General features: G+C 43.5%; 2 protein-coding genes across 3 annotated transcripts in view; one reads left to right on the top strand and one right to left on the bottom strand.

Annotated features, from left to right (window-relative positions):
* Window positions 1–33,063: 33,063 nt before the first annotated feature.
* Window positions 33,064–131,378, top strand: MITF (melanocyte inducing transcription factor). 2 transcript variants are annotated; one of them, XM_033071543.2, is made up of 10 exons: window positions 33,064–33,249; window positions 87,782–88,028; window positions 112,645–112,872; window positions 113,982–114,065; window positions 114,947–115,042; window positions 120,488–120,605; window positions 123,098–123,154; window positions 124,142–124,217; window positions 125,223–125,370; window positions 127,410–131,378. In XM_033071543.2, exons 1-10 carry the CDS (start codon window positions 33,146–33,148, stop codon window positions 127,809–127,811), a joined length of 1,560 nt encoding a protein of 519 aa, XP_032927434.1. In that variant the 5' UTR covers window positions 33,064–33,145; the 3' UTR covers window positions 127,812–131,378. The 2 variants fall into 2 exon arrangements, with proteins under 2 accessions (XP_032927434.1, XP_032927435.1); XM_033071544.1 differs by lacking the exon at window positions 113,982–114,065.
* A 5,818-nt stretch (window positions 131,379–137,196) lies between these two features.
* Window positions 137,197–143,501, bottom strand: part of LOC117002559 (2-epi-5-epi-valiolone synthase-like) — a 6,705-nt gene continuing 400 nt past the window's right edge. Inside the window, exons 2-5 of the mRNA XM_033071814.1 lie at window positions 140,693–141,326; window positions 138,836–139,069; window positions 137,947–138,199; window positions 137,197–137,336 (exon numbers count right to left, since the gene is read on the bottom strand). Coding sequence (XP_032927705.1) covers window positions 137,197–137,336; window positions 137,947–138,199; window positions 138,836–139,069; window positions 140,693–141,326 — 1,261 coding nt within the window. The remainder of the gene's footprint in view (window positions 137,337–137,946; window positions 138,200–138,835; window positions 139,070–140,692; window positions 141,327–143,501) is intronic.

Below are 143,501 nucleotides of genomic sequence, written 5' to 3'. Positions count from 1 at the left end.
GCTGGCTAAAAGAACTGCTGCCCCTCCCTGCAAAGGGAAGCAGGATGTTGGGGTATGCTGTGGTTTCTCATCCCAAGGAATCCTACAAATCCTGTCTGTGCTGTTTCTCATGGAGCAGGGATGGCCCCTGCAATTCCCACCCTCCAAACGCCACACGTGGATCTCCGAGTTTCTGAACCTCACACAGCCTGTAAATGACACCTAAACACCTAAATGACACTGCAGCCTGCACACAGGAGGAGCAGATGCACTCAGTGACAGAGCACAAGGGACTCTGGGCTGTGGAGAGCACAAGGAACACTGTGGACCTGCTTTGCTTTAAGAAGCAGTGATGGAAAATCTGGGAGAGGGTGAAAAAAAAGTTGTAAAAGGAGTTCATTTAACCCTCATAGGAGCAGAAGTCTCACAAAACAGAATAATTTAGCACCAGAACTGGCTAATTTGGAGAGGGACAGGAGTGTGCATGCCCACAGCATCACTGGTTCCTTTGCCATGGTCAGGGTTCCATCAGGACCTGAGCTGTGCTCACCCAGCAGGGCTCAGCTCTGCTCCTGCAGTCTGTGCATCCCCTCAGAAGGGCTTGGAATTTGAATTTCAAATGTCAAATGTCTACAGCGACTGGGTCACCAGGAAATTACCTAGCAAGAAACATTTGTGAAAATAATTCTGTAATGTTTTAGCAATCACCATAACATTTGGGTAAGAACTTAACCTGTTGTCAGGCAATTTGCAGGTGGAAAGGGATGAATAAATTATACCCAGTAATTTTTTTATTTTTGTTCAGGCTATTTCACAGCTGTTAGCCGAAATTCCAAACCACTTATTTTGTGTTTAACATCTTAACAAAAGAAATATAATTCAGATTTAATGCCTCTAGGAAATTGTCCTGTGGTGACCCTCTTTTGCTGAAAATCATGTGATGTGTCTTCAATCACAGAGTCTTTGAATAAAGAACTTCCCAATAACTGCAAATACCGGGAGGAGAATTTACTCTGGATGTTGTGTTTCTAAACTTAGCAAATCAGGGATAAATTTCTTTTTCTACAACAAAAAAACCCCTTTCTTTCTGTAAAAATTCAGTTGTTCACAATGTCTTGAAGGCAGCAAGCCACAATAAAGAGCAAGAAAGAAAGCAAGTGTGGAAATTTCCATCATAGAGGCAGGTTCCCTTGGACAGCCAAGGACATGATTTGTGGCTGGCTGGAAAAAAAAATACATTGAGAGGCTTCACAAAAGCTCTCGACTTGCATGCTTGAGGAGCTGAAATTGCCCCTTTCTCCTCCCTCTTCTCCCCACTGTACTTCCTACAGTGTTTAATTTCAAAGGTCCTGCGGGGCCTGGCCTTTGGCACTGTGACTAAAATGAAATGTTCTGGCTGGGAGCTGGGGAGGGGGGCACAGGAGGGGAACAAAGCCCGTGGGGAGAGGCTCCCAGGCTGTCACTGCTGCAGCATGACCGACTGCAGACAGCTAATTAACAGCAGGGTAATTAACAGCCGTGAAGGCAGACAGCACTGCCTGGGGTCCTGCAGGGAGCAAAGCCTGGGAGCAGTGGGGTCTGTGGGTGTGTGACAAATCCCAAATGATTGAGCCCTGTCCCTACCAGGGTGCTGGGGATGGGCACCCAGCAAACACCAGTGTGGCTGTTGTAGACACCAAAGCTGTTAGAGATGGCACAAACCTGTGCTGCCCTCCTTGTGTTTTCTCTATGAGGTCCCTGTGCAGGTTTAGGAGGTAGAAATTGCTTCACTGACGCAAACAGGGGCAAAGAGTGACATGGGAAAATCTCTGATTTCTCCCCAAAAGCCAGTGGTGGTTTATCAGCCACCACCTGAGCATATTGGTGGCTATCTCCTTTCCACACACCCAAGTGCCTCAGCAGATGGGGCTTTCAGTGTTTTATGGTGTACTGCTTCAGTGAGAAATTAAATAAATTGCAGCCCTGTAACACAATGTTTAGTTTTGATGCTACATAAGGTGAAGTTGTGTCCTTAAAGCTTTATTTGTCAGATGGAGGGAAGCTCTGACCCTGGGAGGGCACCCAGCAGGTTCAGAACTCCATGAAACTGCTCATCCTCAAACCCCAGAGGGGAGCTGTGCTTTTCCCTTCACTCTCCAATAAGCAGAACAGGACTGTGATAAAGCCAGATTTACTGCCTGATCACCTGGCATGACTAACAAGGGTGGAGCAATTCAGCCAGAGCTGAACAAGCTGAGAGCTGGTTCACATCCCTGTCCTCAGCTGGCTGTGCTGGACAGCAGAGACACACAAGGTGTGTGTTCAGCATCCTCAGAGACAGACAGACTCCAAACCCACAGCTCTGCCCTGCAGCTGGCACTCACTACAAAACAGGGGCAGCTCATCAATGCAGACAGTTCAGCTATGGAAGGGAATGTTGCCTTTAAAATTCCCTTGGGACTGACTAAAAATGCAGAAATCTTCATATATTCATTTATCTCTTGGCCAGGGGCAGCACAGCTCAGGGTGGGACTAAACATGCACTGTGCAAATCACACAGGGCTGCTGAGCCCCAGCACAGCCAGAGGGGCTGATAAAACAGACCCTGAAATCAGAAACCCACAGTATCCCCATTGAAGTACAAATTGCTCTTTACATGCTCCATGATCATATAATGCAGAAAAGTTCATTTTCATTAGTTTGCAAATAGCTTGTAAGAGCAGACATTTCCTCCTGCATACTGAATGCTTGGAATGTTTGCATGTTTAGGTAATGACAGTATTTTTTTATGCTCTAGCTTCGCTTGTGGTCATAAATCCATAATGCACTTCAAGGCTTTATTGTCCCCCAAAATGTGATGTGCTTCGGTTTTTCCAAGTTATGAGCATACATCTGCAATTCATTAAGCAACTGAGCAACACATTTTCCATTTCACAGTCACTATCTTTGTATGACCTCTTTGGTCTGATGACTCAAACATATTTCATAAATTATTAACGGAGATTACATTATTGAGAGAGGAGGTGTGTAATTAGTTGAAAGAGTGCTCAGAATTGGGGTTGTGGGGATCTTCTGAAATCAGAGAGGGAAGGTTGTCAGGAAGCCTTCACAGGAGAAGAAAAAGAGCACAGGAAATTTAAACCCAGCATATTTTCAGATAACTCCCCCAACATTTTCAGAAAAAAAAATGAGCCTTGGCTGCTGCTCATGACTCTTCCTGTCATTTTTAGCTGTCAGATGCTTTAGAGACACAAACCTTCATCCCTCTCTGGCTGTCTATTGGAAATACAGGTTTTGAGGGAACTGGAACTTTGCTGTCCAATACTGTGAAGATGCACCCTGTGCATGGTGCAAAGGTGGCAGATGGACTGGCAGGGGGGTCTGAAGGACATGTGCCCCGGTTTGGGACTGGCTGGTCCAGAAAGACCCTTTCAGAGTTATCTCAGTAGCTGATTTTTCTTTCTTTCATTTTTCATACGCTTTGCCTTGCCCAGCAGCTCTAAATGTCTCAGAGTAAATGGGTTTGCTGAGCCCATGCAGATTTAGTTTTGTCTAAATCTAACCAGCGAGCTGTAACTCTTAGAGTAATAAACATTATTAGTGTTCTGATAAATGAGAGCAGTGTGGCAGAAAAATCTGTCCATTCTAATCCATGGAAAGGCTCAGCTTCAATCATATCTTATTACTTTCAGTGTATTCAATCTTCATCTCAAATCATTCAGTGGCAGTTTAATCAATACATCAAAATCATGCACAATTCCTGCTGCTTAGGGAACAGCTTACATCAGAAGTGGCTTTGGGTTGTGTTCTGGAATCAGGCAAATAATTAAATCAAAGAACAAATGACAGAAACACTCCTGAAGAAACCTCGTTGTTTTTTTATGATTTATCTGCATTTCCGGGCCTCAGTTTGTACACAACACTGAACTCCAAATAATCCTTTAAATCCTTTGTACACATTAATGCTGAAGGCATCACTGCAGTCAGTTAAGTGCCATGGATGTGTCTCAGAGCAGGTAATCAGAGCAGGAAGAGTGGTCTGGTCACTGCTTTATTGGTTTTGTTGTTTTAAGACTGTAAAATCTTACCTGAAATTCAGCTCTTAACTCTTAGTTTATTCAAAACCATAAATCAACAGGCTGCTTGAAAAAGGTGTCATTAAAAACTTGTCTAAGTTCCAGCACTGAGTTGTAAATGGTCCTGGACTCCAGAATCCTTTTTCCTTTTGATCAAAATAATATCATGCTTTTTCCCCAGCACTCTTCAGAGATATTTTCTCAAATCCTGATTTCATCATAGTCAAAATATTAGTTTTGCTGTCTTCTTAACCTTTTTTTCCTTGATTATCTCTTTCCTTTATGCACGCTGCAGGTTTGGAGCCCTATTTAATGTACGGGTCAAAACAAATGCAATCAATTGTGGGAAATAGTTATTTGTGATGAAGGGAGGGGCTCTTTTTTCATGTATTCATTATTCTCCTTTATAACAGAACAGTGTGATGTCCTGGTGTGATCTCCTTGTAGCTGTGTTGAGAAGCAGCTCCACAGAGGAATGGAGAAGGCTCAGTCACAGCCTGCACTCTTCAGGGGTTTTCAGGGGTTTTCAGGGGTTTTGGTCCAGCATCCCTCCAGATGAAAACATGGGGAGATGCACAGGTAATTACACTCAGTGGAGTATTTAACCCTGAGCTGGATTTGTGGTAAAAGAATCCTGGTGAGCTGAAGAGCACTGAGCAGGATTCCATGGAGCACAGAACCGAGATCCCCTCGCTTCCCCCAGGAGCCCTGGCTGGGAGGATGCTCCTTGGGATTGTCCATCCCTGGGAGTGGGAGCCCTGCCCTGATCAGGGACTGAGTGCTGATAAACAGGCAGAGCTGCTGCAGGCAGTGCTCTGGTGCCTCTGTACCTGTCCCAGGAGCTCCTCCCACACTCTGGGAACCACTCAGAGCTGTGATTGCTCCTCAGCATAAACCCGGGGGGAGCAAGCCATGGGTATCAGTCTTTCACTGGGACTTCATGAAACTGTCACTGGGTTAATGAAATTGCCATCTCTCCCCTGACTTCAAAAAGAGATGAGCTGGGGCCAGCTGTCAAGTTACCATCAAATTACAATAATGCCATTCTTCTTTTGATCAGATTTCCTCCTGTGTTTTCAAAGGTGATGCAGAACACAAGTACCTGAATTCTTCTGAGATCAGGTCACTTGCTTGAAGTAATTTTTTTCTGCACTCTGTGCATTTTTTTTTCATCCTCGAGGAAGAGCACTGACTTCTTTTTTTCCCCCAATATGTTACACCTTTTTTTACATATCAAATTATGCATCCTAAGAAAGCTTAGCAATAGACCTCGCATGTGAGGCACAGGTTGGCCTCCAGCTGTGACAGCTTGTGTTAGATTATATATTATAATTGTTTTCTGCTCTGATATATTACATAGATGGAGATGGGGCCTGTCTCAGAAGGCAGTGATGTGGCTATAATGTGCTTAAACTGTTTTTGAGAACAACAAGGCTGCTGGGGCAAGGGGGTTGGTGTGTTTGGGGCTCTGCTTTTGACAGCACTGTAGGAAAATCCCTGTTCTCTTCCACAAACAATCCTCTTGGGCTACACCAGATGGTACAGAAAAAAACCCACAGACATTTCTCCATAATAGTTATGCAAAAAAATCAAAGTATTTGATTCTAAAACACTGTGATAAACCTGATGTAGCCTGAACACCACATGGTTCTTCAGTCTCCTGTGAACTGGGATTTTTCACTAGGTTTTCTGCAGCTGGATTTTCAAATCAGCTCTGAGTTGTTTTAGTTGAAACCATTTTCACTTTTCATTTCAAAACACTATTTTTCACTCCCTCTGCTTCCTCCAAGGAAAGCCTGTGGGCTCCTTCCCCATGCTTGCCATTATCCAGCTATCCGAACATTGCATCCCTCACCCTCCAGCCCCAAAAGGATGATTTTAGTAGGGTATTTTATTCTCTGGCCCATCCTGGCGCTAGATCACGAGCTGCATGAAGGTGGCTGAGCATGTTGGGTGCGAGATCAAAGCCATCACATGGCCTTGAGGAGCAGAAAATGCCAATTGTGCATCCCAAGCTCTCAGCAGCACTGGGGCTGTCAGCATCCTGCTTTTCTCCTGAGAGCTGAGTGAATGGATCCCCACTCACAGCAAACCCTCAGCACCCACACAGAGCACAGGAGGAGGAACTGATGGGAAGAAAATGCATATTTTGGGATTAGAAGATTATTTTTTACCTTGTCAAAACTGAAAGGAGCGCAGTGAGGAGCTGCACAGCTCCCAACCCCAGGATTATGTATGACCACTTTGGCCATGCATTATTTACCACATCTCCATTATTCTGGTTTTCTGTCTTTTGCACAAGTCCGACTTGTAAAAGGCTGGTGTAGAAGAGCATTTTTTTGTTCCCTGGACTTTGCTGTGGGGAGAGAAAATGGCAACGTGTGGTGGGATCCTGCATAAACACTGATGAAAAATGAGCAAGCTTGTCACTGGAGTCAGCATTGCTTTTTAAATAAAAACCAATTGAGTAGCTAATTTTTAAGTAAATTGCTCTTGTTTCTCAAAGTAAGCCATTTTGACAGTTGTGTTGACAGTTACCCAATTAAATGTGAATATTTTGGTGGCATTTGAGTGCAAACCAAGCCAGGTGCTCCAAGGGCTGCACAGATCTAATTTCTATTAAGGAGGACAGTCCATTCCCCTCCAGGCATCTCAGTGGCAGAATCCCACTATTTTTTGTAGAGGAAACCTCCACTGCAAGCAGCAGCTCATGATATTGCCAGAGGTGGTATGTGATGTGCACCAAGGAGAAAGGTTATCTGCTCCTACTGTAATCTTTTTATTGCACAAAAGCAGATTTTTGAGCACTTTGTGAGGATTTTCAAGCCTCCTCCTTGACCAGAGGGAGGGAGGGTGGGAGCAGCATGAGCACAGGGAAATGGGTCCTCTCTGCTCTGAGCAGCACCAGGGGGAGAAACCCAAGCAGAGAATCCAAGTAGGAGGAAAATATAATAAATGGGGAAGGGTTTGAGGATGGTAGGAGGTTTTTGATTTAATATGTGAACTCTAAATGATAATTCCCCACACTGAAAACCCTCAGAAAGGTGTGGACTGAGAGGAATTGGCCATTCCTGGCTGCAGAAATGCTCGTCTGCTTTGTGTTGACACAGGTCTCCAGCACCAGTGGGTGCTCCAGCACAGCAGAACCTCTGTTATCTCTCACATAATGCCCAAAAAATCCTCATCTTGGGAAGCTGCCTGGCTTTGTCAGCCCCTTTTAGTGGAAACAACTTCTCTTTCTTTTTTTTTTCCTTTATTTCAAAACATAAAAACCAACTGGAATATTAAGCCCATTTGCTCAAGATGACAGGAAATATCCATCCAACTTTTTATTCCTACTTAAGCCAAGAGGATTTCTTGCAAATGCAGCACAAATATGTACAAGCAATAATTTTGTCTCATGTGGGGGCCTCTGGCTTATCCACTTTAGCATCCCATGTGGGAGTGGGAAAGGAAACAAAACAATTCCTCTTTGGGGGAAGGGAAACTGAGGCACAAAGGTACCAAGTCCATGATCTCTGCCTGTGACTGGAATCCTTCAGGGCAGAATCTGAACCTTGTACACCATCAGCCTCCCACCCTCTCAGGGTAATTCAGAAAGCTGAAATAATGGGACAAGAGATTGTTTGTTCCTGTTGCTAGTGGCCAGTTGCTATAGGAGATTTCAGCCCTCCCTTGCTCTGCTGGGGGAGAGCTTTTCACGTGCCTGAGGGATGCATAAAGGATTTGACTTTCCAGACACAGTTTTGTGCTTAAAATCTCTCCTAACACAGATTAAAGTACTTCTTTCTGATTTAGCAGAGACCCATTGAAAGGCTGGATGGAATACAGCATGGTTTTCATCCAGCTTCAGCTGCCAGGCTTAATTAGGGGAGAATTAGGAGTTTGCCTGATGGGAATTGTGCTGATTTAAGGGCTGATTTTCCCTCTTCCACTGATGGCTGGTGGATGCTCAGCCCCCTTCCTGCTCCTACTTGAAATACTGCAGGAGGAAATAGCATCACACCCAGCTGGAGAATCACACTTTTCTGATTTTGCCATTCTGGGGGGAGGTGGCTCCATCCATTGGGGCTCAGCTTCCTCCCTGCCTGGGTCACCTGGGAGTAGCAGAGTTCACGTGAAACCCTGGTGTGAGCCAGAGGATCTCAGCCTGCCTGGAGCCACGGGCTGGCCTGGGGCCACACTGCTGAGTGTGCAGCTTGGGAAAAGTAAATAGACATTAATATGGCATATGTAGATATATATAAATATCTAGAAGGATGAGTATTCTTTTCTTAAAGTCTCTTTGAAAATGACTTCTGTAATGCAGACATTCCCAGCTGGCCCAAAGGCCTTTACATCAATGCAGCCACATTTTGAACTACACCAGGAGCTCTTCTGCTTTTGTATTAGAGTATTGAAAAGCATCCCCAAAAGTTTATGTGAAGTAGAAATAAATTATTTACTCCTTTTAAATTTTTTTTTTCATTTTAGCTTCTTCCTGGTCTGTGAAATCTGTCTGCTAATGTATTTAAGGACTTTATCAACCCCTCTGATTGGATAAAACTTTCTCAGCCAAACCATAGTCCCCTAATCTTGTAATACAATATCACTGAACATTTTTATGAAAGAAATGTAGAAATTATAACATTTTAGGGTGAATAAGTAATTTAGTTGTCCACCCTGAATTCCTAGACACTTCAGGAATAAGGCTGCTCATTCTTCTGTTGCTGCTTTGTTGAGATCATCCTGTTCTGGCCGAGGGCAGAAAGAAATGTTACTGAAGAAAATAATTTTGTACCTTTAATGCCTAAGTGAAGGAAGCTCTGGCTGTGGTTTAAAGTGTTGCTGCAATGCAGAAGTTACAGTTCTTACCTTATCTTGTATCACTGCTAGATTGCAAAAACCAGCCATTTTTACCCACTGGGAAATTTTAAATTAATTAATTATTACTTACAGAATAGGACAATGGAACCACAGAAAAATAAGGAGAGAATAAATTATGAAAACCATAGAAAATAAACTATAGAAACTATAGAAACCAAGAATGGAGCACAGCAACACGTGTTGCAGGTCACAGGTAATTTATAGCTTTAAAGGGTATTGTAATTTTATGAAACTCCTGCCTCATTTATTCCTCTGGGTGAAACAGTTTTTCCCAAGCAACTCCACGTTATCAATAGCATGTGAGGTAATACAAATTCTTTTGGCAGGAGTATCCAGAGATGGAATAGCAAACATTGCATTACTAACCCAAATAATGCAGGGAAAACATCTTTCTATTGTGCAAGCAGACAGCAACAGAACACAGAATTTCCCCGCAGGAATAGATCGAGCTCTTACAACAAAAGCTGGTGAAAGCTTTGTTCTGATCCCTAAGGATTTCATGATTGTCACACAATCTATGTAGATCAGCCATTCACTCTGATAAGCAGACTTGGCATTTTTTATCATAGCTGGCTGCTGTTTGAATAGCAGAAAAAAATAAAATAAAGAGATGCTTTGACGTTTTGAGAAATATAAATTTTGGGGGTTTTTTTGAAGCAAGAAGAAGTCTGAAATGCCCAGCTGGATAGTGTGAGTGTCTCTAACTGCAGCTAGACCTCAAGGAGGTGTAACATCCTGAGTAGCCTCTAAATATCTATGTACAGCTTTTGGCAGTGGGTTTTGTCCGTCCTTAGTTGAATTTTTACATGTCCTGATTAGGTTTGGCTGGGATATGTATCAGCATCCCAAATATTCACTGCACTAATACCTGTCACACATTCCATGCTCACCATCTGATTGAGATGTTTTCTCTCTCTAGGCAGAGAACAGGAGGGATACTGCTGGGGCTGCCTGTGATTGTTTTAGAGCAGAGTGTGTGTATAATGCCTATGCCATGCAAGGAACCTGCACATGACCACAACCAGAATTACTGGACCCACCACAGTGACACATTTTTCAAGTGATATTTGCCAAAGGTGTTTTTATAAAACTCAAAAATCAGGATCCTGAGAGACATAGCACTCAGCAAGTAGTGTTACTAGATTATGATATTTCATTAGTGATGGTTTACATTGGCAGAGTGATCTGAGGTCATGTTTGTTCAACTAAACCTGATTTCCTCCAATCTTGTCCTAAACAAGCACCTAGCTATGGTTTTATACATTAAATCCACTTAGATGTGTTTTACTCCAATCAGTAGCCCACACTTGGGGCAGAATAGTAGGACCTAAATGAGAAACCAAACCATCAAGAGCTGTGCTTATCTCATGCAGGTTAGCTCTCCTTGCCACCAGGTGCTTTATGAAGTGCAGACGATTGCCATCGCTGCTCCCTTCCCTTCATTAGCATTCCCCTCCCGTGCCAGCTCCAGGGGGGAGCTGTAATTAAAATTCCATCTGACACAGCATGTCAAATGCAAAGGGTCCCTTCTGCACAAAGTCTTTGCTAAGCTCCTGTTCACTTTGTGGTTGCTCAGTTCCGTGTGCTGCTTTCTAAGAACAAATGGGCAGGAGGGGGTCGGGCTTCCACAATATCCTGCAGCAATTTTGTTTAGGTCGTTTTCTTGGCCATTAAATGTCATGCATTTATTGGCTCTTTCTAGCTTATAAAAGCAAAGCAATAATCCATGAATTATTTCTCTTCAGAGCCTGGATGTGCTCAGTGTAACACAATATTGTCCCTGGAGCAAGGGCAGATCTCTCAAGGCCAGCTCTTTTCAGCTGCCACTCCTTGGGAATGTGCAGGGAGGGCAACCTGGAGGGATGGATGAAAGAAGCCAGTCCAGAGCAGAGCTTCCCAGAGTGGGAGATCTCCAGTTTCACCTAGGAAATAAAAAGGACGTGGCAATGCTTCAGCAAGGAGGCCTTGAGGTGAGGTTTGAGTCGAGAAGGGCTTGCCAAAGGTATCTGGGGGTCTGATGGATGTGGGGCTTGGATGAACAAGAGGAATTTGAGACTGGCATGGCCCTGACCCCTGAAAGTCAGGAGGTCACCCAGAGGAGACACAGGACATCCAAGCTGTGCTCAGTCCCACCAGCACAGCGGGACAGGGACGGGCAGGGAGCTGTGGAGGATGAGGAGGATGGAGCAAGGACCAGTGGGGCTTTCCCTGACAAAGGGCAGGGCTCAAGGGTCTTGTTCCATCAGGGAATGTTTTGTACCAAGTTTTCCAGTCATTAACATTTGGGGATGAGCCTCAGTGCATGCCAGGGGTCACACTCTGCTGTGAACCTGTCACTGGTGAGACTCATGATTGCTCTGACCTCGGTACAGATCTCACAGCCAAACCAGGGGTGATCACTGTGGGCACTTTGCCTTTAGGTAAAGGAGACTTTAAACACTCTTGAGTAAATGTCCATGAAAAAATAGGGCAGCAATAAAACTTCTTAAACTATAACAAAACTCACACTAAGAGCAAAACTCCCAGTGAAGTGAGGAGGATGTTGGGGTGTAGCAGATCCACACCCAGCATCACAGAGTTCTCCCTGGGCTTCTCAGAGCAGAATTATACTGCTGGAGCAGTGGGATGATCAAGGCCATGGTACCTCTGGGAAGCTGGGACATATCAAATCCGATGGAATGATGCCAGAGTTGATGAGAAGAAGCAGTGTGCTCTCCCTGGCTGGTGCTGAGGGCAGGCAGGAGGGGGCAGAGCTCTCCCTGGGTTGTGTGGCACTGCTTGGGAGGGGTCCAGTGCAGAGCTGCAGTTTCCTGTAGCACAAACACCCCTGGAAGTCTCAGCATCCTGCACTGCTCCTCAGGAGAAGCAGATGAGTCAGGAAGAAGAGAGAAGATCCAGCTGGGATCCCCCCTCCTAAGGAGGTATTGACCTGTAAGCCACCCCCTGAGGCAGCTGCATTGCTACATGAGGAGAGTTGGCTTAGCTGTAAAAAGGAGATTATGGATGAAGTGGCTGTGCTGCCAGCCCTTTAGCTTTTGAGCCCAGTCACTGTGGGAGTTTAGGAAACTTCTCAGCGAGCAGAGGATTTGTTATCATATATTAATCATGGAAAATATAACATCACTTTCTTCTGAGGTGTGGGAACTCTGGTAGCTGGCATTGTTGAGCACAGGATTAATCCCTGAGAGGATTTCTTGACACCTTTTCCACTTGGAGCTCACTGAAATCTATGAGCACAAGTCCAATGACTTAAATGTGTTTTAATTTATCCCTGGGCTGCTGTGGGCTCTGAGCAGGAGCTGTTTCTGTGTTACTTACAGTGCCCTGCCCTGCCTGGGCTGTGATGGGGAACACCAGCGTATGTCCATTCTGGGATTTTCTTCTCTCTTCTTGCTCTACCCCAGCATTCCTGTGGTACTTCCAAAGAGTTTCTGCATACCTGGTATGCCACAGCTGTTGTCACCCACTTGATTTCAGCTTCATGTCCCCAGATACCCCCTGATGTCTGTACTGTGACTTACCCTGCCTCTGCTAGGACTGGAATATTTACCAAATGCCATCCAAAATCAATGGCAGGGAGGTTAAGGTTTTAGAAATCTTGTCCAAGTTTTAATTACAGCTGCTGTAATTAGCACTTGGGCTCTTAGTGCACACACATGGAGCTAGTAGTGAAAGTTCCTCCTATCCTCTGTATAAGGGAAGGAGACTTGCTCTCAGCTTTAGTCAGCAATGACCATTTCTTCTGTGACACTTAGTTTATGATTTTTTATCATGTTTGTGCATGTGAAGCACAGAAGGAAGCAGGTAGGGCTGTAAACTGGGTGTGTGAATCCCCTGATGAGAAGAAGGATGTTCCCCCTCTGAGTCGCTTCTCTTGTGGCTTACCAGAGCACAGGAGAGCTTCCAGCTTGTCCTGTTTGATTCCGGGTGGCTTGGTCCCCTCCTGGTCACTGGCTGGGGACCAAGGAGCACTGAAGGAGAGTGTTGGAGTGTGCAAGGCATGTGCACTGCCCTCCCAAAAGCTTCTTTGCTAAACAGAAGAAATCATGTTAACTCTCTACTTGATGCTTCTCTGAGTATGATCAAGCATCATTCTACAGGCAATAAAACTCGGTGTCAAAGCACCAGAGTAATTTATTTTACCCAGTCCATCCACACCCTCCTACTCAGAATGGAATAATGCACACCAGCTGTACTTTAGAGCCTAGCTGGCTTTGAACATTACAAAGATATAAGCTAAATTCAGGAAATTACCTTGCTAAGGGCTCATTGAAGATTTCCATATATGGTGCTTATTACTGTTATTACAAATGAATTCATGGGAAATTTAATTAAGTTCTCAAAAAGAAACAAATGGGTTTCTATCTATTAAGAACACTGGCCAAGCTTACTTTTGGCATATTTCCTTGTACCATAAAGGTTTTCAGAACATTACTTTTCTCTGAGTAATCTTGTTACTAATTTAAGCCCTGGGGTGAGCACCAGCTCGCTGTCTGACATGGGAAATGTTGATAACTCCAGTGTGCTGCACCTGCAGCCCCTGCTCTCAAAAACCACTCACAGAGAGCTCACATTTACTTTCCCTGAGTGTGGCTCCTCCATATTTCAGAGTGGATATGTGGAAACAGCATCTGTGCTGGGAGCCAAAGACTGCCCTGCCATGCCTGCCTGTCCCTGCCAGGCTGGCACAGCTGAAACACTTGGCACTGGTGCTGGTTTTGTGTCCCCAGACCCCAAATCCAACATCCTGGTTAAAGAAGGGAGCTCAGACCTGCCTGCTTGCAGATTAGGAATGTGCTGATATGGGATGATCAATGACAGAGCAGTGGAAGATGGGATAATCACTTATCCCCAACCTGCTAAACCACAAGGAATCATGCAGGAGCCACCAAATTAGCTGAGGGGAGTGATAGGGCAAGGGGGAATGGCTTTAAATGGCAGATGGAAGGGTTAGAAGGGATATTGAGAGGAAATTCTTTGCTGTGAGGGTGCTGAGGCCCTGGCACAGGGTACCCAGAGCAGCTGTGGCTGCCCCTGGATCTCTGGAAGTGTCCAAGGCCAGGCTGGATGGGGCTTGGAGCAACCTGGGACAGTGGAAAGTGCCTCTGCCCATGGCAAGAGGAGTAGAACAAGATGATCTTCAAGGTCCTTTCAATCCCAAACCCATTCTATGGCCATATTTTGATGAAGTAGCAAATCCTTTCTGCTGGTTTAGGCAGTAAATCCAGAGTCACTTACCTGCAAAAGGAATGAGCAGCAGTACCAAGTCTTCTGCTTTTGTACCCCTTGCTATCTTGCTTGGATTCTTCATCATCTGATCAGTGAGGGTGAGAGGGGGAATGGGATTTAGCAACACAGATCAAAATAATACCAGGCATGGAAAATATTCCTCCTACATCCTGCAGTGTCAGAGCAACTACCTGTTCATCAGTCAGTGCTGACTGAATCCCCTGTGCTGAAGGTGCTTTGCACAGGCAAAAAGCCTCACTGCACTTCAGTGAGACCCTTATGCATGGATCAGAACACAGATGGGTCTGCTGGGCTGGAAAGAAACCCAGCAAATCTACACCTCAAATGAGAATTGTCATGCTCTCTGTGTTCTGTCATTGTTCTGGTCTGGAGTCCATGGTAGGGAAAGGGGATTCTAAGACTGAACACCATTGACACTGCACCTGACAGATTTAAAGCCACCCAGAAAGTGATGCAGAAATCATCTGCTTGGAAACAGTAACCTGCAGGATGCATATTCCATCACTGCTCCATAGTGTGCAGTCACTCTCTGGGAGCTTCTAACAGCACATTGCAGGCTGTATCTGCTCCCTGGACATCTGGATAACTTAGGAACCTTATTTCTAATATCCTGCATCTCTGCCTAGTGTGTGCTGCCTCAAAGGAGCAGGGGATGGGCAGAGGATGGAGGAATGCTGTGCTTGGTCCAACTTACAAAAGCTTGGCCAGATCTGTAGGGCTCCCCAGCAGCCTGCTGGGAAAACTGGAGGGCAAAATAATTCAATTGCCCCAAGCTGCTGTCCTGGCAGTTTTGTGGGGAGGGAAATATTCCCCAAAGCCACCCTGAAGCCATCCTTTCCTCCTAGAACTGGAAGATGCAGTGGGGTGGCAGAGATACCTCAGCTAAACTGGGTTACATCACCAGATAATGCCATATGTGATGGTGAATATACATATATGTACACATGTCATTACATTCAGAGACTTGCCCAAATTAATCTTGTACCAGACAGTTTGGTGGAGGGGACCAGCCTGGGGTGAGACTTGGTTGCTGGAGTAGTGAAGCTGTCTAATTAAAAAATTTCACATATTTGCTGCAGATCTCTGAGGACATGAGACAGCCATCCTGAGTTTGGAGCTAACCACAGAAAAGTGGGATTTGCTGATTGGTTGTAAGGTAAGGCTTTTTATGAATTTAGCAACAGACAGTAAGTGATGTAATGCTTGGTCTCTTTGGTCTTTCTAAACCAGCTGTACATTTCTACCTCATTTATTATTTAGAGCTGATGTGTTGCTTTATGTGGTGAGGAATTTATGCATTCAGATATTGATTTGGTGAAAAAATCATGGGTGTTTCTATTTGAGCTTGGAAAAATAAGCTATTGTCGACTGTATGGAGGCTGCAGCTGCCCAAGGACATGGTCTGATCTCAGGGTGATGGAGCAGACCAGTAATATTAATAATATTTCTAATAATAGTAATGAAAAGGACAGAGAGGAATAAAACTCAATCACTCAAACTACAATTGCTCAGCCCCCACTATAACCAGCCCACTCCTTAGCAATGATCAGTGGCTCCGGTTTGTGTATTGAGTGGGACATTCTCTGGTTTGGAACATCCCTTTGGCCTGTCTGGGTCAGCTCTTTGTGTCCCTGCTCACTCCCAAAGCATAGAAAGCTGAAAAGTCCCTGATTCTGTGTCAGCCCTGCCCAGCAACAACTAAACCATCAATGCCACCAGCGTTGTTCTCATGCTAAATCCAAACCACAGCACTGTACCAGCTACTTGGAAGAGCATTTCCTCTATCCCAGCCCAAACCAGGACATTTTGGATACCCAGCCCACCCCTCCCAAGGGGCAGGGATTCAGCTCAGACAGAAAATGAGCTCTGGTATCATTTCTGAAAGACCTCAATATCTGCTTTCACTGGGGAGAAAGGGGGTGCCCTAGTGAATTCAGAAATAAGTACAAGGCAAAATCTCTGACTGGGAATTGGAGGTAGGACAAGAATAATTATTTTGAGTGAGATCCTAAGTGTACTTACATCTAGAAGAAATTTCTTTCACTCCCAAAATGTATCCTGCACATTAGCAAATAAAAGGTTGTGCATGTTTTCATTGACTTAGCCTAAAACTCACCTGAGCCCAGGCTGGAAGGGTGTAGCTGGGCAGTCCCTGGCAGGGTGACAAACACAAGGAAGGATGGGAGGTGTGCCCAGAGCCCTTTCCCCAGCATGACTCGCTCCCAGAGGGTGCCTGGATCTCCGGGCGAGTCAGCAGCACCATCTGCTGCAGGCGGCCCAGAACGGCAGGACTGGGAATTAAATGTGCATTTCAGGCTTGGATGCTGACTGCAGACCACGCTGTAAATCACACAAACATCGGGCTAAAGTTGCTCAGTGCGACAGCTCCCGTGCTCCCCAGGGAACAGCCTTGGGCTCGCCTGGTGCTCCAAGAGAAACACAAACTCCGATGTAAATCTGCCTCGCTAAAATAAGAAATGTCAAGTTTCCACAGAGCCTTTGAGGCATTTCAAATGGAAAGGAGTCAGGGGAAGTAAGTCTTCCCTAATTATAGAAGTTGGTCAAAACATCGGATTTAATCCCAGAAAAGGAGGAAGCTCAGCTGTGACCTCTGTATGAGAGCTATAGGGCACAGCAGTTTTGGGACAGTGGTGGCCCTTGGTGAGGTCATCAAATGAGAGGACTGACACTGCTGTGAGAGCTGTTTGGAAAGATCTCTGCTGCCCTTTTCCGCCCTGTAATTGGTAAACTGTTTTCCTGCAGAGAATGGAAAATTGAGCAATGAGCTGAAAGCTTGATCCAAAGCATATTGGTTTCGAAGCCCATCCCAGAACTTCAGCTTCAGGGGAATTCAGAGTGTGCTCATCCCAGTAAATCTTCACTTGGATCAGTAGAGAACAGATTTATTTTTCAATAAATGTATAGGAGGTGCCAGACAGATGCACCAATCACCTGAAAATTTGGGTACCACACCTTGAACTGATCTCAGCAACTGGAAATACTGTGGAAATGGTGTTGAACATTTAACCTCAGGGACCTGTAAACATGAATAACCTGAAAATTGCTTGTAGGTCTATATTGTGCCCTTGAAATCTTTTCTCAGGGAGGAGTGGAGGTGTCCAGTACAGGTCCTTGGCAGACTGATGAGCGGATTAAATGCTTTGAGGGAGCTCCCCTGGGCATGGCAGGATGGGCTGACTCTGCAGCTGGAGATGCTCTGGGGCTCTTGGCCCTGCTCCCTCTTGCTCAATGCCCAAGAGCAAAGCACAGAGGAGTGTGAGGAGACACCCCAAACAGCCTGGCTGCTGCATCTGTTTTCCAACAAGGCTTGTTCTGCACCCAGCCAGGGCAGCCCAGGGCTGTTTGGCCTATCCAGGAATGTGTGTTTCCAGTAAGCTCCTCTCATGAGAGGAAGGCATGTTCAGGAAACCCAGAGCAATTTTATTTCCTCATTTCTAGACACACAAACAAACAAAAAAACCCCAGCAAAACCCAAAAATGCTGTCAGAAACTCCCAGCAGGATAAAAAATCTGGTGGGTGGAGGACATTGGTGAGGAAGGGCTTTGAGATGGTCCAGCAAACCCCTGCCTGTGTGACATGGGTCACACACCAAAGCACCCCAATACCAGGAGAATGCTTGGATGCCCACTGCAATATAATGCCACTAGCTTAGAGTGCAGCCAGCCTTCTGCTGGGGCTTTGAAAAGCAGTGTCCAAAGCTGGGATGAGAATTTCCTAAATTACTGCTAGCTTAAAGAGCTGCATAAATAAAGGATTATTGCAAAAGTAATTTTAGATGCAAAGTTCTGCCTCAACCCTGCACTTTGCAAAGCTGTGTTGATGGTAGGTAGAAGTTTTACTTCAATCTCAGTCCCACCCATCACATGCCACCCCTGATGGCAGTGCTGGAAGCAGGGCTCTACCTCATCCTCCAAGTGGAAGGGACACAGGCCTCTTAGAGAAAGCCCCAAGTTCATCCTCTATATTTATTTTGGGGACAGGCTAAGGAAGGAGCTAAGATCCTGACCTACAGTTACATCAGCTTATTCAGCTTCAGCAGCCAGAGCACGTGGCTATTAGTAATCTAGTGAAAAATGTAACAGCACTTGCTTAAAAATAAACAGCCTACTCAAAAAAGGAAGTTACAATAAATAATCTGCATGAGAGGTAGCAATAAAAACTTCATGGCTGGAGTCATAACTGGCTGTAGAAATAAATGTCTCCAGAGCAGGAGGCACTGGATATTTTCCTCCATACATGTTGCCACTGAAATTTCCCCAACTGGAAGAAAGGAAGAGCTCCCAAGCCTGAGTGGCAGGGAAGGAGACATCACTGTGTTTAGAGTCACCTCGGTGCTTCTGCCCACACAACTTCCTTTCTTCAAGTCACGCTGGAGAGAGAAAATGTTTCCCTTCCACTTGCTCAACAGAGCATGGTGAGCTCATGAGCAGGAGACTTCAACTTTCAAAGGTTGAACTCGGCCAAGGGCTGATTTCCCTCGTTATTTGTGTTTTCTTCAGTAGCTCCCCTGAACTGAGACACACTCTGCTAAACTCATATTCACCAGCTTTCACTCCTCCTTGTCTGGAAAAGTTGTTGCAAGTGGCTGTGGTTGGCCTGTGAGTAATCCCCCAGAATTACTGCAATCCCAGATAATCGGGACTTGCCAGATGAGACAGGGACAGCCCAACAGGGGGGTGGGAGAGGTTGCTGCTTACATCTTCTTTTTGCTAGTTTTGAGTAATTTCAGCACAAAAATTGAATTATTTAAAAACTGCTCTAAAATAGAGCTGTAAAAGCAGACAAACTCCCACCTGGCTTTGTACCACCACATCCCCGGTCAAAGGGAGGACCCAAACCCCATTTCCAGGGAAGAGACTGACCCAGACCCCAGTAAAGCCATGGCAGTGCTGCCAATCTACTGCAGCTCTGACCTGACAGAGTTCAGAGAGTTGTTCTTAACTACAACATCCCACCCCGTGTTGCAGAGATGATATCCTCCCACACATGTTGATATTGTTCTCCAGAAGGCGTGTGGTTTTTTTATTGTGCTGGTAGAGTTAGCTGAAACTAATGAGTCAATGGTCCCACATTTTTTAACAGATGGTTGAGAAACAGCACTTTTGATTTTAGTCAGCTGATGTGCTCCAGTGCCTCTGTGTTTTGGACTGTTTGGGATTACACCTGTCGGGAAAAGAGGCTTAAAATGTCTGTGGAGTGATGGTACCTTGCTGCAGGAAACCTTCCATGGGTTTAAAGACCCTTCAGGGAGAGTGGTGTCCTTGAAAAAGAATAAAATGGTGTCCTAAGAGTGACTGGGACATTTTAATTAGCCCCACACTGAGAGCAAGGTGGTTGCCAGTGATGTCAACCAGATTTATTGCACACCTTCACCCTCTCTCAAGCCATGATGTTGTTACTCATGCTGAGCAGTACCTCTCTGAGGAAGCAGTCACTGGTTACAACAGGACTACTCATGGCAGGCACCAATACTCAACATGAGTAACAGCTGTACGTCTGTGATGGGGTGTGCACAGCTCTTCTGAGTCCTCTGGTTTGCAAGTCCAGGAGTACCTGCACACTAATGCAAAATTCCAGATAAATGCCCTCAAGGTTGTGTTGGCATTTCTGCAGAGCCAAAAACCAAGGGAGTTTGAATGATTTTAGTTGGGAAGTTTTCTTCTCCTCTGTTCTGAACTGATTTCCTTCCTGTCATTTTCTGGGTTCTGTTGACTGAGCTTAGAACCTCGGAGAAGCAATGTGTGCAAAAAACAGTGTTGCTAGACCTCATGGTACCTGAATTCCTGCTTGGAAGTGCCCATAGTGGCAGCTCAGAGCATGGCAACCAGCTTGAGGACTGGAAAAGTTGTCAAGCACATTGCAGTGCTTAGTTTTGCCACTTTGGGGATGATTGCAAGGAGTGTAATTGTGGGTTCCTCTGTTGACTGCATAGAGAAGCCATCACAAAAGAACTGCTTGACATCTTGGACCCATTGTGCAGAATGGTCCATGCACATCCATGGCCTCCAGAGCAGAGATGTTGGGCAGCCAAGTGTGGCAACTCTCAACTGCAGGCACACCCCAACACCACAGATTTTGGGCTCCTCCAGCACTAAATCCACAGATGTTTCAATAAATCCCACTCTGAAGTGTTTCAGAGGAGCTGGGAATGGGTGAAAAGAGAAACTTTGTTAAGAGAATGGAAAAATCCCATTGCCTGTGCCCTCTCCTTGGACTGCTGGAGGTGGGAGGGTGCTTTGAGTGGCATCCGTAGAGGCTGCCAGTCCCACGTAATTCACGTAGGAAGTTTCTCACTGTTACAGGCTTCAGGGACATTTCTTCCCCCTTAGTGACCTAATTTTGGTGAATGAGCAACCGTTTGGAAGGACTTTCCTGCCTGACTTTCCGAGTGCAGCTCAGAGCCAGCAGGGACCAGGTTCAGAGCCTCCCTGGTGACACAGGGTCCAGCCACCCCAGGATTCTGCCTGGGAGCCCCTCTGCCTCTGTTGTCCTGCTGTGTGACACTCAGTGGACAGAATGTGACAATATTGCTAGAATAAATAGATCCTTAAGATATTAAAGCAGCCCAAAGCAAGCTTCAGATCCCACTGAGAGTAACTGGATGTGGCTCACTGAACTTTCACAGAGCTTTGCCAAAAGAGAGTAACTTTTTTTTTACACGAGGCACATGATTTTCCTTTGAAAATATGTTTACAGAATAGAGCTCATTGCTTCATCAGTCAGTGAATCCTTGATATTTTCATTTATGTGGTTTCTTATTCAACACGTGTTTGAATCATAAGACTTCTGCCCCTTTATCTGAATTTATCTGCTGGGAGCATTTTTAAGAGTGAAATGTCAGTCAGGTGCATGCCAGACATGCACCAAACAGTATTTTCTCTGCTCCCCAACTCAGTGCTCTGGAATTCCCCTCTGCTTCCTTCTCATTTTTCATGTCCCCTTTCTAGCAGAGCAGAGATACAGGGTTTTTCTCTGACCAAGGGAGCACAGTGAGATCCTAGAACCAGCTCCTTGCTTGGCATCTTCAATCCATTGACATCACACCAGGAGCTCCTTTTGTCTCCCAGACGAGAATCTTTGAAGACTCCTCATATTTTGTTACCTGCTCTGTTCTGGTTTGGTACTGGAAGGCTCCCTGCAAGCTTTTGAAGGGTCTAAAACCTGACAGCAGCTGGTTGTGCTGCTGAAGTGTTTTTCAGGTGGGTTTTTCCTTGGTTTTATTGATGTAGCAAAGGAAGGGACAATCAAACCATCAGGAGCATGGGAAGCTGTGGGTGCACACCAGACCTGTCAGCAAGCACTCCTTGCCCTCCTCTGGTCTGGATGTCTTTTGTTTCTGATCTCTTGTGCTGCAGCTGCATGGAGATCTGATGATGTGGGCAAAGCTGGAATGGGAACAGAATGTCATTATTTGTGGTGAATTATTTCTTCATGCTGAGTGTAGGAGAGACTGTAAATATATGCAATGGCACAGCATTAACATACTTCTCTGTTCACAATAATAATGCAGTTTTCTAGAAAATCTCATAGAAATCCAGGCCAGAATCTGGATAAATGAAATAGATATTTGTTTTTCCCACACTTAATTTTTCACTTAAAATAACACACCTAAGTGTCACCAAGAGCATGATGCATGGGCAAGAAAGATGACAAAGAATAAACATGGGGGTGGTGTGATGCTGAGCAGAGGCAGCTTGATGTTTGGTGGTTAGGCAAGGCATGTTTAGGACCAAAGCAGTGTATCTAAAATATATGATCTTGCACATATACCCCTGTTAGCTGGCCCTGGAAGGTTCTCCTGGCTGTGTGTGCACTGACATCACAGGCAAACGTGGCTGCTGGCATTGATGCCTGTGTCACATGCACTGTATGAGAACAGGGCAACATCTGGCAGTAAGTACTGATCAGAAAATTGAGTGTAAGAGGAAATGTGGTGGTTCTGTTGTCTCCTGGGTGCTTTAAAAAATAAGACAGACTCAAGAACAAAACTATGTCTTAATGAGGCCTACATGATCTTTCCAGTATTAGCACTGCAATGAGCTCAGACAGCATCTCCCCAGTGTGCTGACGTGGGGTTTCAGATGTGTCTGCAGTCAGCAAAGGCATCTCCTGCTGCTGAGGTGCAGGGCAGAGCCCTCTCCATCACGCAGGGAGCTGAGGGACAGGGTGGCACACAGCTAACCTGGGGAGGTCAGCAATGGTGACATCTTTTCTCTTTACATTTGGATGTCCTGAATTTTACTGGTGATGCCCAAGCTGGGCAAGAATCCTGTTCACTCTCCAGCAGTGGAAAAGGAGCTGCAGTGCTAATGGGGCCTCTGACTTCCCATTAATTACAAGGTGCTGTGATTGCACATTTACATTTGCTGATGATGATGACGGTGCCTTTCAGAAAAAGGTGTAGAGGATTTTACATGACTTTCAGCTGGTGCAAGGTGTCACCAACACTCCCCCTCCCAGGCTGGTGGAGCAGTTCTGATTGCTTGCAACACTTTATTAATAGACTTGCAAACATCAAGGGAAGGTTGATGAACGCTTAGGATACAGGGAAGTGCCAGTGACTGCACCTTGTGCTGCTTCTGCTAATAAGTATAAATTATAAATAATGTATTTTTATTTTCTGCCTCAGATAAATTAGTGTCACCAATAGGTGGCCCTTCCTTGGCCTTTCAGAACAGAATTCAGCAGCCCTGACCTCTCTGATGCTCACACCAGGGCAGGAACAGGGGACTGTGTGCTTCTTGCTCCATGGTGTGGCAAGAGGCAATTTCTGGTAGCAGAAACCTGATGGCTTTCATGCCTCAAACAGAAATGTCCTTGCCCAAATAAACTCTTATTGTAGAGGTGATAACTGACCTCGTGGGCATTGCTCTGGAGGGGGTTATGAGAGTTAGTCTCTGTTGGTGGCCTCTCAGGAGCTCGAGGTGACCACCTGGGTATGTTTAAAAGTCTCTGTAGCCCAGCCTGAGAACCGAAGAAAGAGTAAGAAGTCTTTGCCTGCAGTTTCTGACATTGTTTATTTTATCTTATCTAACAAATTCTTTCCCTGACCAGCCGAGGTCCGTTCAGCAGGTCAGTCCAAGGCACACTGCCCGCCCCTGGGGTGGCATTATCTTTTTATACTATAAACTACATAAACAATATTTATTACAGTTATCTTCCAATACCTATCACCTATTTTGTACAGTCTGGTTCTGTTCTAAACCAATCTAAAAGTGCCAACATTACCCAGAAGATGGATGCCAAGAAGAAGGAGAAAGAAGGACAGAACACTCCCAAATTCCTCCGTCTTGACCCCAAACCCCTATTCTAAAAAAATCTTAAAAATTTACTTTTTCACCTTGTGATAATCTAACTTATACTCTACTTATTTTTTGTGACTTGTAACTCTTCATACAACGGTGGTAATTTTTCCCATGGGTTGAAATCAAAGGCACAGGGGTCCTGGGCTCTGTGCCAAGGTCTCTGAGCCCCCTGCCAAGGTCTCAAGCCATCCAGGGTAGAGGGATGTCTTGTGTTCTGACAGGTCTCAACCACAAATTCGATTGTATCTCAGCAAGGTACATCAAAGTTGTCCTCAGCAAGGACATCTCAGTGGCTTGAGTGGTGCTTTTTGCAATTACAGCAGATGAGAAATGCAGCTGGTTAAAAACCCTTCTTCATGGGGGGGAAGATGATTTTCCATGAAAGGACAGACAGGTATTGAAGCACCTTGTCCTGGTATGAACAGGGCAAAATTTAGCTCTTTATAAGAAGCAGGACTTGAGTTCCTGGGCTTGGATAGCACTTTCTCCAGGCTTTCCACACATCTTCAGCTCTGATCCTACTGTACTTGTAGCCCCCAATACACCCCTGGTTCCAGTAAATCCAGCCACTGTTGGGGAAAATTAAGTGAGATAGGCTTTATCAGCTCCAGACAGAACAATCTCCTTCAGAAATACCTCTCCCCTGATAAGGATCAGGTCTAATTGATACAGGAACTTCCACTGGTGTGTATCAGAGCATCTGTGAGCCACAACATCTAGCCTCCTCTTTGCCTGTATTGAAATTTAAAAGATTTCCGGAGGTTCTGACAACAATCAGCCTAATTAGCTGGATGCAGAAAGGGCTGTGAGGCAACTGCTGGGTTCCTTGATGCTCAAGGCTGCTTGGATGCCACAGACAAACAGGTCTGCAGCAAGGACAGCCCAGGTGAGCACTGGAAGGTGGATTTCAGGTAACTTTGGCTACTCTAGACTCAACCCTTCCAAGAAGGCTTGACTTGTTGCTGAGCTTTGTGCTCCAAATAACTTCACCTCGAGGCTTGCTGTGCAATGACTTTCCATGGATATCACTAGAGAGTGTTTCCTCCATTCTCCCACAGCTGTACAGAGTGTACTTGTTATTTCATCTTGCCCCAGTAATGGCATTAGCTGCTGGGAAAGCAGACAGCACGAGCTCCAGGTCTGGCTTTCTGGCTGAGCTCCTTGGAGAGGAGTCAGCTCACTCAGCCATATCCATGAGAGCTGCTCTGCCAAATAATTGAGGCCATGTGAAGCAGCTTGAGTACCCTGTTCTCATGCACTACATCACTGGGCAGGGTGTGGAGGGCTGAGCCATGTGTCTGTTCGTGTACTCGAGTCACTGAGCTCTGTGCAGTTTGGTCCAGGCTGAGCTATTCTATATCAGCTCTCCCAGTACAGAAAGGAGCAGTGGTGCTTCCCAAAGGATGGACAAAATGAAGCAGTGGGTGGTTGAAGCTGTGCTGCTGGGGCCATGCACTGCACAAGGCTGGGCTGTGTGTTTGGGGGCACATGCTCCTCCCAGATTTTCCCCAGCCTCCTCACAGGCTGGACTGGTGGGAATGAGTGCTGGATGGACACAGAACTAAGGGAAGTGTGGGAGAACACTTGATGGAGGGGTGCAAACAGAGGGGCAAAACCACAAAGGCATTTTACTGGGTAAGCTAGTTCATTTTTTGCCTCTTGTACACACATATTTGAAGTAAACATTTAAACTCCTCCCTGGATTTGCACTAAGGGAAGGAGCAGCCCTTCTTCATGGCTGAGTGGCCTTTGTTCTCAAGCCGGACATGGGCCCAATGGATTCACATTCAGCATGTTGGGCTGGGCTATCAGGCCTTTAACTGCCCTTTTCTTAATGAAGCCTTGCTAAAGAAAAAAGAATCCTCTGGCAAATTATCCTTTCCAGGTAGATGGAGGCAATGACATGGCCTTACAAAACCTGCTCAGATCAAATGGCAGCATGCTGAGACAATAAGGGAAAAAAAAATATTACATCCCTGTGGGGATCTGAAGTAGGCACAGATTTTGAGTAAAGCATTTAATGATCACTCAAGAAGAGTTTTGGGAAGGTTTTTTTTTTTTTTATATGGGCAGTTTTGATCTCAACTATACATAGTTTTGGCCCTTGATGCTACCAATTACCTCTGGATAATATGGATTTAAAATACTTACCACACTGTCTTGCTAGCTGAAGGAATTCTTTTTGTACATCCGAGAGTGTGAAAGGTAACACAAAAAATTCAGCAAATTGGCCTTTATCCTTTAAATCCTTTGCTTCAAAAACCCCACAAGTCTCAGCAGGCTTTATGTACTAAAGACTTCTTTATTTTGCTTTGGATTTGTGATTCTTTCACTGCTTAGTTTTTGTTTGAAGACAAACTCTTTAGGTGGTGACACAGAAATGCAGAAATACAGTATATGAGGGGAAAAATGGATTCTGACATCAGATGGAGAATATTTTAGTATTTATTAGAATAATATTTGATATTCTGATTTCAGGTGAGTGAGTAATTGAAGACATTTGAGGAGGGTTTGTGTTTCATGATGTACATGTAAAGTCTGTTGGAAAGCAGAAATATGAAAATCTCAGTATTTGAACTCACTGTGACTACTAATATTCATATTTCTAGTGTTTAAAAATCCTGCTCTCTTTAGTTAGTGCTTGTAATGAAATATCTCAGAAGACACATAAAGCACAGGAATCATTCATGGGGTTGTACAGAAATAGAAAGCCTGAGAAAGTTTTCACTGAAAAAAATCTTTGCTTTTTCCATTCAAAACTATTATTAGACAGTGGGAAAGGAAACAAACACCTTCCCTCTAAATTGATGAGACTGTGTATTTTAAAAACGGGCTGTGATTTCAGTCTCACCTTTTATAATAGGATTTTTGGGAAGCAAATTTAGACCTGAGTGTTGTTGACGTGACAATAGCTCTATTTCTCAGGAGAGCTGAGGAGAACAAGGCACCAGAGACCAGGGCTGCTGGGCCAAGTCCCCTACTCTCAGTGCTCTTTGCTCCTGGTTAAAAGCAGTTTCTTACATGTCCCTACAGGTTGTACTGGTTTAAATACAACAGGGGAAGCTTGGCAGAGGTCTACAGTCTTCTTTTCACTTTAAAGCAGTCCAGTCAAACCAGTGCCAGTACTTAGGGCAAATGTATTTAAACCAGTTAACTCTCTAATCAGTTTAACTACCACTGATGCTGTACTGAATTACATTAAATCAGCATAAGTGAGAGTTTAACCTGGTTTATCTACGTCTGCTCTGGCCTTTGCACCAGTTTAATTAACTGGATTTGTAATGCTGTGTTGGCCAGATGAGGTTTGGCCTCACAAACTTCATTCCACAGAGGTTTGTTGAGTTTCCAGCCGTTGTTCCCAGCCTGTCCAGGGCTGTGTCTGAGTGCCAGTCAGTGATACCTGCTGGGGTCAGCTCTGGCTGCTTGTGCCCCTGCCTGCCCTGCCCAGAGAGCTCAGCAGGATGAGCATCATCTCCTTGAGGAGCAAGACCCGAAGGATTTCCCACTGGAGGAACAAAGCTCTGGTCCCCAGGAGCAGCAGTGACACACAGCCTGCTACCAGCTCTTCTGACCCTCTTCTTGGCCTGGCATTTGTCATTCTCCAGGCAGTAGTTCTTAGAGCTGTTCTAGCTCAGGAGAGCCTCAGCCTTCACTCCAAGCAAAGGCCAACAAAGGCTTCTCCCCTTGCAAATGCCCAGTCACCACTTCCGAGGTGGCTGGGTGTTACTGGCCGGGAGCCCAGCTCAGAGCCTGTCACATTCTGCTCTCCAGGCTGAAGGCAGGAGCCCCCAGACTGTCCTCTCCATCCTGCCAGTCCTGTCCCTGAATACCTCCCCAAACCAGGGAGGACTGACCAGTTGTCCCTGCAGAGGCAGCTGTGACCCCCCCACACCCTCTGTCTGAACCCAGAACATCTGCCTTGAGCACCAGGCTCAGTCTCTGGCGTGGAAATCATGAAGGCAATTCTTTTGATGAAGAACCAAAGGCAATGACTTAATCCCAGTCTAGGTTTTTTTTTTTTTTCTCCCCTACAGCCAAGTCAGAATGACATTGCTCTTCCAGCTTCTGTTTGCTCCACCACTGCTGTTGCTAACCAGTGTCATGAGTTAGCATCTGGAAAGAGGAACACGTGAAAATCAAAACAAGGATACTGAACAAGAGACATTGTCCAGTTCCCCCTTCAGCTCTTCCGTTACCTATCCAAACACAGCAGAGATGAAGAAAGGGAGGACTAGGAATTAGTGAATGATTCATTACAGTAACATAATTCATTCGGGAGCCCCAGCTGCAGAATTAATCTCCTTCAGTTCTGCTGATAAAACCACCCTGGGCCTGACAGGGTTTCAGACTTTGTTCCAAACTGATGACACATTCTTAGAAGCTATATTTTAAAATACAAATTCTCCTTATTTCTCTTGGTGTATTCATGTAACAAGGGGCCCCATTTTCAACCTGAGAGCTCCAAATTTTTTTCTAAGAGAAGCAAATGCAAACTTTGCAGGGAAATTATTAGACCTGGCAATAGCATCTTGCATGGGGCAGGCTGTGGAGAGCAAGGCTGTCCTGCTGAGATGTGGGGTAGCTGGCCTGTTGTTCTCCCTCATAAAATGATTTTTGGATTCCTTCTCAAAACATCTGTTTGTATCTGGCTGTCTAGCAAAGCCCTCCATGAAAACTGACAAAGCTTGGATAAGTTTTCCTGCTGTATGTGGCTGCTGGTCTTCATGTATGTTACAAATATATCACGTGCTGCTCTTGTGACAATCAGGCTAAACGATAATTCTTTGCAAAACTGTACCTGGTACATGCACAGCAAAGCAGCAGTTAAATTTCCACGAGTTTCATCCCTCTCAGGCATTTTTCACCCTAAATGGAAGTAGGATTTCCCATCTGTTACACTTCTGAGGTCCTGTCTGTAGGGAGCTGAGAGGAGATTGTTTGGTTTCTTTTCCTGAGTGGGGAAAAGGAAAGCCTTGATTTGAAAGCAGAAAGGGTGAAAACTGCACCTTATTGGAATGAAAGCTCAAGCAGCACGCAGGATAGGCAGAAACTGTGATTAAATAAAAGTGTGTGGGTATCACTGGGAGATGGAGGGAGCTGAAGTCCAAAAGAGGGAAAATTTGCCTTGCCTGGGCAAAGAGATGGGATGGCAGCTGGGGAAGGAAAGAAATGGATGACAGGCTGGGGGTCTCCAGTGTGGCTGGAGAAAAAGGAACTGGGACAAGAAATGAGACACTGGAGATGGGAGATTTTCACGGAATTATGTGTGCTTGGTGGAGCCAAGAAATGGGACAGGGATGTTCCTGTGAGATTCTACAAAATCTCTCCATGGCTACTGGAAACTCTCACTTAAATGCCCCCTTTCTTTCATACTTAATGCTGAAAGCTCTTACCAAGTCTTCTGCCTTGTAGGGAGATAAAGACCAATAACAACAACTTGTCTTTTAGTCTGCAGGGGTAAATTGCATTCTCTTCACGAATTTCGCAGCGTACAATGCAGAGTATGAATGCAAAAGTCTGGGAACTTTCTTCAAAATTAAATCACATGTCTGTTTATTTTTTATTTTGAATAGCAGCATTGACTGCTTCCTTTCCTCTTCCCATGAATGCACAAATAGTTGATGCGGGGGAATTCTTGCAAACTGGGAACTCTGCTGAGTTGTGTGTCAATTTTTTGCCTACTTATAGAGATATCAATCTATGTTGTTGCTCCCTGCTGTCAACTAGAGATCCCCAGACTGTGGTTGGAGTAACATTACTGATGGGAGAATCATTTTAAATGGTACTTGCAGGCAAGAAGAAGAAAAATACAAATTATGAGAATTATAAGCGAGGATATTACAAATAAGGGAATTGTAAAGAGTAATGGGGGGGGGAAAGTAGCAGCTCTATTCAATGTGCTTGCTGCACATTAAATTTTGTACCCTGTGGTATCTGAAAATCATTGCTGAAATCACAGGAAATATTGGTTCAGAATGAGGAAGAGCTGTGTCTCCTGATAAACCTTTCTGAGGAGCTGCACAACCAAAGTCCTTCAGTCTCCTGAACCTTCGTGCTGCTTTCTCAGTCTTGATAAGAATCCACTCTGAAAAGCAGAATTTGCTCAATAAGCTGAACACATTTTAACGGCTTTAGAAAAATCAGACCCATCATTTGAAAAATAACTGAACAATGCTGACCTGTTGTCTACACAGCACTGGGGAGCCCAGACACAACTGCTCTTGGCTTTTGAGGGGGTTATGTTGGGTGGAAAATGAGACAGAATTGTCACATAAACACTGAGACTGCCTTTCTGCTGGGTTAATTCCCAGCTCTGGAAAGGACTTAGCAAGGACTTGCTTTCAAGCAATAGAAAACCAAGCTGAGCATTCCCAGCGAGCCCTAAATCTGAATACAAGGTCATTTATGAAAACCTGACTTTACCTCCTAGAGAGAGTTTGGTTCTTGCTTCTAGGCCATTGTCCTTTTTGCAGTGACAGTTCTACAGAAATACTTCCAGTAAGAGTCTTAGTAGGGTTATGTCCAAGATGTGAACACTGGATTGAAGTTCATGTTCTGCCACTGATTTGATGGTTTTCAAATGACCCTTCCATGTTTTGTTTTTCACTCTGCTAAACTAGATAAGTGTTCTTGCTCACCTCACTAAAGCAGTTTGACTTTCAGAACTGGAAAACAATCAACAGAACTGTACAGAATTCCAGCTATAGAGAGTAACTTTACAGAAATCTGAACCCTGCAGCAACACAATAACAACTTCATCTTAAATTTTACCTGACAAGTGTTTTGGGGTTAATTTAATTTTCTTTGTAGAAATTTAATTGCAATATTGGCATAATTTTTAAGTACCATTTTTGTTTTGGGGCATGCTTACGAATTAGTATCCTGCCTAGGCACAGTGGAAGTATTGTTCTTTCACCCTGAAAGATGACTCTAAAATATTACAAACATGGATGACGTCTATTATGAATAGAACACTTTGTATGACTCAGCAAAGCAGTGTCAAGGTCCCAGTTAGCCCAGGTGCAATGAGAAATTGCCTTGAACTGAACACCAGATAAAACTTCACATTGCTCAGAGGTTGCAAGGCAGAAACAAAAGGTTCATGGTCTGATGAGAAGTAAACCAGATTCCTTTCTCCCTGGGAGCTGCACATGCAGCTCCTGCTGAAGCTGCGGTAACTCAAGTGAAGCAGCATTGCCTGGGATATGTATTTGCATAAAAGATCTTTGCTCTTTAGAACTAGTGCTATAATTAAAACAGAGCACATTTTGAACAGCAGAAAATAATATCTCATTTTTACACCTGGAAAAATAGAAGCGAAATCATTGCAAAGAGATGAGTCCTGCTGTTTACTGCCTTCATCAAATCATGGAGTGATTCCTCACTTGTGAAAACACAGTTCCTCAGCAACACCCCCTAACCCACAGAGGCTCAGGCTGTAAATGTAGCTTAGCAGTGACTTTATTCTAAGTTGTTTTTCATTGTTTGTTGGTTACCTTTTTTTTTATTTTTTCCCAAAGCACCGTTAGCAAGCCTACTCCTCTGTCGAGCCATCCCAGCCATCTGCCAATGTGGGCTCAAAAGAACATTCTTCAGGGCATTATCCAATTTGTTGTATCTGATTCATTAAAGTAATTACTCTTGCTATTAAGTCATTGCTTAAAGTTTGGCAGCTGCATAATAATCTGAAACTTAAATTTCTGAAGCAAAATTCTTGGATTTATTTTCAAATGAAGTCTCACATTGCCTGAACTGAGCAGGAGGCCTGGCTGCCCAGGTGTGAGCACTGAGCAGCTCTGGCAGTTGTGATGGAGGAAAAGGATGTATGGAAAAGACACTTTTTCTGATTTATTTGGTGTGTTAGAGTTACTGGCACGACAGGAGTGATGTGATTTTAGCTCGATATGATGGTACCAGAATTATTAAACATGTTGTCAACATCATCCTCAAATGTCCCAGGCCTCTGAGTTGTGCTATGACTTCATTGAGGTCAAAGCTCTGTGAAAATGCAGTGAATGAAATTATCTGTGGAATTTCTGCACTGAGGGCGGTCCTGTCATCCTAATGTCACAGCAGGCAAGGGGACAGGACAGAGCTGAGGAAGATTTCTTGCCCTCTGTGTTGCAAAGGGAGATTAGAGATGTCCTGAGTCACAGACTGTGCTGACAAAGACCCCTGGTGAGCACATTCCTGAAATCCATTTTCCAAGCAGGGTCATTGAACAAGTTCTGAATGGGACCCTCCACCTGCAGGGTGTTTGAACCCAAGGAAGCACCATCACCCACAGGGCTGAGCAGGCACAGGACATCTCTGATCCCTGACACCATCCAATCCTCCCGTGCCCACTCCTCCCTCCTTGGCTCTCCCTGGGGCTGGCACCTGTGTGGGTACCATGGTGTGTGGCAGAGGCTCTTCCCCCCTCCATGTTCTGAGATTATCTGCTCAAACACGCCAGGAGCAAACTGGAAGATGAGGTGGCATTAAAACATTTCTGCTGGAAATAACTGAAGCCCAGCTGGCATCAAATGTTCCATGTCACTGAACCTTGCTTGGCCATGTTTATGAGCTTTTGATTATTTATAAAGGCAGATAAAGTTCAAAGGAAGCCACTTAGAGCTGTCAATTCTTGTACCTGGATGCAAAGACTCATTGCTTTTGTACCTGTCATAGTAAGTGACAATAAATGTGCCATGCTCTATCATCACTTGATCTCTGCTGTGGGTATTCAAACCCATCACACCTCTCCTGGCAAGGCTCATTCCTGGGTCTACAGCAGTACAGGAATGTTGTTTGCAGTACAGGAATGTTGGAACATGCTGCCTGTGCTGGATGCTCCCAAGGGGAGATGAGGAGCCCTTGGTGCTGGTCCCTTCCAGGACCTGAAGGGATCCCACAAGAAAAACAGAGGGAAATCTTACAAGAGCCTGTAGCAACAGGACAGAGGAGAACAGATTCAAACTAAGAGCGGGTTTAGATTGTATAAGAGGAAGAAATTCTTTGCGGTGAGGTTGGTGAGGCACTGGCACAGAGAAGCTGTGGCTGTCCCTGCATCCCTGGCAGTGTCCCAGGACAGGCTGGACAGCGCTCGGATCACCCTGGGAAGGCGGAAGGAGTCCCTGGTGTGGCAGGGGGTGAAGGAGATGTGCTTTAGAGATCCCCTCGCAGCAGAGCACGGTTCCGCGATCTCAGGGATGCGCCGAGCCCTGCAGCCGCGGAGGAGTGCAGGCGGTGTGACGTCACACGGTTCTGACGACACAGGTACCACGCGTGACGTCACACGGCTCTGACGGCACAGGTGCCGCGCGTGACGTCACGGCGGGGCGGGGCGGCGCAGGGAGGGGGCGGCAGGTGGCGCCGGGAGCGCGAATGGGCCGGGAATGGGAACGGGGCGGGATGGACGGGGCGGCCCCGCGCTCCGGCTGACAGCCCGGCCCGGCCCGGCCCGGCCCTGCCCTCCCGGCGCGGCGCGGCGGGACTTGTAGTGCGCGGCGGGCGGAGGCGGCCGGGCCGGCCCCGGGGCGGACTACAAGTCCCAGGCGGGGCGGGCGGCGCCGTGTGTGAGCCCAGCCGGCGGAGCGGAGCGGAGCGGGGCGGGCGGCGCGCCGGGGCTCGCTCGGCGCCGCAGCCGTAACCTCCCGTCTCTCCCTCTCGCAGCGGCCGCGGCGACGATGCAGGCGGAGTCGGGGATCGTGCCGGACTTCGAGGTGGGCGAGGAGTTCCACGAGGAGCCCAAGACGTACTACGAGCTGAAGAGCCAGCCCCTGAAGAGCAGGTGGGGGCGCGGAGCATCCCCGCGGCCGGAGCTGCGCAGCCGAGCGCTCCGAGCCATAATAGCGGCGTTGTTGGCGGAGGGCGGGCCGGGCCCGCGTTATGTAAAGGGCATTGTTGGCCGTGCGGGCCCGGCTGTCACCCGGGGCAGCCCCGCCGGCAGCGGGGGCGAGGCCGGGGCCGCTCCTGCCCCGGGGAGCGCTGCGCCCGAGACCCCCCGACCTCCCCCCGGAGGGTCTCGTAGCACCTGAGGTTGTGCTTGGTTGTTTGGCTCTTGTTCAAGGTTTTTTCTTTTTTTTTGGTATGGGGGGGTATTTATTTATTTATTCGTTTTGTGTGGTTTTATTGAGCCTGAGAGCGCGTTTGTTACTTGCAGTTGCTTGGGCATTGGAAACTTTTGCTAGGTAGGTCGCTTTCTTCTTAGAGTGGTTTTTCCCTGAACTAGCCTCTGTTGGCTTATCTGGAGCGGCTGCATCGCGTAGATACGCTGTGCAAAGGGAAATGAGGCGGTCTCTGTGTGTATTTCCCTCCTTATGGGCTGTGAGCGACCCGCTGTCCGTCCTACTGCTGGAAAAAGAAAGTCAGTGCTCTCCCGTGCCTTGAGCATCCACCTTGTCAGCTATGGCACGTTTGTCCCCCTGTTTTTCATTCAAGGAGCCTTCCTTCCATTTCACCTTAACACTCTCCTTAGCAGCTCTCTGCTGAGTGTAAGGTCATTGCTGTGTCTGTTGTTTGCCTGTCTCTATAATCACATTTTAGTTTTGAACGCTGCTCTTCGTACGCCTGTGTGTAGTGGAAAAATAAATGAGAGTGTAAATACTGTAAAGAAAAAAGTGCTAGAATGAGTTTGGATTGTACAGCCTGTCAGACAAACTTCAAAGTAAATAAATGACTTTTTGATCATTTTCTGAATGTTGCAGAAACACTGAAGGTTTGTAGTAAAAGGTGTTAAAAATTCTGTTACTGTCACAAGGGGTGACAGATGTGGGGCCGCCTCCTGTGGCCTGTATTCATGGCAATCCTGCATCACACTGAGGCCCTGGTACAGCTCAGAAATGGTGCAGGTAGTGGTGGTGATGTCCAGCCTGACAGGCCATCCAACCAAACTGAACTTGCCAGAACTCCTTTGCTCCCTAAGGTCATGCAGGGAAATTGCCATTACCCAGGTAATTGTCTGAGAGCCAGGCTAATATGCAGAGCAGATGGGGTTCACCAGCACTGATGGCTCCAGCTGTGATGGAGGCAGCTGAGAGACACGCAGAGCTTTGGGTTTAGTGCTTGTGCTGCCAGTGGAGTGCAGCAGTCGTGGCTGCTGTGCTGTGGCCCAGTGGCCCTGTTTGTACCAGCTGCGTGTCCTAACTGGTGTGCAGGAGTTGTCCCTTTGTGGTTGTCCTCTCTGGAGTCAGCAGTTTGTGCATTCCTGGTGTGAGCGTGGATAGCAGGTCTGCACTGGAGCTTAGGTGGCAGGTCTGCATTTGACATTGCACAGATGCTGCGACTGCTTTTAATTCCTGTGACTTGATGCTGTGGGACCCAAATGCAGCCTTGCATTGTTCACTTCTCTCAGGAAGAAGTGAATAAACTCTCTAATGAAGCACTGGAGTATTTTACTGTCTTATAAATGTTGTCATTTCAAACTTCCCTGGAGTGAATTTCCCCAGTTCATCCTCACCTGATATTCCTGCAGAGACAGCACTGCCCATCCTTTGGGTTTAAAGGGGTCTGCCATCCTGACATCCTGGTGCTGCCTCAGACCAACATCTGCCCTGATGTTTCCAGGACAGCTTTTTGGAGGAGTGACCAGCTCATCCCAGTCTACCTCGTGTCCCTCCACATGTACCCGTGTGTGTGAGAAGAGGGAGCCCCGAGGGTGGACTAACAATCCATGGTTTTTCTGGCAGATAGTGAACAGACATGTTAACCTCAGTGTGGAACCTGCCCAGCTCACGTACAGCTCGTACCTCCAGGCAGAATCTCTGCTGTCTTCCTGGTATTGTGGGAGATGGAGATGCAAAGGAGTCAGGGGCCCTGCCAGGTCCATATAAACCTGTCCCTGGAGCCAGGCTGATAAAACTTGACGATAACAGGAGGCAGAAGTTGCTCACAAACCTGTTTGTTTCATGATCATATCTCAGAGGACTTCTGTAGTCCTTCAGCTTTGCTCAGGCCTGGAACCAGTCTGACTGATGATTATTGAAGGTATCAGCATCACCCTGCTGCTTTCTCTTGTGGATGTAAATCAGGAGTAATTGCATAGCAGTGAGTGGAATAGCAGCAGGTCAGCGTGGTGTAGTTGTGGGACTGTGGCCATGGGAATTGCTTTCTTACCCTCTCCGCAGGCTGGCTCTGGAAGGGTGCCTGGGGAGCAGGCAAACCAGAGCTGATGTGAGGAGCTGAGTCTAAACAGCAATCTGCTCTTTTCCCTGGTGAGAACTGCTGATTTCCTAGCAACATTCAGGGCTTTCTCTGATCTTTTTAACCATAAGAGTTGAGAAGCATCCTTGGCTTACTCATAGCAAGCTGAAATTGTGAGTACAGAGAAAATTTCATCCTGCTCAGAAATAGGTAAGGATGTCAGTGCTCTGAACCAACAAGAAACAGTTTTGTTGACCAGTTTAACTCAGCCCTGCTGGTTCTGTTGTCCTTCTCTCTGAACCTCTCCTATTTGCTTCCTCCCAGATTGCTTGTTTTCCAATATGTGACATCCAGTTAAAGATTTCTCCTCTCCAGTGTGCCCTCGCAGTTACTCCATCCCTGTTTCATAACTCAAGTCTGCAATCCAAAGCCGCAAGGGGTCCAATAATAAAAGCTTTTTGCAGTAAATACTGTACTAACTTAGGCCAAGCCACAATTGAATGCTAGAGGCCAAGTTAAAATGTAAGCCCAGCAAAAGCTTTAATCACAGGGGGTGGAGAGGATACATGGGGCTGAGATAGATCAGTCAAACCCATGCTTCCCAAACCCTCCCGACTCATGAGAAGTTGGATCCTTGGGCGAAGCAATACCTACATTCATGGGATCTCTGGAATTTGCCATGGTCAAATGTCTTTGAAAACTGAGATGGTGTTTCAGTTGCTTTGGTTTCTCCAGAGTCACTTTTCTCTGTGGGAGGAAAATGGGCTTTAGGCAACCCAGTAAGACAATGAGATCTATTTTTGCCCCCTCATACTCATATTTTCTGTCCTGCCATATTCACAAAGTATAATAATTTTAATCTACAAGTACATACACTTAAATATGTATGTGTTTATGTAATGAACAAGCAAATAAGGTTTGTTTCCTGGTACAAGCAGCGTACAATGAAATCGATGGAGTTTTATTACCAAAAGTAAACACAGATCCTGACGTGTCTGTGTGCAGTCAGCAGGGCACTGGAGGCTTGAGTTACATCTCTCTCTAATGTGGATTCTTTAAATCATTTGGCATTGTTTTGGATGTCAAACTGATACCTGGAGGTAAAGGCTGTGCAGCCTGCTATTGCACAGACCACTCTGAACCAACCCAGATGTGGCAAATGCAGCAAATTTTTCTGTATTAAATTGATTTTCTCTGTATTTTTTTGTTGTCTGCAATGTGTTCCAGTTTGGATGTTCTGTGCGACATCGCAAGCACCAGCAAATTATTGTCAGCTGTTGTAATTTACTGCCATGCTCTTAATAAAACCTGCAGATAAATTACTGCTGTTTGTGCCCTTTTTTTGTTGCCTATATTTTCAGACTGGTTAAAAAGCACCTGAATGATGCAGTTACTGAAGTATTTTTAGTGGAAGAAAATATTAGGAAATGCATTTAATTTGCATGATAGTTTCTTAGGAAGTTTATTTTTGTTTTATGAGCAATAACATTGAGATGTAGAGTTTGTCATTATTAAAGCAGTAATGTCTTTATAAAATTCTCATAATTCCTGCTGTCCAAAGACCTTTTCCTTTGTGCAGACCTTCAATATTTTACTTATATCAGTTGGTGCCTCATCTCTCTCCAGTTAGGATCCTCTGTAAAACATTCCTTTTTGGTTTTTTCATCTTATCTGGTGCTCAACGCTGAAGTCTTGATTTAATTAAAGCTTCCCTTTTAATACACAGGGATTGTTGACGAAATATTAATTTTTCCAAATAGACACACATTTTTGAAATGTGTACTTACTCTGGAGCCAAAGAGGACTCTTCTAAAGTGCCCTAGTGCCTTAGCCTGCAGATGATCAAATTTAATTTTGTAAATGAACTTTGCAGCGTGATTGAATTTGAACTTGATTACATTAGGCTTAACATTGAGTTTGTGCCTTATTGGAGGTAGTCTTTTCATATTACTGCTATTTATGGATCTTATTCAAGTGTTTTATATTCTGGTTGGGTTCTGCAATGCAGTTTGTTCAAGCTACTGCTTATATCTGTTCCAGTTGTGCAAGAAGTGGAAAATATCCTTTATTTAGAACAGGTCACATGTTCTTGCATCCAGGAACCGTGTCTCAGTGTGATTAAAAAAAAATAAAAAAATGTATCTTGGAGGAACAGATTTAAAAAGTTCCTGAAATATTTTTCCGTCTGTTACAGAGGAACATTACATATTTTAAACTAAAAGGTAATAATAGCTGAGCTGGAAGTGCTACGTAGGCCAGCACTGCCTGAAATCAGTGGTAAAAGTCTGAACCAACGTCAGTGGGAGTAGAGCTCAGCCAGAAGTATGTCTCTGAAATCTCTCTGGTAACATTTTTGTGAGTGAGTCAATAATTCCATGTTTATTCTGCACCTCAAATTCGCTGCACTGGGAAGGAAACCCTCACCACATCTTTTTGTACTTTTTTTATTTTTGAAAACAGTCTTGAAAGGAAAGGCTGCTGTTGGAGTGTCTGTTGTATAAACATGTGGACACAATAAGTGGTATTTCCGTATTTTTCTTTACACAGGGAGCTGGTGCTGCTCCCTGTCTGCAGCACAGCATTTTCCATGGTGAGAGATCCTGAGTGACCTTTTCTCTCCTGCAAAACTCTCACTCTGTTATTTGCAGTAGGCCTTTGCTATTTAGCAAGGAAACAGAAATAGCCCATGAAATTCAGTTCAGCATTTGCTTTGATACGAACTATTGAGCGTCACCTTTTTGCTTCCCTGGCCTGCTTTCCTCGGGAGGGTTTTGTGTGGCTGCCAAGCTGATCAGAGAGGGCACAGATATTTTGAGGCTGAGCTGGCTGCACTGACTGTGCATCTTTTAGCAAGCACATGTGTTTGCTTTTTATTTATCAGACTGCTGGCTGTGTTAGTTGTGTGTAAGTACACATGCATTCTGCTTGAAATAAATCCATCCTTTTCTGGTGAGCAGGAAGCTTCCCTAGCTGGCTGCTGTTGGTTTACAGATTCCAGGTGATAATTTGAATCAATATATTCTGTCTCTTAAAAGGCTGAAAATAAGCTCTCTGCTGATGGAGAGCTGTGCTGCCCCTGGTACTGCTCATTTCCCGACATAGAGTGGAGGTCATTTCACAAGCTTCTGCCTAGAATTTATGTGGCTGCTGTGAACCTAGCCATTGTCATTAACAAGTCATTGCAGAGCCTCCTGTGCACTGTGTGTGTTTTTATTTGGCACTCAGGGCAATGTATCAGAGGTCCTTTCCAGAACCGTGGTAGGCAGCATGACTAATTCCTGCTGTACAGTCTGGTCAGGATCTAGAAGAAAACTGCAAAGCAAGAGCAGAGGAGACTTGCAGATGTGCTATTTTACAAGCTAATTCAGCCTCTTAACCATGTTCTCTGATTAAAAGTTGATTGGGAAGAAATCAGTACAGCTGCTTAAAAATGAGGGTGCAGGAGAAACCTGTTCTGACACTTAATGATGCTATCCTGTTTCTACGTCTGCTTTTAAAAGCAGCATGCTTTAAGACTTTGAAAATGAAACAGGAGTAATTCTCTGTTTACTTTTCTGCTAAAAAAAATTGAAATTTTGTGTTGGCTGTTAATTGTCTTCTGTGAACAATCTGCTGTTTCAGTGTTGGGAACAAAATGAGAGTCCAACTTCCATTAAGCTGGTCAGGCTCTTGGCCATTATTGTCTGTCTCATTCTATTTTGGATTTTAAAAGTTTTTGAAATACACAGGCTGTAACATTTTTGTTTGGAAAAATTCACTGTCTTTTAGTACAATTTTTTTCTGGAACAAAACATGATGAAGCAGCCTGGCATGGCAGATTTTGCTGGACAGTTAACTGTTGCATCACTATCATATTATACAAGAACTGTGATGATTTATTTTTAATTATCTCTAGTTAAACAGTAACAGCACAACTAGTGGATTGTGTGTAGTTTTACACTCAATTTCATCCTGGAGAAAAAAACATTACAGGAAAATGTATTTTATTGCATATTCACAATATAACCATGCCATTGCTTTATCTGCAACAGCTGTGAAGAGCCTGGTGCTGCTTTGAGTGTCAAGATTGAAATACTCAGGTTCACTGGAGCCAAAATCTTGGAAGATGGACTCCAGTGCATGTGAGGCAGGAGTTAAGTGCAGTTTTAATGTTAGGCACCCCATGGCTCTGCTTGCTGTGGGTGAGCATTAACAGTTTTGGGGTGCAATTTGAAAGGCTCTGTCTCAGTGTCTTTGCCCAGAAATTCAGCTTGTGGCTGGCATAGGCCTTAGTCACTGTTGCTTGTGGGCTTCACTTGAGAGTATTTCAGAGAGGTCGTGGTAGTGTCCAGGTGAAGCAGGGTGGTGTGGGTATCCCTGGTACAAGCACAAAAATGGTGACAATTACTAAGGAAGGCTGGCACTACAACTCACAGCTAATATACTTCAGTACTAATAGTGCCTTTGGATCGAGCTCATTTTTTCTGGTAACATCCCTGCTGCAAGGGCTGCTGTGATGTTTGTGTTAGCAGCTTTCTGCCAAGCATGCAAGCCAGGGGCTGGTGGTTTTTAGCTTTTTTTTCTTCAGTGGTAAGTGATTATGTAGAAATACTCAGTAGGCTCCCCCCACCCTGACCTGCTGCTCGCAGCTGCTGCATGGACTGGACTGGCAGGTTGAAGGGCAAAATTGTGTTGCTGTGATATATAATTACTTCTTCCAGCATGAGCCAACAGAGCAGCTTGCTGTGATGATTGTTACGTATACTGCTATGTAAAACAGAATGCAAGTGTAATGTGGGGTTCGGGCTAGTATTTTAATGTTGTAATTAGCAGCCTCTAACCGTAAACAAGTTTTTTTTTAAATCCGTTCCCATGAAGATTATTCCTTTACAATGCAGGCAGGCATACATTTGCAGATGTGGGGTTTATGAATTCTGTGTTCCTTGCAGAAATGAGCATCAAGAACAAATAAGTGCCTTTTTTTCAGACCCTTTTTCTCCTACTCTAGAGCACCTCAGGTGCTGGAGGTGGCTGGAGCCCAGTCCTGCAGTTGGTATTTCATAGGGATATTACAGCTCAGGGAGACAGCTGCATTGGAGACGATGCTGCAGCTGCCACCTCTGGGAAGACTTGGATTCATTCTCCTCAACTTCTCCCCAAAAAACACTGATCTAGATTCACAGGTACGTTGCACCTTCCTTTGTGCTGCTCTTCTGGCACAAAATGGGCATAGAGCCACCTGAACCTGCTCTTGGGGCTGGTGTGGCTGGGGAGAGCGTGTTGGGGGTCTGCTCTTCTCAGAGGCTGTTTCTGAAGTTTTGGAGAGTTGGAAGGATGTCTCTTCTGTTCAAACCTACAAAAGCCATCTGTGTGTGCAAGGATTATGTGCCTGGTGTGGCCTAGTGTTACATTAAAGAATTTATTTGGGGTGAATTCTGAGAAAATCTAGGTGAATATTGGGATTTTGGGTTCCTGGAAAGATGTTGATAATCTGGGATATTTAGTTGCTGGAGTCTTGCCAGTTTTAAAGTGTTTAAAGCAGTCGGATGATAACATAGTATATCGTTAAAGTTCCCTTGTAACCAGATGCTGAGATACTGTCTCCTTCCTTTGTAAATATGTAACAAACTGCTGGAGGAATGAGTAGGGCAGGGGAATTGGGGTCTGGAGGTGGGAAAAAAGTAACAAGAAATGGGAGCAAGCAGAGTATCCCAAGTGAAGGATACTTTATAGGATGGAAACTGAAGCAATCAATGATTGTTGCTGATCTTCCTGCCAGCCATCCTGTTGTAACATATAAACACATAAACCAGAAACTACTGGGATCCTTTCTGGAGGAGAAGGTGCCAGCTAGAACACTTGGGCTGGAGGTACTGTTTCAGGCTGAGAAGATGGGAGCAGACTTTGGAAGCTGTCAGATGGTGAGAAATTGGGAATATGGGCAAGGGGAACATGTGGTTCTGGAGATTCAGAATGGGAGGTCGGAATAATGCCACAGAAGTGGAAAAAGATCTGAGAGATCTGAGTGGGAGAGCCTAGCTGAGCATGTTCTGTGCACATGTACTATTTCCTTTCAGGATTCTTTGGGTTTTTGGCTAAATAAAGGAGAGAGCTTGTATAAAGTATGACTTTGGAAATGCTTTTTCTGGATGTGTAACTGCATGGTAATATGCAGCTGTAAAGCCAAATTAGGAATACAAACCCTTCCTATAATGTTCGTGAACTTCAACCTGGATAAAAGTTGCAACCTGAGAGAATGAAATCAGAATGGTATTGACATGTGTACACATGCAGGAGGGAATGATCTTAGAGAAAAGCAAAGGGGGAAAAAAACCCTAGGGGCTGTTCACTGGAAGCTGGAAGGAGTTCAGGGTCTCTTGCACTGTGTCCCCTGGATGCCATTAACTGCTGTGTTTGGGTTTCTGCTCAGTCTAGCAAGCTTTATTTTATTTGTAGCAAATATTTACAACTCTGCCCAAGCTCAGCCAGCTAAAGGCACATTCCAGCTGTCAGTCTGTCTAGTGAAACCACAGGCATGGTTCACAGGAGTTGCTGGGATCATTTATTTATTTATTGCTGATGTATCACAAAGGTTGTGATCAGATAAATAATTATTCCACCCTTGGAGAAGGTACATTGTAAATCTGCTAAGCTGCTCCTTTGTTTGTTAGGCTCGTGCATAATGAGTTTGGAATTTAAGATTATTAGTGTGCTGTGCAAACTGCTCATTTTGTGACCTCATCCTCGGCTGGGCTCGCCTGCCCCTCCACCTGTCACATCCTGTTGGACACTCGGGGCTATGTTCATCAGGAGAACTTTGGCTTAGCCTTGCGTCATCTCATTTTTATGTGTTCTGTTGCCTAGTGGAATTTAAAAAAACCCATGAGGTGGGTGTCTGTGTTCCTTAAAGAACTCAGGGGTGGCTTCAGAGGAGCTGGTGAGCATTGGCCTGGAGTTTGGGAATGCCTGAGTTGGCTGCTGAACGTGTCCCACCAAGAGCTGGGTGTCGGGTCCAGGGGAGCTGTTGCTAAATCCTCCTCAGAGTGACATGCCCAGGGCAGGTGTGCTCCTACAGAAATGAGGAAGAGCAGGTAGTATGACATCCCCCTGCCCCAGCTTTGTCCACTCAGCACATAGAAGTTCTGAGTTCCAGTCCTGACTGTGACTCAAGACACAGGATTGAAAGTGTCCACTGTCCTTGGGAGTGCCCAAACTAATAAACTAATAAACTTTGTGAGGTGTCTTTTTCTGCAGAAGCTGCTCTGTTTTGCCTTGCATAGTGTTGTTTGAGCCTGGTAGGGGCAGGAGTGACTTGGTGTAACACAAGGGAGAGAATATTTGCATGGCATTGTTCTGACTTTGCTTCAGAAAATAGTTGCTTCTACAAAGTGGAACAGCTCTACCAGGAAGAAGTAAGATGTGCTCAGAAATTAGATCATTTTCAATTCCATCTGAAAGGCAGTTCTCCAGATCTCTGTAGTTGAGGCACAACTTGACATATGGGGAGCTGCTCAAAGTAAGAGTGGTGATATTTGGGGCAAAGAGAGTTGGATGAAGGGAAGGAGTCCTGGAAAGTTGCAGGGAGGCAAGGAAGTGGGAGGGTGGTATGGACTCTGATGCCCAAAAGGTCTCTCAGAGTGGTGAGTGCTGGTGGAGAAGCTTCAGGCAAAGGTGGATATTAAGAGTGACGACAAACATACGTTAGTTCTTAGGAGTGCTTCATTTTCTAGGAATGTGAAGTCATTTGTGGTACAGCAAAAGGAGCTTGAATCTGTGTAGAAACAAGTTACAAAGAAGCAAGGTGAGTAAGGCAGGAGCTGAATTAAGATTGTCTGTATCACAAACTTGTTTTTTAATTTAGCTTGTTGCACAATTTACAGTTTCAATCTAATTGCAAAACTACTGTGCAAGTGATAATTTGGTTCCCAGCTAATGCAACTTTTGATACTGTACAAAGCTGTGCTGTAGGGGGTGTTAGCCTTGATGATGCTGTGGGTCAGCAAGGGCTTTTTGTTTTTCAAGTGTGTCAAGAAAACTGTGTAGAAAACTGGGAAATGGGTCTGCCTATTATGAGGACCTCAAAGGTGCTGGAGCTGCACCTACAACAAAACCAGGGTTGGCTGGAAGGGGCATGGTGCTGTTGCTGGACATTTTCAGAGCTGGGGAGGGGACCTTCCTTGCAGCTTTTTTTGGTATCTGCAAGGAATTGGCCACCCTACCTTTACAGCACCTTTACTCCTGCTTTCTGGGAGACATCCCTCCGAGCAGGCAGAAATTGCTGTCTTTCCAAAGCAGTCCTCCTTTGTGGAGGAGTCATAATTATCCCTCACTTAGCCTTTCTAATGAGGAGTTGTGCTGGGGTGCAAAGATGTCCATGAGGCGAGGTTTCCCTGTCTGAGCCTGCAGTGAGCTCTTGCCCCAGTCTGGGGTGTGTGTTTTTGGTTCTCAGGTGAGATCTTCAGGGACTTGCTCTTTGAAACTGGGGACCACTTGGCTTTTTGCCTTGCAGCATTTGAGACTGTAAATAGACCTGCAGAGGAACAGATCCAGTGATCTTGTGTTCCTGAATGCTGCTCTGCTGTGCTGAGACTCCCTGGGTATCAGCTCTGTGAAAGGAGGCTGCTGAGAAAAGGTGCTCTTGCAGTGAGCTTCAACCTGATGGTGGCTCTATCAGCTGCTGATGCCACCATTTCCATCCTCAGAGCTTTTCCTGGGCAGCCTGAAGAGCTGTTTAGGAGGGCAGAGAGGGGAGCTGGAAGGGTCCTGCCCTCCCTGAGAGCTCTGGCTGTGCTGCAGCACCCAGCAGGGCTGGGGGTGAGGACAACCAGCAGCACTGCAGGAGAAAACCTACTGATGATCCAAAGAAGAAATACTTCAGGGATTTCTTCCTGTTTGAGAAACTCAGTTTAAGTGCTGAGTTTGCTCACTGGCCTGTTCTCTGGTTTTGGGGTGTGCTCAGCAGGGTGGTGCTGGTTGTGTGATAACCAGTCCATCCCCTGCTGTGGGATAACTCCTGCCCCACTGCCATGAAACATTGGAGTGAGATGCCGTGTAAAAGGGATGGATATCCATCTCTAACTGCAGAGATTTTTTATTTTTTTTTTGTGGCTCATCTCTTGCTGATCAGTTTTCTGATCCAGCTGATGATGGATTTGAATGATTTCAGGTGTTGTGTAATTATATAGATGCTTGTTTCCCTATCTGTAATTTAATTCCTTTGCTTTGAGATTTATTAAATAGCTCAGCACAGAAAATTGCAGTATCTGTCCTCATCTCTTCTCAGTGGGTTTATTTTTTGTGGCAAGGACTTTCACAGCTCTTGAAATTCTAAATCTGTAATCACTATTTAATCTAAGACAGTTTTCCCTGTATTTAAGAGCTGCAGAATCAGGCTGTGCTTTGGAGAAAATAGCAAATTTGCTAAATTTGGCTGCTTGCAGAGTCATTCAAAGTACATAGGTTGTTCAGCAGGTGCTCTTTGCCTTCTTGTGCTGTAGGGAATGCTGGGTTTTGGAGGTTAAGTGGGTGGGAATGCAATTCCTCCTTTTTGCATGTAGCACAGGAAAAATTAAGTGGTTGAACTGTGTGCCATTTATTTGGTGACACTTACAGCTGCAGAGCACCCCTGGCAGCAGAAACATGGGTCCTCTAGAACTGCAAGATTGTATTGATTGTGCTGCATTTCTGCTGGAACAAAAATATAATGGGCTCAGCATTCGCACTTTGCATTTGTGCATTGTTTTCTTTTTATTTTGTGTATTTAGAAAATGCTATGCTTTGCAGACTGCTGGTTTAGTATTTTCTGTGGAATGAAAACCATCTGGATAATTTAACTGAATTTGATCGAAGTTTTTGGGAACAGGCTCTTTTCTGTTTCCTGGCATCTTGTTAGAAGAAGATGAGAATTGGAGTTAAAATTCAGGGAGGTGTCTGATGTGCTGGAATTTAAGAAACAATTTGGGCTTGTTTGAGGTTGTAGAAGTAATTGAAATATTAAAATGATGTATAGTGTCTCCCAGAAGCATTCTTCCTGAGCAAATGCCTGCATAGACTGTCCTCCCCCTAAATGTGCTTTAAATCCTTGGCATAGTGAGAGCTGCAAGCTAAGAAAGCATCCAGTGTTCAGGATGAGGCTTTTTGAAAAAGATCAGACTTAAATACCAGCTGAAGTTAAGCATATGTTTAAAGATCTGCCTCAATCTGACCTTTGTTCAACACAACACTTCTGTGTTCATTTCAGAATCTTAAATAATTCAATTGGTTTTGTACTCAAAAGTTTCATTTTGATGCAACCCCAGGCCTGTAGCAAACACAAGAGGGATGCACCAAGCCTTAAGCATGTGAGTTGTGCTGCTCAGGACTGTGTGTGCTTCAGTTTCAGCTCATGGTTTGAGCTCAAATCCGTGGTGTTGGATTGGGAGGAGAGTGTTCAGCATATGGCAAGATCCTAAATCTGATGTACTTTTGAGGCTGACACTGTCATTTTAATATGTTCCACTTTCATCAAAATACTACTTAGAAAAGTGAAAAATCCCACTAGAAAAAGATAAATTTGTAATCTTTTCAACATGAGATGCAGAATTAACTGAATTTCAGTATAGTCTGTTTAGCACTATCAGCTGTGGGTTTTTTTTTTCCCAAAAGACTTAACTGCCTATTCAGCTTCTGATATCCTGATGATAATTCTCGAGATGAGTATTTACATCTGCACATGCTTATATCACAGAACAGTTCCTTCAGCCCCCACATGTGTATTTGCTTGCTGTGACAGTGAGTGCTCCTGTGGCTGCCCTGGAAAAGGAGCTGGATGTGACCACAGATTTCTGGATCCAAAACTGGGTTGTTCTCAAAGCCAGCCACAGTGTTGTCAAGTCTGAAACTGGGTGTCACATGGACAGGATCTGAAAGTTTGGAATACAGTTACTTCCAACAGTCTGCAGCTTTTCCCAGTGGCTAGACAGAGTCACTGAAGTGACACCACTGCAGATCATCTTGTCCAGCTCCACTGCTCAGAGCCACATCATGCTGGGTTTTGAGTATCTCCAAAGACAGAGACTTCACAGCTTCTCTGCATGACTTCTTCCAGTATTGATGATCCTCACAGTGAAAAAAGTGTAGAGCTTTTTTTTTGTGTTTTGGGTTATTTTTTGAGTTATACATAAGCTGTTTCCTGACTTGCACACAAGATGGACTGTGCAGGAGGCTGCACATCTCCTCCCCAAGCTGCACTCCCTCACCTTTGCTTTTTGAAGTAAAAGGGCTGCATTTCTTATCTAAACTATTGGGTTTTGCCCTAAAAGCAATGGATTGTACAGGTCAAGCTTAAGACCTGGTGTGTGAAACTTCTGCATTCTTCAGTCATGACTCAAGGGCTGACAAGTTTTCTTCTTCATTTTGATTTAGCCCTCTTTGATACAGATTAGTTTTTAGCTCTGCCATTGCCTGTTGTGGATGGATGCAAAGCACCCTACAACATTACCTTGCATTTAATGAGCAGTTCAGCCTGAGAGCAGAGGTTGTGTCCAGTGCAGAAGAACTGTGCTTTATGTTGTTTGTGCAGAGCATTTGACAGATGCTCATTGCAGGTGATGTTATCTGGACTGTTTAACATGTATAATAATTCCACCAGGCTGTTGACTAAAATATTCCTGTTCTTTGATGCACCAGCACTAACTTGTCTGCTATGAATTCATACACTGAGTTGAAATTACTTCCAAAATAGTAAACATGAACTTTGGCCATGTCTTGCTCTGGGATAATTCTAGAATCAGTTCCTTGGTGAGCTGTGCACAAAGTGGCTTTCTGTAAGCTGTAACTGTTTCTGTTCATCAGGACAGCATACAATGCACTTTGGCCAAGCTATATTAAATACATATCACTTGGAATTGAGCATCTAATCTTTAGTTGGGACTCATCCTGTATTGACTCTGTAGGACTGTGCTTCAGTTTCGTGCAGATTGTTTTTGACAGCTTCAAGAGGCCAACAAAGTGGAGATTTTAAAGAATATGTTCTTTAGCATAAAGCAAATTTCATTGGACTTACTGGAAAGGTTTATTTCTGAGATATCTTCCAGGGTAAAATGAAGTGTAGAAATTAAAAAAAAATCTTCAATGACACTGTGAATAACAAACAAGAGTACAGTGCTGTGCCCTGCCATAGCAGTCTCACTTGATGTTTTACTTGGTATCAGCCATCAGGGTGACCATGTTCAGTCTCCAGTCTGTGTTTTCTGAGGCTGCCTTCATTTCTGTGTATTCTCCAGCTCTGGCATGTTTGGATAATTGCAGTTGACTGGCAATAGCAAAACATCAAGTATAGAAAATAAGACATGTTTACTGTTCCAGACTTCATTCCTTTTGCATTTTCAATAACTGTTAAAAAACAAGCAGAAAGTTACAGGTGGTTTTCCAAAGCAGCATTTTTTGGAGAAAGGATAAGATTTCTTAATGCCATCTAGAAGCTCCAAAGGAACCCAAGACCCCAAGATTCAGTGGTCGTTCTTATTTCACTATTTTAGATGTGGATGATGTGCATTTATGCAATCCTTTTGGGCTTTTCTTGTGTAGATTGGAGTGACTGGGGATGGTTCACACTGAGCAGCAATAGCTGCATTCTCAGGGTACTTATGGCATGGTTAGCTGTTCAGTGCCTTGGTGGCAGAATTAACACCATGTGAATGCTGAATGTTGGCAGATCTTGATAGCAGTTTTTGCCTCTACCTGTAATTCATGAAATGAGAGCTCTTTTTACCCACTGCTTTTCATTGCCTCCCCATGTTCATCCCAAGGCTCAGTGGTGTGGATGAAGCAGGTGGGGGAGAGGTCTGGACACCTGCTGACAAGGCCATCACAAAATGCCACTTGAGTGGCTCACTGCAAATGCAAAATGCTGGATCAGGGTCCTGTCCCCTGTCATCTGTGTAAATGTGGGATCCTGGGAGGTCTTAATGTGTGAGCTGCAGCTTGAGTAAAGCTGTTGGGGCAGTTTAACTCTGCAATGCTTAACTTCAATTAAGTTGTCAAGTTTAGCATTGCTTTAGGCATTAATAGAGTTTTACTCTCACTTAAAAATCTGGTTTAGTAATTAACCTCCATTTTATTCTGGAGTTCAGAAGGTGCTCATTTAGTGCAGCGAATCTAATGTCATGTGAATTAAAACATGAAAGATATGCAGTAATGAGAAACTGAAACAGGGTAGTGCAGAAATTTGATTATGTGCAGTTTACAGGGAGCTGAGTCCTTAATGAGAAGTGTGTTAAAGGCACAGTCTTGCCTCTGCACTTGCAAGTTTAAGGGATGTTCTGAATTAAATTGGGAGTTAGTAGTGGAGCTGGCATTTGTACTGTTGCACACTGAGTTTTTGTTGGACTGAGATTTTATTTTACAGCTTTTTCTGAAATGTGGACTTGGGATGGCTGTGATTGTACAACTGCTAAAAGGTGTGAGGCATTTGCAGGGGCTGGGAGAGGTGTATAATGATGTATAATGATCCCCTTTTCTGTTCTAATGGAAGTCTGAACCCCAACTCCAGCATATTCTACAGAGTTTATTGTTGGTGAGAGGTGCAGAAGGTGGTACATAAAGGAGAATTACACCTGCAGGCAGCAGAGTTGCTCCACAAAAATTGGCCTGGTCTTTGTGATTTAGTTGGTAGAGCTCTTCATGCTACTGTGCCTGTGTTTCACATCCTATCACAGCCATTAGTGTTATGAAGAAAAGTCCCCATCTTCTTTGACAAGAGGACTGTTCAGCTGCTCCCAGCACTGAGTAGAGATGTGTTGAATTTTCCTCAGAAGGTGTCAGTTTATTGCATGTGTGATGTGTGCAGTATGTGCCAGCTGGAAAGTCCTGCGCTTTTCAGGGCTGGGCTGCTGGCATCACACCAGTTCATACAGGCTGACTTGCCTTTGGGGATGAGGTACAGGCCCTCAAACAGCCTGGAAAATGGCACCAGTTTCTGCTGCCCAAGAGTTTTGGGTGGCTGCAAGGATAAAGCACAGGTTTCCCCTTTTTTACTGCACATTCCATGCACAAAATACTGATTGCACGTCTCTTTTTGGTCTGGGTACCAGAGACTGTGTAACAGATCCAGTTCAGAGCATGAACATTTGCAGAGCAGTGCTGTCTGTCATGCTTTTGCCCTGTAATGTGCATTCTCACATGAAAGTGTGCTTCTACCAATTCTTTGTTATTGTCTATTCAGAAAGTGTTGGAGGCAAAGGTGCAGAAGGCTCAGTGTTTTTCCAGCTATCTCCTCTCTAACTTAGGTATGTGAAATCAAAGGCTTTGTCTTCACTAGCATTTGAGTGATTTAAGGTAAAAAATAGCTTCTTATCACTGGCTTAGCTACTTGATTTCCAAGGCAGTAATGTGGGGTAAAAGTTCACCTCACGTGTCAGAAGGACTCTGCACTACAGGGTGTGGTTTTGTGCTGCACCTCACCTCTGCCAGGTATGGCTGTGCCCAGTCCTGAGAAGGATCTGGGCTGCTAAATGACTCTGAGAGAGTTGGTTTATCTCACTGATTCAATGGGAAGGGACCACACATGCTCAAAAATAGAAAGCTTTCCATCTGCTGACACAAATGACTTGTGCTGCAGCCGCACAGTTACAGGACCCAACCCAGGAGAGGATTGAGAACCAGCCTGGGCCAGACTCCTCCTGCTGGGGCAGCTTGCAGTTGTGCTGGGTTGGATGGAGTTTAAAATTGTGTTGCTGACCTTATGAAAACATGGTAGAAGTCATGTGTGAGTTGCCTGTGGTTGTTTCTTTTCATGCAGTTGAATTTTGTTGCATTGCAGTAGAAAGTTGTGACAAGTTCCATGATTACAGCCAGTGACACCTTTACCAATGAATCCAGTTTGAGGGCTTTGTGTGTGATTCTTGACATACTGAATTTCTGAAATGAGCAGGAAGCATATACCAGTGGTCTGTTAACCTGCCAGGACCCTCTTCTTGAGCTTTATGCTTACTCCATAGGAACCATGACCCAAAAATACAGGCTCACCAAGCTAATCATCTTACAGCTCAAGCATACTTGGGTTAATTCTGTGTAATAATTTACTGCTGTCATCTCTACAGCCGGAGTTATCTGTGTGCAAAGTCCTGGTTCATAGCAAATACCACGTAATGCAGGTTAACACTAACCCCTCTGACTACAGACTGAGCTAAACTGTCTTAGAACTCGCTGGCTGTTGTCTAACCACACACGTGGCTGCTCTGGCTGCTCTGCTGCTGGATGGGAACTTACTTAGCCAAGGGATTTTGATGGAGTGCTGGAGGCCTGGAACCATTTGTGTTGTCTGAGGCTGTGATGGCCAAGTCGTCCTGTGTTAATCCATTTTCCACAGAAGAGAGAAAATGTAGGTAAAGGATGAAATGGAGTTAAATTCTTGCAGTGAGTAGCTGCTGCTGGTAACTGTGGACTAGTTTGACAGGGTTCACATCTGTGTTAACTTTCAGAAGACAACATGAAGCTATTATGCAGTTACTACCCACTCCAGGATCTGCACATCAATTAGGAGAGGCTGCTTACTCATGCTCCTCAAAAGTTGTGCCAAAATAGCTATTACATTATGTCAGAGCCCATATTTTCATCCTGAACAATTAATCAGAACAGAAACCTTGTTTCTCCTCAGCAGCTTTGAATACAGACCTACAACTTTGATACATGGTGCTTTCAGCTGTACTGGCTGAAGAGGGCTTCTCTGCTGTTGACACACATCAGGGAGATTGTGATGAAATGTGATATTATTTTGTCAGCAGTATATCTGGGAAGCTCCAACAACACCATCTTCTGTAAACAGCTTTAGTTCTGTGCGTTGTGACTTGTTCTACTGTACCACGTTGGGTCCCTGCTCAGGACACAGCATCCCGTGCTGCTGGTAGGTGCTGTGTGAGCATGAGGGGAGGTGGTGGGCTGCTTCACAGCAGCTCTGCCATCTGAGAATAAGACACAAGAAGCAGATGGCTGCAGGGGGAAACAATGAGGCAGAGCTGTCAGTGTGATGGGATGGAGTCCTAGCACACCCACTGCCTTGCTGTTGGCAGAACCCTGCTCCGTGTCCTGCCCTGGAGAGAGCTCTTGATGGGCTTGGTTGGGGCAGGAACACTTGGAGGTACCTCTGAGCATTTTCCTTTGTAAGTGGGATAAAGCACTGAGCAGGTGGTGTTGGAGAAATGTGGCATTGTTGGTGACCAGCTTCCCGTTTCTCCTTCTCAAGAATCAGGAACCTGAGGCTCTGCATCCCAGTTCTGTCCCCTTGAGTGTTTGTGGTGGTTTATTACAGCCCAGAGATGGATGGCAGCAGGGCCTTGGACAGGTGTAGGGTCCCAGGTAAGGTGTGACATGTCAAGGAAGTAATGTCTGTGGTGAAGTGACAAAACCTGTTGTAACGAAAGCAGAATATTCTCTTTGCTGATGCTTCTGGTGTTAGATGTGGAGCAACATGGAGACACATTTGTCTCCTCACTTTCCAGGCTGTCCTCCTATAAGAGCTGCCTGATAATTCTATTCAGGAGCTCCTCTTGTGGGAATATTTGTACTGTGCAGCACAAAACTTGAGTGAGGATTCTATACAGAAAACAGTATCATCATATTTATGGCCAGACTAAACTCCATGCTGTAATTCTTGATACTGATTCACAATTTTCTGTCCTTTTTTTGTCTTTTGCCAAATACCTTTAATGCTGAGAACATTATAACTCATAAAAGATGGTGTATGATAAAAATAGAAGCACTTGCTCCAGTTCTTCCATATGTTAATGATTGGATTTTCAGGCAGGAGATTCCAGTAAGGTGTGCCAGCAGTCTGAATACCTACATGTGCTGTGGCCCTCTTTCCATGAAGAAACTGTTTGGGTTGGAGACAAGGCTGAAGTCATTGGGAGTGTGGTATCTCTAAACTGGATCCAATTCCATGTGATTTTATTAGAAGAAATGAAGTATTGTAATTCCTGAGGTACTAGCAAGGTTCTTGCTTTGGAAATCCTTTCTTCAGTTTATTTCTTCTTCATTGGAAAATCGTGAGTGCATAACTTCAACACACTGGAGGCCATCTGGAAATAGCTGGAGCAGGCTGAATTACACATTACATTTGATAAAACTTTTCAAAGACCCTTTCTCTGGGGAAAGGGAGGGTAAAAGCCTGGAAAAATCTTTAATAGGAAAACCAGACAGAGATTAGGGTTCAATAAATAGGAAATTATGGTGATGTTTTCATTCAAAGAAAATACACAGGCAGAGATATTAGGGGATGATTGAATACAAATGCTGAACCATCAAAGTGGTCCCTTCCCAGTGGCTGTTCTCTTGGTTTATTCTTTCTTCTACCAGCTAATGTATAGGACTTCAGGATGCAAACCACTTTTCCATCATTTCACAAAGTACCTGCCTGGATTAAAATAAAAGTAAATGCGTTAAATTAAATAATGCAGGCTTGTAGGGAAAGTAGTAAGCTTAAACCAGTAGTTAAAATTTGATTTGGTTGTTTGGGAGGCTGTGGAGGTAGATTGTACTGGAAGGCTCAGAAAGATTGGGCAGTTTCATGGACAAACCAGACATTTTAGGCAGCTGGACTGGGGTTGCTCTGTCCCTCAGTTAATGACTGTGGGTGCTGGAGGGGAGCAGAGCACAGAGAGCAGCTGAGCCTGTGTCCTTTCCCACTGGAGACAGGACAGAATGTGACACTGCCTCTCCCATGCCCTTGCCCGCACCTGGGCTCTGGGCACCTCTCAGCCAAGCTCTGGCAGGTTGGATGTCTCCTTCCTTCTTTCTCTCCTTGTTTCAAACCCAGGAACAACTCGTCAAAGTGTGGACTAATGAATCATTGCAAGTGCTTGATGTGTTGGCAGCTCCTTGCCACCCAGCTTCACACTCTGTTCTGCTGCCGTAGTTTTAAGAAACTATTGGAACAGTGCCCTCCTCCCCCAAAAAAAGTCTATCCAGAGATCTGGGAAGTAATGTATGCAGCCCTCCCCCAGTTTATTTGTGCCGAGCTGTTTGGGTAGGCCTTGGTGTCAGTTTTAGCAGCAGAGCAGGTTCTAGTCAAGGAATCAAAATCTTGGATATACTTTATCCTGAGAAGGTAATTGAGCCATTTATTCCAGAATTAGTGAAAACAAACTCATCTGAGTTGGGAGAATCCAGTCCAAGACACCAAAATCTCCCAAGTCCATAAGAAAATGTTGCTTTACATGGGGTATTAGTCATTATCCTGTCAGTCGTGTTTGTTAGTTTGAATTAGAATTTATGTAGCAGTCTCTCGCCAAGCTGTGTTCTCTCTTCATCTTTGCATGTACAGGAGACTGAAATCTGTACTTTCATCAACTATTTGTCATATTTTACTTGACTCACAAAGTCCATGTACATCATGATGTACCTCAGTGTGCATGTGGAAACAGCTCAGTGCAGTGTTTCTGAAAGGCTCCTGTGCCTGGGGAGGAGATGCCTTGTGAGGGGTTCCTGCTTCCCTTGGCTTGCTGTGGGGTCAGCAGGTTGTGTTTGTGCTTTCAGCAGAGAGGAAATAGGGAGTTGTGGATGTGAATGGTCCACTCCTGACTGGGTACTCAATGAACCTTTGGGTTTTCACCCCACATCTCTGTAACACCTTGACCCTCTGCTTTCTGAAGCAAACCACAATCACATTGCAGGTGAGCCTGTCCCAGAGGAAGAGTTTCCATTTTACAGGGGGATGAAATCAGGAACTGTGTTTCATCTGGAAGTTGGGAATTGGGCCTTTCCTTCAAATCCAGAGGAACAGTCCTCTTCTCCAAGAACTTAAACCCTTTTCCAGTATTTGAAAAGTTGCCTGCTCGCCTCTGCTAGTGTTCCTGCCTTTTATTTTCCTCCATTTCTGCAGTGTCAGGAAGAAAAAATAAATCTGTAATCCAAGTAACATCCTAAATATAGAAGTGCTAGTTTACAAATGAGAAATCTTTCTGATGGCTTCAAAATGGTTTTGTAATAAAAGGAAATGTATTTGACACTGCCAGAATTTACAGTCCCACCAGAGACTTGTGAAAGAACTGCTATACCAAACAGCCTGGGCTGGAATGGAGCTTGTTGACACGTAGGGGTTACTGAAGGGTATTTCTGGCTGTTGCCATGAGGATGGCTTAGCAAGAAAAAATACCTTCTCTGCGACTACTGTAGGGCCTGTCTGTACCATCAGCTTTAAGGAAAAGCATTTTAATGGAAGGTGGTTAAAGGGGGAGGCTGCTTTTTAAAATGGGTACCAGAATATGGCCCCTGAGAGCCAGGAGGAAGGGGTTATGAGCAAATCTGGTGTGGGTGGTACAATATAATACTGCTTTTGGCTGTATAACTGAGTAAAAAACCAGTTTTTCTTGAGTCCTTGCAACTTTCAGGCTTTATTTTTTTCTCTCTTTCTTTCTTTTTCCAAAATCTTTCGAACTTTAAGTTCTGTCATATGTTCACTTGTAATTGCAGGAAGGTGTCACAGTGGTCTTCAGAGACCATTCTCAGCTGTTTGATGAGATTTCAGCTACAGGTTTGAAGGTGAATGGTCTTAATTCCATTTGACAGCAATTATTTACAACTACATCCAGAGGTCCAGTTCTGTTTGCCACTTAGAGGCATAACCACAAAGGATTTACCAAAAATGGGTGGTTTTCCCTGGTTTCTGCTTGGTCTTCCTTTGGAGGCACTGACAATGTGTTGGGGAGAGAGGAACCTTCTACCCAGCCTCTGAGTGCCCAAAAAGAAAATGGGAGGACTTTAAAAGTGACTGATAACAGAAAGGAATAAAAAGTCTATAATGAACTTTTCCCCTACCAAAAGTAGTTTGCAGAGTGAAATAAGATGGCTAAAATAAGCATTGAAGTTTGATCAATATAATTGTTTATAAAAATGGGGATCTAATGTTTCATTAACTTCAGAATGAAGTTCCTGTCTTATTCACCATCACCCACCAGGCTTGCACTATGTTATTTTCATCTGCAGGCCTCTTAAGGGCTTTATTGCTTGCCTGGTAATCCTGTGTTGCTGCACAATCAGAAAACAGAATGTCGTGGTATACTGAACATTGAGGATTTGCTTAAATGTTTTGCAAAGATCAGTTCCCGGTTTAAACAGCAAAACCTCAGCTTTCAAGCCTTAGTTTTCATCCACGTTTAGGCCTGTGATTGTATAACCTGTTTCTGTGGGTGGTGGGGCTCTGCTCTGCTTTTTGCTGTGGTTTTAACTTGAGGGCTCTGCTGTTCTCACACCACTGGCTCTTGTTTGAGTCCCCCCTGTGCTGGGGACCACCAGGCTCTGCTCCTCCTTGGTTAGCAAAGAAAATACCTCCATGAGCTCTCAGAGATGTTTCAGGTTACATAAACCAGGATTTAAAATAGTATCTTTTTCACAACATTTAGAACACGTGTTGGTGAATATAATTTTTCAGCGCAGTGCCAACAGAGTTAGTTTAACAGATGCAGAACTCTGTTACTAAGAATAGTTTCTGCAGTTATCTCCCCACACAAATTTTCTCCCTGGGCATTTGCTATGTGCTTATCAACACTGCAGAAGATCATATGCATGTTCTTTTTTTTCAGAAAATAGTCTGCAAGCTTTCTGCTTTCAGAAGCTATTGAAAGCACGTTCTTCTGAAGCCACACTGAGTTTCAAGTGATGAATCAGAATTCTGCATGGAAAGATTCGGGTACAAACACAATAAGAAAATTTAGCAATACTTTTTTTTTTTTCCCTGTGTTTTTTTCCCCCCCCATTCTTGCTTTCCCTTGGTAAACAGCAACACTTGCTGGCAAGAATGGGAATAACAGATCAATCTGCTTATTTTCAGTTGTGGGATTTGTGTGTGTCAGTCATCCAGCTTTTTTCCAGCTGTTACCCAGTGAGAATTTACCTGGTGGGGAGGAAGATTTAACGTCTTGGCAAAAGATCAGATTCCTCCCTAGTGACATTAAGCCCATAAGAGAACCTGAAGTTAGTTTCAGATTTTATTTGAATGAAAACCGAATTCTTAGTGTTTTCCCACCAAAATAAAATGCTCTCATGACTTTAGGCAAACATTTTGTCACCAGTAAGCTCAGGAAACTATATTTAAACAAGAAAGAAAGAGTTAATTGAAGGTTGCCTGTTCCTCTTTTGCCAAGCAGCAGGACTTTTGTAGGGTGTGAAACTGTGGCTATTAGCTGGGGTTAATGGGGATTGTCTCATTCATTACCATACACTGTTAAGAGTAACTGTTGGTTCCTCTGTTCAAGCAATGCCTCTGTTGCCAGTGCTGTCAGGAGATCTGCTTCATTTAAAAAAAACAAAGACCTGGGTTGGTATGTTAGTAGGCATTGAAGGGGAACATAAAAGAAATACAATAGGAACAACATACTGAAAAGAAACACGGTTTTTAAGGTAGTTGAGTGCTTAATTCTTTTGTAATCAAAGAGAATTCAAGTGCCCACACACAGTAAAAATAGGGCTGGAGAAAAGAAAGCATCAAAACTAGCAAAAAAGGCTTTGCATCTGCTGAAGTAAAGGGGAAAAAAAATGGGGGAAAATATCAAAAACCCCTAAAACTAATGAAGCAAAACAAACAAGCTCCCAACCAGACAGAAAAGTCACCTTGCTTTGGTGGAGGTTAAGGACATAACTTGGTTTACCATGATGTACTTTTTGTGTCCCATCACAGCTGACAGCTGGAACTGGAAGGAGGTTCTGCATCAGGTGTGAACTCTGCAGAATTACTTGTTTTCTTTCTGCTTTGCAGTCCAGTAACTCATCAATAGATATCATTTTAGAGAAGCATCGGTGTTGAGGTTTTACGTCTTTATTTTTGTGCGTGTGTTGAGCTTTGTTGTTAAGATTGCATTTTTTCTTGTATGTGGGACAGCACAGTCCTAAATCTTTGGATGATGAAGGAAAAACCCAATATTTTCTGTGAAGGTGTGTGAAATGTATGTGGCTTTGCTTGGGAGGGGGAGCCCTTTGCCTGTGTCCTGTGGACATCACTGCTGTTGGGTTGTTGCTGAGGGATTGCAGAGTTGGATGTGCTTGGGTTACTCTGAGGCAGGTGAGCATCTCAGTGCTAGAGTGGACACAGCTCTGTGCTTTGGGAATAGCAGGGGATAAACTTCTCTAATAACTGGGTTTTGTACTTTCTTTTCTTGAACTTGATAATAGCTGTTGTGAAGGCTGGGATTGGTAGTGTGGTCTGTAGTGTCAATTCTCATCTTTCTGATTCAGAGTTCAGTTTTGGCACCACCAGCTGTGGTAGGTGCAAAGGAATTGTCCCTTCCCCACCCCAGTGGTTTCAATGAAAAATAGATTTTTCAGCAATTTAGATTGCCTAGATGCCATTTCTTTCTGCTCAGCTCTTGCAGGCTTCAACATTTGCAGTGCAAAAAAAAATCTGTGCTGGTGTATTTACAGAATTCCCTAAACGAGGAACTACTGCTCCAAGTCTTTCTCTAAGTGTTACTGTCCCTTGCATAAAAAACACCTGCATGGTTGGGTTCTGCTTGGATTCATCTCCTAAAAATAACTTTAGGATCTGCTTTTGGGAGAAGTAAACATGGCTGGGCCAAGGAATCTGGAGCCTGCTGTCGTGTACTTTACTTGTCTGTACCTGGGGGCAAAACTGATTCCTGAAGTTGTGCAGGACTTCCCCCTTGAAACAGGGAGTGGGAATATGGGGAGGCAGAGGAAAACTTGGGATTTTCCATATTCTTGTGCTTAATTTAAGACAGTGATTCAGCCAGCCAAGGGAGACAGTTTATCTGCTCAGCTCTGGTACAGGCGTTGCCTCTTCTTGTGCCAAATACCTTTGAGGATGGGAAGAGACAGCATGGTCCTTCTGGAAATCTGAGAAAAAAATTTGGTGGTTGAAAAGAGATAAAATAAACTTGAAGCTGCTGAATTTGTGCTGCCATTTACATCTATTAGAAGACAGTAGGGATTACAGCAGAGTTAAAGAAAAAAGCCTTGAATCTATGAGTATGTAATTTTAAGGAAACCTTTTATTTCTGACTGATCTATGTACCTTGGTGTTTTTGTCTTCTGGGGAAGGCTACTATGTGTGGTTTGTCCATCCAGCAGCTGTGGTAACCCATAACCCTAAAGTGCTGTGCTGTAGGTCTGAGATAAGTGTTGAAATCTGCACATTTGTTTCTGAAACACGATACAAATGTAATAGCTTCTGCAGATCAGCTATAGATTAGCAAATACTTGGTGAGTCATACCTTCCCCTTGCTACTTTTTTTTTTTTTTTTCTTTCTTAAGCATGTCATAAACGTTTAGGAAAGCTCATTCATCCCAGATAGGTGTGAAATCAATCTTTGATGCATGGGGCTGTGACTCAGGGAGTGGAAACAAAAAGGCTACTTGGTGTAATGTCTGCTGCTGTGCTCTTGCCAAATGCCTTCAGCAGAGGGGGAAATCTCTCCTGCTCCAGTTTGTTTGGGAGATGCTTTGAAGATTATGGATCTCTTCCATATAGCAGACACCCAATTAACTGTGATTAGGAGCGTTGTAGGTAATAGCTCTGCTATGAGGATGAAGAGAAGATGAGAAAGATGAATAGCACAGGATGTGCAGTTTTGGCTGGAGGTGTGAGGGGAGGTGATGGGGTATTGGGAGTCTTGTTCTACAGGGAACAGGACAGCAGGGCAGTGTGAGGCATTCCAGCCTGGAGGGAGCTTTTTCAGGAGGGTTTCTGGAGGGAGCTTTTTCAGGAGGTTTCTGGGGCAGGCGTCAGCAGCTGGCTGGGAGCTGATGTCAAGGTGAGTTTCTGCTTCATCTCCTCACTCTGGCTTCAGTCCCTCTCTTTGTTGTCTATGTGCCTTTGGCCCTTCTGATGGAATAAGTGGGACTGCACCCCTACAAGATCCTTAGGTCTTTTATACAGCACAAAGAGGAACTCAAAGCCTTTAGAATCTATCTCTTTCTGGCTTGAAATTAAGTATGTCAGATATATCTTTAGCTGTGAGAACTTTCCTTATCCTTCCATGTCCATCTTCTGTCCCCAGGATGCTTCCCATCCTTTTCTTCTCATGCTTGCTCTTTCAAACGTGATTTTATCTGTCAGTAAAGGGAACTGGCTGCCATAATTTCCTACAGGTTCTTCACCTTCTCCCTTCCCTGGAAGCCACTGTTGCAGATTTGTCTTGTGTTACAGCACATCTGCTTCCCCTTCCCAAAGCTTTTGCTGCGTCCAACAGATCGCGTTCCGTGATTGTTATCTTTGTGAACCATGTAAAATGATGTTATTAGGGAGCTGTGCTGTAAGCTGGGAGATGGCAGAGAGTGGGTGTCATGTTTTTACAGCTCTTGGTGGCCCACAGGAGCCTCTGCACTGTTCCCAGTGCTCCCAGTACTCCAGAGTTTGCTATCCCAGGCACGGATTCTATGGGAAGGCTGATGGAGTTCCCAGGGCTCTCTGGTGTGCTGAGTGTGTTTGAGCAGTGTTGATGTTCCTGTAATTGCACTGGGTGGACAAACAGGCTGCTTATTGCTCCTGTGATTGCCCAGGAAATGTTCTGTCAACTCCACCCTTTTTTTCCTGATGTGTAGCACATCCCTCTGATCCAGTGTTGAGCTAAGCTGGAGAGGGGAGCAGAACACGGTGAGTCATCTCACAAAGCTTTTGCAGCAGGTGTCTGGCTGAATCTGCTTACCTGCCCTTCTTTCCTCGTGCTCTTTTTTTGCCCCATGTCTCTCATTTCTTTGGGTTGTTGTTTAATTAGGTGCTCTTAATAGAAAGACACTTACTAGCTTATTTTTTGCCAATCTGTCTTCCGTTCTTTTCCTTGAGATCTTCAGCTTGCAGTGCAGGGGATAAATTGGCAGGTGAAGATGATCTTGAGATACTTTCTGCTACAACACTTCTGTGGCAACTTCATTCAAAGGAAATGAAGGGGAAGGCTCAGCAGAGCAGCCATTGGGGAGGAAGGAGAGGGAGGACTCCCAACTACAATGCTGTTTCAAGTAAAACTTCATGCTGGCCTTGTTGCATCAAAATGAATTGACCATTTCATATGGAAAATGTATTTCTTCTTCCTACAAAGGAAAGAAGAGATCCACAGTAGGAAGTGGTTCAGGATTTTTTGTCATTATTAAAAAAGACAAACAAACCCTTTGGCTAGCATCTCTTGTAAGGACTGCTGCTGTCTCCTGGCACTCTTCTGTCTCCCCTCATGTTTCTTATGTTGTCTGTCTTCTATAATTAAAGTTTTTCAGGACATGAGTGGTCATGTTTGCTATTTGTGTGGTGCTGTTTGTACAAGATGCTGATTGATGTTGACTGCTCCTGTGCTCTGTGGCAGTGCAAACAAATAATTAAGTAGCAGATAGAGATTTGGTGTATGTATGAGTGAATATGCATAACCCTCCTGATATGCTAATATGGAGGAGGAAATACAGAGCTTTAGGTTTTGTGACTTTGATAAATAAACTGTTTTCAGGTAGTGGAACAGTGGGTAAAATGCCCAATGTGCTCAAGGGAATGTGGCAAAATAGAAACCTCTGAGTACAGGAAGCTGTCAGGAATTCCAGACAAGTCATTCAGCAGCTGCTTTGTTTAATACTTTTAAATGTTACTTAACTTTTAATGCAGATGGACAAACCTTTACCTGTTTAAACAATTTATTTTGTTCAGATGTCTGTAATAGAGTGTATTAATGCTTTTAGTCCTCATTATTCTTTTACCAGTTGGAAAGAGAAAGCTGTGATAGGGTCTCTAGTAAGTCCATTTTGATATAAATCCACTCTTCAACTCCTCCATCACTGGATAAATGCTGTATGGTTTCTTCTCACAACATAAATATTTAAAGGGAACATAACTTGTCAGTGGAAACCATCTAATTAAAAGTATTAGGAGCTGTGTTTATTTATAACATGTATGAATAATTATTACTCAAAGTCTGGGTATTATTTTCTTGGGAAGTCCCTCATTAGAAACTCTGCATCATCAAGGGTGAACTGCACTGTTACTTAACCAGTTTCGGTTCGCATCTGGGCAGAGGCAAAAGGAACATGCTGTGAATATGAAAGCAAATTTTCCAGCATCCCAGCATTTTTTGTAATTATTTTTATGCATGTGTCTGGAGTTGAAACACGTTCAGTGCTGAGCTGCTTGAGCAGTGCAGTGTTCTGTGTGTGGAGTGTTGCTGTGGGTGGTACAGGGAGGAAAGGGGAGAGCAGTCAGGCAGAGGGGGGTGTTTCCTCCCCTTAATGCCAGTGCTGCTGAGCATCTCTGGGCTGCCATGGACCTTCTGCCAGACTGCACTCCCCTGGTGCAGCCCTGCTTGGATTATACATCCCAGCATTTGGCTCTCTCCATTTCCTGTAGAACAGGGACCATTGTTTGCGCTTGGACAACAGTGGCTGTGTTTTCTAATTCAAAAAATGCCTTATAGAAGAGGCCTTTATCATCATTCCTGCTTTGCAAATGGGGAAATAAAAAGAGAGAAGGGAGCAGCTTACCCTCAGGTGATGGAGATGAGCAGCAGTGAGGAGCAGCATCCTTGTCCTCCCCAAGTTCTGTCGTTATTTCATCTGATGTTAGTGCCATCAAGTAAAACTCTCCTGTGAGCCTGTAAAAAAAGAGTTTATTGCAAAATATTTCAGAACATGAACAACCTTTCCCTCCATGCAGCTAGAACTGGATTAGTTGCAATTACTGGTAATCATGGCCTTGAGCTACTGGCAGTGATATTCTTTGACAGGTAGGGATAGCTCAATAGTCAGTGCTGGAGCTTTGAGCTGGAGGGACCTGGCAGACAATAACAGCAGCAGTGGCTGCTTCTCATCCTTCAGCTTCCTGGGAAGGGAAGTTTGTGCACTGTCTGCCCATGGCTGGGGCTGGGAAATGCTCTTCTCATGGTCCCATGCACGGAGAGTGAACTCTGACTAGCTCACTTGGTGAAGCTGCTCTTTAGATTTCATTACACAACACTTGTCCTTTCCTTAAACAGAACAAAAACAAAAACCTTTGGGGTTTCTCGTCCTTATTTTCTCAATTCTTCAGTGTTTTGTTTTTTCTGCATTACTTCCCCTTTTTAAAGATGTGATGGTTAATTCTTGGGCCTGCAAATACTCATCTCCTGTCCCATCTATCTCTACATGCACCCTGACAAATGTTCTTCCATTTTTACTACAGTGATTCTCAGTTGTGCTCTCCACACTTTCCTGGCCCTGTATTTTTTTGCCTCCTACCTCACCCTGCCCTATCTCCTACCTTTGTTAAGCTGCTGGTGCTTCAGACTCCACTGCTGCCTCATTCCTTGGGATTTTTCCTCACACACTGATCCTGTCCTGACAGCTTCTCTGCATCTCTTTTTTCTTGCATTTTCCTGTGCCCTTTTCTCCTGAAGGAAAAGGCCTCTTGGGCTACATTCTTCCTTTTCTATTTTCTTCTTTTCACTTTATTCTCTGCTCTCTCCTTGTACTATTGAAGAAATGAAATTTCTGTAGCTTCATGCCTGATATCCAGATCTTGGTTCCTTGTGTTTTCACAGTATAAAGGAATCCCAGCTGTACCTCTCTATGTATATTGCTTTGTGCAGCACAAACCCAAGGGTGATTCCCACAACTCCTGTTTTGTGAACTTACTGAATTTGGGATGCAGATGATAAGGAAATAATGCAGAAACAAAGAATGGTGGTAGTAGTAGTAGTTACAAAGCTTGCAGGACAAGGAGAGGCTGCTTTCTGTATTGAGTTATTTTAGTAAGTGGAAATTCTAAGTATCTTTCTAACTGTACACTTTTGAGACCAGAGTAGGATGGAGAGCAAGCACTTATGGCAGGACATGGGTTTGTTTTGTGTTCAGGATAGGGTGACAAGTGATTCTGACCTCTGTGTCACTTTTTTGCTTTTATCCTCTGTTTGCTATCCATTAATCCTTATGTCCATGACCCAAACTAATCATAATGTGTGCTTTGTAACTGGCATCTCACTGTGATTTATTTTTGCCTGTTTGGTCAGAACTGTTTGCTTTTGTGGCTAGTAGTGGGATAGCCAGGATTCAGCATGAGGGCTGTACTGCATGATGCCACTGATGTTAAAGCTGTGCTGTGCTTCTGTCATGGAAGAGGAGAAATTCAGCCTTGAATTTGCATGTTCCCATCATACAGCAAAGGAAAACTGAATTGGAAGCTGAGGCTTGATTGCATTTTTCTGTTCTGTTCATAAACTATTATTTCCTGTCCACCCACCCCCTCCCTTCCCAAGACTAATTGAATTTAAGTAGAGTCAGCTTTGCATCTAAGAACTGGGCTCCTGAAAAATGCAGTGGAAATGAATCAATTAATGCCTTAAGAACTTTACCATAGAAACATCTCAGTTCTTCCACAATAGCAGCATTTTTCTTGGTTTCTGCAACCAGCAGCATGTGAAAAAACTCTTGTGTTGCTAAAGATGATCCATATGTTGACATGCTATTGGAAGAGCAATGCACTTTATGGTATTTTAAATTTGATCAACCATCAAGCAAAGTGTTTTCTGATAGTTGGGTAGTTTTCCTTAATCATGTGACATTGTAGATGCTGGAACTAGAATATAACCATGCAGAGCTCACAGGAGAGAAATTACTTTGTCCAGTGCCCTGCTTCTGTCTGGTGTGAGAAATACCAAAACCAAAAGGGTGTGTTTTGGCACCTGATGGTGGTGTGAGTGCTGTGAGCACCAGGAAGCCTAATGAAGAATTTGTCTCCTTAAAGCTTGTGCTTTCCCCTCCAAGTGAAGCAGTCTCCTTGCAAACTCTTGAATTGCTCATACCCTGTGTCCCTCCTGGCTGTGAGCACATCACTTTTTGTTATTATAAAAATTTAACTTTTGGTGGCTTGGCCAAACGTGTTTGTTCATCAACTGCTCTTAACAAGTACTTTGTGAATGCATCCTGCAGTCATCTGCCCTGCTTTTCTTTATATTTAGGCAAGGCAAAGGAGCTGTACTGAATACTGTCCAGATTGACCAAGGGTGGTCTGGGCTGTCTCCTTTGAGTCTTGGAGTTCTGGCCCAGGATCTTTAAACAATGGCTTCTGTGTGGGTTCCTGAGTGCAGCTCATGGTATCTGCAGCCTGTCATCCTAAGTGTGAGGTGAGGGGTAAGAAAGAGCAAGCTGGAAGGAGGAAAAGAGGGTAGAGACAGGCTCAAAGCCTGATGTGAGAAGTGGGGACTTCTGTAGAGTTTGCTGTCTTGTCTATGTTCTACACAGCAATGAATACTTGTGCTCCAGTCAGTGACAATGCAGCTGAAATCAGATGCAAGTGCTGGGGTTCTGGGGTCTCCCCTTTCCCCACCAGTGCTCTGCAGAAGCTGGAGAGATCATGATTGGTCTCTTCAGAGGTTTTGGGAAGACTTGCTTTGTCAAGATGTCTGTGCTGCAGTGTCTGGTGGCTTGAGTGACACTGCCAGATGGACTCTGCTCAAGTGGCTCTGACCACTGGCCAGATCTTCACATGTCTGAAGGCTTAGTCACCTATTAGATGAAGTTTTTGAATATTTTTATTTTAGTTTCTCAAACAAGGCTTACTAAATTATTCTAAAACCTATGGAATATTGTTTGTACTTAGTCCAATAGAAACAGTCATTTAAAAATGTTTGGGGAAAGTGTTTCTCAAGATACACTCTGGTATTTCTGTTGACTGAAATTGCTTATTAACTTGGTGATGCAGCAAGGCTTCTGTCTGGAATAGATCATCTAATACACCCTCTACTGCTCTGCTCAGTAAGTGTGTGTGCTTCCTTAAAAGTGCTACAAGAAGCACAAATATAGCTGGAGCACCTAGTCTGGAGTCAGGGACAAAAATAAACATGACATTATTATATTAGACTTGGCCACAGTTCTGACTGGTGGTGTGCTTTGATAACTTTGACATCTAATATTTTTGAGCAGACTTTAAGGTTCACAGGCTTTGCTAGTTTGGTGGATAAGCCTTTCTCAGCCAGCTTTTTTCTTTGATGTTCTTGTTTTGGTGTTTGTATCCTTCTCCTTAGGCTGCAATTACAGAAAGCCAGGGCTGTGCTTTTCCCTGCTCATACCAAAGTGGCACTTGGACACGATGCCCCAGCTGCCAACTGCAAATGCTTCTTTCTGGTACAGCAAGGTCAAAATTACACAGACTTGCAATCAGCTTGCTCTGCTACCTTACTAAAGCATTTTTGTAGCTCTCCTACCTCCCTTCCTGCATTGAAACACCTAAATTTAGAAGCGTTGAAGCCCAAGGGTTAGATTGTGCTGTGAATTTGCCACAACTCATTTGGTGTGCATTAAGCCCATTCAGACAGTTTAATGGCAGTTCCCTTTCTCCTGCTGGTGTTTTGGGAAGCCATGGGCTGCTTGCCAGCAGAGTTTGGCCACTGGGCTGCTTTGGGTCCATGTCACTGCTATTACTCCTGCTGCTATACCAATTGCTGTATTTATATTTGCAGTATCACCAGCTACAGCCTTTCTATTTTAAGAATGCCTGGCATGCTGTAGCCTTTCCAGAACATGATTTGCACTCTTAGGGAGAATGAAAGATGCATCCAACAGAAAGAAGCAAGCTTGCAGAAGTTTGGATGTACATCAAGTTTCCTTGGGGTGTACCTTAAGAGAAGTGATGGCTGGTTATGAATTTATGACTGCTAGAAGATTTCTGTCACTTACAAAAAACTAACAAGGAGGGATTCTGACTGATTCTGATTAATTTTTTCCAATGTGTATACACTGTTCAAGTACTTCTCTATTCAGTTCTGAATAACTATTGATTCAGTATTGTGGATTTGTCACTGAAACTGATGTTCAGTAAACAAAGTGCTTCTCCAAACCATGATCTTTTCGTAAACTTGCTTAAAGGTGATAAAAAGTGTTCTGGGATGCTGGCAGTGTTGTGGAATAGCAGTATGCTGAACAGCCTCTGTGTGTGTGCATGCGTTGGGTTTGAGCAGGAAAAATGCTGAAGCTGACCCTTATTTCAGGGGAAGAAAGGGAACCCAGCCACTCTGTGCAGGTTTGATCTGTTAAAGAAGGCAGGAAATTTGCTGCCTCCACACGAAGTTCTGTGCCTGATGAGGAGAGGAGAACATGTGCAAGGTTTCAGTGGTTTCTTGTTGGCTCAGCTAACTGAATTTTAGTAGTTGTCGACATTATTAAAAGCTTACATGATATCTCCAGTTAATTCTATTAAAAGAGTTTGGCTGATATGAACATCCAGTCTCTGAATCTCTTAAAATTACAGTAGGTCAACAGACAAAGTTACAAGGATTAATAAAGAATTTAACAACAAGGGCCCAGAGAGTAAATTACTTGTGTAGAGTTTGTGTAGCAATACATGCACAGAGGAGTTACTGAAGGGTATCAAGAGTCTTGTTGCAACTGTAAATGTTCTTATTAATCTTTGCAGTGGGTGATGCAGTGCCTGGGCTATGTCGTTCTTGATCCTGTGGCTGAAACTTTTTTAACAAAATATTTTAAAGTATATGAAAAGTAAACTAAGAGACAAGGATTGAATGTCATCATTTCTGCAGCAGAAATAATTTAGGTCTTCTGGACCAACCTCCTTTGTCTGACCCCTTTACTTTGCCCTTCTAACGGCTCTAAACCATCTTGGCAGTGAGCAGCCAGCCAAGGACCCAAGACAGACCCCCCAATTTCTGTATTTCTGTATTTCCTTTTTGTCAGAGGCTCAGCAATGCCAGGGCTGTGGGGCTGCTGCCTTTCCTCCTGGCTGACACCACTGGGCACTTCCCAGTGCACTTCACAGCCTGGATGTTCCAGGTTTGAGAACATTGCCAGCTCTACTGATAGGTACATTGTGGGTGGGAAGAGTTTGTTTCCTATTGAAGAAATTAATTGCTGGTAACTTCCCACATTCTTCTTTCTTGGTTCTGTCACTGAATATTTTCCAGGAGCTGTTTTTTTTTTTTTTTTTTCCGGTAGCAGTTTTGGCTGGAAAAGCTATAGGCTGTTTCTCAGTGCTGTTCACTCAAAAGCAGCTAATATTAAGAGGAAAGCTCATTTGCATTTTCAGAACTTGTGGATGATTAAGTTTTTTGGTAGCAGAGGTTTTTTTTTTCCCTTTATTTAAGTGCTAACAAAATATGTGCATGTACAAAAGCTGTGTTTGAGTGCACAGAGATTAAGCCAGCTAAAAATAGCGACTTCTGTGACCCTGCTGGAATTTTCTTTAAGCTTGGAAACACTGAAGTGTGTGTTTTGTCAGATTTGAATCATGAACCTTGAAGAAGAGCTAATGACTTCTTATTTCTCACCCCTAATCTTCAACTGGAGCATTCTTTATGTGAACAGCAGATCAGTCTGAAGCTGTACCTCAGGCTTCACTTACCTTATTTAACTTGGCTTACTTGCTTTGTTCATTGTATCATTTTTTTCTGCTCCAGTGAGTGTTTATGAAAATCATTATTTTGAACTCTCATTGTTAGACCCATGCAAGCTGTGCAATTATGGCTGGAGGTGACAGTTCCCCAAATCTGTTTTATTTTCTGTTGTTCTTAAAAGCAAGCTTTTCCTCTTGAACATCTTGTAACTCTTACCCTGATGAAATGTGTGGCTTTCTCTGTTACTCCATCTTGTTTTCCTGGCAACTTAATGAAGACTTTTTAGCTGGGACTAAATATCCAATCCTGGGACAAAAGCTGTATTCTCTGCCACCTGTCCTGGTGGATCTGGGTGTAGGTAAGGGATGGCAAAGCTCTCCTTTGCTTTTGGGACTGAGATTCAGTTCTGGCCTTCAAAAGTGTTCCCAGAATGTTGTGCACCCCAAGTGGCTAGGGTGCAATTAGCATTATTAATTATGTTTTACTGACACAAAAGTGATCAAAATGCCCCAGTTTGGTTGAAATTGAAATGTTCTGGTAGGAAGCAATCATAATGCTTTGCATGTCCCTTTTTGATGCAGATTTTCTTTTAGATATATTAGTACTTAAACTATAATATAGGTTTTGGTAATTGGTTGAATCCTTGCTTCAAAAAATCTTTTCTTTAAATGTGTCTCTGTTTCTGTGTAGAACAGAATTGTAAAAAATACATTCCAGTGCTTGACTAACTCTTGCTTGGCATGAAGTTGTAGAGCACTTAAAATTCCTCATACAACAGCTTTAATTGCTTGCTAATCTTGCCTAAAGATTGGCTGAGAATGTCGGCTCAGTTCTCCTGTTGCTTATTCTCAGTAGCACAGACTGCAAATGCTTGGGGAAAATGTACTGGGAGCATTTACTGCAGAAGGTGGGTGAAGGGGTATGGAAACACTTGCCTAGAGGTCAAGCTGTTGACATTTTAGTAGTTGGTTATTGATCTCAATCTGCAGCCTGGCAGTTGTATGGCTTTTGTAGAATGAGTTAATAATTTCTTGGCGTGATGCAAAATCAACACCCAATTGAGCCGAGCCCCCGAGTGTGACCCTGTGGCAGGGGATGGTGTGAGATGCTGCCCTGCTCCTCAGTGCAGCTCTCTTGGACAGAGCCTGCCCCACAGCTGTGCCTTCCTCTTCCTGCTGGGCTTTGATGAATGTGGCAGTGCTCATGTTGGTGGCTCTTCCCTTTTTTTAGAAACAAATCTTACCCGCAGTAACTCTGCATCCACAGTGAGTAATGGAGAAATCATTGCTCGTTAATGATTCACTGCAGGTTCCTGTATTGCTCTTGCTCAGTCACTGGTGTTGCTGTTGGCTCCTAAGTGTTGCTCAGCCGAGCACTTAGACCTGATTTTCTTAGTTTCAGTAGGATTGTTGTAATGACAGGATAGTGGGTGGCTGCCCTTGATTACTGGTTTTCTGGTCCAAAATATATCCCTCCAGAGCTGGTCCTGATGATGCTTCTGGCAGGATTGTAGAACTTCTGTGCTGTTGAACCTTTAAACTACTTAAAGACCACTTTTACCAGTTATTTTTTGTTAGTTTGCAAAAACTATTGTTGGATGTTTGCTTAAAGACTACTTCATGATTTGCCTCTCCTGCTGTGTGTATTCCCTCTATGCTCAAAAGGTTAAATACTGAACCTGGAATTTCCATTTTGAACCTTGTTTTCAGGTAAAGCTCTCATCCCAGCCTCTCCAGAGTGTTTGTTTTCTGTGTGCACACTTGGTGATGCACTTTCTTGGGAAATGCCAGTGCTTTGCTGCTGCAGTTACAGGAATGGTGCCTCTAATCAAGGAGCAAAAGCAAACTTCAGCTCCTAATAACTCAGAAACAGAATTCTGAAGGATGCCTGGGGTCACAGAGTCCAGTCCTTTGTCTTGGTTGTGCCTGTCATATCCTCCCTAGGCTGATTGAGTTACGCAGACAGAGCTTGCCTAATAATTCAGCTTCCTATTTTGTAACAGTCATTATTGTAGGCTGTTTCATGGTGCTATTGTTCAAGTAAACTAAGGAAAAAAAAATAATAAAAAGGGGCTCACACAAGAACAAGAGGATGCTTTGGCTGCTTTTGGCTTGGTTACTTCCTGTGAAAAAAAAAAAAACATTTGCCATGCAATGCTTGGGATCATTCAGCAGCAGTCAGCCCAATAACAGAAATTAATAAGCTGAAAACCCCTAGAAGCTTTAGGATGTAAAAATGCTGTGGCCTGACTTTGAATATTCATTATATTTTTAATTTTTTTTTTTATTCATGGTGTCTACTCGCCTTTCAGTCAGCCTAGTGGCTCCGAGTCATTTTCCAGCACCTTTTGTAGGATAACAGAGGCCTTGGGTTTGGTTCAGCCCATGATTGGTGTAAAACCTGCACCCCAAGAAAAGGAAGGGGAGAGGCATGGCCTCTGCTTGGCCATGGACATGAGCATGGTAGGAACAGCAGACCCCAGACCAAAGGGGGTGTGTGGTGGGAGGCTTCACCAATTAAAACGTGGCAAACTTGGGGTGATTTGGCACCCTGTTGTTTTTATTGTTGTCAGAAGTTCCTGTAATTGATTTGATTGCAGAGAGAATAAGCAGGATTTTGTACCCAAAGTAGTTCTTGTGGCTTTTCTTGTTTCTTTTTTCTCATATAAGGGAATGCTTTCCTGCGGTCATTCTCCCACTGTCACTTCACAGCAATGGCTTCATCTCCTCTCTGTTTTCTTCCTCCCTTGTTGCCCTTCTCCACTTTCTCTTCCCCACAGGCTGCCCTTTTCCCGTGTGCCACCTGTTTGCTCCTGGCACAGTCAGGGCTGGTGAGGAGCTGGAGCACCTCTGCCTCCCTGAATCCATCAGCTCTCCTGTCAGGGAGCTCAGACCTGCCTCTGCCTTCCACTTTGTGCAAGAATGTCTCTGTTCACATTTATTTTTTAGTTGAACTCTCAGTGTCTCAAATGAAGGAGAAAAAAGCATGAATTTTTTTTTTTTTTTGTTTGCCCCTTCCAACAGCCTGAGGTTGCTCCACATTGTGTTGATCACAGAAATTGTTCGAGAGTCCTGGGCCTAAGCTCATATGGGGAAACAGCCCTGGATCAATGAAAGAAAACATTCAGCAATGTGCATTTTATACAAGCATTTAAACTTTTTTTTTTTTTTGGTTTTGTTTAGTAATAAAAGGAACAAAGCTATTATTAGTGACCATGGGCTTGGGAGTTTGCTAAAGCAGCAATAGTTACTCATCTGTTTTCATTTGCAGAAGTGTTCTAACAAAGGCAGCCACAAATGCAGCAGCAGGGTTAGGAGGTGGATGGTAGGAGTGGAAGTGCAGTTTCTGGAAGCCAGTGCTTACTGAGACCTTTCTGTTTAGTCTTGGCTCTGTGGCCACCAGGAGCCCAGGTCCTCTAGCCTTGCCTTGGATTGAAACGTGAAAGGATGAATGCCCTGGGTAAGTCCTTGGTCCTTTTTGTTCTCTGAGCTGCAGCAGAGCTCCACAGAGCAGTTATCCCTCCTGGTGCCAGCCTGGGGTTGTACCTGCACAGCAGCTCCTGCAGCTGGCTGGCAGAGATGGAGAAGAAGCAGTGATATATGATCATTTTGTTTTAGTTTTCCTTCTCTCCTCCTGGCCCAGGTAGGAATAAAATAGAGAAATTACCTGACTTGGAAGCACAAAAAAACTCCAATCTTTTCTCTCTCATTTCTTTTTCTTTTTCAAACCAGCTGAACAAGCATGCACAAGACCTTTTGCATGTTCTTTCATGTGCAGCCAGCTGGGTCAGGGTTTGCTCCGTGGCAGATGCCCTGGACTGCAGAGCTGACTGTACGTGGTGGGATCCTCAGGTGCAGCAAGGGCAGGCAGGTTTTTGGCTCAAAATGCTGTGGTGTGCCTAAAGATTCTGTGGGAAATCAGAATTAAATACTCCTATTGATTTCCTTGGGTTTGGGACCATGTCCCACCTAAGTTTGGTTGTGATGTGCTGGATACGTGCCTGAGTTTAATGCTGGAATTAAATGCTCTGTGAGAGTTGCTGTTGAATAATCTCAATCAGCTTCTTTTTCTCCCCAGTCCTCACGAGTTAAAAGTCTGATTTGCAATTTGAGTTTACATCCTGAGGCTGCTATGAGAAGTACCACAAGAAATATCTTGAATAAGTAACAAATTTCAGGAATTGCTGTTTGCCCACATGTCTGCGTGCTGAAGATACAAACTTAAAATCTTGGGATTGCAGAATATCTATCTGGAAAGGAGAGATGCTGAAGGAAAGCTCTTGTTAGTGCACAGTGATCTGTTGGGGCAGCTGAACCACAACCTAGAAAATTATTTTTCTAGGGTCAGAAATGATACTGAGATAACAGATAAGCAAGGGAGGAGTGATGGAGCTGCTTTATCATGCTGCTTACAGAAATGTGAAATTTAGCATGATAATTGAATAAAAGGTCTTATCTGTTATTACTTCTGTTATGGTTGTTAATGGTCAAAAACTGCCATCTAAGAGGACAGATTATGTAATTTCCACTAATGTTGTGAAAACATACTTTTTTTCCTGGATTTTATGCAAACATTTTAAAAAGCACCCAAACCTTCTCTCTGCACTGTGTGGAATAGTATTTTGCTTTCAAAGACACCAAACTTTTGGAAGTAGAGTGATAGAATAGGAAAGATGTCAGACTTGGTGTTATTTTGCACGTGGCATGTTGGAAGGCTTTTTTGGTTCTTAGGAGTGGGTTATTAAAATTTTTCGTCTTCTAGTTTTCTTCCTTTTTATTATTTTGAAGTTTTGCAAGCATAATGAAGTATGTAGGCACAAAAGTTTGAAGTGACCTGGCAGTAAAGGGAACAAAGAAACCTTCACCCTCTTGAAACAGGATTCTGCACACAGAACTCCACTTTGCTTGATTTTCCTCCATGGCAAACAAATTTTTGAAGTTTACTTTGGCAACAATTCCCACCACCATTTTGTTAAACAGAAATAGAAGGGTGTTTCCAAGCAGCATGTTTCTTTGTTGCCATGTGGAAATACAGTTTTAAATCTGTTTTCTGTAGGCACTTTGTTTTGTTTTTCATTTCCTTGTCTTCTTCCCATGCATCTACAGCTTCCCAACACCACTGGGAATCATGGAATAATAGATTGGTTTGGGTTGGAAGGGACCTTAAAGATCATCCAGTTCCAATCCCTCTGCCATGGGCAGGGGCACCTTCCACTAGACCAGATTGCTCAAACCATTTTAAGATAAATAGTTCTATTAATGGTTTTGATTGAAATGAGGAAAGAACTTCGTTCTGGCTTGAACTTCACTGCTTACATTTTTTTGCATGTGAAATGTTAACTGATACAAGAATGCCTGCAGGTCGGATTCCACCTTAGATTTGCATATTTGGTTTTATAGTTCTAAGGAACTTTATTACTTTTAATCTCAAATGAAAAATTATAAAGAGGGACTTGGCTGTAGAAAACCTATCAGTTTTCTACCAGCACAATGTTTTATTTTGGTGCTCTAGTGGTTATGGAAAACCTTGTAGGAAACCCCTTGTGTATTGCTTCTTGGAGGGTCGTATTTGAGAGGTTGATAAGATGATGCACTGTTGAATAATGCAATGAGAAAATGATAAATCGGGGAGGTTTTGTGCTTAAAGCCTGTTTTTTCACCAGGCTAAGACAATTCAGCCCACCCCTGCCATCTCCAGCTGTTATTTGCATGTGGACATGGAAAGGGCTTTTCACCCTCTCAAACCGTCACCTTTACATTCACTGGAATCACAGTAGCCTTTTATTACCTTTTTATTTTTAATGGCAGTACTTTAAGGCTTTCCTTAACTCAGGAGTGGTACAGTTTACCTGAAGAAGTAACTGTCAGGCTGGTTTTGGTGTCAGCACCTCCCTCCTGGCATTTACTAATGCTTCATCTGCATTTTTTGTCCTGGGCCACCACAGTACCAAGGTCTTGGACCTGTTTGAAAGCCCTTTGGCCTGGGAACTGCTTTATTCTGGCTGACTCTGCAATCCCCAATTTACCTGATGCTGGTTCTGCAGAGGCATGCGGTGGGATGGGTGGAGAAAATTGATTATTATGGTTTTTTGCCTTGGGCTTTTTTCCTCTTGTTTCGGGGAATTTCTCAATCCCAGTCTGTAAAGATTTAATGTGCTGGGTTTTTAGTAGTATTAAACACTTGTAAGATTAAAAAAAAAAGAAACACCATAACCACTGAACTATTAAAGTCTTCAGTTTCAAACAACTTGGATATGGACTTAATCACAAGAATATATTAATGCATTTGATCTGCCTTGGGGTTTTTTCAGTGTAACTTTTTCAGCTTAGCATTGTTTTGTATTTTTGAGATCATCTTTGCTTTTCCTCAGTTACATTTAGTAAACGATTTTAGCAGCAGGAGCTAATGTAAGTGTCCTTAGAAAGCACTTGCTCTGCCAGACAGGAAGGTGTTTTTCAGGTTCCATACTTTGGTTTTGTGTATTTAATTATTGCTTCTTTCAGAATAAATTAACCTGTATTAAAAGCGCACCGGAGGCTGGAGTTCTTTGTTCCCAGGCTGTAAATAACATGGTCAGTGAAGGTGTTTTCATTATGCTCCACTCTTGAACTTCAGTGGAAATTTGGGATGGCATGTTCAGGATGTTGAACAGTTACAGGCTGTGAAAGGTTTGGGTTTTCATGGTGCTGTAACAAAGAAAGATTCTTCTCTGCTAAGCCTGTGAGCCTGGCAGGTTCAGCTTCAGTTGTCTTGTGTTGCTTGTCAGTGCTGAGTAGGATAAGAGGACAAGGCTGTTGGCTACAGAGGATGCAGCATTCTGGGATTTAGAGATGTGGTTTATGCTCCTGTCTGCCCAGGCTGTGTGTCCCCAAGGGGCTCTGCTCTAAAGCCTTGTGTTGAGGTCATTATGGGTGATGGTATCTTGGCCAGGTGATGTGTGGCTGTTGGACACTCCAGTCTTCAAAACGTGTCCCTCTTAAATCTGCTCTGCATAAAAACTCCTGCTCTGCACGCCTTCTGTCTACTTTAGGATGTCTCTTTTTGTAGTAGATATTTCTTGATTTGATTTTTTTTGGGGGAGCCTCTAATCTTTAATTTAGAAAGGAAGGGTTGCATTTTTGAGTTATTATTTACTGCTCTAATTCAGCACAGTGTATGGGCCAGAGTTGCTGTTGAGTGCAATATTCCAGCACTGCTTCAGATCCATCTGCTCTGCCAAAGAGATTGATTTGCTCTGCATCTGTCCTTTTGGAACCTCTGGCTGCAGGGCATCTTCTGTGTTCAGGAAATGGCTGGACATGGCTCTCAGTGCTCTGCTCTGGTTCAGAAGGTGGTGGTTGGTCAAAGGTTGGAGTTGATGATCTTAAAGGTCTTCTCCAGCTTTATTGATTCTGTGACTCTGTGTCCTGCAATTTATTACTGGCTGCTTTATTCCACAGTGACCTACTTTGATTAGGCAACCAGTCTTTATTTGCAAAGGAGCATGTTGTTCCTTCACCAATCCTCTAGCTGGAAATGGTTTCAGATCTGAACTTCTCAGAATGAAACTGTTGATACCAATTTAATCTTGTTCGTGGCTGGTTTATATCACTTGGTGACGTGCCAGGGTTGTTCTCTCCTGGGTGTTTGTTTCTCTGCTGTATTTATAGACAGCAACACTCACTCCTGTCAGCCTCCAAACTTTTCTTTAGCTTCCCACTATAACGTGGGCTTGTTTCCCTTGTCCCCTCAATTTTAGCTCCTTGTTCTCTAGCACATTGCCCAAGCAGGAGCCCTTGCCCACGAGGCACACACAGGTTTTGGAACACTGGTGCTTCTCCATCCTCTGTGGCATTGCCTTGTCTGATACAGCCTGAGGCTGCTGCTTTTTGTGCTTTGCCTTGCTGGCCACTTGTGACATCGGGAGTGACTCATTCCCCTGGGCTCCTCTCAGTCCCATTGAGTTTAAATTCATCAGAGAAATACTGATGATGTACCATATCCTGTTGTGCTTTGAAAGAACCTAATGGAGTTGTGGCAGCTCACCAGAAGGATGAGCTGTTTCTCTTGACCTGTGATCTGAAACAACACAGACCAAATCCAACAGATACAAATCAAGGGGAATTTTATCCATGAGTTGCTTCCCTGAAGTGTCAGTGAATCCAAGACTGGAGCTTGAGCAGAGGCATTTGGAACAGATGTTTCAGGTTAATAAAGAAGAGATTGAAGAGCTTATTTTGAAAGAAAATAACTGGGAATATGAAGAGGGATACAGGAAAGCCAGTGAGCAATTCAGGTGTGTAATCTGGTAATAAACTGGAATGTTGTCCCTTTATAAGGGAGGAAAAGAAGTGTCATTGAACTGTGGTGTGAGCTCAGGCAGTGCCCTGCAGCCATGGCTGGTGGGAGTTCAGCATGGATTGGGACTTGGAATTGTTGAAATCTTCCATTCTTAGAAAATGGCAGAACAGGGCTGTGCTAAAATCTGAGAGCCAGGAGGGCACGGTGAGAGCCCAGGTCCTCGCTGGTGTCATGCTGTTCCTGAAGCCACTGCTGCAGGCTGTTTATTTGGGGTGACTCTGCTGTTTCACCCTTTGCCTCTTTACCCTTTTTATCCCAGCTCAGGGCTCGGCCAGACGTGGGGAAGAGGGAGCAAAGCTCCATCTAGTGTGGAAAGGGAGATGTCTGGGAGCTGGCCAAATGAGAAATCCTACAGAAGCTGCTTTTCCCTAACCCAGGCATGGGGTTTGCTCTTTTGGCTGTTTTTGTTTTTGGTTTTTGTTTTTTTTTTTTTTTTTTTTTTTTAATAGGATATTAATTTTTTGTGTATAGGATTGCAAAGTGCTTTGGCTGTGCAAATGTTAATTGAATAAATCTGACATTGACAGCTGATGTTCATTTTTGGTACTCTGGAAGTATGTGCAGGATAATGCTGGCTTTAATGCAATGATAAGTAGTCTGTAGTGTCAATTCAAAGGAAAATTAAATCTATATCCTTCTATTAAATTTAGGAATTCTGTAGCCAGGTTGTAACTGTGTGAAAGGAAGTGGCACAGAAGCATACCATTTTTAAGGCAGAATATCTTTGTTTAAGATGAAAGTTAAGATTTTTACAAAAATAAACTGCAGTAAGTTAGATGATAAAATGTGTAATCCATTTATATTTGCATTACCTGCTTTTAAAAACAAGAAAAAGTGGAAAATCATCTTGTTTGTTCTGAAGTTTATAAAAGAAGATTTTCTTTTTCCTCCCTGAATACTTCAAAAGCCAAATGTAGTTCCTGAATGTGGCTTTGCATCAGCCTCTCTGAAAGGAAGGGAAAAATATATTCAGTGTATTAGGTGTATATTGGCAACTAAGCATCAGGCAACCACTACATTTCTGAATTCAATAAGTGTTGTATGAAAAAAACAAACAAACTACTACAGCTGAATCCAGATTTCTTATGTGGTTTATGAAGGAAACATTTTTTTGTTTTCCTTATTCTATCTGTGGTGTCCCATTCTTATCCAAGCATTTTGCTTTTCCTCCTGCCTGCAGTACCTGTGCTACAGTTCAGTGCCAGAGACCACTGGGCAGAGTTGGTCCCTGCCTGAACTGGCAGATCTATGTCATCTGTGGCAAGTTGGGATCAAACATCTCTGTGGGTTTTTGTTGTTGTTTTGGGGGGTTTCATGGTTTCCAGCTTGTTGGGAATATTGGGCTGCCTTTTGTTTCCAGCTTGTTGGGAATATTGTTCCTGCTGGAGGAGGATCCTGATGAATAGAAGGTGGTGATGCAGGGAAGGTGAGGTTTTCTTTCACACTGGTGGGCTGAAGTGAAGGCATGGTTTGTAGCACTGACTTTTCTGAGCCAAGGAGCTGAAGAAATGGCAGGGTCACTGTGCTCCAGCAGCATTTGCCAAGCATTTGTTTTGCCCAAAAGTGCAGCTGCAGGTGCTGACTGAGAGCTGCTCCAATTCTGCTTTTTAGGGACAGCAGTACAGTTTGGCTGCTGGGCTCCAGCAAATCTGGAGCTGCACATCATTTCCAGGTGACTTTGCTGCGTGTTTATGAACCTGGCTGGCTGATGTAGCACTGTACAGTTGCCTGCTGAAACCTAAAATAACAGAAGGTGCAAAATGCTGCTCCACAGCAGTGGTGGGTGCTCCTGCAGGTACTTTGCCAAGGTCACAAATGCTAAGTAAACCAGATTAAACAAAACCCTGTTGCAGGAATGCATGATTAACCATAGTCTTTGCAGGATTTATTGGTTATAACCTAAGCCTTGCCTTTATTTTTTTGTCTTGGTAACTAAGGCAGATGTGAACTTCAAGTCCAGTGAAACATTTTTTGGCTCTTGCCTCTGTTTACATGATTCAGGAGTTTGCAGTAGTTCCACAACAAATATAGCTTTGAACAGAAATAGCCATTCAAGTACTGTGCTTCTGGCAGTACAGAACAGATTAGAAGGGTCTAACAGCAAGGCTTGTAAATACTTTTGAGTTCACTGCTTTTTTTTCAAAAGTCAATCAAGGGCTGCAATGTATTTTGAAAAGTAAGAAGTGGTGTTGTGCTGCAGGTGATGTGGACAACATTGCTCTGTTGTCACTAAACTGTGCAAAACATGGGCTGTGCTGAACAGTTTTGCTTGAGAAAATCCCATTTTCTAGAAACTCAGCAGCTGTGTTAACTTTTGAGATTATATTTGGTTGCATAAAATTATTTCTGAAGATTTTTCCTGATGTCTTCTTTTTGAGATGTGCTTGTCCATTTTAGATGCAACATAAGACATAAAGAGCAGAAGGGCGATTGCAAAATTAAATTAAGTCTGGGTATTAGCAAGGCTGTATTTGAGGTGTTAAAAGGCCTATAAATAGATTAGGGTGGATCTTTTTGTATATATTTTTGACTTTGTGAAATGAAGAGGTATAAATGTTGCTTGCATGTTTTTTATTTTGAATGAGACTTCATTCTGTACCATGGTTTTCATTTAATATTTCTTTTATTTACATGTGACCCCATGCTTAAGTAATTATTTTCCTCATTCCCTCTCTGATGTTCATGAGCAGTTTCTGGCTTGAAACAAAATGCAGGATTATTTTAATGAGGGAAGAGGAGGAATTACTGTAATAGTCCTTGGAGATGCAATTCCCCAGTTCTGAAGGCTTTAAATCAATGCTAAATATTTCTGTGAAAGACTACAGTTCCTGCAAATGTGACAAATTTAAAACAGAATTTACAGCTGTTGGATGGCAGGTGAAAAGGTCGCTCCTTTTATAAATAACATATTTATAACATTTACACTGTGCTGCCCCAGCCATCCTGCCCCACAGTGCACACTCAGGTTGTAAGCACACAGAAACTGTGCCCAACTTGAGGAATTCCTGAATTTGGGATCTGGGAGAGGTCCCTGGTGACAGAAGGGCTGTTCACTGGGTGTGCCTGTACTGAGGATTCTGCTGACAGCATAGCAGTGATGCCTGATGATCTGAGGAGGTTTGCTTCCTCCAGGAATCTTGGTTTGGGATTCTGCCATGTCAGGGATGTTGTGGGGGCACTGAGTGGCCCAAGAAAGGGAATTGAGGGCCACCTGCCTGCAGTTGTTTGCAGCTGGGCAATTCCTCCTGTTTGCTTCTCAAGTAAACATCACTAATGCTTCCTTACATGGACAGCTGGAGCTCATCCCACCTTCCTGTCTGTGCTGTGAAAACCCAAGGCAGCAAGTCTGGCACATCTGTCCTGCCACTGCAAATCGTAATTGCAGTGTAAATATCCAAATGGTTGGTAAAGTCACTTGTTGCTGAATAAGGGTTTTTTTTACCCCCACCCAAGTTATTCAGCTCACACAGTCCTCTTTGCCCCAGCAACTTTTCCACAAATGGATAAAAAAGTACAAGAAACATGAGCAATGCTTAAGGGACTCTAAAATTGAAGTTTGCTCCAAGCATGGGGATGCTGAGGAATTGGTTTCTGCAGCCTGGAGAGTTGCTTTCTTAGAAAGAAGAATTGCTAAAGACGTTTTCTGATCTGATCAGGTCCTGTAATGAACAGCTAGCACTGTGGCTAAAGTCTGGAGTGAGAGTTTGCATAATATCTGTCCAAGACTGGTTTAATGTTAAAATCATTGCAGTGATGTGTTGGGGGTTGTTTGTTCCCTTGTATTTAGTGTTGTGAGCAAGTCCTACGTGCTGACAGTGCCGACATACCGAGCACAGAATTCACTGTGTGGTTTTCATCATGGCTGCTTGGGATTCTTAATCATTCAAAGCAAATCTTCCATAAACACTTTCCCTTTTGCTCCTCAAGATCCTGTTTGCTCAGCATGCCACAGCCAGGATGTCATCTGCAGGAGATGAGGCTTCCAGCTGCCTCATCCTCTTTGGAAAGCGTTGAATGGTGCTGTGACACTGGAGTCAACAAGCAGAAAACCTTGCATGAATGGAAGGGTTTAGGCTGGGAATTGCTGGTCCTGGTAACCCTCGAGGGCTTTTTAGCTGGGAAGGAGTCTGGGCATGTGAATTTTGGATACAAGCTGTGGACACAACACGGTTGAGCCCTGTCTTCTGCTGAAAACTGCCTGTGGGAATAAACTTGCTATCCAGCTGTGGAAGTGATAATTTCTAAACCAAGATATGATGGAAAGGTGCTGTGAAGCCAGACTGGGCACGGTGTAGTTGTAAAGTATCAAAAGTGTGGTGGTCATACGTCATCTTCCCTCTCAGCGACAGTGTTATCGTCTCTGTTTGCCCAGATAAAAAAAGGTAAATTCTGCATTACAAAATCAAAACTACAGAGATTGCTAGTGGAGTGTTATCTCCTCGCTTTTTCTTTTATCACCTCTCGGTTGTTTTAGCAATCTGGCTTTTTGTTTTGCAAATTTGTGTAGAGCCCTTTAGAGAGGGAAGTGCCCATAGATGTGGTGTCTGAAAAATGGTTCAAAAAGCCTTTAACAAGGTCAGGCTTTTAAGTGAAAGGCAAATCTGCTTCATCCCTTTTTTTCCCTCTTATTTTTGGTAATATTTTCTCTAAGTTTGTGATGGAAACTTCAAGAGTTTGAGGAAAAGCGTCAAACCAATATTGAGTAGCACAACTGCATTGTAAATTCCTTTTGCCATTCGTGGGACAGTTTTGGGAGCTCAGGGTATTTGTGTACCTGCTTTTCTGAGTTTTTCAGCCTGTTTGAGCAGAGGTGGAGCTGGGGAAGCAGTGTGTGCACTGTCGCATCGACTCTGTGCCTTTACAGATGTAGTTCCAGCTCTCGAGATTTGCATGTCCAGTGGTGCCCAGGTGAGCCTTGAATGCGGAGAAATTACATCCCAGAAAACAAATTTGTCTCGCACCCACCCTTTCCCTTCATCTTTTTGGCGATAAAGATCGTGAGAAAAAGGTGCTGTTACAGACAGCCCTTATCCTCTGATGGTGTTAATGGCCCGATCACACCCCTTTTAATTAATGAATGGGAGAAGTGCTTTCAATGCCAGCCCGTGCCTTGGGTTTCTCCCATTCCTCACGGGGTGCTGAGGGTGGTGCAGCCCCTGGGATCCTCTCAGCCCACGGCAGTGCCGGGAATTTACCCCAAATCCTGCGGAATTTTCCCCAAATCCCGGGTGCAGCATCCCGCGCCCATCGGGAGAGGCTCCATGCAGGTGAGACGGGGATGCACCAAGGTGCTGACCCCAAACTCCTGGGCTGTCTGGGGGTCCTTTCGTGCTCCCCCCTGCCTCCAGCCCGGTGTTTTCTCCTCGGTAGGTGCTGGATTGCACAGGTCTGCAGTGCTGGGAGCCGCTGCTCCGTGGGGATTGGAGTTGCCAGGTCCTTATCTGGAGCCTCCCCTGGAGACACAGCCGGTCCCGGACGCCGCTTGACTTTCACCCGGGGGTGCTCAGCAAAAAGCCCTTGGACACAAAATTTGGGGGGTGGGGAAGATGGAAGCGGTTCAGATGTTGATGCCCAGCTCCTTTGACAGCCTGTGTCTGTGAGTGATGCTTTGCCAGAGCGGATTGTGCGGGGTTGGTTCGGTGTGGTGCAGGTTGTGCTTTGGGATGTGACAATCTGGGTTTGGGACTGACCAAGCATTAACAAAACTGCTGTAGAACAATCCTGTGTAGAACCACAGCAGCTGGGCTGAGCAACTCACATACTGATGGTGACTTTGAGGAGGGGAAACTGTCTTTAAATATATAGGCATGTGTCCTGTTCATGGGAAAAACACAGATTTGAGCTAACAGAGGTGCAGTTTCAGTGTAAAAATACTTGGTGTGTTATCCCTGCTATAATATGGAAATCTTGGAGGATACTTTAGGTTTGCAATTTTTCATCACCCTTTTATCAGCAATGGTAGTAAAGGGATTGTAAAATGTGACCTTTGCAGCTTCTGGGTTGAACCTCTTAATTTTACCTTGTTCCTTAATCTGGACAAGATCAAGCTTTCCAGGCTATACTGCAAGCTGTGTCCCCAAGTCAATGGGCATTCAAGCAGATCAACTTACGGCATTTTATTAAGTCAACACTCATGCAAAAGCCACCTCCAGAGCTTAATAATTATTTACTGAGTGCTCCTGGGTCATGAGAGAGGTTTTCATTAAGTTCAGAATGCATTATGTTCAGCCACTTGTGAAGGTGTGTTTTAAAGACAGGAAGAAAAATGGAAAACTACTACATGGTGTACAACAACTTAAAAAAATTCTTAGCTGTGGATTAAATATTTCTGTTTGTGGAGTTGGCTTTTGTTGGAGAGGTTTTGGGGGGAATTTTTAAATTTTTTTTTTTCAAAGCAGATTGGTCCACCAAGTTAATTTGATTTGAAATTCAACCCCTGGCTCCTTGGTGTAGTAGGTGTGGATGGTGGGTGGATGTTGCAGGGTTTTTTTTTGCCTTCCCTGCCCAGCTAGGTGCACTCAGTGCATCCAGGCAGAGGGATGGGTGCCTTTGGGGCTGTGGGCTGGTCTGTGGCTGCAGCCCATGGTGCAGGGCAAGCATTGTATCCTGACCTGAACTGCATTTAGGAAGCACAGAAAATATTTACTTAATGATGGAGCAGGGGCAGGCAGTCTGTCTCTTTAAACATGTAACCTTCAAGTGCGGAAACCTTTCATGTAGGAGCCTGAAATGTACTCCTGGCTTTATTATAAAGGCTGATAGAGGTCTCCACACCGTTTTTGTAACTGCTTTGTCCTTGGCAAGCCAGGACGTAGGAGGGTGCCAAATCTTGGGCTTGTTTTTTTTTTTTTTTTTGCATTGATACTTCAAGCAGCGCCAGGCAGTTGGAGCGTCGCTGTAACCCACAATCAATTATTAAATGTTAGGAATGAAGTACAAAGTGCTCCAGGGAAAATGCTGTAGTGGTTGGAATCCCTTACCTTGGCTGAAGGGGAAGAGGGATTGTGTAGGGTTTTTTTGTTTGTGGATCTTTTTCATTTTGTATTAGATTTTTTTGGGGTGGTGGTGTGTGCAGCCTGACTTCTCCTTGCATTTATTTTTTCCTTTTGCTGTTCTTCACTTTTCTGTCACTCCTTTCTGAGGCAAACAGCATCGATAGTTTGGCAGTTCAGAAGCTACTACAGGCATTGCTGCTTCAACCACATATACAGTGCAGGGAACCAAAAGTTTCTTGAGGTTTTTCTACTTGACAGAGATTGAAAACAATTTGTGCAAATCAACTTTAATTTTGAAGAAACTCTAGTGATTTTCTAGGAGTGGTGTTGGGAGCTCAGTGGTGGTCTCCTCTGAAAATGTCTTCTGGAGGTCAAGTATTTAAGTATCCACCATTATAGCATAGAACAATCTTAATCTTGAAAGCAAGGAGATAAGAGGTTGCCAGCATTACAACTCAAATGTGGATACCTTTATTTTCTCTATGAATAATTATGAATGGGATAAGGGTAAGACATAAACAAAAGAGTTTAAATCCGATGTTATTTCTTACCTCCAAGATCTGGTACAGCTCAGTGGATTTCTTGAGGTGCTAAATCTGCTTTTCTTGGCTGATTTCTCTGTGGACTAACCCATTAACAAACAGTTGGCATGAATGGAGGGAGGAGAGCAGCAGCTTCCCTGTTCTGTGCCATTTCTCAGATAAGAGCAGGATAGTCCATCCTGGCCAGAACAAGTGGCTTTGAAGGCTTTTTGTTTAATTTGTCTAAGAAACATTAAATTGGAGACATTTTTTTCTTTAAAAATATTCAAAAATAGTTAAAGTTTCTAAAGTAGTTAAAAAGCAAAGTTGAGTTAATTATTTTTCTTCCAGTTGAAAGTCTCCAGAAAAGTTTCTTGATTAATGCATAGGTAGTGCAAAATAATGCTTGTACATCAGATAACTCCTAACTAATGCATGTGAACCAGAGCATTTGTTTGATCAATTTATAGAATCTGAAAACAAAACTGTACAACGAAAGATGAGTTTATCTTTTTGCCTAAAGAGACAGATAAAATAATCAGTAAATATCTGGGAAGGCTGTGGTCTCTCTGAGTCGATGGCAACAAAATCGAGCTTGATTTTAATGTGATCAGTTGCCCTTTTATTATGCAATGACCACCTGCATAATAACTCATGTATGCAGTAACTAACATTTCCCAGGCATCTGTGCAAAGGATATGTAATTTAAACTTATTTAATAAAGCTTTATCACTTCATGATTAATTGGATCGGCACATGACACACAACTAATAACTCCCAATCTGTATTACACTGTGCTTATTAGAGTGCTAATGGATAACTGGTTTAATCATGTGTCAATTAAAAGGATGAGTCGGTTTCATTTATTGCAATTAGATGGTTTCCATAAACTGTTTGCAGGAAGTATCTGAATTGCATCGTGTATTAGCTGTGTGTGGGCTCTGCTCCTGGCTCCACGTAATCTGGGGGTGAATCAGTGCGTGGAGGGGAGTTTTGGATCCACGTGTCCACTCTGGATTGTTCTGTGGTGCGTGGCACCACACTTGGTCATGGGAGATCTGCCTGTGCACCAGCATGTAAAAGTCAGGAAGCTTTAAAAATAGCCATTTTCAAAACTCTCTGGATGAAACTTCTGAAATAACAAGTTTTTAATTGCTTCTTTGGTTGGAAAAGTTTCTGGCAACCCTTCTGTTTGCTCTGTGGAGGTAGATGGCCATGAAACCCAAACCTTCTGTTCCTTCTATTCTGTGCTTGAGGAGACAAGCACACATGGTGGAGAAAGAGAACTGGATGGGAGAGTGACCTGTGTGATGCATGGGACAGACTTAGGGGATGAGATACCAAAGTTTCAAAGTGTTTTCCATGTTTGATCAGTGCCACTCACAGCTGGTGTGGGGAGACTGTCATGCATGCAGGAGGAGCTTTACCTCACCTGGGAGTAAATAACAGGAAATCTGTCCCTGTTCCTTCCTAGTGCTTGTACAGAAGCATCTGTTTAGGCAGGCAGGTGTTGTGCAGCAGCTTTTTTCCCAGAACAAGCTTTATTTGAACTCACACCCATGATGGTGTGATGGTTGAGTGCCCATCTCCCTTTCCCAGTTAATAATGGGTAGGATAAGAGGAGATGTGCCAGAGGAAGTTTTGATTGAACATTACGAAGAATTTCTTCTCTGAAAGAGTTGTCAAGCAGCGGAACAGCATGTCAGGGAGATGGCTGAGTCACCATTGCTGGAGGTATTTCAAAGACACGTAGATGTGGCACTTGGGGACATGGTTTAGTGGTGGGCTTGGCAGTGCTGGGTTAATGGTTGGACCTGATGATTCTGGAGATCTCTTCCAACCTAAACAATGCCATGATTCTGTGGCAGTAGCTGCAGTCTGGCAGCACGTGGCTGTCCACACTTTCTGTGTTCAGGGCTTGTCTGCCTCTTTGCTATGTAAAATACTCAGCAGAATTTAAGAAGAAATAAAGCCTGGAAGCATCTTTGCCCTTTGGGGAGGAATTTGGCAGAGCAGCATTTTCTGGGACTGTTGTCTCATTAAAAGACACAATGCTTGAAGCTTTTGTTTACAATTTTTGATCAACAACAGAGACCTGAATCAGCTGCAGGAGGCTGGAAGGACACTTGGTGCATGTAGGTAAAATAATTGTGTGAGCAAGATGAGGTCCCTGGCAGGAGCTGTTTGAAGTGCTGTGGAAATAATTTCTCCTTCCTGCTCCCTCTCTTTGCCCAACATTTTTGTATTTGGGAAGGTTGTTCTGAGATGGTTTCCAGCACACTTGGTTTTGGTAGGTGGAGAAACAGTTCAAAGTGAAAGAAGGTGGGAGGAACTGCTGGGTTACCAATTTTGCAACATTAGGTATCTGTAAAAGTTGCCAGTAGCACACAAATGAGAATGCTGACAAGTGTGGTACAAAACTGGCCTTTTTCCAACACGAGGAGAATGAATCCTTCTCTGAAAGCAGCATTTGGGTGCCTTTTTTTCCCTCATGTGTTACAGTGGTCTCTGAGGTGGGATGCACAGTTTTATAAGTGGGCAGAAAGAAAATATGAGTACTTCAAAAATACATGTATCTAGTTCATAAATAAATAAGTAAACATTTTGGGGGTGCATGTTCAGACATTCCTGGTAGGAATGTAGAATCAAAACAATTGGGAGACCACTGATCTATAGCTGTCCTGGTCATGAAAATAAAGCATCTCTTCGGTTTGGAAATGTGAAAGTGGTTCAGATGTGCAGCCAGAAAACAAGCTGCTGGATTTAGATGTGAGAATGCTTCACCCTTAATTGAAAAGGGAGTGTTTTTTACAAGTATCACAGTCAATGACTTGTCTTGAGCAGCTAATTAGTACGATTATTCCGCAGCTGCATTAGTTTCACCACAAAGGTTTTCTCTTGTTTTATCAAAAGGATCAGTGTCTCTGTGAATGTTTCAACATGACAGGTCTTAAATAGCAAGATGGTCCCCTGCCTCCCTGCCCCCAAAATGTGTACTTTGGAAGAGCAGAGTTTGATCTCTTGGGGCTGTAAATGTGGGTTCTCATTTTTTTTTTGTTTTGTTTTGTTTCTGCCCTGAACTGTGTTCAACATCAGTCCTAAACAAAGCCAGAAAACTTCAGCAGTGCTGACTCTGGCTGTCTGAGCAAGACCTGGAAGGGATGCTGGCTCCAGATTTGTGTGTCCTGCCAGCATCCCGCAGGTATCCGCAGCACTGGAGGCAGAGGTGAGGGTTTAGAGCAGCTTCCTCTAGAGCCAGGAGGGTTACTGCTGGCTTGACAAGGCATGGCCCATGGATTTTGGTTCTGTGGGCTGAGAAATGATGAACTGCTCCAGAAAGTGTCCCTGCAGTCCATGACAAAGTCCCGTGGGCTGTCCCATGCTCTGCTTGCCAATGGCTTAGAAATATCTCTTAGGTGATAAAGCTGTGCTGTGAGCTGGCGTGGGCCAACCTGTTGCTCTTTGTAAAGTATGACTGGAATAAAGCTGTTACTGTTGTTTATTCTGCCTGTTTTCGTATCTGACGGTGCTCGAAGGTGCTGGTAGGCCTGGGGTGGGAGTTGGGTTTTTTGTAGTTTCTGTTTTCTAACTCTGAAAAGTCGCTGCCACCAAGTCCAACCCTAAGGTAGTATTATTCAGGAAATAAGCAAACTAAGTTTTGGTGTGTTTTCATGGGAGAGGTAGATTTACTTTACTCTGAGCTAGATCATTGGACCGGAGTATTATCCATACCAATCATTTGACTTGCTTCAACTCTTCATTATTTTTTCCTTTAAAAAAACAAAAGGACTATATGTGCCTACGACTGTCTATAAACGCATTTGTTTTTCTTGTGGGTGGTTTCTGTAAAATTTGCAAGAGCGAATGGCTCTTTACAGCTGGATGTTGGTGTTTGGGGAATGCTCTAGCTGCAGTCAGGTTAAGGCAGCCTAAGGTGGCCGCTGAGTACCTGAGATAGGTCGGCTCCGAATTCCCCTCGCGGTGCCGCGGATCCTCACCCACAGCACCCCTGTAACTTACGGGAGCCCCCATCCCGCTGAACTGTCTCTTCTCTGGTCTTCCCACAGCAATTCCGAGCATCCTGGCGCTTCCAAGCCTCCCTTAAGCTCCTCCAGCATGACCTCACGAATCCTGCTCCGACAGCAGCTCATGCGTGAGCAGATGCAGGAGCAGGAGCGTCGGGAGCAGCAGCAGAAGCAGCAGGCAGCCCAGTTCATGCAGCAGCGAGTGCCCGTGAGCCAGACACCTGCCATCAACGTCAGCGTCCCCACCAGCCTGCCCCCCGCCACCCAGGTGCCCATGGAGGTCCTCAAGGTACGCAGCTTTCCGCTCAGGAGCACCTCAAAACCCGCTTTGTTTAACACAGACCTGGTTCTAGGCGTTTTCGGCAATCAGGTTTTGCAAATAAGCTGCGCTCTGGCTTGGTTTGCAGCTTGTTTTGTTGGCCTGGTAGCGAAGAATGGAAAAACTTTTTTTAAAAAAAAAGTTTGTGTAACTTTTGTTTTCTTTCGACTTTGAGGTCTCTGGAGGGAGGTTTTGTAACAAAAGTAAGTTTTCCGTCGTTTTTTCCTTTGGAAAACGCTTCTCCATCTTTCTTGTACTTAATTACTTTGAATATGAAGAAATTATTAGTGGATAACAAATCAATGTTTTTGTTTTTAAAGGAAAACAACAAAATAGTTTTGTAAGATGAAGTCAAAACTCTTTACAAAAGAGCTCCTCGGCCTTAATCTGAAATATGGGTGAGTTTCCAGCTACTTGCAACGAGTCTTTGTAATCCTTTTTTTGTTTAAATGACTTGTTTGCTATTAGTAGCTTTGGATTCCTTGTCCCACTGGAAACTGTGGGAGCTTGTTAGTGTCCCTCTGTCAAAGGGGATGTAGCTTGCTAATTACTCAGGGAAAAAACGTGAACAGCTATAAGAAAAGAGATAATTTCACGCACTGCTTAAATTCAAGTAGGCTGAAGCACCGTGAAATGTGTGAGTAAAACAATGTCAAATGTTTTGGAGACGTTTGCTGACATATTTCATGAAAATATGATTTTCACCAGTTCTGTAGAGTTCGCTCTGCATTATTGCTGGATCTTTTTATTACAGTGTGTTGTTTAGTCAGGGAGCATATTCTTTCCACATAAGTTAGTTGAGCTTGGTGACAAAGCTCTCATGTTTTGCTTCTTGCTGTTGTATAGCGATGACATACAGTCAAAAATTCAGTTTTAAAATAGACTTGCCAGCTCAGGATTTCGAGGTGGTCTGTGCGGCAGGTTTATGGGGAAAATATAGGGTAATTTTATTTATTGAATCTGCATTATGGTGTCGTGTTGGCAGCGCCAAAACTGACACTGATCTGGGATAGTAGAGTCATAGTCCAGTGTGTGATCTGGGAGCAAAAAGGCACCAGTTGAATTTTGAATTCTCTCTCTCCATGCACACACATTTCCATTAAAAATTAAATATGACATTCTTTGAGCACGTGAGCATATGTCTGCATAAGGAGTAAGGATCTGAAGTTGTCTGGGAAAAATTGTTTTGTCTAACTTTGTATATTACTCACAATGTTTGTACATAACAATTTTTTCAGCTTGTTTCCAGGTTATGGCTGGATCCAGCAGATGTGTAGGTGCTATGAAATAGGGTTTTTTTGTAATGCACCTAGCTAAATAAGCATATATTAAATTTTTTGCATCCTTTCATCCTAATCTGTTGCAACATGAGTTTTAGGGTATTTTTAAAATACTGTGAAAACTTGTAGGAAAGTGTTTATTTTTTGATGATGTTTTACTGATGAGCAAGGAGTGTAACATCTTGAAGAAGCATTAGTGGTTGTCATTATTGTTCATTTTGTAATTGCCTCTTTCTATGGAAGAGGAGGGAAGGCAACCCTTGATTTCTGAGCATAAACAAACTTCAGAAATCTCTGCAGCCAAAAGGTGATGCTCAGTTATTACAAGTGGGGTTCCTGAGACCTGGCTTGTCACAGGATCTGTGTGAAAAGCATTGTTAGGAAACTTCACCCAAAAGACTTGAACCTGAACCTTTGTCCCTTAGGATTCCAAAAGTGGTATTTGTCCCCCATTTCCCTCTGATGGAGAAGGATCTCCTGAAAGAGGAAGAACACCTCTCCTCCACTTGTCTTTAGCCCAAATAAGAATGCATGACCCTGTAGAATAAAAAATTAAGAGAGTATGTCCTTAAGCAGCTTGTAAAATAAAAACAGTTATTGGCAGCAGGTACCTTTTGGCAATGGAATTCCATTTTGAAGGGGATAGTTGTGGAAATATGAGCAACCTGCTGGACCAAAATGATGTCTGTCTTCTCATCACCTACATTTCCATAAGGAACAGTCAAAATTAGCAAAACCAGCTAATTGGTTGGTCTCTGCCTGTGAGAAGAGAGAAAAACTGCAAATCTGAGAAAAACAACAAAACTACTTTGCATAGTTTTGCTGCTTGTTTTTGGTGGAGAAAAGCAGTGGAATATTCAGCCTTTTACCCTTACTTGTAACAGTGAACCAATTATGTGCAAAAAAAAAAAATTGGTACAAAACACCAGGTTTGAAGTTGTGATCTTCCTGAAAATTACCACTGAGGCTTCAGTGAGAGTAAGATTTGGCTAAAGAGCCATGCAATATTCTTTGTGGTTTTGGGGGTATTGTTTCTGTTTGGTTTTTCTTTTTTTGAGGGGTTTTTTGGTTTTTTTTGTTTTTTCTGATTTTTTTTTTTGTTTATTTTGGTTTTTTTTCCAAATAGGACATTTGGCTCAAAAACTGAGATTAACAATAACTCAGGATCTTCCTGGTGCCAGTGTGCTGACAGCCAGCTCTGGCTGCAGTGACATCATTTTCCTGCAGCTGCTTTTTACACTTCAGTTGTTTTTTAGCTGTAGACAAATTTTCCGTATGAACTGTACAGGAGTTTTAATAGATAAATAGGGAACTAAATTGTTAACTTTACTATCCATATGGTCTGGATTTAGTAACCTTAAAGAATGAGTTAGACAAAAAGGGTATTTTCACACTTTCATAGATGTTAACCTGCAAGACAACTTTGTTTAAAAGTGATCTTTTTCAATGTTACTTCACAGACAAGACCAGAACTAGCAGCTGGTTTTGTTTTTGTTTGTTTGTTTGTTTGTTTTGGTAGTTTGCATCAAAAAATCCCACTCTAAGCCTGTTGAATTTGTCAGTGTTTAGTGGTTTTAATTATGTTGTGTGACTTGCCCTTTCACCCATATCTCACAGTGTGAGAAGGAGAATAATACTTGCATATCTGAGGATGGTTATTTGGAATGACTGGTTTAAAAAGAAGCCAGAGGTATTAATGAGCTTGGATTTTATATTTGTTTTCAAGATGTCCACTTAGAAGCAATACAGAAAGAGAAATATGTATTAATCTATGTCACGTTGCATAGGCATCTCCAAATTGCATAACATAGTATGCTCAAGGCCATGTGAAAAAATGGGATTTCATTTTCTGGAGTAATGATTTCTCATTGCATCACTCCTCTGCCAAGTAATGTAGCTTGGCAAGGTAGGGGATGACCTGCTGGAATTCCAATTTTGCATTGCTTTTTGCTGCCTAATTAAGAGATGGACTGGGAGTAGATTTGATGCTTTTGGAACAGTATCTCTTCAACTCTAGTGGCAAAAGGAAGATTTGTTACAGCTTGTGGTAACTGCTCCTTTCCTACCAAGCAACAATCAGGGTTCTTGTAAAGTGGTCTCCAGAGTTCCTGGCAGAGCAGGAGAACTCCCTGCCTTTGTGATGGCTTGAGATACCCTAGACTCATCTGTAGGATAGTTTCTGGTCCTCTATGCCAATCCAGGTGGCTGATTTTAGAATTTTATTGATCAGCAGACAGAAACACTGACTTAATGATCAGATCTTTACATGATGTCCCTCTGGCATCTTCACCAAAGCTGCACTGTAGCAGTTTGGGTTTGAAGCTCACCACTATCAGCTTACTTTTAAGACACAAAATAGGAAAAGGGATTATCTTTTGAAACATCTAAAAGACCCAGGAGTAAAAAAACAAGGAATGAAATGACCAGCCATCAGGCCTTATTCCCACAAGAAAGACTGCAACATCCTCTGCTTGTTTTTTGACTTTGTCTTTGAGAAGTTCTGCTCATAGAAGTAGAACCAACATGTTGATTAAGGCTTTCCTTTGAGGATTCCTCTTTTGTTTCTTTTTGATAGTGCACTTGTCTCATGTACAGTAATCCTGAAGGTGAACTGCAGAAATCCAGAGCAGTAGGGACTCATCTGTCTGCTTGTGTGGAGACATACCAAAAACTGAATTGCAGCTGTGCTGTGTAACTTGTATTGCTTTGCCTGATTTCTGGATCAAGCTTACTGTATAGAACAAGTATGACACAATCCCCTAAATGCTTTTTACCTGCCTGCCCAAATGTGGATTGCAGGAACTGTGGCTGGTGTGTGTCCTCCCTGGGAGAAGCAGCACAGGAGCATCCTCAGGAGGCAGCAAAGGTGGCTCAGGGCCAGCAGCAGCCCACAGAATTGCAAATCAGTTCCACTGAAAATATTACCAGTTCTTGCAGGATTGAAAGCATCACTGGTGGGCAGCTGACACCCAGCCCTCTGCATGTCTCACTAAGCAGATGGAAGGTGGAAAATTAAGGGTGAACATTTCCTCCCTCTGTCCCTCCGTGTTACTTGTTGGCATTTCTCAGTTGGTGCGTGGATGTGACACTTGCTGTTGTGTTTCTGATGTGATGTACCAGGTCATGGGTTGATGGAACCTAAACTGTGGATGTGCTCTGGGTCCCTGTCCCTGCTGCTGGATGCAGATACTCCCAGGGATGAGGCTGCTGCACATCCCCTTCCTCCTGAGTGTTGTCACATCAAATGCACAGCAAGACAGAAATCTGCTGGACTTCTCAGACCTCCTCCTTTTTCTTTGTTTGCCATTGGGGTTGGAAGAATGTAACTTTTCTTTGGCACAGATGGGAGATGCTTTGATACTGCTGTCAAGAACAGCCTCCAGGGCTGCAGTGGGAACCTGCAGGGGTACAGAGATCTTTGGAGCACTGCATAAATGCTTCATAGGTAACAAGGTAAAAGCAGGTCTCCTCCCCAGCAGATGATGTAGCAGGTCCATTTCAATCCCCTTTCAGCTTGTATTTGGAGGATAAGAAGTTCCAGAGAAGATGGTCCTGCTTTGGGGATCTGCACGTTGAGGTCTCTGCTTTATGGACAAAAACCTCCACTTGTGCACATACTGCCAGCCCTTGCTAATAGGGCAGGGCAGTTCACCCCAAAATATATACATGTATATTTAATATATATATGTATATAAAACATACATATAGCATAGGCCACAAACCCATTTTAATGTTTGTCATTAAGGCCTTTTTAATAGTCTATTTCCATGCAACAGTTCTTATAATATGCTAAATATTTAAAAATTTGTCTTCCAGTAAAGCCCTCACTTCAGATTCCCCCTGATACACTGCCTGATTTGTGTCTTCATGGTAGATTTTTATTGCTCTTTTGGTGCCAGAATTTCATCATGACCTTTTTCTTTTCCTAAGCAAGGTGAAACCTTCTCAAAACCTAGATGCAGGTACTGTGTACTGGATTTCCTCTCTTGCTTTATTATTCCAACATCTTTGCCCACCTCGTGGCAGTAGTGTGGGCTGATCACTGCTGATACCAGAGTGGGTGTGGTTGTCATTTACTCAATGCCATCCCATTGCTGCAGTTTGTCCTCATCTTTCCCCATTCCCACTTTCTGTGAGTGGACAGGAGTGTAGGCACCAGCCTTGCCTCTCCTTCACCCTCATGTCCTTATTCAGACTTTAAATATGCCACCACAATAATATCTTTGCATCAGAAACCCTGTATTTCTTAATTTTTGAAATGCCAAGCATTTCTTCCATTTGATGTTAATGACTGTTGGAAATATATTAAAAAAAAAAAATACCTTCTCCTATTTTTTTTCTACTGTGCTTATTCCAGAGAGTGACCTGTGGAACTCTGCCTGGCAGGGAAGGCTTGGCAGCTGGCAGTAGAGTTCTTGGTATAATAATTACCATAAGGCTTCATTGTGTGGAGGACTTATCTCACAGTTCTGAAGAACAGGAACAATGGGATGGCAAGATAAACGTGTGGTAGTGCCTGCCCCAGCAAATGTGTGTTTGTGGACATGCTTATCTGAAAGTTAATTTAATCTCACCCGACAATGGTAGATAGTACTGTGTGCTGGTGTAAGTGTGGTGTGTATTTGCAATCAAGAACTCAGACAAGTGATCTGCCAGACTGAGTCTTGGTGAGCTGCAGATAAAACATTTAAACTAAGGTTGCTTACACTTGGTGACGTACCTTAAACCATCAGCAAAATCTTCATAAAGGAGAACTTGCGTTTAACTACAGAGCCCCTGAAGTCTGCCTTGTATCTCCAGCCTTCATGTAAGTAAAAATGTCTCTCATGCCTTAAATCTTTTGCTTACTCAGTGGGTTGAAACCTGTTTTAAAACAAGCACTGGTGCTTGAGGTCTGCATCAGTAATAGAGGTAAAATGTAAACTCTTGCTTAACACCTAGGGTATTAGACATTAAAAATGCATGGAATTCGAGGGGGCAACATACTTCTGTGTACAGGTATCTGATGGTTGACTGCTAGTGCAGAATGCTGCTCTCCCCCTTTGTCCCAAATGCCCTTTTCCTGTGCATGCAAACGTGTGTTGCTTGGCTCTTGAGAGAGATGGTTGTTGCTGGTGAAGATGTCTGATCTTTCCATCTTGTTTCTTCAGCTGTGGTCACTGTGACACAAAACTGCAGCTCCCAAAGTTGTGAGACAAACTGTGCTGCTGCTGGGGGTGAGCAGTGCAGTTTTCCTCTTTCCTTGGGAAAATGATGTGAGCAGAGTGGGAAAATGGCTCAGAAAGTGCTCCTCATCACAGAGCTCTTGTTCTTGAAAGTGTTACCTGGAAGTTCAAAATAACATATTTGGCACAGAGGAAATCAGGATATACTCAGACAAAATGATGCAGGTATCTGGAGGTCCAAGCTCTGATTGTTCTTTGGAAATTCTTGCTGGTTTATATCCTAGTTGGTGGTCTTGAGGATTTGCTGTCTTCCCACTGGCAGGGTAACATCCACAAAATTAAGAAGAGCTTGCTGAGTTTGGCCTGTTACAGCTTCAAAGCACTCCTTTTTTTTATGGTCTAGACATATTATCTGCTGGCTGAGTTACCAGACCTTGGGAAAATGATGGTTCACCACGTGTCAGTGGCTGTTTTGGACCTGCAGAAGATGAGTTAATCTTGTGCAGATTAAGATTTGTAGGTGCCCATAGTTGTGGGTATTAAGAGATTGATGAGGCTCCACAGCCCCCAGCTAACAGGTTTTAGCAGCTTGTACCAAACCCTTTGTCAGGCAACATGAATTTAATAACCACCTTGCTCCTGGAGCCAAGGCTGGAAGGAGAGGGTGAGTGCTGGTCATTGCAGTTGTGTTTGCTGAAGCCATGGCTTAATTTAGCAGAAAATAATGCCCAGAGCCACACACGGTGCTGGAAAATGTGAGGGCTGGAGGGAGATCCATGGGGGCCTCTGCTGACACCTTTGATAGGTGTTACATTTTAAATGTGAAAACTCAGATCTGCTTAAAGTAATCTTGGGGTATTAGGTACACTCACAAATATTTCAGTTCTTCAGCTGGTTTGGCAGCATTATTCTCCGAGATGCTGAACCTGTGTAGTGAATGAATTCAAAGTGACAAGCTGGAGGCATTCCTGCCATTCAAGAGAGGCTTAAGGAATTTCTTATTGGCTAAATTACAAATATGTAGCATTTTGCCCAGCACTGCATGGCAATTTCAACCTGCCTGACCGTGACAAGATTAGCACTTTTCCTCCCCCTCCCCAGCAGTAATTTTTTTAAAAAAAAATTAGATTAAGAAGTACCAGGCAGAGATGCAAAAGCTTGAAAGAGTGAAAACCAGCCTTACCTTGAATGATTCTGTCTGTCATTGGATTGGTTCCTTAATTAGCCCCATGTCCTTTAACCTCTTGAGAAATAAGTAAGGGATAAATTTGGGGATAAAGACAAAGACGCCTGGAGATTTACCACACACCGCTAGGTAATTCATCAAGGAATGTTGGTAATTAGCCCTGCCTCTTTCCTTTCTGGCTCATTTAATAAAACTGGTTGATTTAAAATAATGCCTGCTGGTTCATTATCAACTACTTTAAGAGCCAAGTTATGAACTTGAAACAAAACCCAGTATTGTGTTGTCTGCAAAGGACCTGGCAAGTGTGTTTTGTTTTGTTTTTTATAAAAAGAAATTGCTGTGTCTGGTCATCTGTCTCCCCAGCTTGATAATTAAATATTACTTTGTTTGGATTACCATTTGGCTTTTTGGGTGTATTTATTTCTGGTGTCTACTGCTGAGAGGCAGAGAAGAGGGAAAAAAATCCAAGATCTTGAAGAGGTAGATGTCAGATTGTGTTAAGAAAGCATGGCCTGATGGAATTCAGCTGAATAAGGACTTTACAATAGTAGTAGTTGTCCAGTTGAGGAAATGGGCAACTGTTTTAACCCTTTATCTCTCAGAATGAGTGCCAGCCATTGCCTCGTTCTTTGAGCAAAATATCCATTTTATTAACTCATCTCTTTAGTGCTTGGAAATTTTCCCCAAGCTGAGGACAGAACTCATCTAGTTTGTATTTGTTTAGGAAACCATGCACCAGGCTGGTACCTGGAAATTAAATGAGAGGATCAACACTGCTGCCTTTGCAGTGTCTGGGTGTCTCAGTGTCCACTTTGAGTTTGTTGCAGCTGCTGACCAGTGGATCTGGTTGGGTCAGTCTGCCTGAATTAAAGAACTTACTGTAAATCTTCCTTTAATAATTAGTGTCAATCTTAGGTTGCAACACTTCTGAGACTGTTGTGGGCTAGAGGACAAGCAGGCAGTGCTGGGCTTCTGCTGGTGGAATCCTCTATAAGACTTCCTGAACATGGAACCTCTCAGCATCATTTGGAGCAGAATTGGATGTAGAGTTTCAGTGCAAATAAGAAAGAACATCCTTCTGCTCATCTTCCATACATTTATTTTCCACCCCTGTGGTAATGCTTATTCTGGGAGATCTTGTGTTCCATAGGTGCTTTTGTGGCTCAGGAGAAATATTTCTGCTTTTATAGGCTTGGCAGATTAGTAAATTTAAAAAGAAATTAAATGTGATTGCCTCTGTGGAAATATAACTCTGACAGTGATTCTTTTGTCCCCAAAGAGGAAAATAACTTGCTCCTGCAAACAGCTGCAGAGAGGCCTCTGGGGTGCTGGGGTAACAGCTCAACCCTGCAGGTTGTCAGGGAAGTTCTGTCACTGGCTGCCAGTTACCTCCTTGTTTATTGTTTTGAGACCTGTCAACAAACTGTGATAGTTTAAATAGATTTTAAACTAGTTTTTTTTTTTTCCAGCTTGTAAAGATGTGGAACAGAAAATGGAGTGTCTTTTAAAGAAAACATCAAAATAGCCCCCAAAAAACAAAACTCTGAGACCAGTTTTTGTAAAGTTAGAATGTCCATGCCAGATTAATGGTTTGGGTTTTACACATCATACATTATAACATACTGGAACAAAATTTATTATGGACCTCTGTGACTTTGTGTCCTAGGCTTATCGAATATCAGTAGCTGAAGTTCCAGTGAGTTGTTTGACAGTTCTTGTGTAATCTATACAGTGCAAACAGACTGCTTTTGAGTTGATCCCCCAGCAGCAGGCACTTCCACACCAGCATTACAGTAATTAAACAGTAATTCATGATGCTGCACTTCCATAATTTCTCAGCAGATGGCATTACGGTTTCCAAGACTATTCCTTGGGAAAGCTCCCAGCTGCCAGGGAATTCATCATTCTAGACTATTCCCTTCACTGATGAAGGCTAGTACTCAGGTGTTAAGCCTGTTTTGACATGTTATTCTAATCGTGTTGTTTGGTTGTGTTATTGTATTTTATTTTCCCAGAGGTGCCTTTAAGCCATTACCAGGTAAAATGCTGTATGTGATTGTTATTGCATTCAAAATTAAGGCAGGCTGCCTGTTTTAAATAAAACTGCTATTCAATTTCAGCAGAAGTAATAAACTTTTTCAGCAGGTAAGACTAGAACATTAAAAAAGGTTAAAAAATGTTTTCCACTGAACATTCCCAATCCTCAAAGCTGTGTAAGACACAATTGTTCTGCATTAAGTTCTACCCCCTTCTTTCGTGCAACAAATCCTGGATTTTGCAGAAAATGTCAACTAGTGAAAGAAAAATCATTTGGAGGAGTATTTGGTGCCATTGTGGAAACAGTGACAAATATTAGTGTGTTTCTAAATAAATGTGGCTTGCAGAGCACAGAGAGCATCAGCTGTTTTTGGGCACCCCACCTCTGTGGATGCCGGGCTTGAGGATGTTTTTGTTGCTGACCTGGCTGGAATCCGTGTCTGTGTCCCAGCAGATGCACTGACATCAGCAGGAGCGTGTCTTGTGTGTCTAGAGAAACCAAAGTTTCAAAGAGCTGGTTTTGTGCCGTGGAACAATGCGCTCCTTGTGTCTATCTGTGTGTCCATCCTCTCCTTCTGAGTGCAGAGAGGGGCAGATCTGCTCACCAGGAGCATCACAGACCACGCCAGTGCCGTGGATCCGGAATTCCGGCAGCGCCAGGAGCTCCGGGCACCTGAAGTTATCCTGAAACCAAAACCAGCCCATTAATCTAAGAGAAAGCCTGTATGTTAAGCAAGGTGAATCAAGGCTTGTATTTCAGGCTGCCTTCCTAAAAATCACCCAGAAGTTCCTCATTGAAACCATAAAAATTTAGTTTGTGGGCGTAATGGTTGGCCGTGAATTAAATCTTTCTGTTCTATAGAGAAAAATATCAACAAGCAACTAATGGAGATTCTCTTAGTGGAAAATAGGCCCTTTCTTGAAGACATTTGAAGGCTGAGGTGTAGTAAACAGCCTGTCTACCCCTCTCAGGTCTTCATAAAACTCGTGCCAAGGACCTGCAGGCAACACATGAACTTTGTCTTTAACACTACTAACTTCCATAGGCTGTGACTTCTCTGCTTGTGTTTTTTCTGTAAGTGTGTGGATTTTTTTTTTTTTTTAGTGGATTTGGGCAGCCCTGGGAGTAATATTGTCAGCAAAAACTCGTTCCAGTTTACCAATATCAGTGATCCAGAGTGCTGTTGCCTTAACCAGCATCTCTGTCCTAAGTGATAAACCTGCTTTGGGGAGACAGCTTGTTCTTACTGAGGGGAAAACCTGCTCTTAGTACTGCTACAGCCTCATGTGGAGTAGGGCTGTTCTGTTGAACAGCATTAACATTTCAGAAACTGCTTTAAAATTATAGTAGTGCTTTAAAGTTAGTTTTTGTCTTGTTAAACAGAAAATTCTGAGAAGTGAGACTTCTGTTTAAAAAAACCGTGGCAGTCATCTATATTATCATAAGTTACTGACTGAAAATTTATCCATTGAGCTGTCTGAAAACATTTTTTCTGTAGTATTAATTTGTCTATTACACAATTCTGCTTCCTGACTGCCACCAAAATGGTACTTTGCTGAAATACCTGTGTCTCACAGAAACAGTTTGTTTAGGGAGGGAATAAAATGACCTTGAATGAGTCAGCATTTGTGTGTAGCAATCATAAACCTTCCGTGCTCTTTGCTTTCTAAAAGGAAATGAATTCTGGACCACAGGCACCATTCGTTGCAGGGCACTTAATGGGCTCCATTCACATGAAAGTTCATATATTCCTTAAGGGTCTAGCCCTGGATGGTTTGCTGTGTAAAAGGAAAAATACTATTTAATTATGCTACTTTGGCTTTTCAAAAGAGTTTATCCTTTTTGTAAACTGCCTTTTTGGGGGAAGAAAAGTGATTCCTTCTGCTCTGGAGTGCTGCTTATGCAATCAGTGGTCTGTCTGTGCAAAGTGCCACTTCCTCCATGGGTCACTGTTCCAAATTGCCTCTGCCTTTCCCTGCAGTGTTTGATCTAAGACATGAGGGGAAAGCTTCCAGCCCCTGCTTCTGCAGGATTATCCTTCAAAAACCCTTCTCTCTGAACTTGCACCTTCCTCAAGGAAATGCATTAATGCTGTTTATCTGCTTTGGTGAAAGGCTGCAAGGACTGAGTCGGGTCTTGATGGCTCTGCGTGATCTGAGCACAGTGTGGATGTCCCTCCTTGGATGCAGAGAGAGAAATGTGCTGACTGCTGCTGGACCCAGGGACCAGTGACACATAACTGTCAGAGGAACACAGTTCAATTTGTGTTTTCTTCTCTGGTAGCTGCAATTCCAGAAAACATGCCCAGACAGCTATTCCTACCAACTGTTCATAATCAATAGGCTACTTGATGTGGGGTAAATCAGAAGCAGCTTTGGCTGTTACTCAGTCATGGAATCCTAGAATGATTTGGATTGGAAGGAACATTAAACATCATCTAGTCCAACCCCTCTGCTATAGAAAAGTGACTTTTTAAAAATCAGTTTAGTGCTTTTGATTTCCGGAGTTGGTGTAGTCCTGCAAACATCTGTACCTGTGTGGCAGGGCAGGAAGAAGCAGTTGGAGCTCAGCCCTGGCACCTTCTGAGGCTGATTGCTTTTAGTGTGGAGCAGCCACACAATTTTGAAGTCAATTCCCAGTTTCCCCCATATATTACATATTAGCCCAATTTTTGCCCAGTGCTGTTGATGAGTATTAATTAGACTCTTGTCAGAGGAAATTAAATGAGGAGACTTCATGTTCTCCAGCCACTCCTGGGAGTCCAGTCTGTGAGAACAGACTAGAGCTGATCTGGCATCAGTGGCTTGAAACACAATGTTGTGAACCATTCACCTGTGGGTCCCACAGCTCAGACCATGTTGTTGGCTATGGTGGATGTACTGGCATATCCTTGGCTCCAGCAGATGTTAAAATATCCCAAACTTTCACTTTTCATCTGTTTAAACTTCAGTTAAAATAAACTCTACAGTGTGAGCTTATTCGTATTTTTTAAGCAATTAGATTGCTAAAAAACTTTGTTCCACCCTCTAAAGTAATGATATGCTGAAATGAGTTTGTACTTGAGGTTTAAAGAAGGGCAAGGGAGGTGGGGAAGTCTGAGTTAAGATCCCCATCTAGTCTCTAATCATGTCCCTAGCTCTAGCATCTGGTTGCCTTGAATTGTGATGTTCCCATACAGTTTCTTGAGCAGCTCTAACCTTGTGTGTGTTGTCAGTCAGTGATGCGAGGTATGTTGTGAAATGGATTTCATGATGTTTGTATTTTTCAGTGTTAAAAGGAGATTTTTTTGCATAAATACAACTTTAGTGAAAAGATGCTTTGCCTGTTCCCCCTCGTGAACATCGAGCTCTCTTGCAATAGCACTTCAAGGGTTACGTTAGTGAGGGTCAAGTGCGGTTTAAAATAGGATTCTTCTGAGACCAAGCCTGGAGGCCCTGAATTTCTTTCTCAAAAGACATTTTGATCTTCTGACAAACTATTACTTCTGAATTTCTTGGTGCTTCATATTTGCAGCTAACCTTTGGAGAACTGGAATGATAACACACATTCTTCTTTGTGTTTTGTGAATGTGCCTCCCCTGGTGAGTCGATGGCTTGTGCTTTTTTGAAGTTCAGATGAAATCATTAAAAAGAGTTTTCTGTAAGATGTTTGGAAAGATGGAATTTTTATGGTGTCATATAATAAAATGTGTTTCCAGTCCTGCAGAAAGATCCCTTATCCTTACCTTAACAGGACTTCACACAGGAGTCATGAGCTTTTAGTCCCTTGCAAGCTGGAGGTTTTATATTTGCTCACATGCTGCAGATGCTGCTCTGACAGGTTTGTGCATATGTTGGAAAAAACACCATGGCAGAATTTCAGACTCTTTATATAACCTATTTTTCAGTCCTAAAATTTCTGTGATAAGCAACACGCTTGTGCAACATCTGTTGAAGTAATAAACCTGAGTGTAGTTGTTTATTACAACTGCAATATAAACAGGGCTCCTGACAGCTGACTGGGGTTTTGTCAAAGATTTCACTTGTTCAGTTGATGGTTCTGCCAGTTCCCCATCCTTTGGCCTCATCAAGGGTCATTTATATAGACAGGAGCTTCTCTTTCACAGGGTAAATAATTATTTGCCTGCCATATGTGAAATAACATGAGGAGGAGGGATTTCAACAGCTCATCTCAGGGAGACGTGGAGGGGCAGGTGTGGGGAAGGTTACAAAATCAGCCAAGGGGATGTGTCTTATTTTTATAGGCATAAAATAGATTGTGATGCCATAACTCCATGCATGTAAGCTTGAGATCTTAAAGGGCTGGATTGTTGGCATCCCTGTTTAATAAATGAGCCCGTGTTACTCTTGTTTTTTCTGGGAGCCAGATGATAGCTGCTGTCTGACTGCTGTGAGAATAAGATCGTGGGGTGCAGAGGTGAGGTCAGGCAGCCTAATGGCTGTATGTCCTAAATATGTGTTTCTGTCACAGAATTTTTATGGTGACATGCCTTTAGCTAAGAAATAACTAAAACACTAAATTGCATGGTGGTTTCTGGGTTTAAAATTAACAGTGAAATGAGCATACTGAATTTCTTACTCTTGTTACTTTTAATCTCTTATGGCTACTGTAATATCTGCTCTGGCAGACACTGGTGTGAGTGACACATCAGGAAAGAAGAGAAGTGATGCTGCTTAGTGGAAGTGTTGGACTTAAGCACTCCACTCCCAAGGAAGAGCCACCACCATTCAGAATACCCCTGACAGTGCTGATTTTGAATGTTTGTGATTTATGAATGTTGAGTTTGAATGCTCTGTGTGGCATCAGTTTGGCCCCTGGGTTAACTCTCCCCCAGAGCAGTGTTGTGCTACTCCACACAAGGAGTGACCCACCTTTGGAGCTTGCCAAAAAATCCTTGTTCTGGTATTTAGCAGAGTGCTTCAGATCAGAGCCAGTTGGGTTTGCATGAAGGTGACTTGGATTGTCTTACCTTAGCAAGCATGATGATCAAGCACTCTGAGGGACTAAAACTCTTTTATTATAACTCAGTAGGTTTTAATACAGTCATAAATAACAGCACAGCTCGTTGAGCAGAAGGATAAAAATCAAGGAGTTCAGTGGAAAGCCAGCTTGCATTTCCTTCATGTAAGTGAAGTCAGCGATTTATTATTATTTTAGGCTGTGTCTAATGATCATGTTAGTGGTGTGAATCAAATGGATGTATCTGGAGTGCTTTATTCTTCTGCTTATTCAGGCCTTCCATATTGGGGCTGACATGAGACATCATCAGCTGTAGGCAAAGTGGTGCAGAGCCCAGCTAAGTCCTCCTAATTCTTTATTAGCTGTAACATAGAAAAGCTCAGGGCATGTTAGCAGCGTAAAACTGGTTTGAATTAAAACCATCTTCATTCTCTTACTTCTTCTGTGATTCTGTGTGTTTGCTGTAAAGCAGATCCTCTCCAAACTGGAGTGTTCCAGGACTAGTGTCCTTTGTGCTTGTAGGCAATGTGTTGCCAAGTGCTTTGTTAAAATAAATCATCTTTCAGAATTGTTTTCACTGATATTTTGGGATGCTTTTTGGTAGGAAGACTTTCCAGTTGGTGTTGAAAGCTGTTCCAGCAAGCAGTGGTTGGGTTTGGTGTGTTTATATTTTCACATTGAGGTCATGATTGGTGGCATGCTCTTGGTATGTGCTGCACAAGTGACCTTGAGCGCAGCCCAGCACGTCCTGTGGAATTATGTGAGCAGTGAATGGAGCAGTCTTTCACTTGATCTTTTCCAGACAAGTAGGTCAGAAGTGTAGATGTCTTTGGATGAGTAAGCAGCAAGATGCAGAGGTTGGGCTTGATGACCTTTAAAGGTCCCTTCAACCCAAACTATTCTGTGACGTCCTGCTGATGTACAGTGCCCCCAAAAAGAGGAGATTTTTTTCTGTGATAACCCAGGAGTTGCATTTGAGTTTACAAATGGCTTTTATTGAAAACAGAGGAGGATACAACTGTTTCTGTGTGTGGCATTTGGCTGTTTGATAGATTTTGATCTGGTGCCATCTTTACATCTCTTGTGTTTCAGTGCTGAATGTTGAAGTTTTGTAAATAAATACTTCAGTAGCCCACAGGCAATATTCTGAACACCAATTCATTCTCACAGGCTAATGCTGTGGATGTGAAAGACTTGTAAATCAAACTCCCTTCTTGCTTAGCCCCAAAATGCCAACAATTGCACTCCTCAACACTGGGAGTTACCTTGGCACAGGTGTGTCCACGTGCAATGTGTATTTGAGCAACCCTTCACAAACCTTACAGTGACAAGTGAACCAGGTTTAAGGGTATCAGGTTTTAAGATTTATAAAAGCAGCAGGTTGAGTGCATTTCCCACTCTTACACTTTTTATTTGCAGTTTGGGCAAAATAGCTAATTTTAGGTTAATTTTTACCTGTGAAAATCAGTATTGCATGGCACAATACGAGATGATCGTGCAGAGGCAAAGTAGATTTACTGCATTAAAATTTTGAAGCTACTTGAATTCTGTTTCTTGAAGTCTGGACAAGCAAACAACCTGTGCCATTCTACATGTGGGTGACTACATCTGTATGAAATTGATAATAAGGATTTTTATTTAAAAGTCAGCATGTGCTGTCTCTCTTACTGTTTTAACTTAGCTCTGATTACTTTTTACCCAACATCTTTTATAAAACTGGTTTAAATTTTCTCCATTATTCATTTTGTATGAAAGGTGCCATTATTTTTACCCAGTCTCATTTGTGTTTTTTCACATTTGATAAATGAATGATGGATGAACAACCTGAGCCAAAACCAGGTGTGGAGAAGGATGCCTTGTCTCCCTTGTGGAAACTGCATCCTCAGTCAGGAGCTGGGGGAGAACTCATGTTTCATCTTTTGTATAGAGAGTGCATGCTCTTTTGGGTTTGGGCTCTAGAAATACACCCAGACCCTCCAAATCCTGTACACATGTGAAGGTTGATGTGATTTAAGCAGCACTCTGACCTCCCAAGGGCCTTCTGAGCAGAGGATGGACATTCTGCACCTCTTCCCTGCTGTGGGAAATACAGGGAAGTGATGAAAACACCCATTTTTGCAGCTGTCTGACAGTGCACCAGGCACCTGGGAGCTGCCATGCTCTGTCCCTCAGGTCTAGCAGGGGTTACTGTGAGCTGGGATAGTTGCAGGGTCAGTCACCCCTGGGAAATGTCACTGACAGTCCTGCCCGTGCTGCCAGTACGTGACTGCTGCTCCGAACCGGCCTGGCCAGCGCCGTGCTTGGCAGCCCCCAAAGGAAGATAAGGTTGGACAAATTCTTTTACCCCTCCAATGTGATTCTTTCAAGCCAGTAGTGATCTGTGTTAGAGTGATCTGGTAAATCTTGTCTTGGTGCTGTAGCAAGGGTGGGGGATTGTGCCTGGGCTCTGGAAGCTTTGCAAGGGGAGGCTGAGAGAAGAGGTGGCTTTAGACCATCTGCCTGAATTGGTTTTGGGCTTTCAGGCAGCTGAAATATCTGTAGTCCTGTGACCATGCACCCTCTTGAATTCACATCTCTATGCCAAGTCTTGCAAGAGATTTTGGAAGCAGCTTTATGTCTATCTTTGACAATTCCTGTGAGGAGGAGTCATCGGTGTCCTACTGTGAGTAATTTCAAACCCTCTAGCGCTGATGCAAGTTCTGCTCAGCTTCCTTCTGAGAGAGAGGAGTGGCAGAAGTGGACCTAAGTATGTGGTGCTTGAATTAAGCTTTTCACCACTGTAATACCGTAACTCAAACTTCTGTGTCAGATGTAATTGTGTGGCTGCTGTTGTTGCCTATGAAGTCAAAATATTTGCGCTCTGCAGCACCTGGGGTAGGTAAAATCATTGCAAAATATTTGTGCCTGACATTTTATGGAGTCAGTTGCTTGTCTGTCCTAAAATGTTGCAGTGTTTTTTGGTATCTTCTCATAAACTATAAAATAAAAAATTATGGCATGTGTGTTGGGAAGTAAACAGCTCGAGTGTTGGTTTCCTAACAGAAAAGTAGCAGGACTTCAAAGGACCTCATTCTGACTGAGAGCCACACTTGTGGAATGGCTGCCAGCAGGCCACTAACTTGCAAATTACATCAATTACTGTCTCCATGAGAACATTTGGCTAAACTCTCTTTAATTTCCTTAGATACCATTGTCATGTGCTTCTATAGCTAAAGCACAGTTTTTAAACACTAATCTACAAAAACTTTGTTCTTGTTTGCTTCATGGCTTTCCCTTGGATGAAAAGTCACATTACACAGAGGAATTTTTGGTGGTGGACTAAACAATCCCTGGTTGTATAAATGATGATAATGCTGTACAATGTGCCTTTTCTTTTTCATAACTTTGTGCTTGAAGATGAGTGTTGGATCCACTTACTTAGACTGCAATCATGATGACAGATCTTAAATAACTTTCTCCTATTTGCTTTGGTTTTCAAGTTCAGAGGGGTTTGGGGTGAATTAAGTAACCAGAGAGTTTTGTTTGCTAACTGATGTAGCTTCCTTGTGTTTGCTGTGTCCTAATGATGCAATCAGCTCACCATGGTTGTCATTCCCCAGTCAGTACAAGTTACTTGTCATCTTTTCCTTCTCTTGGGCTTTCTGGTCAGTGTTGTTCTGGCCATTTTGCCTGGGTAATGGGCTAAAAGAAAGGGGAGCAAATGTACTCTAGAGAAATTGGCATTAAGGCAACAATGGCAGCTGGAGAAGTTACTGAAAAGGTTTATCCATTACTAAATTCACAGTGGGCCTATGGGGAATCAGAACCCAATCAACTTAATTTTGATGACATTGTAAGGGAGGTGTCTGTTCCATCTTGGACCACTGGCAAGGTCTCAGCAAGCAAGAGCACTGAACTGCTCATGTGAAGCTACTTCAGGCCACTGACGTCCACAGAGGGGGAAATGTGATGTTGTTGTTTAGTGTTTGAATGCAGCATGTGAGAAGATGTCTTTGAGGATGAGTTAAACCATTGTCTGACTGGTTATTTGGTTTGCTCCAAGTTTCTTGGTAGGAGGGTACTTCCTGGCATTGCAGTGAAACCCATGGTCAAGAATTAATGAAGTTAATTGAAGGGGTTTTTTGGTCTTTAGGATTTTCAGACTTAGTGAGCAGCCTGTGGTGAATATAATTAACAGAATCTTGAACCTGTACTGGAAAACTTCAGAAGAATAAATCACTGTAAGTGGCACTTTCTCATCAATTTTTTTTCCCTAGTGACAAAGAACAGACACTTACTTATAGAGCTCCCTATTTTTATTCAAAGTCCTAGCAAAGAGCTTGTTCCTGCTGTTGTTGGGTTTTTATACTTGGAAGTGATGGGTTGAAGCAGCTTTGAAGGCCAGGACTAGCATGGTTACCAGGCATGGTTGTGCACTGGACACAGCTGAAGCTTGGAGCCCTTACAGAGCTCATCTGTGGATGTGGGTTTGTATCGTTTTTCTTTGGGTACCATAATTGTTAAATGACACAGAATTTTAACCTTTCTTAAAAATCCCATGACATTTAGCTGTCTAGGCAACAAAAAGTTCTATTGAACTGAGAAAACTGACCCAAAAGTATTTTACTTGTAATTGTAAACTGTAAGTCCTAAGGCAATTTGCTTGAAACAAATGGTCTTTTTAATTTAAAAAAGGAAAAAAAAAGAAAAAGAGGGAGTAGGGTGGGGAGAAGAGTCTTCCTCCCCCTTGGTTCACTGTCCTCTGAACATCTCTGGTATGTCCCTGCTCAAATAAAGCATTGAGTGCTTCAGCTTTACTGTCACAGGAAGCTTCAGGGATGTTTTTGGTGAGAAAAATCTTCTCTGTGGTTTTGGGAACAGGAATATGCTCCTTCCCAGCTACTGGGGCCAGAAGAGCGGGGCAGCCTGGAGCTACAGGCATTGTAATGGCCTTTGGTCACTTGTGTTGCACCAGCAGAGGATTTTGGGCTGTCTTCAGCCTTGCTTTGAAGGCAGCAGCACTTGGAGATGTGACAGGATGATGTGATTTGAAGTGGTAACTGTGCTGGGAAAAGCAGTACTTGTGTTCCACCTTCAAGAAATACTCTCAGCACAAGACCTGCTGGGTTTATGCTTTTTTCCAGAGGTTACCCACTGCAGGGAAATCAAACCTGTGCAAGGACAAGTTCAGGAGTGTATGAGTAACCCAGACCAACTAACTGAGCATGGTTATCTTCATCCAGATGTACCAGTGACTCAAAGCTGGAGCCCACAGCAATTAATTGACTTCCAGCTATGACTTCCTTGATGATCTTAAAGGTCTTTTCCAACCTAAATATTTCTATGATTCTTTGACCTTGAAGCTTTCCTAGAGGATGACTGGTAGTAATGCCACAGTTCATTAAATATTTTTATTCTGGTGTAAGTCCCCTGTTAGTTTTTATTGTTAGCCATTTAGTTTCTGGATTGCACTGTGCAAAACACATTTGCCAAGCCATTAGGCTGCCCTGGCCTGTGCCTGCCCAAGAGTGAGCTCTCCTGGGTGCCTCTCCAGAAGGAATTTGGTCGGTGCAGCACTGTTCCAAGTTCTTGCCATCATTAGCAAGTCGTTGGTAAATTAAGTGTGAGTGATTCCCAGCAAGACTCGACAGAAGGAGCAAGTATCAGCAGTATTGTTTCAGTTGTTTGTGTTGGCTTCATGCAGAGGAACTACTTGAGCCATGTGCTCTGTGCTTAAGCACACAGCTATGCTTTGTGTTTAAATTCCTGAACCCCTGACCACTTAACGGGAAATATTTTTACTTTTGGAAACTGAAGGAAGTGGGTGGATCTACTCAGAGGTTCTGTCACTGATGTGTAATATAATGCAGATTTTGAAGAACGTTGTTTGAAGTACACCTGAAATTCCCACTGATATGGTGTGTGTGCTCTTAAAGCTGGTGAAAGCCATTGATTAAATGTTTGCTTGATTGATACCAGACCCAAGGGCTGGGAAGTCTGCTCTATTTATATGGCTTATTACTGTTCTTTTGTGATGTGGAAGAAAATAGGCAGCTACTCAGATACTTGAACTGGATGTAAACACTGGAATTAGCAGTCAGATTTCAGGGTGACTGAAGGTATGAGAGTGCCTTTCCCTGCTTCAGATAATGTTATTCTCCAGGGTATTCCAAAGTGTGAGGGATGTGTGCTGTGTAGTCAGGATGGCTCCATCCAACACTTTCCCAGCTCAGCCTTGTAGGGACTGGGCTGGGTTACACATGGGTGCAGTCAAGTTGATTTTTTTTCTATTGCCTTTCTCTGTGCTTCATCTGAAGAAAAGAGATCCTGCTCAGTGTCAGCATGGCAAGAGCAGATGGAGCTTGAGTGGCTGGCAGAGGGACTCAGTGCAGGAGACAGTGGAGATGCTGCTGAGCTGGCATTGAAGGCTCTTCTGGAGCTGAACCAGTTGTGGGGCTCTGCTTCTAGGGGGCAGTGCTTTACTCTTGTAAATACTCCTGTTTTACTCTTGTAGCCAAATTCCTGTGTTACTATGCTGTGATAAATTTAGCTTTTTTGCCATCTTGTCTTAGCTAATTTCTGAAGTTCTGTGGACAATAATAATTATTCTTGCATTACTTCTTGTTTGCCAATACCAAAATGCCCAAAAAGCAATGTTCTACTCAATTGAGTAACAGTGCAGCAAAACTTTGTTGAGATTGCTGGGATAGAGGGTTGGAGATCCAGAGGATTTGGTTTCAAGTTGGTTTATTTTTCCTTTCATGTCCTCATTCAGTCACATTTCTTAGGAAGTGTATCCAAACCAATAATTTGTCATCTTGCACTTTGCGTCTCATGAATTTGGACGAACAACAAGAACTATTCTTCACCCAAAATGCTAGAAGGGGCTGAGCACCAAAATTAGATCTTATGTCAAGGCTTTTATTCACGGTTTCAAGTTCAGGGTAGTGGAATTTCATTGTAGGGTTTTTTTTTTTTTTCAGCTCTTTGCTCATGAGATATTTTGTCCAAAAGGAAGAGTGCTTTATGGCTTATCCACAAAGTGACTCTGGGGCACCTTGGAACGTTTGCCTAAGAAGGCACATTTAGCTTGTCTTTGATGTAGAGTCTGCAGAACAGGGTGCTCTAGGCCAAAGACAGATTCTCAGCAAGCAGCATGGAATTCATTAGGGTACTCCCCACCAGATTTCCATGATGGAACTCATAAAGCAGCTCAAGAGAGCAGCCAGTGACAAAACAGAGAATCAAACTCAAGTTTCTTCTGTGTAGCCACTCAGGCCTGACACTCAGCCAGAACAGGAGCAGTTCACTAGCACAGACCATTTAAAAAAATTGTATTAAAGATTGAACAGCAAAATAAAATATTTTAATGTACAATACCACAACAGAATCACAGGGAGAGTATGTTCTTGTGAAATAAATTTGTATTTTACCAACAAAAATTCTGTCAATTAGGCAACGTGTGTTTCAAAACCTGATATGTACTGGATTCAGTTAAATATGTTGGTATATATTATAAATAATGCAGTATTGGATGGTACAGGATTGAGATGTGGAACTTGGAACTTTGCTGATCTCTGTCCTGGGAGTGTGGAGAGTGGACAGGTGATGGGAGCAGAGAGGAGAGATTTTGCTCCATCCTGGGATGGGGAGCAGCAGAGGTACCTGATGCCTGTGGAGGAAAAGGAACGTGCAGATTCTGTCAGACAAGTAGGACTTGGTTTTACAATAACATATTGAAAGACAAGTGTTACAAAAACCACTTGTTTGCTGACAACTTCATCTACTTGGAAGATAAAAATTTAGTGAAAAACAGACTTACCTGGATAGTGTAGCTCTTAGCACTGATGATAGGAAAATTGATAATGCAGTTTGGGACTGACAGAGTAAGTGCTGTACTTATCACAGCACAGTGTTGTCTATTGATACAGAGCAACAAAGCAGATTAGACTTTCTAGAAATGCTATCTTAATGTGCTTCCCTGTGAGCTGAGACTTCAGAAAATAATGCCAGTTGGGCAATTTTTGTGTTTTTGAGTGCAGACTTCCTCAAGGAATTCGATAGAAAGAAAAACTAAGTTGTGGAAGGTACAGGACTGTGCCCAAGTGCAGATAAATGCAATTGGAACATGCATCAGCCCTTTGTCATCCATTCCTGAATTGGAAAACTTCTTGCAGCTCTAGATTGAGACAGAATTAATGGCTTTGAAGCACCAGGAAAACTGAGGATGGGGTAGAGCTTTTTCAAGTGCTTCACGTTCCGCTGCAGGTCCTGGGTTGTGCTGGGAAACTGAGGACAGGACTGCAGAGCCCTGTGGGTTTATCCAGGGCACCCACTGCCAGGGAATATGTGTTAGGCTCATAGGGCATTTATTCAGTTATTTCTTACTCTGTACTTAAAAACTTTTAACCTTACTGCTAAAGAAAACTACCATTGTGTGTTAGTAGGACTGGAACGAAAGCTGAATAGCGAATTAGCCTTGAGCGAACTGTCAATCTGACTTTGATAGCCCATCACTTAAAAGGTCCTTTTATGTTTATGAAAAAGCATGACATCAAAGCCAGGGGAAAAAAAATACCAATACTTAGAGCTTAACTTAAACTTGCATAACTTCCAAGAAGAGGCCTTGTGTGAACTGTTTGTTTGTCCACTTGCATGGCTAATTAGCGTAGGTTACTAAAAGTCTGAGCAGTGGCCATCAAGTTTCTTCTGCTCTTCTGGGCTTTGTTGTGCTTCCATATGTGGATCCCTCAAACTGGAGTAGCATAGACAAAGGATACTGCAGTCACTTCTCTTGCAACCTCTAGGTAGCATGCTGGAAATGCTTGAGTATAACCATTATCAGGTGAGTTGTTATTGGAGACTTATTTTAAAACTTGTTGCTAAGAAGGTGTACAGTGTACAGGAAACGCTTTTCCACTGGTGTCTTGGATGCTTTATTTCATTTTTTTCCACACCAATAAGTGGGGGCCATGCATGGTCGCTTGTAACAGCAAAGGTCACTTTAATGGAACTGTTTTAAAGCAAAATAACTTCTCAGCGTATTGCCGTATTTTGGGTTGATTTCTAGCTTCTGACAACAACAGAAATCATTTTGTTGATGATCAGAGAAAGGTAGCAAAGAACTTCCAGAATATGATGGAAAATTTTTAAGGAAAAAATGGCCGTTCTTCTCTTGCTTATTTAGAGTGTGCAACAGTTGTTCGGTATGAGGATTTTCATATTTTGTATGTAAAAAATTCCTAAGTACTGAGAAGCTTATCTTAAATACAAAAATAGCTGTTGCTGACGACAGTGATTGATCTGAACTGAAACACTTCTTTTCTTGCATCTTATTTGCATGATGTGTTTATAAACAGGCTGTCTTATTTGTATATGATTTAGGCTGTATATCTGAGATATAAATAATCTGTAGGCAGAAAAAGGTGTCTTTGTTTCTTCTTTTATTTTAACCAAGGTATTAATTTTAAAAAAACCCCAAACATTCAAAACCTAAACTCCCAATAGCAGACCTTTTATCTCTTATTTGACACTGGATTAAGGATTGCAATCCATACTGCTTGATTTTAATTGTTAGCTACTAACAAGTAAAATGAGTCCTGCAGTACAAGTCATTTCTCCATAATTTAGTGAAAACTAAATGTCACATAGCTGAAGGTCTGAACTCAGAACTGAGTGTTCTGGAGTGTCTGTATCAACTGAAAACCTGAGCGTTGGTCTTAAGTGAGAAATCTCATGTTGTAGAAAAATAGCTGGAACTTCTTGGTGTACTGATAGAAAGTCAGTTGTGAAACACCAAATTGCAAACTGATTTCTTGCCACCAAATGCGAGTTAGTGGACTTCCTTGGAGCTGTACAGGTTTGTGTTTTGTCAGATAGCTGGTCCTAATGTCACAAACCCATAGCTCAGGTCCATAGCACTGCAGTGATGATGTAAAACAATAAAATCCTCTTATCCTTTTTAAATTGTGTCGTGCAGGTGCAGACTCACCTTGAGAATCCAACCAAGTACCACATTCAGCAGGCCCAGCGGCAGCAGGTAAAGCAGTACCTCTCTACCACTCTAGCAAATAAACATGCCAACCAAGCCCTGAGCTTGCCATGTCCAAACCAGCCTGGGGATCATGTCATGCCACCTGGAACAGGGAGCAGCGCACCCAACAGCCCCATGGCTATGCTCACACTCAACTCCAACTGTGAGAAAGAGGTAAGAACTCTCCTGCTTGTGCTTTCAGTGAAACAGAGCTGTAATCTGCTTTAATTGAGTTGTTTTAAACCATATTTGCTCACTGTTAAGAAGTTCTGTTTATCTTTTCTGTCCGTTGTGGAAATGGAACTGCTGCCTCTGTGTCTGCCTGATTAACAGATATTTTTTGGCAAAAAAAAACCCCATGTCCCTCCAGCTTCCTCTTGTTTGAACTATTTTAGCTAGTTTATACTTATTAAAACTACTTTTCTTGCTCCCCACCCTATTGCTTGATGCACACAGTGAATAATTGACCTTTGGAGAATACAAAGCAGCTTTGTAAGCTGTAGCTTTCTGGAATAATGTTATTTATGGCTTTTTCATCTAGAAAGTGCAAAGAGCATAGCAAAAATAACTGAAAAAGCACAAAGCTGTTTTGAGATATTTTAGGTATTTTTATGGTAAAATTTGAGCAAGTCTCCTGCACAGCTGGAAGGCCAGATTATCCCAGCTAATATGCCCTAAAATGTTACTGATTGCTGTGCCAGTGCTACAAATATAAGACTTCAGTAGCCTGGGTCTAGAAGTCCTTTGGAACTTTGTCTTAATCTTCAATGGCAAAAACTGAGTTAGATGTTACATGTGTGCTCAGGCTCTAAAGGAAAATGGTTGAGATGTTAACAAGTATCAGAATCATGACAATATTTTTGTAACATGAAAAGTAGGATGCAACTGTAGAATTCCTCTTGTCCCCTCATTCCCCACTTCAAACTTTCGTGCCAGATTTTTAGTACAGATGCATTCCATGAGCAAAACATTACACAGCTTGGAGAAGCAGCTATTACAGGATATATTTTGCATGTGCAAGGGAAATACTTGTGCTCCATAGTTTCCAGAGAAATGAAAATCAGATATTTCCATCCTATTGTCCCAGCCATACCCAAACATTTTTTTCTTGAGGATATCTACAGCTTCATTTTGCTGTGTCATCGGGAACTTGTGTGCATGACACTATTTCATTTGTGCTCCTTTTGGGACTGAGACTGTGCCATGAACTCAGATCCATGCTTTGCTTTTTCTTCTTCTTCTTTTTTTTTTTCTTTTTTTTTTTTTCCTTTTTATTTCTGCAGGGATTTTATAAATTTGAAGAGCAAAGCAGGGTTGAGAGTGAGTGCCCGGCTCTGAATACACACTCACGAGCATCATGCATGCAGGTACTGGATGACACAGGAGGTGGAGCACAGGTCCCCTTTCTAATGAGCATGCTTTTTTCATGACATGTTGAAAAATAAACTTACCCCACAGTGTCTTTAAGAAGTTGAATATAAGATGTATTTAAGGTACAATACAACAATGTCATTTATTAGCATCAAAAGTGCATGAAGATACCTGGAAAAGGCTCCTGCTGTTCTAGCACTCTAATTCCATGGCAGAACACATCAAGCATGCTTTAAGGTCTTGGAAAACTCAGTTAGAAAAGATTTCCTGATACAAGATTGCATGGATGTGGTTGTGCACTGATAATCTTCAAGTCCACATTTCTGTGCGGAACACACTTGTGTTTTAAAAAATTATATGAGAAGGCTTTTTAATCCATCTGTGGTAATTCATCCTCAGTAATCACCCTTTTATATTTTCATTCTTTTTCTTAAAACTGAGGGGTTTTTATTTCTTGCCAGAAGCAGTAACAAGACTTTGGGTATGGGCTGTAACTGTTAGTTCCTTTCTTGCCCTCACTTCCAGTCAGTGTAATGTGTTGTGATCACACTTTCTGGAGCTGATAAAAAAATCCCATGTACTGCTACTTTTACCATCACCATTATGCATTGATTTTGTAGATCTCTGTCGTTTAAGCTCCTTTTTTATAATGAACAAAAAGGAAATAGTCAGTCCTGTCCTGAAACAGTCAATCCTGCAGGGCAGTTTGGAGCCCCTGCATGGGTGCTGTCAAGGGCTGTTTCCTCCTGCCTGTGCAGGAGCTGATGGAGGCACCTTCCAGCCCAGCTTCTGAAAGAAGTGCTTTGTACCATCTCTGCTCTGTGTCCCAGTGGTTCTCATAACTGTTCTGTTTCTCTCTGTCCACCCTTCTTTGCAGATGGATGATGTGATCGATGACATCATTAGTTTGGAGTCCAGTTACAATGAAGAAATCCTTGGCCTGGTGGACCCTGCCCTGCAAATGGCAAACACGGTACAGCAGTCCTTCCTTTCCTTCTGGTTTCCCTGTTAAATCTAACTGGTTTTCCTTGACAGGCAGCACAACTGCAGTAGGACTTTTTTCTTCCTTGCAATTAAGTAGTTATTGCAGAGAGTAATTAGTTTTCCTTTGAAGCACTTAAGGTGATACAGTTGCAATGAAAAGCGTGAATTTAAAAATACAAGCTGGAGTCAGGTGGAGAGAATACAAAGCACAATTTTGCTTTTCTTATTTCCAAGTTAGTGGTGAGAGGGTTGCAACAGAGGAGTAAACTGTGCTACCAGGAGTAGCTCATTCCCACTGAAATTGAAGATTGTCATGGAATTCATTGGCTTCAGAAAGGAAGGAACCTCTGGCATCCCAGGTTCCTGAATGTTGTCATATTCAAGTAAGAAATTGTATGCCCTGTGTTAGATCCCTATTCTGAGACACTTTCTGTTATCTCTAACATCACAGCTTTATCTCTGCCTGATTCCAAGTGGGGAGAAGTCCCCAGCTAGACAGCAGCAAAGATATTCCAGAATTTAGCAGGAGGGGAAAAAAATGTAAAAAGCAATCTTCCAAACAAACAAAAGGGAAGGAATAAAGAAGGTTGAAAACTGAACAAGGCAGGGGATGTGGGAAGCCTGTGATAAAAGCCAAGAGCACAGAGGTGCAGAAAGCGCCGAGGGAAGGCGCAGGTGTCCTCCAAGCAACTCTTTTGGGTTGGTTCACATTGCTTTGAGAATTAATATAATCATACTTCTGGCATAATCTGATTTTGATCTTCTGTGGAGGGTAGCTCCAGTGAATTTTTTGCCTTAGGCTTAAGTGCTGTTAGATGTGGCTGAGTAGATGTCTGCCAGTGCTGGCGTCTGTTCCCGTTTCATCTAGTGCCAGAATTTACAGCTTACCACAGAGCATTGATTTTGTGGCATAGGTTTACATTTGCTGACAGTAGTTGTCTGATGTCATGTTAACCTGGTCCTGTGCTCCCACAGATTCCCACAGCCCTCAGAGACGTGGTGGATGACGCAGGAAGCGGCCCACCAGCTTCCCTTTCTAAATAGTGCCCTTTGAGCACACAGCAAAGAGCTGCGCGGCCCTGCTACAGAGAATACATTTTCCTTTAATCTGAGATGACTTGCAAAGTGCAGCTGTCCTGGAATTTGAGAGAAAACCTCAAGAAACTGTCAAAAGATAGCTTTCAAAAAGTTAATCTGTTTTTCAATTATTTTTTTTTTTTTCATTGAGGGATGAGGTTCTTCTGGAGTCCTTTATCTGAAGTTCCATTGGATTGGGACCCATTAATTCAGAAGGGACTTGGATATCTTTATGCTGTTCTTCTTTTCTCATTTCACAGGGACCCTAGAGTGGCTCTTTGCTTCCAGACAGGAATAGAAGGATATTCTGTACTCTTTTGGTGCAAGGAGGCCCTGTAGTCAATGTTTAGGGTATTCTGCATCCCTCCTTTGCTTTGCTGTGCTTGCTGCATCGCAAGAAACCTTGTGAAGAAACCTGATCCAAATTTACTGTGGAATTTCAGAACTTTCCCACTCTGTGTGGTGAAGTCTGAAAAATAAGGATATGAAACAGGGAAATTAAGATTTCTTTACTGATGCTTAAATAACTGGAGGAAAAAAGCCTGTTTCAGTCTCTGAATCAGCCTAGTACCAATCCTGAAGAGATGGAAATTGAACCGTGTTTCTCAACAATTGGTTTAGGGAAAAAAAACCAAGCCAGACACTTTTCTTTGGGGGCAGGACTTAGCTCTTAAAGCATGCAACATTTTATTAAGAAGGAATTAATGCCTCCAGACTGAGCTAAGTCGAGGTAGGAGAAATCAAGAGAGGAAATGGTCTCTAAAGAGACACAACCTATAAATAGCTGTGCTGAGTCTGTGACAAAGGCAGTTGTTGTTCCATAACCAACAAAGAACAAAAGGACCAGTTTGTTACAGTTGGTAACAGTACTTGATTGATAAGCAAAATCAGAGATTTCTTTGCAGAGCAAGCTAAGGGAGCTTGCAAGTACCTTGAATTGAAAATGGCTTGTGAGAGTGATTGTCAACTTTGGTATTTGGTGGAATAATACCTGTGGAAGAAAATATCACAAAATGGTCACTAGTTTATAGAGAAGGTTTTCTACCTAGATGTCACCTGGTAACTGAATTAATGAGGACTGTGTAAAGTGCTCGTGTGGAGGTGACAATTAATTCATCCAGCTAATCAACTCCAGCCAGAGCCTGGCATGGAAAGCTCTGTGAATAGGTACATCTCCATTTCTAAATGTGGCTTTATTCTGGAGTTTAAACTCCACAGCAGAGGAGTTTTGTTACAGGGGCTGCTGCTGAGCGTGTGCTTATGGGTCAGGGAACATGACAATACCTTGTGGGCTGCACGAGCTGGGGTGCAGAGCCCATTCCAGTGTGTGCTGGTACCTTAGAAACAGCCTTGTTTATCACACAGCTGATGGCTCAGTGATTTTAGACAGAATGTGGGTGCTTGTTTTGTTGGAGTAGTGGAGGAGAAATGAAAGCCTCAGACTCCCATGAATGTGCACTATGATGAATCTGCAGTCATAATTACCATATTTCAAATTTCTGTTATATAAAAGCCATTATTAGAAAGAAAAAAAAAGCAAATGCAAAATGATAGGAAGATTGAAATTTGTTTAACTTTGGTGTGTTAGTGCAATTTGTGATGCCAAGACCCTGAAATATGAAATCTCACAAGTGAAAGCATTTTCAGCCATGCTGTTTCAATGAAGATGACATGCTAAACCTGGCATAAGCCACTCTTCCTTCATTTACTTTTTGGAAGAGTAAAGGTGGATGATCTGGCTGATGCTGAATTTAAATTCCTTCTTAGCCAGAAATAGCTAAGAAAACTGTAAGGAAAACCATATTTAGGTTGGAAACATGCTAGAATTTGGAGAAGACAGTGAAGGAGCTTCCTTAGCTCCAGAAAATTCCCTGTCTTTCTCTGAGTTTGAGACTCCATCTTCCCTATGAAATGGCTGCGGAAGTTTTGACATTTTCCCGTCTTGTACTTGAGGATGGTGGTGAAAGCTCGACTGCCTTAGAGCTGAAATGTTTGCCAACAATGTGTATTTTTTCCCCAGTTTCTTCAAATAAGAAGAAATAAATGCTCAGGTGTCACTACAATGAGCACATAATGAATCCCTTTTGGGGTTTTTTTTTGCCCCATTTAAGTCTAGTGACTACTTGTATGTGCTTACCACACTGCTGTCTTGTGCATCTCAAACCAGTGCCCTCAGCACAGGGGTCCTCTGCCTTTTCCCAGTTCCCTAAACCCTGATTATTTGGTTTACCTTAGTCAACTGATTTTTTTCCTCCAGCTACTGTTATAAAATTGTGAACTGAGAATGTGCCTCGATTTTAACTTCTCTTTAGCTGCAGGTATTTTATGTGAGATGACCTGGAGTGTTGCATGCACTTTATGTTTTCATTTGAGAGGAATTAGCATAAGTTGGTCCCAAAGATGTGACCTGCAGCCATCCTGGCTAAGAGGACTCTCCTACTGAGCACGGACCAAGTGTAGGAAAATGTTACAGCTGAGCCTGTGACCTGTGGAGTTTGGATGCTGGGGAGAGTGGTCAAAGAAAGAAACTGCTCAATCTCTTTGCTCAGGGATCACTGATTGAAGTGGGGACTGCTGGCATTTCCCTGCCCCTGATATTTCCCTGATAAGCATTCCTGTGGGCAGCCTTTAGCAGCCATGCACTTGTTGCCTGTCTTCTCTGTCCCCTTTTGTCTTCATGGCTCACACAGGTACTGTTTATTGACATGGAAATCTGGCTCAGTGTTTGACACCTTTGGGGAAGAAAAATCAATCACAAACTGTTGTAACAATCCCTGTTGCAGTACGGAAAGCAGCTCAGTGTTCTCCACGTTTCATTACAATCTGCTTCGCCCAGGCTTTGAGATACCAGTTTCAAGTTCTCTAACAAAAAATCTTCTTTTTAATTTCTAAAGTCCCTGAAGTTCCTAATTAGATTTCACATGTCTGGTTATGAACTTCAAGTCCTTGGGCTACAAACAAGGTCTTTGTGCTCTCCCCATGCTTAGGAGCATGAACAGGACAAGCACATCCAAGTCAGAAGGGTGTGTGACTCTCACTGTGTTGGTGTCAGGGATGTGTTTGGGGGACCCAAGGACACAAGCCTTGTAGAGCAGTCAGAGTGGTCACCCTGACACTAGTGTGGGCAGGTCACAACCAGCACAGCTGTCACCTGAGCAGCATTATTACAGCTTCCCTTTTTTTAATTTTAATTTTAATTTTTTTTAAAAAATAAGGCTGACTCATAGTGAGAATTCAGTTACATTTATTCATCCCTCTGTCTCTTAAAATTTGACTCAGGGGACTTTGATTTTGTTGTTGGCCATTATCTGTTCTCAACAACTATCAGCATGGCTGGTGGTACTTTACATATCAACTCCTGTTTCATCTGTTTCCATATGGCAGAGAAATTTTCTTAGGTCCCAGTCTGGCAAGGCCCATCAGTAGGAGTTTAATAGTCCTGGCTGTGACTCACTGCATTGTATTCACCAGCATTATTTACATGGGTGTAAAGTTAATACCTACTCTAATCTCTGCAGGATCAGTGTCTTGGAGGGATTGGTTTTCTTTGCAGCAGTGATGATAAGAAGTGTTGCCACTCAGATAAGATAGCAGAGTGGTTTATACCTGTCTTTTCAAACCAAATAAGAGATGGGTAAAATAATCCACTCAGGATAATTGCAAGCTTCTTTAAATATGTTTCAATATAAAGGGATAGTTTTGATAGATATTGCTGAAATGCTGTCCTATTTCTGTGTAAATCTACTTGTTTAAATACCTAAATAAACACATCAGAGTGAACAAGTAATTGAGGAAACTTACTGTAAAAATAATCTCCCTCCTACTGGTGCGCGTTCTTGTTATGTAAGGCGAAAAACAAAGTAAACTGAAATGTTTTCTGTGTAGGTAGCTTTCAAATCACATGAAAAATGTGATTAATTAATACAGTGTTCTTCCTCCAGCATGTGACAACTTGCAAAGTACTTCCACTCACGTATCCCTGGAAAAAGGGGGGGTTTCTCTGGGAGAGTTCTGTAGGCTCTTTCAGATGTGAGAGAAGTTTAATGGTTATAGATGTAATAGTTTTAGTGAAAAATAAGGAGCACCAATGCAGCAGTATCATCAGCATTTTCCTCTTTGTTACCTCTTAATACTTCAACTCTGCATACTTTTGAGGAGAGAGAACAGAATTTTCCCAGTGTAGATGTTTTATCCCTCATGCCCATGAATATCTGTGGATTTTGCTGACCTTCTTGCAGGCTCTGTTTGCACATGGAAAAGAGCACAGATTACTTAGCACATCCTGACTCTGTTCTTCTGTACAAAGGCATTCATAAAGGCAAACCAAATGATCCTTTTCCTTGTTTGTCTTTTCCAGTTGCCTGTGTCTGGCAATTTGATTGACCTTTATGGCAACCAAAGCATGCCTCCTCCAGGACTCAACATCAGCAACTCATGTCCAGCTAATCTTCCTAATATAAAAAGGGAGCTCACAGGTAAATACATCTAAAATACCACCTTGGAGTAATGATATCATTGTTTTGAATTCAAGGGATACTGGACATAATTTCTGTTATGAGAAAGAATGTATGGGTGAGCAGTTTCTTTCAGCCTGTGTTCATGTGTTCACTGTCACAAGTTCATATAAAGTCCTTAATTGTTACAGTCACACCTGCACTCTGTTGTGTTCCAGGAAACTTCCATGCATCTTTTCCAGAGCTGTTTTCTAGTTAGAGCTTATTTGATCTATCAACACCAAACTCTAACAACTCATCTGGAGTCTGTGGGATTCATGTCAAGGAATGATGCACATTGGGGCTTAACTTCAGTAGGGGAGGGCAGTAATGAACAAATAACCTGTTATAATGTGAAGGCTGGACATGTAGATCCTTGAAAATGTAAAATTAGGCACTTGGGGGATTGGAATTTGATGATCTTTAAGGTCCCTTCCTACCCAAGCCATTCTGTGATTCAATGAATATGCATCACTAAATTAAGATGGAAATGAAGTGTTCCCTAAATTTTTTTAATGCCAGTTCCTGCAGCAATGCTCTGAGCAAGCTGTGGGAGGCAGGGGCAGGAGAGTGGGACACTAAAAACCTCTTTTTCTCAAGCACATGTGTACAGGAGTAAGATTGAAGCAAAATAATAAGTTTCATATTCTCAGGCTTGCTTTATTTCTGCTCATTTGGAAGGGTATAACCACACACAGGGAACATATAAAATGTATGGTTGTGTCTAGGCTGACCAAATTGAGATCAACTCTAAAACTGATGGCAAAATCATATTAATGCCCAGAAATGCCTGTTCTTAAGCCCAGAGTCACTGACCATGCAGTAGGGTAGGGGCCTGCTTTCTTTCTTGCCTGTCATCTTTCTCGGTTTCTGTTGTGAAAACTCACAGGCTGACTCAGTTGCAAAGCAGGTTCTGGGCAGGAATTCGTTGAAGCAGAGCAGTTTCAATAGGCCAGGAGGAAATGCCACCTCTCTGAGCCAGCAGATATTTGCATTTATAGGGCAGCACAGAATCTGAACTCGGCACTGAAAAAAGACACAGAGAGCACACAATGATTTGTGGCTGCTAGATAAAGGCAAAGCTTGTACAGAGATGGAACTGTGTAATAGGAAGGTGAGAAGAGAGGAGAGCTGCTCAAAGTCCTGCATTGCAGGCAGTTTTGTTGCCCCAAGTATTGAAAGTTTCAGGAGCTGTAGGCTGCAAACTCAGCCCAACTTAAATTTGCAGAATGCTGGATTTGCTGCAGGTGGTTGGGTGAGACTTCAGGCCAAGAAGGCAGAAGGAGAGGGGAAATTCTGAGTGAAGTGGTCTTCTGGAAGTCCTAAATTCATCAAAACAGAACTGAAATAAGTTTAATGTCTATATGGTACACTTGCCTGTAGACAGAATTTATTTAGGTGAGTCTACAGGAAAGAAACTTTCTGGCTACAGTAAGGGATTGTTTTCAAAACTTGTGATAGAAGATAATGCACTCATTGCTCCTCACTGACTTACTGTGCCACTGCAGAGTGCTTGCTGGCTTGGGGATTTGAATGCAATGGGGCAAGGATTAATGACCTCACCTTTTAAAAAAATGAAAAAGGGTAGAGCAAAGATAAAATACTCAAAATTGCTGGAGAAGCTTAGGACCAATTGAGAACTGAAAAGAAGAAATTTAGTTGTGCTGTTGCCCGAACTATTGCATGCTGAAATTAATAATGATATTATAATTCTAAAATGTAATAACAATAACAAGAGAATAATAAAAAATAGATAAGTGTGTGGAGCAAGGTGAAGGGCAGTTCAGAGTTGAGGAGGCAAGTTCTGTTCTCGTTGTACAGCATGGCTGCCATTACTTTCCTTTTTGCTTTTCCCAAAGCAAGAACCATTGTTCATTGCTAAGAAAGGTGAAATTTTTCACCTTTTTTTTTTTTTTTTTTTTCATATAATAGGAACAGTTCATGTAGCTGGAAAATACAGAATTTTTAACAGGTCACTTAAGTTGTCCTTTGAGTGTTGTGGTGATGTGTGTGCACGTGCCACAGAGGGATGTAGCCTTAATTTGGGTGAGCAGAGCCTCTGAGTCCTGCCTGTGTCACATCCTGAGCTGGCAGCAATGCCATAAGCATGCTGTTCCTCTGGTTCAGCTCCCCTGGGAGACGTGTGCAGACGCAGAAGATGTGCTGGATTTCAGCACTTGGGTGTCCTCAAATACCTTGCTGAGTCAGGGCCTCCGTGGGAAACATTCCCATCATGGGAGTCACTCTGGGGAGTGTGGGAAGAGAAGCTGCACAGGTGCAGAGGTGAAGCTCAGTCCCAGCCTTGTGTTTTGGCATCCACAACCTCTTCTTGCTCCTTGGGATGGGGGTAATGGTTGGTGTGATAACAGCCATCAGGCTTCCTGTGCAGATATTTCACAGCCTGAAAGGTTGGGATTGAATGATTTTAATTCTAATTACCTCATTCACATGCACAGCATGTATTTTTCCTACAGAGTCCGAAGCGAGAGCGTTGGCTAAGGAGAGGCAAAAGAAAGACAATCACAACTTGAGTAAGTTTTGGTTCCTCACATTTTGCACCAATTCTTGGAATCATTTTGGGCATTGAGTGTTCAAATACTGCTGGTTTAAATCTGGATGAGGTACTGCATGTAATATAAAGCACTAGATCATTGTGTTATGCCCATAAATCAAATATCTCAAATTTTTGTAAAATGTGTCCTTGAATTTACTATTGAATTTTAAATCTATTTTTATTTATTTTCAATAAACCAAGTGAATGAGTGGTTTTTATCAATGGAATTGCTGGATTCAACATGTGCATTGCTTTTAACAAATCCACCTTGCACAATTTTGCTTTTTTAATTTTAATTTTTTAAAATATTAGATATGTGGTCAGTTTGTGTCCTTAAACAGCTGTGTGGGTCCTCAGAATGGCAATTTCATAAATTTTATTTTTGAAAGGAACTCATCTTTCCAAATTGAAAAAAAAAGGCATTTTAAAATATTGAGTATCTTATAATTTAAAGGATCCATAACTTAACTTTTTAGTAGTAGAAAAAAGGAACTGTTTCATGCCACGAACCACTCAGAAGCCTTTTCCATAGCATGAAAAGGTGATGCAGGAAAATTGATATTTAAGTTGGACTTTTGGATGCTCAAAGTGTTGCACATGAAGGACTGCTTTAAAGAAGAGACTGTGCCTTTTGTCCCTTTTTCTGTCTTGGGAATTTTCTTGAACATCTAAATATTTGTCTCTTAATTTGTCTGTGATGCTTACCCCTAGAAAAATGTTTGTGTCTCAGTCATTCTGATTTTTAGTCTCAGATTCTGCAACTTCAGCAGTCCCAAAATTTACAGTACAGACAGAACTTCTGTCTTAGTGTGTCCATGTGTAGGAGAAAAAAATAAATCATGACTGAATTTTAAGCTTCAGGCAAACATTTCAGTGGTGCTTAAAGAAACCTTTGATAAAACACTTGAAAAGTTGTAATTAAGTGGGAATATTACTTGTAACACTCGTGCTGTTTTTCCTGAAGTTGAACGAAGAAGAAGATTTAATATTAATGATCGTATAAAAGAACTGGGCACCTTGATACCCAAGTCAAATGACCCGTAAGTACAACATGCCCAGGGAGATGTGGGAGGGAGGAGGGAAAATAATCCCAGGGGAGAACAAGAAGTTAAACACCCCCCAAAATTCCTGTTTTCTACCTGCTCTTAGCACTCTGATGGCAGAAATACCTGAAAGGTTCCATTATATTTTTGGAAGATTTTTTTGAGAGTTCATTTTTCCCCATTGGAACCTGATTGTGTTTGTGTTAATTTGATGATTTTTGTCTCAAACTGGGCTTGGTGTTGGGAGTAACTGACTGCCTTACTAGAGGCAGAGGATAGGAAGCCTTATGCTGGTCTGGCTGCTTAGATGGTTGCATGTCTTGCTAAGTGATTATTTTAATTAATTAGATGTTACAGCTTGGCAAGACAGGACTGGCCCCTGTTTCAGTGAAAATGGAAGGGCATTTATCTGGGAAGCCATCACATTCCCCTTGTCTCCAAGAGAAAAAATGAAGGAAAAAAAGGAGTGTAACTCTGTGCTTGCTCAGTGATAATTTATCAGTGTTTGTTGTAATTTCCCAGATATTCTTTACAAGAATTCTACAATGATTTTACTGCTTCTAGCTTGTATTTACACTTTCCCAATGCTGATTCAGTAGCAAGGAACCTTCATTGCTCTGGAGTTTGAAAGTCCACTTAAATCTGAATCAATGTCCCGTGATGATTTTGGGGAGATGTTCCAGTATTTTGAGGCACATCTGCTCTGTACCTTAGTACCAACATGCAGGACAGGTGCATCTTTGCACTGACATTCTGCAGTAAGAGGTTTTTTGGAGAAAGTAAGATGATGTGAGGAGATGGTGATGCAGCAACCTCTCTCTCTCTGCTTCCCAAGGGCTGTGCTCCAGCCCCCTCTAGTGCGCTGCAAACACCTTCTGTATTCACAAACTTGGAATAAATAGCAGCTGGGTGTTATGTGTGGATAGGTGCAGTCACAGGTACAGGTATGAAGGGAACAGCTGTGATCAGAGCCTTACCTTGTCCCTTTGTGTTGCTGTGAAGTGACATGCGCTGGAACAAGGGGACGATCCTGAAGGCGTCGGTGGATTACATCCGCAAGCTGCAGAGGGAGCAGCAGCGCACCAAGGAGCTGGAGAACAGGCAGAAGAAGCTGGAACATGCCAACAGGCACCTGCTGCTCAGAATACAGGTTTGCTGAGAAATGAGCTGCCAAAACTCTCGGTGTTGCAGTGTGTGATTGCAAATAGTTGTGACTTGTGGGGTGCGGGTTAGAAGGAGCCAGTGTTTAAAAACAGTGGGCAGTGCTGAGATGCCTGCAGAGATTTTTCCAGAAAAAGCCAAAGATATCTTAGTTAAAAAAAAAAAAGAATCCTAACACTCTAGTAAAAGCACTTCTGAGAGGTCTGGTTTTGTTCTACCATGGCCAGCACTAGTTCCAAACCATCAGAAAGATTTATATGGTAATACATTCTTCTGTTTGCCAGGCCTAAGGCATTGGGACTTCATGTGTCATGTAGTTGTTGATAGTCATGAAATCAAGTTCAGCTGTTTGGGAGTCTTCCCTGCTGCTCGAAGTCTGTAGGACTGTACAACAGTTCTCCTCAGCACTGAAAAGCAGTAGGTGGCATGAATATGTCTTCTCTGTGGGTTGTTGCCTTGTTAGATTCACCCAGGTTCCCAGTGTTCTGAGCTACACAAATTTAAGGGTGAAAACTCCATTTCTCTAATTCCTTTGTCTTCACCTCAAGCTGGATAGGAAACCTTAACCTTGAAGCCAACATGTTTTTTTTCTGGATAGCCACCCTTGTCCATAGCAGGGTAATTAAAGAATTGGGTGTAAGAACACCTAACACAGAGATATCACAGATATCCTCGTGTTGCTGCTCCCCTGCAGCACAAACAGCTGAGCTCTGCATGCAGCTGTGCCCTGCCAGGAGACCCCTCAACAGCCTAGCTAATCCACCAGGGAGATAATGAAGCTGCAAATACCTGAGAGTCAAGTGTGGAAATAAACAGCTTTAAAATAGAACAGGCCAAGCTGAGCCCCAGCGCAGTTTTGTACTTGGTTGAGCAATCTGTGCTAGAATGAGATGATAAAAACACACAAGCCTTTTGCAGAGCGGCATCAAGCTGTGGTGTTTCAAAGCTAAATGAGATCACTTTTCAAACATCTTTCATCTTGCTTAGTGTTACCCATCTGCTCTGGCTCCTTCAATCAAAATACCATAAAACCCAGACCCTTGAATAACAGGCAATACATCTGGCAGCAAATAACCTCAAGAGTGTATTTTCCCTTTTTGTGTTGATTCTGATTAAGCATGGAATAAGGAACTCCTGATTCTGGCACGTTAACTGATGGAAGAAGTGCTTGCTCATTCCACCTTTCCCTCTCATCTTGCAGTGTGCCATTACAAGCTTGTTTTAGCCTGGAAATGATGGAAAAGAGCAATAATCAGCCTCAGTGACAGGAATATCCAGAAACTGCACAATCTCAACAGAGATTGTGATTGCCTAATATAATATAGAAGTAGAAACAAAACATCTCTTCTACTGATGTATTTGTGAGAGAGCATTTCTGTATGATTAAATGTGAAGGTGGGAATCTAAATTTTCTGTGGAAATTTGAAGAATCCTGGCTCTGTGTGAAGTCTGAAACCTTCCTGTGACTTCCTTGTGATTTTTCTGCACAGGAATAGTGTTGTTGCTCAGTTTTGATTGACCTCTTGCAGCTCTGCCAGACTTGCAGAGTGAGAAATGTCCCCTCCAGAGTCTCAGCAGGGATTGATAAGGATCACATAGACATGCTGTGCCTTCACATACGACTTTTTAAAAATTGCTAAACACATGCTTCTGCTGCTACTTTTTTTTTTTTTTTTCCCTATTTTTAAATGCTTTCCTCACCCTACCTGATGCCAAACCTGCCTATCCTGGCACTGGTTTGAGAAGAAGCCTGAGGGGAACATGTCTGTGCTGCAGGGTACTGGGTTTTGGCTCTGGTGTAGGTGCTGAGGAGGAGTGTGAAGGGCATGTGTGGGGTGGTGTTCACCCACCTCTTCAAGACTCTGCTGTTCAGGTGAAAATCTGCAGGGCTGGAGTGTGCAAGGTACAAGCACTTGTCACTATGGGAAAGAGAGGAAATGTGCACAGGAGGAGGAAACTGGAAGCTACAAGACGAGCAGATTTTAATTCCAGATTTTGGTTTAATTTACCCCTTTTTGTCCTTCCCAGGAACTCGAGATGCAAGCCCGGGCACACGGACTGTCCCTTGTCCCATCTACAGGCCTTTGCTCCCCTGACATGGTCAACAGGGTCATCAAACAGGAGCCTGTGCTGGACAACTGCAGCCAAGACATGATGCCACACCACACAGACCTGTCCTGCACCACCACCCTGGACCTCACCGACGGCACCATCAGCTTCAGCGACAACCTGGGCAATGTGACTGAGCCAGCCGGCACCTACGGGGTTCCTGCCAAAATGGGATCCAAACTGGAAGATATCCTGATGGACGATACCCTGTCCCCCGTGGGAGTGACTGACCCCCTGCTCTCCTCCGTGTCTCCTGGCGCCTCAAAGACGAGTAGCAGGCGGAGCAGCGTGAGCATGGAGGACACTGACCATGCCTGTTAGCACCTGTTGGCACACCTTTCATAAACTGCTTTGGTTCTTGATCAGTAGATGAAATAATTTACCTTTTGTAGAATTTTTTTGATTTTTTTTTTTTTCTCCCATTGTGCTTCATCAGTGTGTGTGCGTGTGTGTATATATTATATATATAGGATTTTTTTTAGCATTTTTGTGAAGAAACTTGTATATTCTATTTTAAAACTACCAATGCCTCCAATATATTGTACAGCATATGTACAGAATCTGTGAACTGGATTCGCCAAGAACTTTGAACTGGTCAAATCTACTCAAAGCAATAGAATTACAGATGAAGAGTCTGTTTCTACAGGGGGGGAGGGGGCAACTGTAGGATTGTAAATGCAACCTATTTACTTGGAAACAAAATGTAAAGTTTAAGAATGTAAAGAAACAACAACAACAAAAAGTCCAATTTGTAATTGTATTAATTGAATAGTGCTGCCTTAAAGATACAGTGTCCTTCAAATGTTGGTCTTACATGACAAGTGTTTAGGGAAAGTACCCACCCGACTTCACTCAGAAAAAAAACTGAAACCAAGTGTTAAGACATCCTGATTGTGTTGATTGTGATATAAAATGCTGTTTGAAACTGCAGGGAGATGTGAGTGTCTCAGAGTGTTGTTTAATTTTACTCTGAGCTGATTTGGGTTTTCCTTTTGATCACGGTTCAAGTTTTTCCTATTAAATTTTTATTTTGTTTTGTGACACACATCGATGGGTTTGTCAATGGCAAACCAAGCAGGAGCACTGTAAGTTGGGATATACACCCTTTGGACAAAAAAAAAATTATGCATATTATCAGCTGGGCACATTATGTTGTACATATCTAATTGGCTTTATTTTTTTTTAAATTGCATTGTACAGTTTCTTTTGATTTGCATGGATTCCTTAGTTATCCTCAACTTTTTGTTTTAAATTTATTTGTATTTCATTTGTAAGATTTTTGCCTCTTAATATTGCAGCGATTTTTTGACATTTTTAAAACTCATTGGAAGTTTTCTGCGTTCTTTGTAAACACTTGAAAGGAAGCTTTTATGCAGGGTTCTGTGTTTTAAGAGAGATTTTGAGAATATTTTGTATATTACAGTCTCACTTTGAAAATGTTTTTAAACGCATTTAAGGTAGAGTAAAAATTTAGATTAGGTAATAAAACAACTCTGTAGAGAAACTGAACTTACATATTTATTTTTAGTGATACAGAAAAAAAGTAGTAATATGCTTGGAAACATAACTATGTAGTTAATATACCCGTTAGAGCAATTCGTGTTCTATTTCAGCACTGGGGCTGACATAAGAGAAAAAAAAAAACAACAAAAAAAAAAAGAGTAAATTACTGTATCTGCAAATAACTGTTACTTGATAACAATGTTATTAATTTTTAACATGCAACCATGTTGTAAAAGTAGTTCGGTGCATTATCTACTCAAGTGTAGTCCTATGCAATAACGGTAGTTTTCCTTGTATTATATCCAGCCTAGGTGTTCCACGGAGGTGACAGGTGGTGTTCCGAGCTAGACGGAGGGAATGGAATTCTCCACAGCAGCCTACAGCTGACTGGCAGGCATAGCTCGTTCAGAATGAAGTGCCTTAAACTCTAGTTGTAGTCTTCCTCGACTAGCACTGACTGAAGTGTGGCATAGACAGAGCTTTAGGGTGGTGGTGTATAGGGCGTTGAGGTGTAGCATGGTGCCTACGGATAGAAAACCAGAGCTTCCCTTTCTCCTTTGTGCTACACTGGAAATTACATAGGATGAGTGCAACGGTGAGTAACTTGAGTGCCAGTTTGGCCAGCTTTCCAAGGAAACCTTGGGCTCAGCAGGCAGTGTTCAGAAACCAAATGTGAACTGGGTAGGACGGGGTGGCCGGGGATTGTGATGGGAGTTCCCACAACTGAGCCCTGTCCCAGACATTTCCCCAGGGGAGGGCTCCTGTGTCCCCTGCCTGGCCCCTGGCTCCCAGCACAGGGGGGCTCAGTGGGGCTGTGGAACTCGGGCTCTGTGTTCCTGTCACTCTTCCCGTGGCTGTGTCCAGCCCTCCCTTCCCGCTTGAGCCGCCAGCAACGTGTTAGCATTGATGCAACCACAGGGTTGTGGCTTCTTTTTCTTTCTTTTATAGTTTTTGAAGGAGGAGCTGGAGTTGGGTTGTAATGATGCCTCTCCCCCTCACCCCAGACAGCTTTTGGGAATATTTCCTAGGGTAGAGAAGCTCTGGCCCAGGCAGGACCCAGGAGGCTGCAGGATGTGCTGTGCTCACCATGGTCCTGGGGCAGGAAATGCCCCCAGTCCTGCAAGGCAGCTGTGCCATAGCTCCAAGGCAGCTGTGGGGGTACAGACTTCTGGTGCTGCTGTTCGGCTGGGGTGACAGGTAGGAAAATCAGGGCTGTAGGAAATGCTTGTAGTTATAACACAGGGTTGTGTTGCCCTTCCCCAGAAGATGGGACAGCTCTACAGTGTTGGCACAACAAATCAGGGTGTGCATGCTGGAGTGTAGTAACTGAGAACCACTGAATGTATTGAATGAGGCTTTTGGTTTGGTGCCTGCCCTGGGCATTCAGAAATTCAAGTCTAGACTGTGGTATATGAATATTTTTCAAGCTTATGTGAAACCACTGGTACTCACTGACAACCATGACTTCTGATTTTTGGCTACATGCTGTGGAGGTGAGTTAGGATTCAAGGCCAACCATTCCATCAAGAGCTGGATTCCTCGGCAGAAGTCTCTGTGGCCGCAGCAGCTGTGTTGTGTGCTCCTATACTTTGTGTTTTCTGGGGTAACACATAACTTGGCCATGCCCTGCTCACTCTTCCCCCCGTGTTTCCTTAGGTTACAGCCCTCCTCTGAGCCTGCCACCCTTGGAATGGTGGCACTGCCCTGGGGACACCTCTAGGGGACACAGACCCCCAGTGGGTGCTGGGGGTGCCTTTGCCAGCTTGAGCATGGTGGAGAGCATGGCTGTGACATTTAGGGGTTGGTGGCAGAGGACAGAGGCAGCAGCCACAGGCAGGGGTTGGCATGGACTGGTAGAGTGAGATGGACACAGGTTGTTGCCCAGTCTGGTGACGTGTGTGACGCTGGGCAGCAGTGGCTTCCCTGAGCAGGGGGATGGGGAACCGACCAATTCTCGCTTTGCCAAAGCCATGCAACAGGCAGGGGCGTGCAGAGTACCATGAAGTTCTTCCTTACTGCTTTTGGCCTATAAAGCAATATTTAACTCTTACAACCTGTAAAAGCAAAAAGAAGGTACATAAGGAAAGCACAAAGCACAAAATAATGCACTTACATTTATGTTGTTTGACATAAAATGCACTGGGGGGGGAAGCTGATGTTGATAATAGTATAAATACCTATATTTCTTGAAAAAGTGACATTAATTACTGCCTCTTGCTATGATGCTTGGTACTGTAATGTTGATATTCATCTGCTGTTGACTGCAGCAATAATTTGTGTATGGTCCATAGCACTGTAAATTATGGATCAATATTAATGTATCCAATGAAATAATTTGAACTGTTGTTCTTGATAGATGGATTAAAGCATTTGGTTTTTCACATACATCTGTGTAAGTCACTCGTTTTCCATGTGAGTGGATCTTGTTTTCCTGTGTATTTGAAGTCCCTGCAGTGCTTCTGTGTCTGTGACTTGGCCATGGATGTGTCCGTGTCCCTGTCCCTGAGCTGGTGTTGGTTGGCATCCTTGGTTCCACCAGAGCTGTCCAGTTGTGTTTGTGTGGCAGTCACACAGGGGAATGAAGCTTCAGACCCCACCTGGGCTTTGCAAACACATGCCAAAGTGGAAGGACCCAGAGCTTATGCTCCAGAGATAAGGAATAAAACAGGAAAATGAATAAAAGTAAGGAATAAAATGTGGAAAAACATCATTGCCTTTCTCCCCTCCCATGGGCTCTTGACATTTGCCTCCCACCTTTCCTGCCCCTTGCAGCTCATCAGGTGCCCTGTGAGGTCGTGGGCTCCCCCTTTGCCCTGCTGTCACTCCTGCAAGGTCACTTGTCCCCAGCAGTCCTGCACAGGAGCACCTCACCCCCTCCTCCAGCACACCTGTGCATGGCAGCATCCCTGTCCCCTCTGCTCACTCCTCCCAAACCTCTCAGCCAGCATGCAAACAGCTGCTCCTGGCTTCTGCTGCTGAGGAACCAGCTGCAGTCTTGTTGTGTCTTCCCATCTTCATTATTTCTCCCTGTCTCTGTTGCTTTCATCCCTTCTGGTCTTTTTATTCAAACACCTTTTACTTTCTGTGCTCACAGCATTGGGTGAACCTCAATGTGGACCTTGCTGCAGCAGCATTGGGGATTATTGAGTGTTGTCTCTGGGGGCTTGACCCCTGAGTATAAACAGAAGTATTTAATTTGACCAGTGTCTTGAAAGTTTTATACCTGTTAGAGTAGAAAATACCTAATTCAGTGGGATTTAAAATTACTAGCTCAATTTAAAAACCAACCCAACAAAAAATGTCTGGCTCTACTAGGACTGCAGCTGAACAACCCTACTCCCTCATTGTAGAAGATACTTGAGTAAAAACTCATGTTTCCAGCAGGTTTTGTAATGTAATTTCTTTAGAAATTAAGCATAGGATGTAGTAGTACTGCATTTGAAAAATCTCTTTATTAGCAGCCTAGGATATAATTGCTATTTTGAGTTCTTAGATGTATTTTGACTTTGCTTTTGGTGGTCTGTTTTTTTTATGGCCAGCTTGGAGTGAATTTCTTGCTGTGGGTGGCAGCACCCATGGATGGGTTTTGGATGGGTTGGGGAACCCAGGAGGAGCAGGAACACCATCATGGGGATATTTGCTGTATCTTCAATCCTTCCAATACTACTGTATCTTCCTGCTCTGGTCAGCAGGAAGGGCCAGGGCATAACAATATTTATATGCAGGCACTAGCTCTGTGTCAATAAAGAGTTGGTGGCAGCTCTGCTTAGAAACCTTTTCACTTGCATTGGACTAGGCTGAAAAATTCAGTGCAGGGTTAGGAAGTGGATTTGAACAGTAAGTTCAGCTGTGCCTGGCGTGGAATTTTGCTGGGAATCCCTGTGGCCAGGCTGGAGGATGCTGCAGGGCTCGGCTGTGTGGTGTGGTGGCACAGCAGGACACTGCCCCTGTGTCACCTCATTGTGCTTTCCCTCCCTGCAGACCTGGGAGCACAGCAGGTGACAGCTCTGCCTCGGTGGGTTCAGCAGTGCTGCTCCTTTTGCTCTCAGTCTGGGGTGCTCCCAGCACTGAAAGTTGTCCTACACTGTTGCTCCAGCTCCTCTGAAATATACTTGTTTAAAATTGCAGGGGAATGGCTTGAAAAAGTGTTCCTGAGTTATTAAAATCAATGAGGCTTGACAGGATGCTGCCTCACAAGTCAGATGTGTGTGCACTGAGCAATGCTGTTGTCTTTGCCTGTGACCTGAGGCTCACCCTTCCTTGAAACTGCTCCTTTCCCAGCTCAGTTCTTGGGGCTGATGCTCTTAGCAGGAGCTGTGCTCTGGCATCACAGAGGGAAGTGATGATTCCTGTGACAGACCCCGTTGTGTTAGTGCTCTGCAAGAGCTGTGCAAGGAAAGGAGAAGGCTGCTATGGTCAGCAGGAAGGGCCAGGGCATAAAAATATTTAAATGCAATATTTATGTGCAAAGCATGTAAATATCGATTGTTTATATATATTGTTGATGTACATGCTGAGGATGCTGCCTCAAAGCAGGGTTTGGTGGATGGGGCACAGGGCTCTGAGGGCTCTGGTCCTGCTCAAACACTTTGCCTGCTCTCTTGCTGTTCAGCAGCGCCTCTCCAGAGCTCCCTGCTCCCTCTGCCTTTCCTCCTGTGTGCCTGTGACAGCAGCAGGAATTAGACTTGAATTAAAAGAGTGGGGAACAGCACACTCTTGTGGGGCTGTGTCCTTTCCAGCACAGACCCGCTGGGTGTGGGTTCCTGCACTCCATCCTAATCCAGCAAACCCCCCCTGCTCCAAGGGGGTTGTGATTCAGTGATTTCATCATTTACAGGTTGTTCTCTCTGAGTGTGATGTGTAATTCACAGCAGAGGTATCAGCTCCAGGCAGGCTCAGAGCAGGGGAGCAGGTGCTGTGTTGTGCTCAGCAGGCATTGCTCTCCTGTTCAACACTGTTTCTTCAGCCACTTCAGACACATTTAACCAAAATCTTTTAATGTCTGCAAGACCTTTGGTGTGATTGTCATTTTACACTGAGTACACTGAATGCTACTCTTCCCTGGACATGAGTGATTGCTGCTTAGAAGCTCCTTTGTGCATTCCAGAACCACAGAATCATAGGCTGGTTTGGGTTGGGACTTTATTTATATTTATCTTCTTTTTTCCCTGCTGAAAAGCAGTTTATAGAGCAAGTTGCTGCAAAAAAATTACTTCAGCACTTGTAAATAATAAAATAATTTCTTATTCTCTGACCACTAAAGTAATTTTGTGCAAACAAATCCATAAAGAACTTACATTTCAAGGACCCAGCTGGGACTTGCTGCTTTTCTCTTTGGAGTAATGCATCATAAGAGAATAAGCAGAGATCTTAGGTCTAATATAATAGTTCTGTTTGAAAAAGTAGGAACTAAATCAAAGCTGAATAAATGGAAAAGAATTAAATTCATGCTAGACATTAAAAAAAAATGCACCTCAAACAATGAGGGGTATTTTAAAAAGTCACTGTTTTATTAATAATACTTTCCACCCCTTTCCCTTGATCTTTTGATGACAAGCCTGGCAGAGGCACTTTTTATCAGACACTGAAGCAATTTTGCTGCTGTCATGTGCCTTTCTTGATACACACATATTAGTCACGCAGCCGTTTTATGTTCTTTAGCATATTTTAATATATAATTAAAAATGTGCCTGTCTGCTACCAAGCAACCAAGCACGTCAGGGGCTGATTGTGTTCTGTCACCCACAGCAGAGGGGAGGGTAAAAAATAATAATAATCATGTGTTCACTTTTCAGTCCTAATTGTGCTTCAGCTCCTTGGATGTGTTGTCACAGACACAACCCCTGGCTCCTGAAGCAGAGTCAGCATGGGGAATGGCTGGTAGGTGGCCCTGAGCCAGGTCACTGTCACCAGTCACACACCAGTCCTGGGTGTGTGTGGTTTTGTGACTCTTTTTAGTTCACTTTGACCCTGCTGAGCTGTACCTTGGCTTTTTGGAAATGGAGGGCCAAAAGTCTTTGGGCTGCTGAGTCTCCCCCTGGATATTTAAAATGAACAACTCAGGTTGATGTTTGTATTGCACTCCTCCACAGAGGTAGATGGGAGGAGGACACTGCTGCAGGACACTGACTTGGGCAGGCAATAATCCTGTGCTTCATTCATTTCTAGATTATCTCATGTGAAAAATGGCCCAAGCACAACAATTAATTGCTCCCTGCACCTTTGCCCCTCAGACTGCTCTCTCTGGGGCTCTCTCATGCTCCCAAAACCAGAATGGGTCACAGACTGTTTCAGGTTGGAAGAGACCACAGTGGGTCATCTGGTCCAACCTCCCCACTCCATCAGGATCATCCCAGAGCACAGGATTGTGTCCAGACAGCTCTGAATGTCCCCAGTGAGGGACACCCCACAGCCTCTCTGGGCAATCTGTTCCAGTGCACAACAAAAAAGTTCTTCCTCAAATGTAGATGGAACTTTCTGTGCATCAATTTCTGCCTGTCCTCTTGTCCTGTTGCTGGGCACCACTGAGCAGAGCCTGCTCCATCCTTTGACTTCTTCCTTCAGACACTCATGGGCTCTCACCTGCTCTCCTGTTGCCTGTCCCTGTTTGTTCTAGCAAAGCTGGTGCTGCTGGTGGATCCCTGAGAGAAGCAGGGATGCTCTCCCCACACAGTGGCTGCTGTCAGAAACCCACTGAATGAGCCTGTGTTTGATGGTCTGGAAAAAGGAGATAAATTCACTGATATCCTCAGCCCCGGGCTTATTTAGCTCTGGGAATTTTGGGTTTATTTCTAACGAGGATGTGCTCTGGAGCTCCTTGATAAAGCTCACACCCTCTGTGTGAAGCCCTGTCCTGTAACTGGAGGGATGCATTGCTCTGGAGAAAGCTGAGCAGGGCTTTCTGTGTAGTTTTAAACACCTCCTCTCCAGGCTCAAGAGGAAAAGGGATTTATTGTCAGCTCTATACCACACTTCTCCAGTTTCTGTCTCTCAAGCACATGCAAAAGGTATTCAGGCACACACTGTGGGCAGCAATGCAATCATTAGTTCAAACATTGTTCAATTTCAGTAGCTTTTATTACTTTAGCAAAACAGAAGCCAGCACATCAGCACAAGCTGGTGTGGGAAAAAAACACCAGGCAAAAAACCAAATAATGTTGTAAATAATTCAAAGGCTGTTTGTTGATTGCAATTCCTTTGATTGGACCTCCAGGGAGAAGGATGGCATTACTTTTGCATTTTTCACCACCAGCATCCATTATATAATCTGCTCTGAGTCTGCCAGGATCCTGAGACATGACACTGTGGCTGCTTGAAGATGATGAACTTGCTTGGAGCCCTCTGATTTCTCTTTTTTTCCCCAGCTGGCCTTACCTAACCAGGAAAGGCTGAGATGGGAAAGGAGACAGAGTCTGACAGGAGCCCTGTGGCAGTTGTGGGGACACCAGGGGGTTCTGCCAGATTGCCAGGAGCCCAACTTTGTTCTTAGGCAGCAGTGCCCTGTTTGTCACACTGGTGGCTTGCAGAGGTCACGAAGTGAAACCACCACAAACGTTTGGGCAGCAAGAGGAGACTTGCCAGCATGTCTCAAGTATCTTTGTCCCAAGACAAAGGGCTGCCACACTGCCCAGAGACAGCCCCCATGTGCTTCCCAGCAGTGATATTTACTGATCTGTGACTTGTGGTGGTGCCTCATTCCCTTACACTGGGTGCAAAGGCTGGCAGATGAGCTTCTGTGTTTTGCTCTTTTGAGTGAGAGAAAACAAGAGGAACACCAAGAAGAAAAAATTGGCCAGTGGAGGTAATGACCTACTTGAAATATTTTTTGAAGCACAGAAATTTTGCATGGTGCCACACCATGGTCTACGAGTCAGCTACACCTGCTTGTGCCAGGGGTCCAAGCACAAGCAGGGTGGGACACCAGTGACAAGGGCCATGGCAGTCACCAGCTTGGATTAACTAAATAAATGAATAATCCTGCTCACTTTCCCTGAAATAAGGCTGTTTTCTATGGGCTACACTACAGGTACTCGATGGTTTCACTTCTTCAGCAATAATGGATTCCCTTTCAAACAAAGCAATTGGAAAAGGTAAATCACGTCAGGTGCCAATATTCTGCTTGTTCCATGCAGCTCTGGGGTGGGTGCAGTTTCACGGGTACTTGTGGATTGATCTTGTTCAGAATTCAGTTCTGCCCACTACCTTACAGCGGCAAACAGTGCAGTTGTGGGGCAGGATCATCACCTTGGGCTGGCAGCTCTTCCTCCAGCACTGTCTGGCAGTCCTTGACCCACAGCTTGTATGCTCTTTCCAGGGTCTCTTCACTGGTGTCATTGAATATGTCTGGAAAATAAGAGTTGTGGTTAATAGGACATCCAGAGGAGATTTTCCTGCCTGCACACACTGACTGTGGCAGAGTCTCTCCAGTTTGTGAGAGCCTTTTATCCTGTGTGGAGAGACTGAGCTTCATGGAAATGGTGTGAAAAGGAGAGATACCAGATATCACAACCTGGTGCCATTGCTTCTGTGCTAGGGGCTGGTTGTCTTTTATTTTTAAATCTTATGAGTATTTAATCCCTGATATTCAACAGATATTATTTTGCTTACAAGCATTAGTTCTAGGCACAGTAAAAAATTAAATTCCTTTTGCCAAGGATTATTTAACAAATCTTTTCAAATATAGCAGAGGAATTATTTTTCTCTTTTCCTCTTTCTGGTCTGTCTTCCAGAGAAATGCACCTCCCTTTGCAAGGTGGATTTGTTAATCACAATGCAATTAATTAGACCTCAGTCCTTAATGGAGTTCTGGGGCTTGCACACAGGAGGGATCCCGTCTCTCGATGGGCTTACCAAGATGTGAAAAAGAGCCCAAGAAATGCACAAACACAACCCCAGAGCCCATTTCCCAGGCTGTCAGTGCCCGCCCGTGCTCCCTGGGGTCCCTGGGCGGTACCTGCCACGCCGAGCCCGGTGGGCAGGGGCATCCGTGGCTGTCCCCCGCTGTGCTTGAGGCGCTCCTGCAGGGCTCTCTGGATGAGGGCCCAGCTGCAGCCGCTGTGCCAGACCGGCAGCTCCAGGCCCCTCATGCACTGCAGGATCTGCTCCTTCTCCTGGGCGTCCAGGAGCCCGCGCGCGTGCGCCACGTACGTCATGAACGCCATGTCGATGTTCACGGCCTCCCCGTGCATCAGCGACGGCAAAACCCTCTGCAACGCAGCAAAGGGGGGTGGCACAAAGGGTTTGGGGTGGCAAATAGGAAACAAGTGGGGTTTATGTCTAAAAACATCCCTGAAAATCGGCGTTTGGCTCGCTGCGGTTGCTGGATGTTGGCATGTTGTGATTTATGGGTTGCTAGGATGATCCGTTTTACACATGATTAATCGCAGCTAAAACCTCCCATAGGGATCTAGGATCTAATTTTCCTCCCATCTAAATCACTAGAGCACCATGAGATAGAGGGATGAGCTCTGAATATTGGATAAGCTGTAGGTGTCCCTCCTCGTTCCTCAACGGCAATTTCTCCCCCGCAATATGGGCTTGTGGCCTCCATGTGGGTGATTTCTACTGGCTGCACTGGAATTTGGTTTTCTTTGAGCTTCAGTAAGTGCCCAGTAAGAAACAACAACTGGAGTGAGGTCTGAATTGGAAATATTTGGTGGTATGAGGGAAACAGGGCAGGAGGAGCCCCTTTGACACCAGGCTGATGTGCTGGGTGACCTGGGCTAGCATGTGCAAATCTGGAGTTATCTCAGCTCTTTTTCACTAGGTTTTCATGCAGCCTATTGAATTTTTAAAAATTTTATCTTTGAATTGGATATTGCAATATAAAGTCTGTCACTCACCATTTCCAGCTCTGGGCTAATAAGGTGGCCAAAATCAACCAGTCTGTCCAGGTCATCCTCCCAGAGGTTGGGAGCCAGCTCTTCCAGCATGGTTTCAATGGCAATCCTGGTAGTCTGCAGTGCAGCATCCCTGTGGTCAGCAAAGCCATTGCAGGACTGGAACTTGGTGTCCAGCAGGTGTTTACCATGATTCTTGAGCAGGTCAAACAGCCCTTTGTGTTTCATGAGGGCCATCTGGGACAAAGAAGAGATAATTAAGGATGATTGTCTGATCTTTTCATGTGCTGTTGGAAACTTGAGTGTTTCAGTGGATTGGACTGCACTAACATTATAACTAGCAAAGAAACACCTGCACATGTGGTGCATGGACAACTTGTACCTCTGTAATCTGAAAAGGTGTTTCTGCAGACTCAGTTCCTGGCTAGCACAATTATATTTGGGATGTGTTCAGCAGGTCTCTAGGGAATGTGACTCAGGGGTGTCACACACTGTCAGCTGTGCTGAGTGAAGGTGTGTGCAAAAGGCAGTGTGGAAATGCCCAGTGGGACTCTGGTAAATGGCAGAGATGATGCGAGCTCTGGTTCCCCTGCTGCTGCATAGCTCTGCCCTGCTGGGGTTTGCTGTGTGCTCCCATAGCCCAGCAGGTGGTTTGTAACGAGCTTTGGTTATTTGTGTGCCTGAGGAAACTCAGCACTGGGTGTGGCCATCCCCAGGACAGGGACTGGTTGTGGCCAATCCCAGGACAACTCTCATCTAATCCTTGGAGTTGCTCTTTGGGCAATGGAAGGAGGGAAAACACTGCAGTATATGGAATATGAGAGTTCAGAAGTTATGTCCTTGTTAGAAATGCGTATTTTTCCCCTCTCTGACTCAGGAATTAGCCCCACCCCTGTAGTGGGGAATGGTGACCTGAGGATTTCACAGTGCCTGTGAGAAACCTCCAGATATCCTGGGGATTTCTCACTGTGCAAGTGAAAATTGCTGTTGATGAACTCATCTCTAATACACTTTAATAGCTTGAACTCTGCTTTATCAAAAGTTTCCAAAGTGCTCCAGACATAAAGCCATTTACTGTGCACTTTCCAGGTAATTTTAGAAGTAGAATTTGCCTCGCAGGAGATTGATTGACCACACTCGACATACCCACTGAGGTAGGTGCAAATGATCTTGCAGATTATTAATCCCCATCATAATGAGCCTCAGACTCTCTGCCAGGAGTTCATTACAGAGTGCTATGGATCAGCCTCAGTGGAAAGATGAGGCTTTTCTTCCCTGATTTTGCTGTGTCTCCTGTGAGATTTTGGTGTGTCTGGCTGTGAGTTTTGGAGTTTCCTCTGCAGGCTTAGCACTGGACACTGAGTGTAAGGGATATTCTAACAAATTTAGCACCTGTACAGAATATATATAGACTCAATGAGAGTTAAAAGTCCCCTTGATGACCCACCCTGATTCCTCTAAGTTGTTTATGCAATGCCATGGATGCTTCTGGGCATTTTACTTTTCAGTACTTAAAACGGGCAAGAAAGATGAGGAGAGACTTTTTAGCAGGGCCTGTTGTGATAGAACAAGGGGTAGTGGTTTAAATTGAAAGAATATAGATTTAGGCTAGTCGTGAGGAAGAAATTTTTTGTAATGGGGGTGATAAAACCCTGGAATGAGTTATCCAGAAGTTTGGTAGATGCCCCATTCCTGGAAATACTCAAGAACATGTTGGATGGGGCTTTGAGCAACCAAATCTAGTGAAAGGTATCCCTGATCATCACAGGGGGATTGGATTTGGTGGCCTCCAAAGCCCCCTTCCAACCCAAACCACTGCATGGCTTCAGTTTTGAAAGCTGCAGTTGCAGAAGTTCATACCTTTAAGATTTCCCCAAGGCCATTGGAGATGTGCCGCCGAGGGATGCTCTGGATGAAGGATCTATCCAGGAAACTTGCCACGGGCGGCGTGTAACCCCCGAGCTTGTTCTTACACTGCAGAAAGTTCACCCCATTCTTCGCCCCCACGCTGGCATCCACGTAGGAGAGGAGGGTGGTGGGGACCCGAATGTAGGGGGTGCGTCTGCGGTAGAGCGAGGCGGCGAGGCCGACGATGTCCAGGCACACGCCGCCGCCGATGGCGATGATGGGCTCCGTGCGCCGGTCTAGGCTGAAGTTCTGCACCTCGTGCAGGATGTTCAGCACCAGGTCCATGGATTTTGTTTCTTCGGTGGTCGGCAGGGCGAGGATTTTGTACTGGACGTTGTTCTCTTCGAAGTATTGTCTGACTTTGGAGCCGTAAAGTTTGTCGACGACTTCGTCGATGACGATGAAGCGCCGCAGTTTCCTCTTGCTGGCGGTGGCAAGCTCTATTTGCTGGGGGTCAGTGATGTGACCCCACAGCAGAGTGGTGTTGGAGGGCTCCAGGATGTTGTATGTTTCTACCACTTTGTAGCAAAAATAGATGGGAGCCTCAATTATCCAGGAAATCCCACCTTCGGAGATGCACTCACCTCTGGCAAGGATCAGAAAACACGGTTTGAAATCACTATTTTCATAGTTTGACCTTTGCATGTCTGAACTAGTTTAAGGATGTAGCTGGGAGGGGAACAATTGAAGTCTCCTGCCCATGCAGTGCAGAAATGTGGGGCTGTGAGGGTGGGACACCCCCCTGGGTGTCAAGGGCTCAGCAATTTTATTCTTGGAGAAGCTCTCCAAGGTCTTAGTGAAGAGTTAAATGTCTGAATTCCTACATAGCACTAAAAAGATACAGTTCAGAAGGGCTGGGACATGTTTTTCATGCTAGAAGTTGAAAACCCATAAAGAATGAGCCAGCCCAATCATTTCAGCTTCCAAAGAGGGAGTGGGGAAAAGAAGAGGTTGCCAAAATTTTCCATATTTATGGAGGAAGCATCCTCTGATGGTGTATCTGGGTGATAGGAGTGAATTTATACCTGTCTGTCTATAAACAGCCACACATCTCCACTCAGACCAGTGTTTCTACAATGCTTTAGTTGAACTAATGGATCTCTACCTTGAAATAGGGGTGACAGAAATAGTAAGTACTCCTGGAAAGGGAAACAAAATTATTTCAGAGTTGAGAAACATTTCCATATTGGAATTTTCAAGGTAAATAAAAGCCAAAATTAATTATCTATCTAAAACCAGTGAAAAACACAATCCTACAACCCCTACCTTCTGTGGGATGGCCAAACAAGGGAAAAAAGAAGATCAAAAAATAAGAGAAACCAAAACCAACCAAACAAAAAAAACAAGCAGAAGGAAATAGTCAAATGTAGTTTATATAAGACTGTTTTTTGAGCTGCATTTCAGTTTCTGTGATATTCATTGGATAATCAGATTTTCCTACATGCCCAATTTCTTTTCACATGCCTGAACATTCACTTAGAGGTTGAAATAGATGCTTCTCTGCTTTCTTTACCAAACTGTCTCTAAGTCTTAAAGTCTCTAAGCCCTTGAAGTCCATAGCTGTTAAAAAAAAAAAAAAAAAGTGAGGGTTTACACCTTCCAGAAAATTTCTGGGCTTTTCAAATGTGGTATCAGAAAAAGCAGTTGTGTACATTTTAATGCACCATCTTATAGCTGTACTTCACTCCATGTGCATTCATCTCTGCTGTGTGACCCTTGTAAGAGACAGGATGGTGTGGAATATTATTTGGTGGAATCAGCTTTGGGTGCTGGATGGTACAACCAGTACCCATTGCAACCTCTCTGCTGTATGAAAATCACAGCGAATTTGGGGCTGAACATGCCTTGGTGGGAGCATATGTCAGCTGAGGATTTTTCTAGGTGTTCTTGGGCCCAAGGTTCATCCTTCTATTGACTGAGGTCCAGCAGGCTGTTTTGGGTCTGCCAAGGTCCTTCTCTACCTGCTGCAACTCTGCCTGGGTGATGCTCGTGTGTGATCCCTGCCAGTGCTGGTGAAGATCCCTCTGACCTGGCTGAGAAAAGGGTTTGACTTGTGCCATTAAAATCTGAGCATGACAAAGGCTGGAAAACTTCTGAAATGCAGAAGAGAGCTGTATTAAAAAAGATCTGCATCATGAATGGAGCTCCATGCACTCATGAAAAAGAGTATGCTGTAATTAAAAGATAATTAACTGGAGAGATGTTCTATCTATTTCCCTGGGGGACATTTTTGTCTCTGATCAGTCTGAAGCAGCATTAGGTGACTTCTGCAGTTTGAGGGATGTGTTAAGGGATTTGCTGCTGCCAGTGACACTTTATTTTTCCCACCTACCCATTTAATTTGTCTGTGACCACCTCTATAAACCCATCTGTCTCCCATGCCTGAGCGTGAGATTTTGCACACACAGATTGCAGTTTCAAAGAAGTGGAGAGAAAGAGCCCAAGTGCAGCACACAGATGTCCCTGTGTAAGTTTTTCAGAAGTTTAAAGAAAATTCCTGTCTACAAAAATGGAGGCTGTTGATAAAATTCTCTCTGTAATTCTGAGCTGTGTCTAAGAGCAATGCAACCTCCTGCGCTGCCATCCTGAACGTGTTCCCAAGGACATGTCCTCAGGTTTGTGCACATAGGTCAGGTTGGTTGGGGCTGGGAACACCCTGGTCTAGTGGAAGGTGTCCCTGCCCATCACAGGGGTTTGGATTAGATGACCTTCAAAGATCCCTTCCAGCCTGAACTATTCTGTAATTCTGTAATTCTGTAAT

The sequence above is a fragment of the Catharus ustulatus genome, chromosome 13, assembly GCF_009819885.2.
Source record: "Catharus ustulatus isolate bCatUst1 chromosome 13, bCatUst1.pri.v2, whole genome shotgun sequence".
Classification (NCBI taxonomy): Eukaryota; Metazoa; Chordata; class Aves; order Passeriformes; family Turdidae; genus Catharus; species Catharus ustulatus.
This window is presented reverse-complemented; position numbering and strand designations above follow the sequence as displayed.

What these genes read in the sequence shown, in the direction of transcription:
- MITF (XM_033071543.2), top strand. Translation starts at nt 33,146, where the DNA reads ATGCAGGCGGAGTCGGGGATCGTGCCGGACTTCGAGGTGGGCGAGGAG. An exon ending in ATACCCAAGTCAAATGACCC is followed by an intron (nt 124,218 to 125,222) that starts GTAAGTACAACA and finishes GTTGCTGTGAAG; the next exon opens with TGACATGCGCTGGAACAAGG. An exon ending in ACCTGCTGCTCAGAATACAG is followed by an intron (nt 125,371 to 127,409) that starts GTTTGCTGAGAA and finishes TGTCCTTCCCAG; the next exon opens with GAACTCGAGATGCAAGCCCG.